Source organism: Chamaea fasciata, unplaced genomic scaffold (genome assembly GCF_029207755.1).
Source record: "Chamaea fasciata isolate MVZ Bird 193981 ecotype frontalis unplaced genomic scaffold, bChaFas1.0.hap1 SCAF_22, whole genome shotgun sequence".
NCBI classification, from domain to species: domain Eukaryota; kingdom Metazoa; phylum Chordata; class Aves; order Passeriformes; family Sylviidae; genus Chamaea; species Chamaea fasciata.
In genome coordinates this window covers 7129974-7273492 of record NW_027094107.1, presented here as the reverse complement: position 1 = coordinate 7273492, position 143519 = coordinate 7129974, and the positions used below count along the sequence as shown (strand labels likewise).

Below are 143519 nucleotides of genomic sequence, written 5' to 3'. Positions count from 1 at the left end.
AGTCCCCTAAAAAACAAGGCCAGCAAGGACTTAATTTGCATTTTAAATGCACACCTCTTCTTAAACCTTTAGCTTCTTAACAGACACCTGGCCATATTCTGCACCAGCATCCATCAGCACAGCTCTGCTGAAGGCAGCAGAGCCACATTTACTTTTATCAGCTGAGAATCTGATCCAGCCTTCTAAGAAAGAGGGGGAGATGTTCACCTCCTCCCTGCCTCTTGTAATGCTGCTTCCCACACCAAACACTTGGCACCTGGCAGGACTGGGGTCTTTGGGGTGAGGTTTAACATATATTCTCTGGTAGTGGCTGGACTGATTGCCAGCAGAGAGGGAACTGTAAGTCAGCAGTGATAACCAGGGCCCTGCTGAGCCCTCACCAGTGGGGAACCTTTGCAGCTCTGAGAGCTTGATAGTCTCATAAATAACAGGTCTTCTGTGAGATACTGCAGTCTGACTGCATTTCATTAAAGAGCAAGGAGATGAGCTGATCCTTGCTTGAAAATATGGAGATTTGTGTGTGTTTATATTAGCTGCATTACCCACCTCGCCCGTCTTGGAACAACACAGTTTTCCTCCAGTTGCAGATATTTTCAAGAGGTGGGCAAGGAACACAAAGAGGAATGTGCAAAGCAGAATGCTGAGGGTGGCTTCTGCAGGCTGCACAGAGCATTTTCGGGGAGCGCTGCTGATGCATAGTGATTAGATGCCATTTTAACTCGGCAGTGAGCATTAACCGATGCTGTTCTTTCCCTGCCCTGCTACATCTGCTCTGGCAGCAGAAAGCTCTCTGTGATTTAAGACAGAGATTTTGTGAGGTGCAATCTCTCTTTGAATCCTGCTTTTTTTAAAAAACTTTAATTTCTTCTAGATGAGTTTTCGGAAGCACTGAAAGCTTGATGAATCACTTGACTGAATGGCCCACATAGTTTCCTCTTAAGTCAGCTTTGGCACAGAGCCACTGAACACATCTTGAGGCTTTGCTTTGAGTAATATTTTCATTGGTGAGATTATTCAAATATTTGAAGCCAGGCCACCCATACCCCACTCCTTGCATTTAACCAGGGGGAGGAGAGCTGCAGTGCCATGCTCTAGAAATCTGGGCACAAAGGCCCTGGGCAAGAGGAAAACTTGCCTCCAACCCAAAGGAATTTCCTTTTGGATACAACATTGCATGTCCAGCTGCAAGGCTGGGGCAGTGCAGCTGTGTGCAGCTGGTGTTAACAACAGCTGGATGTGACCAGGACCAGAAAGGGCTCCAGCCAGCCCAGCAAAAGAAGGAACCACTGCTGCTGCCTTCATGCTCCACTGGTGGAGTGATGGAGCCCATGGCAGCAGCAGGATGAGTGATCTGCTCCAGGCTGCCCTCCCCCAGCACAGGAGGGGCTGTGGGGTCCAGTGCTTGGGGCAGCTAAACACCCACGTGCAGCCTGAGTCAGCTTCACCTCAGCAGTCACAGAAATACAAAATCATGGCAGTGTTTAGGAGGCTGCTCCAGAACTTTAGAGCTGTAAGGTCACCAAGTCCAGCCATTATCCCCCTGCCCCTGTGCGCTGTCTGGGTAGGAGGCTGCAAATTTTCTGTCAGGTTTCCCACCCTCAGCCTGGCACTCCACTCCCTTGCAGGGACTGGCAGCAGCTGCCCTCTGTCCCCATGCCCTGCAGCAGGTCCTGGGCTTTGTGGAGGCATAAAAGGACAGTACACGAGGGTGGGGTGTGAGGGAGGGACTAACCAGGTTTGGACAAAGCAGTGCCAACAGCCAGAGGTATTTCAAACTGATCACAACTGGAATCAAAACTCAGTTATCCCAAGATTCACACTATTGTGAGCTGGATCAAATCTTCCAGATGTCCCAAGGGATCTTCTCTAACACAATCCTGGATCTGGGAGAAAATTCTCCTGGTACTGAATTTGTGAGCCCACATCTCTTCACTCTCCAGTGAGTTTAGAAAGTTTTTCGGCTTCAAGCTAATCATTTAAAAACGACGGTCTTTTTTTTTCCTAGCCACTGGATTCCAATTAGCTTTACTTTTCTTTTCAAAAAGGGGAGCCCCCACGCAGCAAGCATCCCGCAGGACTGATAATCAGATGCAGCTACAGAAGGACGAGTTCAATCAAACCCACCTCGCTGGTCTGAAGCAGTGGCTCCTGTTCATTTTAGACTCATTTCAGCGTGGCAGGTCACAGCAGTATAAACATCACGGGGAAAAAAAAAAAAAAAAAAAGGGCCGAGCTGGCAAACAGTCAGAACTTGCTGTTCCTGACCCAGTAACCTACTTTTTTGAGCACCACGTAACATGAAAGCCACCCCTAGCTCAGACTGCGACGTCACCTCTTACTTAACTTCTCAGAGGCAAACAGTGGGTCTGGTTGGAAAGAGTTAGACAAGACCTGGTCATCATTTACTTCATGCTGACCACAAAGATCTGTTTAGTTTAGACAGGAAGACACAGAGTGAGTGGTTTCTAACCTCAAGCTGTTCATAGCCACCATCTGAACGCACATGTTCCACGCAGAAGAGTCTGGACCTTGCAGTCCATCGTGCTGACACGTGGAGCAACCTTAAATTTTGTCTACAGCACTAGTGCCACCATCAGCTTCATGGGCAAAGAAACTATCCAAGGGAACCCTTCATGAAGGACCCCTCTTTTAGGTGTTTTCAGTCCAGCTCCCTCAGTCTGACTGCTGTGGTGTTCACAGGACACACAACTCAGTTTTTAAAGGCAGAAAAGACTTGAGGACCCCTGTGACCAGCCCAAGGTGCTCTCTATACCTGTTCTCCCTTCAAAAGGGCAACAACAGCAGCCATCCACACCCGCCACCTCTGCGATGGCATCTGCCTTCCCCTTCCACTCTTTGCTGCCCCAGATTTCTCCCTCATCACAGTCTTCCCTCCAGTCAGCAAAGCTGACCCCATGCTCACATACTTTTTTAACTCTGATGAGGTGAGTAAAGGGTTTTGGGAACACTAAATATGGCAGAAAAAGACACTTTCTCAAGGATGCGCAGCATCCCTTTTCTCCGGGATAACTCATGGGCTACTAGGGATTTTCTCCTGCAACTTATACATAGTTTATCTTCTTTTTCTTTTTAGTGACAGGAGTGGCATCACTGGTTGAAAGGCACCTGGACAGTGTTGCTAGCCTGCAGAGAGGAAACCTGTGGCACTTGACATCCTCAGACAGTCCCTGCTTAAGAAAAGGTTAAGCTTAGGAGTTAGACTTAACAGTTGCTTAGGTTCAGGAAAACATCTACATCTTCAAAGCCTTTTGTTTGCCTGAAACCATCAGGAGTTTTCCCATCAAAACACAAATGGAGATGGACTAGGAATAAAGTTTTCAGGCAGTTTTCTACTATAAAGAAAAGCACAGAAACAGAAATCACGCTCATCCAATGTTCTTTGCAACTCTATTTGCCACTGTGAACTTCCTTAGAAACCAGTGTTTAACACTTGCCATTAAGATGTAAAACATAAACCAAAACTAAACGCAGGCTTAACATTTGAGAGGATTAATATTTTACTGCTCATCAGGGAAAAGAAATAAGAGTGGTAAGACAGAGTGAGAGACATTACAAAAGGAGCTCTTTAGGGAAATGATGGGAAATGATTCCTTACCAAAATATGTCAATTTTTGCAGGCAATTACTTCCACTGCATCTCTCAGCTGAAACACACACACACACAAAATAGGAAGAGGTAGAAATGAAATGACTTTTGGTTGAATATTCCAGCTACATGCCAAAAGAAGTGGTTGAAATAATCAGAACAAAGTGTCTTGAAGTTATTCCACCTTCCAGCTGGCTCAAACTGACCATGATTCTATTTCTATTGACAGTTGGACTTCCCATTGTAGAGCAGGAGGGGACAGGGCACTGCAGCATCTTAAAAATTCTAGCTACATTTCCTTGCATCATCACAATCTTTTTTCTTCACTCTCCCTTCTACCAGCAGTTTTAACTTAACCTAAGATTAAAAACATATGGAACTATTTCACTCTGGCTGGCATAAGCACAACACAAACGTAAATGTTCTAATAGACATAAGAAGTAATTTTTCTTTACTACAATGTCTAATTTAGATCTCTGAAATTGTAAAATTAAAACCTATTCTAATCCATACTCACACAAAAAAGGCATTTCTAGGAAATTATAGTATCTAACTGCTCATTACACAAAAATCTCAGAATGACTGTATTGTAAAAAAAATAATTGCCTAATTATGAATTCCTGATGATAAAGACACCATTGTCATGAAAACATCTGGACTGCCAGACCCCCAGAATACATGAAATCTCAACAGCCAGAGCAAAATCAGGAGGCAGATGAAAGAAGAGTTTTAAAGAGGTCCGGAGAAAAAAGTTTCACCCACTGCAATGTCTCTATCAAAGTGCAGGGGATGGCTACAGACAAACCAACCAGAAACAACCCAGTCACAGTGGCAGAGCAATAAAGATGCATGGGGAGATGAGGGACAATTAACAGACACTGTGCCTGTTCTTGCACAACCTTGGAAAAAAATATACTTCCACTCTACTCTTCTACAATGTCAGCCTGGAAAAAATGCCTCAGGGTGTTAGAAACCTGTTTATCAATCTGATGCCTTAAAATAACAGAGTGGACAAATCTGAACAGAAGAGCAATCAATAGTGTTTCTATAGAATTTAACTTAACATCGTTTAAACGATATTTGAAGAAAAAAACAGAAAGAGGGATAGAAATGGAGGAGGGGGAAAGGTCAATTTAACGCTAATAAAAATATTGAGTAAAGTAAGAGAAGTTTGACTGTTGTGCTCAGTTCAGCCAAACAGCACTGACCATGAAGAAGAAATCTGTTCCTTGTTGTCAAGCCTGTCATAAATATTATGTAAATAGGGAAGTTAGTGCCTATGCATATTTTAGCTGCTTAGGAAATGATGAAAGTTGTCTTGGAAAAAAGGGAGTTCAAAGACATCATTATCCCAGATGTGAGATGTTACATCAAAAGGACCAGAAGAAGCATGAGAACATTTCCAGTAGGATGGGGGATGCAGTCTAGTCAGAAAAGATCTTGTCTGTGAGGCCAGGATATGATCATGTTGGAGAAACCTCCCCCAGGACAGGACTTCTCCTGAAGACATGGCCCTGAGCATGCAGACAATTCCAGGGAATCTAATGAATGTTCCTTGGTCAGATAGCTAAAAGTTCACAGGACTGACAGCTCCAGTAAGGCGGGATTTCTTACCTCTAACTACAGCTCCCATTGCAGCCAGTGACTTTTCACCACAGATCAGCCTGCACCTTGGAATCCCCAATGGAAACCCAAAGGCCCCAGAACCAGACAATGGACGAGACATCAGAGAATGATATATCACTTATAGGGTAGAACACATTGGTTATGGGGGCCATCACAGGGCAGACAGCACCAAAAGCACAGTAACCCTCTCACATGGTTGCCATCTGTGGTTCTCTGCCAAAGGTTATATCAGGACTCTATTGTAAAAGGCTGCTGGCTGGGGTTTATAATTCAGTGGACAGCCAAGTTCCCAGCCAAGAAGTCCTTCCAAATGAAAACAGCTCAGTTGTGGTGATTCTCCTCAAGTTGGATATTTTTCATCACTAGCATGATAAAATCCACAAAGTAGCCTCAGCCTGTGCATCTGTTATGTTTTCCATAAACAGCTCCGCACAACAGCCAAACCAATGGGGTTGAACATCTCCTCCAGTCTCAGGTCCCAGTGCTGGTTTGCAGGGTGTTCAGACAGTGGGATAAAAGCCATTCCCTGTGCAAAGGCTGACTGCACAGCACTTCAGTCTCCCCTAAGCCTGATCTACAGGGAATTTAAGAAGTGTGTGCGCTAGGGAATGGCCTGCATAGCACCAGTGAACAGGGCGGCATGCACTAGGAAAAGCTTTCCTATCTTCCTCTGAAGAAGCATTACTCTTCTGCCAAGTAAATAAAGATGCGCCTGTTGTTTACTTTCCAGCACATATTGCAAAGCTCATGTTAATTAAACTTCTAAAACACACAACAGAAGAAATCTTTATTGACGTAACGCCAACAAATTGTATACGAACTCTTCCCCCGCTGTTTACTTTGTAAATATTTGCTTGGAAAGGATAAATTGCCCTGTCCTAGAGAAAGGACAAGCCAGTCAGGGCACTGGAGGCAAGAACATTCTTTCTGCTCTCCTGGACTCCGGAGTTGAAACTCCAGGATCCTCTGAGTCAACTTACACAGAGTTCAAACATCAGGCAAGCACACCAGGAAGGAGGCAGCTGGGATAAAACCCACAAGCCTCATGTCAGGCTCCGTGGCACCAGAGAACTTTGGTACAACATCAAAGACCTCCTGCTTTTCCCTGGGTGATTTATAGCATAGGGGTATGTATGTCAGTGGTTGAAAGGATGGTCCAAATACAAAACCGTCTCCAAAGCTCAGTGTACATCACAGCAAAAAAATCCTCTTTTCTTTGGAAATGCCAGCCCTTTAAAAGACTGCAGCTCTCAAAATTCAGGCACTGGAAACCTAGGAATATTGGGTCTGTAACTCATTTATCTGTAGGTGAATTTCTGAAGTATTCCACATATGGATAGATTTCTAAAATCTAGTTTCCAAACCCTAGTAACTCACAAAATAATGTACAAGGAACCCCAGACAAATGTTGTTTGACATTTACAGAGTGCCTTTAGATAACTCCAGTCTATAAAGGCAATTGCACTGTTGAACTATGCAGTGACCAAACACCCTTGCTAATGGCAAAGCTGCCTCTGACTTCAGCAGACAGCTTCATCCCTAAAATCCCATGAAATGTCAATCTGTTAGTATCCCTCTCATTATTAATATACATATATTTATCTTTAAAGCAGATGGACTGATTGCACAAGGCTGAAAGTTGCCCAAAAGAGAAGTGTCTTCTGTTGGGGAACAGCCTATGAAGCACAAACACTCCCAAAATACATGACTCATGCTGGCAGGCTGTCACAGCACTTTTCTGAGCTTGAACCAACACAATCTGGGATCCTTTACTCACTGGCCAGTTCAGATGCATTTCAAGAAAATTGCAATTATACTAGCAAAGCCTCTTCACCTCCACACCATCTCCTTACTGAAGCGCATGCAGAACGTACCAGTTAAAAAAATAAATAAAAGAAGATCACCTTAAACTGACAGGTTATTCACACTCTCATACATGTCTGTCAAATACAGACTTGGTAACATTACCATCCTGGATTGGAGGGTCTGGGACTTGGCTAAAATTTCCAAGTAATGATCATGGGGATTTGCTTTTAGTCGGTTTCTTTTCTTCCGTGACCCTCAGGGATAATGGATATGTAATGCTACTTATCCACACTCCACACCTACATCTGAAAGACAGAGGCATTACCATTGCTTCCTCTATAAGAATAAGATAAATAGAGTTCATAAGAAGGCATATTTACATAAGTTTTGATTACTCACGCAACAGATAAAGAAGACTTAATGCACATTTCCCCTCTCTTACACACTGCTGTGTGCTCAGTGCTTTGTCTGGAGCTATTTCACAGAAGGTCTTAATAGCCTTTTTTTTTTTTTCTTTCACACGAGCTGTTTCCAACACCAGTGGTAGCTTCTGTTCCAACAGCACTGCCACCCAGTGCACTGTTACTGCAAAGCAGACCCACCAAATTTCTGCTCTGGTGAATGCAAAGTGAATTCTTCCTCTTGGCATTGCAGTGCAATGGGCTTGTGTGTTTGAGAAAGACAGCCTGGAATTTCCTACGTAGCTGAAGGCAGTTCTGGCACCAGCTTTTACTTGATGTCATTAATTTAGACCCTTCTTCAGCAAGTGCTGTAGTGAAACTAAACTCACGCTTAGGTTCACCCCTGTTCAACAATGTGCTGCTGCACAACTGAAAAATTCAGTCCCAGGTTTTGTGTTCCAGCAGTTATCCCTCACTAGAAGCAAGACTGCAAATGGTAACCAGTGTTAGTTCTAACATGGCTCAGTTTCCTTGGTTAGCACCTTTAGGAAGAAGCCTTAATCCCAGTGTCCAGCTCAAAAAGACCAAACCTGCCCCAGATCTCGTCCCCAAAACCACCCCAAATAAAATTAACAGCTTTAGCCTGACATGGAGGATGTCAGGTTGTCAGAACTGCAGAAATACCTTCTGGCAGAGCTCAGTGAGAACTTACAGGGAAATGAGCAAGACAAAGCTGGGCTGCAGAACCATCCCTCATAACGTGCCAGTGGAGCAATGCCTACCTTTCCACCTTCCAGGAAAAAAATCCTGACTTGTGTAAAAACAGCCATGCCTGTGAGAGCCAGAAATAACTCACACGCAGAGTGAGATCCCTTCTAACAGTGATAAAGATCTAGACAGGGGAAATGTTATTTGAAACTAAATTCCTAAAAAAAACCCCCAACACCCACAGCCAGATGAACTTGAGATAAATACTATTAAACTTCTGACAAGTGGCTCAGGACATCCAAACTGAAGTGCCTGAAAAGGGTCCAGTTTCCAAGAAATCACTTGTTTGGGGTGCTCTCCAGCACTTTTAATGGGTTCCCCACCAACGTCTTCAAGGTGGAGCCCCTGTCTGGTAGGTGGGGTAATTTGGGGAATGCTTTTCAGGCACAAATGCCTCATTGGATCTCTCCAGTGGCAGTGCAGCATTCTCATCCTCATAGGCCTCATACGAAAGCATCCTCTCAAGAGTGTTCAAAACCTTAGACTGCCCATCAGCTCTCAAGTAATTGTTAAAACCATCTGAAACCCCTCCCCAAATTCTATGGCTGGTGAAAGCTGCAGAGAACCAACCAAATGTATAACCCTACCAGAAAGCATTTTTCTACGCTCAAAAAAAGTTATGTGTATTCATAGGTACCATTCCAGCTAGAAAACATCTTCATCTTCAGGAACTAAAACTGAATTTCAACAAATACTTCCTCCTGAAGGTAAAATTAAATAAAAATACTGTGATGGTAACAGAGCTGTGCTTTTCACCAGCCTCTATACCACATCTGGTTAAGGCTACAGTGACGTGCTCTCCACTAAGACACAACAAACTTTTTGGCATTCAGTAGAATGATATTGCAGCTCCAGCTCTGCTATATTTAGCAGCCAGTAACCAAAACACATCCCCAGGTAAGCACCAGAGGAGCCAGGCATACCCTTTCCCAGGGCTCTGCTCCGTGACCCCATTTCCCTGATGCTATCACTCTATCCTCATTAGAACACTTCAAGAGGGAACATAAATATCTTGCACATCAAAATGCTCTTGACTTTTACAAGCAACCTGATTCAGCAGCCCTCGGGGTGCAGCTTCATGACCAGCTTGAGTAAATCTCACCCTTGAAAAGGCAATTCTGCCACTCCCAGCCTCCTCTGTGTGAAAAATCAGCCTTGTGTGGTTGAGACCTAATGCTTGGAGAGACATTTTATAAAGATCAGCTTTCAACTACTTTGGTACTACTGTACCAACGCAGCAGAGACTGCAGGGAGCAGAAGACAGAACTGCTTTCCTTAGTCTTAAACCAGCTACTGGTGAATTTGTCTTGGTTTGAGACAAGTTAGGAGAAAGCGTCCTGAAATGAACGTCTCCTCTACAAAGAGGCAAGTTTGAGCACTCCCTCCTCCCACCAAACAAAAGGTATTTCTTGGAGGAAAGTGAAAAAACCTGTTTATTTAACACAGAGAGTGCATGCAGGCACGGGAAAATGAATGAATAATGTTAGATATTAAAACCTTCTCCCTGTGGAGAAAACTGGTGGATTTTAGAGTCCTGCTCGGCTTCTCCTGAGGTCTGGAGCTGGGATGTGGCATCCCTGCAGCCTCCCCCTCTGGGACCCCGGTGAAATTCTGGTGTTTTGGACCAAAGCTAAGCTGAACAGTTCCAGAAGAAGCCACAGAAATTACCAGAGAAGCTGCGTGCAGTCCCGGGAAACTCCTTACCTCAGCTAACAAACAAGAAGCTAGCTAAAAGCAAAGCACATACTCCTTCCCTGCAGAAATGAGGGGAGGTGTGTGAAATCAGGGGAGGTGTGGGAAATCCGACAGGAAGAATTCCTCCAGTTCCCTCCCCTTCCCCCAGTCTAGCTTAAAGTCCAGGACCCATGTCTGAGCATAAAACAGGCTATAGGGGAACACAGTATCATACAGCCACCCCAAGACAATTGCCATCCTTGGTGGCACAACCTGTTGCCTATGAGGCCACCAATGAGTCTCACACGCTCCCTGGTACCTGCAGGAAATGGAGGGACCTCAGCTCTGTATCTTGGAGCCTTGTGATTATTGTTAGCACTGGTGGGCTGGCAGCCCGGAATTCTACACTGAACCTAGAGCCCTGCCACAAAATGATTTTAATAAGACATTTAGTTTATCTCCCATCTCCTTCCTCTGATAGCATTGAAACCTACTTTCCTGTCTTGTTTCGCTAAGTAAGCCATGCAGGCACCTCTCTACCTCGGGCTGTTGTGGATCCCCTTGCGGGGAGCCACAAAGTTGGGGATTTCCTGAAGCTCACTGCAAGTATATTTTGTACATTTTCATCACTGAAAAATATCTACTGTCCCAGCTAAATGCAATATTCCAATTTCACGTGGAACTTCTCATGCAACCACAGGAAAGACAATAATAACCTTCTGCCTGTGGAGCACTGCATAGGCGACAGGACAATTTTAGGGGAACGAAGATATTCTTAAAAACTACTGAAGGCCATGGAGGAACAGTTGTTAAAAGCAGATATAAAAGCCTGTGAAGAGGAAACAATTCCCAGTGTTCAGCACTGAGCTTTATTGCCCCATAAAGTTCAGCCCTGTGCCCCATATGCTGCAGTGTTATCTGAAGAAACTGCATCTACAATTTAATGTTTACACGTATAAATACTTTCATAGCACAAAGGTTGCCAAAGATCAAGGGCCTGATTCAGCAACAGACTTAGTTTAATATTAAGCAGCACCTCCATCAATATGATTATTTATCTACTCAAATTCAAGGAACTGCTACGCACTTTGGCCAAACGAGGCCAAAATGGGGGATTGATTCTGAAAAACATGTTGTGCACGGGTGAAGTCTCACTCATAAAAAGAGAGAGAGAAACCTAGGAGAAACACACTGTTTTGCTACCACAGAAGCATGAAGAGACAGTCATGCCTAAGGCAGCAACAGGGAAGAACAGCCTAGGGCTGAACATCAGTGGGAGGTGGTACAGGAAGGAGTCAGCAGGAGTGGGAGCCTGTCACCTCCTTCCTGCCTCTCCAAACCCATCCCAGAGCCCATGGACTGCACTCACACTGCTGCAGGTGAGGTCCCACTGGGGTGTCTAGGTTAAATTGGCATCTGGCTGCACTGGAAACAGAAAGAGATAACCAAGAGCCCCTTTGTGTGCTATTTCCACAGCTCCCACCCATGAAAGTTTGGCTGAGAGTCCAGTACTGCTGACCAGGTCTCATTCCCCTTTTCTATATGAGAAAATCCTCAGATTTGCTTCCAAATCTGTGCTGCATTTTTAAGCAATGTACAAGGACATGTTTTCTGACAAATTCCATGTCACTTCGGTTCCTCAGAAGTCCTATTTTATCATTGCTCAGGAATGAGGGTCTAGAAGACCTGGATTGGACACACAGATGGAGTTTATTCAGCTAAACTGATGCCTGTTCAGGTTCTTAGCTTTCTCTGTGCTTCTGAGACAACAGTTTCCAAGGGACAACTGTGTTCTTGATAAAAGCAGACTCCAAATTTCACTTTGGGTAGAGCCCTTAGGTGGATTAGCCTGTCTTTCTGCCCACCTTCACTGCATGCTGTAAGCAGATTACTCACAATATGACAGATTTAGCAAAAGTGACAGTTGCTTGCTGTCCAATATCATTAGCCTGCCTGCCACAAGAGCTCAGACACGGTGCTCCATTCTCCAACAAAATTAGTTTATTAATAACCATAGAGCCTGGCACAGTATTTTCCATACAGCTGAAGCAGAACTTTGAGCAGGGGACTTCTCAATTCACACACCTCTGGAGGTTCAAAATCGAATTCTAAATAAGATGAGGTCCAAACAGCAAACAGGTTCAATGGACTGGCAGGTCAGAGGGACTAGGATAGATAAGCATCTGTGCTTGCCTTTATTACTCATCCTTCATTACCTTTATTACTCTGGTCCCTGAGTCTGTGAAGGGAATGGTAATCTAATAAAAAGGTTACCTGAGCCAATGAAAACAATGTAATTCATTGGTCTGTCTTGGGGCTCAGCTCCCCAAGGAATCAGGGGATTCCCTGACAGGGCTCAGCACCTTCCCCAAGGTGCTCTGTGGCAGCAGGTAAGGGCCAGACTGCTCCTCCAGGTAGACAGAGAAGGATGGAAACAGAGGAAGACTTCTTTGTCCAGTTGCCTTGAGTCTGGAGCGAGACACTGCCCTCAGGTTAAGCCCCTGTGTTTACCCATCTCCTCACACAAAGGCCACTCAGGGATCAGCCAGATCTATGGGACCACTGGACACACGCACAGCAAGAGAAAGAGAAGAAAGATGAAGTAGGATATAGGATGTGGGCCCTGGCAGGCTGCTATTCCAGCTGAATATCACAAGGAACAAATGCAAAAGCCAAAGTGACAGGAATTGTGACATCAAGTGCCTTTTAGACAGTAACAAAAAAGGAGTCTAAAAATTGAGTACAAGAGATTCTCAGTCCCAGGGGAATACGAGCCTGTATCTCATACCAACCGATTTTTCTGTTGCACAGTTCATTTTAGGACAATGCTCACCCTCACAGTGCCAGTCCCATGGCCTGAGGCTGCTCCGGATTCAGACATCTGACTGTTCAGAAACAAGCAGTTCTGTTTACGAATAATTCAGATCCCTTGCTTATTTAGGTTCACTCGGGCTCTGTTTCTTGCTCTTGGAATCTTTTGAGCTCACAGCTGCCTGTGCTGTGGATGCACAGCCCCTCTGTCTCTGCAAGGGAACCAGTTCCCCCAGTAGCTCTCAGGTATTTGAAGCTCATACAGTACTTAGAGTGCAAACACAGCTTCCACAATGTAACCCTGAAAAGCTCAGGCATTCCTTCTGTTCATCTTGTTGCAAACCAAGATTAATTTCTGCTCTGAGATGCACATTTGACAGTAGCAGAGAGTGCTACGCATATAAGTAACTCTTCCGTGACAGTGGCAAGTACATCCAGACCTACAGTTCCAGTCTTAAAACAGACATGGACATCCAGCACTCACAGACACAATCATCCAGCATCTCATGCACTCATCTGACGGATGCACTCATCAGTCAACATGAACGTTTGCACATGGACAAGCAAACACAGCAACTGTGCTGCCAACAGCTACAGGTCTGCAAGTGCAAGAAACAACAGCAAGTGTAAAGAGCAACAGCAAAGCCCCAGCAAGTTACATTCTGAATAGTATCAGCATCCTGGATCGTTTGACATAAAGCATTTCGCTGCCTGAGCTCAGCCTTCTCTCACAAAGTATTATCACCACTATTAAAGGAAAGCCATTGTGGCTTAAGCACAGCTTATTTTTAATTGTGCTTGAGACATGTTAGACAAAACTAGACAAACAGCACAGACAAATTACAGACCTGTTTCACAAAGTAGCAACAGCCTAAAATGATCTGTTTCAGGTGCTGAGTGCCCGTGTTTGCTTGAGGCACCATTGCCTGCACCGACATCTCAGCCATTAACGCTGCAGCCCCTGCTCAGCACTGCACACACTGACCCCCAACACACAGCCCCCGCTGAGGAACACATCCCTGACCTACCCTTCAGACAGCCAGCAGCCCCAAACCCTCTGAAAGCTCCTGCCGAAGAGTTGACAGAGTTTCACCTCGTTTCCCAGCGAGGGCGTTATATAAGCAGCACCATTTCTGCAGGCAGCGAGGATGCACCCCGTGCACATCCCTCTCCTTCCCATCCCACACGGACACATCTCCTAAAAACAGCCCTGCCACAGCCAGCTGGGGGGCAAGGTGGGCTACAAGGTACCTGGGGAAAGCAAAACTATTGCAAAGAAAGTCCAAAGGGTGCCTGGCGTTTTTTAAGAGGCATTGCTACTATGAAAGGAAGCGGTGCCATGGTATAATGTTCCTTAGCCCACTGAAAGCAGCTTGGCCTAGATTTTCCTGTACTGTTTGATGTGACCATTCATGCAAACAGGAGTAAAACTTTCTCTTTGCTTTTAATTAAGTAACAACAACAACAACGAGTGAAAAAAGTGACACATACAAAAGACCTTTTTTTTTGCCGTCATCTGGGCTACTGTCAGACAGAGAATATACAGGAATCAGTCCCATTGATTAAACTATTATTAGCAGCAAACAAACAGATGTGCTCAGCCAAAGACAGGACAAACCCCAAGCCCTGTGTTTCGGGACTACATACAGAAAAACCCCCATTACTTTACCAAAGGCTTGAGGGTTTTTTAGCAAAGAACTCTCCAGCACAATATGCAGAAATCTGCAGCACTTTAACACGCAGGAATTAATATAAAGATATACAACATTATTGCCTCTGCTCTCTTTCCACAGGCTAAACCTCATCAGCTTTCACAAGACTGGGACCAGGTAAGAACCCTAAACAAAACGTGGCTCTTACTCATTCAGGACATCCTGATGCCCACGAATCACTGGCAGACACAAGTGCAGTGCACAAACGCACAGGGGCTGTAGCTTTAGGACAGACATAAAACTCTTATGTAAGCCATAATCCTCTCACAGACTCCTTATTCAGTGATTTTAAGAGCGGCGCCGTGGAAGCCTGCTGGAATTCCAGTGGCTTTTAAGCAATTTGAAATTGGGGAGATTCTCCCATCCCAGCACAGACCCCTCCCCAACACTGGTGCTGCTGCTGTGGGTACCCAGACCTACCTTGCAGAGTTTGGGGCCACAGAGCATTGCTGTTCATTAATATTTTGGTCCTCTGCAGAGCTGCTGCTGGTGCTCTCTGTGCCGAGTGAATCACCAGGATTAATCTCCTGCAGAGTTCACTGAGGCTAATGATAATCAAGTTAAATTTACACTATATGATCGGAGTTTAATTAGGTACTGTTATACAAGTCCTATTAATTACAGCGGTAATACCCTTACGAAATGCAGATGAGAGGGTGGGGCTGTGGTCAGAGGGGGCTTGGCTTCAGATGAATTCAGGAAAAAGCCCCATTGAAATGCTCTGTGTGTACCTTCAGTTACCTGCTTGCCTCTGTCAGTGCTCAAGATGAAACAAAAAGCTTTAAAAAATTATAATCCTACACAATATAATAAATCTAGAAGATTAAAGACCTCCTACATGCTACACTATCACTTTGTATTTACACCAAGAAGCAAGAATTCCATTTTAAATCCCAATGAGACTCGGTCACTATTAGCTTGGTCTCTCAAAATCCTACACAGAGAAGTCCCAGGTGATAGAAGTCATCTATTTTGCATGGAGTAAAAGATAGGGAGGTCTTCCTAATATTAAAAAAAGCTAAGTTTCTGGTTTCCTCCTCTGGATGACCTGTTGGATCAGACATCAGCTTGTGCTCATCACCTCTCCCACACCTGAGCGTTTGGCCAAGACTATGAAAGGACCTCTGGAAGGATATTGGAATTCTGGAAACTGAGAATTTGGGGGTTTAGTATATAGTAATATATATGAGTCAAGATGGAGGACTTTGGGCATTGTCTGGGTCCTTCTTCTTCACCTTCTTCCTTCTTCTTCATGGGTTTGGGTAGTTTTCTGTAATTGGGTGAAAAGGTCCGTGCTATTTTTAAGAGTGGCTTCAGGAGGACAGGGCTGGCAGAGCACCTCAGATCCCATGCTGGGATTTTTCCTTGATGTAGGCACAAAGGACTCACAATTCCCCTCATTCCTCGTGCATTCCTGGCTACAAAGTACAGCTAGGATCAGGACAGCCCCCGAAAGGGTTATCTTGAAGACCTCCACATCCTCCTTTCAGCAGAGCAGCACTCTGAGGAGACAGTCACCAGGCTCTGGCCAAAGCCTTCAGCCTTTTTTTCTGCAGTTGTGACAATTTTTGGTCCCTGAGTGCTGAGAACGGCACTCGTGACACACAAATGGGAGCACAGCAGTGCTCCTGCAGCAAGGCTTTGATTTAGGAAGCAGAGCTGCTCAGCCCACTCTGCTCTTGCTGATGTAGTGACCTGGTTTTGTCAAGACTGTTTTTCTCCTTTTGTCTTTGATGTCATTTTGGAAGGCAAGTCATAAGAATTTCATGGAAGCATTGACTCAAAAGTTGAACTAAAACAAAGCCAATCACAATACCATTATAAATGAATGAGGTGCAATTTCCCCTTAGAGGATTATTACACTATTTAGGGTTCTAACACGTTTATTTCCACAGTTTAGTAATCACTTTCATGCTTCTCATCGGAATATAATCCATTTATATTTTAATGGAACAAGTTACAAGGATTATCAGGTCATAATAAATATACTCATCCCCTAAAGCATTTTAACAGCCCCTACACTTTGTAAAGAAGATCTTACTTAATGAGCAGACACATACAAATGAACAAGGAAACTAATACTGTGTTGTATGGAACACCATCAAACTGCAAAATACATGCTGCTTAAATTACTTTTCCGTGAAATTAAATATTTTTCAGCATACAGATTTTTACTTTGAAATTACTTTTATCATGAGAAGACTTTGGAAATCTCTGAGACTGCCTTTTGCACTGGGAATTTGTTTACCTTGCAATCTTAAATTTGGAATATTACATTCAGCTCATGCACAGGACTATGTCAAATCAACACATCACTCATGAGAATAAAATCAAGGAAAGCTGTCAATAACAGCCAAGAGAAATTCACTCAAAAGAAAACCCTGGTTGACTTGTACTTACGTCAGTCCTGGTGCTGAAGTGCCCATGAAACCACGTCCACCGAAGCCAAACGAAATCCACTGTCAGAGAAATGCATTTTTGCAGGTTCACCTATCAAGAACTCCATTCACAGAAGCACACTTGCTTTGCAGAGTTCCAGGAAAACAGAAGTGCTGCAAAATCTACAAAACCTTTTTAACAGGAATCCATAGATAGTCTGGCCTTAGAGTTATACAGAAAAGGGTTTTAGCTCTGGCTGGCAAAGAGAATAGACATGTCTGTGATGCAGCCTCTGCAAATACAGGCCATCCCTCCACCCTAGGGAAAGGTGAAGTGAGGAAATAATTATGTGTGAGGTTTTTATTGTTCCTAGAAAATCAATCTCCTGAGTCTTTTCTTAGTTAAGTACCAGTTATCCCAACATGGGCAAGGCAGTGTTTTGTGAGCTTGTCCAAACAGGAACAAGTTGATGTACAGGATATAAATTTCTTTCTGGAAAGCTTCTTTTGCAATCCTCTCTGGATTTCACCAAAAAGAAGTACTTGGATGCCCAGAAGAATTTGCTCAGTTAAAAAAGCCCAACACAAAATCCACAGCTTTGCAGAGAAATTGGCTATTTTTCACATAGTGAACTGTACTGATAAGGGTCTATTTTCTGCCAGCTAAACCCCGTGGTCCATCCACACCATGGAATTCAAGCCCATACCTCATTTTAGCTTTAAACGAGCTTCTCTGCATTCATGTGGAGTCAGCTCCAGCTAAGGGAGTCTCCTCACCACATGGGGCTTCAGCAGGTACACTGACTACAAATACCTACCCCATCCTTCACTCTCCCTTCTTAGACCAGATTTGCAGGACTGTTTCAGAATGAAAACAGAGGGTGTTTTTATCCTAGATCAGCGTAGAATCTTACACATCCTGATGCTCTCCATCTGCAGGATTAACAGGCCCAAAGACAAAGCATAACAGGTTTCTGCCTTCTGCAGTCTCTTCATGTATCAGAACCACAAACCTGCTGGCATCATGACGAAGTGCACACCAGATCACTGTAAGTGTGAGCAATGAATTAAATCTAATGCTGTTTTCTTCGCTTAAGGAGCAAACTTTGCAAAGCTCCTTAATGCCCAATGAAGCAGTTTTACTGTGGCAAGGAATTTTCCTCTTGTGAACGCCATGTTCAAACAAGCTCCCTGGTGAGGTACGCACAGGCTGTCTTTTAACACAAACACAAAATTCACATTTAACTTATTAGTTGGGGGAGGAATACAGATGAGGGTTGGATAAATCTCATGAGTCATTGTTTCTGTAGGATAAAAGCAAGCTTGTCTCAAAAAAAATCAATTCATTTGTTTCTATCGTGTAATGCAGATAGAAGTGCTTAAATAATAGAAAGATTAATAGAAACACTTCAACCAATTGTTCTAGAAAAATGAAAAATAGCTTTTGCATTATGAAAGAATGTTCTTTAAATACGGAGAAATAAAACATTTCAAATGAAACAATATTTTGGGAGAGGGAGACAAATGCAGATTAGTCATGCTTCAATGTACTTTCCCAAACAATGCACTGCTTATAGCTAAGACATGAACATACCCCAAGGCAGACATGATAGAACAGGGACTGTATATTAGTTTAATTCCTTTATCATTTGCTCACTGCTGTAGTTTTCCTCTCTCATGCCAAGCCTTACCCTGGATAGCACCATATTCATATTCTGCATCCTGACCACGGAACTCATTCCCAGCTGAACCTGGTGGCCACATGAAGGGATGTGCTCTTCAAGTGTGAAACAGGACAAGAGCCCAGCAATAACACCATTGAAAAGATAATGGAATGGCCCTGTTCAAGTGCAGCACCATCCTCCAGTGGTGTGCAAATTTCAATGAGCTTTTTTGATTGAGTTTACAGGTGTGGACTGTTAAAACTGGCTTAACGATCAGTCAGTCATTATAATATAGAAAGAGGCCATGATAATTCCAATATAAAACCCAAGGTGCAGTTTTCACTCAGTAAAACTGGGAGCTGGGTTGAAACCCCTAAACAATCTCTACTAAACACAGGATTTGGTGTCTACCCAAGTCTCAGGGATACTGGGCAAAACCTGCAGATGATGAGCTACAGCCACTCCACATTTAAACAGGGAGCTGCACCTAACACAAACAGCCATCAAAACAGTTCCAAGACCCAGATCATCAGAATCACCTGTGGTTTGAACTTTTTGGTGAGGGCATACTTTGAAGAACAAAACCATTGTATTGGACACATAACACAAGTTTGTAAAGGAAACTCTATGCTCTATCATAATGCTTCACATCAGGAATCACCCAACACTTGCTAATTCTGTAGGAATTGTTCTAGGAAAGGGCTCCGAGTGTGACGTGGTTCGAGAGCAAAGTGGGTTCTTCTGTCTTCTCTGTCAGACACAAAACCACTCACACATCAAAGACTCATCCCCCGAAATGAGCAGCATTCCAGCTGTGAAGCCAAACTTCCAGCTGATCTCTAACATTAGCAGAATGGCATTAATGACTCAAGCATGCTAAGAAAAACTGCATCTTGAGGATGAAGAACTGCAAAGGTACGAAACATCTCCTCCATGGTGCCTGCAGCATGGGCCCACACCCACAGCAGTGTTTGTTCTTAATCTCTCACTGCTATTACTCTCACTCATAAATCATTCTTCAATTATGAACAGTTCTAATTAATAACATATCCCCTGTGCCTATGCCCTGGGTCATTTCCACTAAAACTATTAAAGCACAGTGTCTCACGTGCCAACTAAAAGCAGCAACAGCTTTTTTTGCAGGCCTGTGAGCAGTTTGTACTGTTTTAAGAGCACAGCTACAGGTAGAGCACCTGATCACGCCTCCAAACAGTGGGCACACAGGGGAATCATCTCAGCACGAACATCCCATGGTAGGACAAAAGGCTTGTGAAGCATGAGAGAAAAACAGCACTAAAAAATCTCTGTCCCACACATTTAGCCAGCCAGTCACCAAATTAACTACCCAGCTTCCCCAGCTCTTCACCCTGGGCATCCTTCCCCACAAAGCTTCCCAGCCTGTGTCCCTGCCTTTCGAAACAGGACCTCAATTGCCTCTGTCTCATGGTTTCAGAACTGGGAGACCAGCACCTAAAAAAGCTGCTTCCTGCAGGAATCCACATGCATTTTCTCCATCCCTTTTCTTGCTGCCTTAGGTTCAAACAGAGCTCAAGTCCCAAGAGTTTACCTCCTTTCCTGTCTTACAGCTACAGCTCAGCATTGTTACACAACACTGTGTCTCCTAACAAAAAGACTCGAGCTCTATATGCCAACAGCTCAGAAATTCAGACACTGGAGTATCTTCAGATAAGAGAAAGACTGTGGGGGCCCTGAATCACACAGCAATTTCTTCTTGCCAGCCCCATTCAGGCACCTGAGGGCCTCCTCTTGCAGGGACACAAGCAGCTCTGCTCTCTGTCACCTTCAAACAAGCAGCTTCTGTATTACTCTTAAACTGACAGTTGATTGGAGCTAATGAAGCATTAGAGTGGCAGTTGCTCTTTGGTATTTTTAAAGAAATATTTACACTCCAAGGGCTTAACCATGCCCTATGAGATGACTCAGAGGCAGTAACAATGCTGCTTTGTACAAGATAAAGTGAATAAATGTGTCCCAGATCTCACACAGCAAAGCTGCCAACATATGAACAACTTTAGTTGGAAGTTTAAAACAGAATTAGTCTACTATTTTCTATTATTTACATTCAATGGTTCTGCATAATCCCTTGAAAAACAGTGGAATAAACACTTCCAAACAAAACATACTGTGCCTCTGCCATCATACATCAAGACATGCTAGCACATTCTAGCCCTCACCCCATGTCCCCAAATCACTCCTTTGCTTCACAAGACCCTTCTCTTGCCCCATGGGCTGCCCCCTACCGACAACTGCCATACCCAAAATATGGTATTTTGTAACACATGTTGGTTATTTAAGGGCTCTTTGCTTTCCCATCTCTTATTCATTTGAACTAGAACCAAGCAAGCCCCTGCCTGATGCTCTCAGTACACCCTGCCCAGCTGTGAGGGCTGCCAGAAGTCACAGCAGAGTTTAACTACAGCGGTCACAGCAGGCTAAAACCCACCAAAAACTGCAGTGACATCAAACAATTTACTGTTCACCACTGTACTGGGTGAGAACGTAATTCCTCAGCGAGCACCACACCTTCCCCTGGCCCATCAGAGCTATCGGGCAGCCCAGCCTGCCCTCTAGTTTGTCATGCTGCTCTAGCAGCGTGGCAAATCCACAGTCTCCTGTCTGGAATCAGCCTGAGAGTGAAAATAGCACAGGAGCTTGGGCCTTTTGGAGGGTAGGGTTGTTGTTTTTGAGTTTGGCTGCTTTCTTGGGGTTTTGTTCTGTTTTTTTAATGTTGAGTGTTATTTCACTAGGCCCTTACAATGCAAGAAACAGGTAAGCAATGTTTCATTTTGTTTCAAATGTACTATAAAGACTGTTTCAAGTTCATATACCTTATACTGCTGAGACATTACAGTTGCACATACAGCAGAGGCCAAACTTGTCAGATTTTTTTAACTAAATAGGTATAATAAGGAATTATTTTCCTGTTATTCCTAGGAAATTAACTTTGTGTCTAGGGATTCTGCCACGGGAAACATAAACCAGACATAGCACAGGACCCAGCTAATAGGGCATAGCAGGTGTGTTCCCCTTGGAGTCAGCATCTTAAACTTGTGTAACATTCATTTTTCTGCCACTGTCTTCTAGTACCAAATAAACTTCAACTTCTTTATTTCATAAGTGTAACTCTCCATTTATTCTCCACTGGGAATCGATTAAAAATAAAAGCTAAGCTATTGAGCAGGGCTACACATTTGCTTTAAGCTGTACTCTATATGTGGAATATTAGAGACATTATTCAAAAAGTGCTCAGCACACGTTGTTGACTGGATCTTGTATTGGGGGTAGGTCTTTATTAAAAGGCAGTATTTGCTCCACAAGGTACACTTCACACACTGCAGAACAGGAAGCCAATATGCCCATGTACAAACTGACTTTGCACTTAAAGCACTCTGAGAACATTCTCCAGTTTGCCAGCAGCAACCTGACAACGGGGCTCTGGATGAGAAAAGGTAACAGGGCAGGAACCAAGTGTAAAAAATCATTTGCATTAGTGTGCCAGGGTGCATTTGCTTGTGCACACCTGGGACTGGGGTGGACAAGACAGGAATGAGGTTTGGGGACACAGTTCTCAAGACACTGGGCACAGACAACCAATTTTTGCCTCGTTAATATGTAACTTTTACCACAGACACACGCAGCACCAAACCCATGCCAAGCCCCGTATTAAGCAAAAAACTTTCAAGAAAGGCTAAACTAATGCAATAAACTGGAAAATTCAAATTAACAGAATGACTTCAAGCACAGCAGCTTAACAGCCATCACCAGGGTTAAGAAAGTTTGTTAGGCTGGAACTTTAGGAAAAATGTTTTAGCCAAAGATTGAAAAGCTTGCTAACAACAGCAAAACAGTGGAATGAAATTCATGGTATCTTACAACACAAAAATCTCACTGAGGTTTGACTACGCACAACCAAGGAAAAAAGGGAAACAATCAACATATTGTATCATTTCACAGTGTACAAGTAAGGAGTTATGAAGCCAATATTTCATGTGGTCGTTTTTGTGTCCTCTGCTTCATAAAGGACACAATTTGCAGACAACTACAGCTTCTTTTCTCTTGCTCCTTCCCCTAACAACCATTACAGCAGCTTATGATTGTTACTGCTTTACGACAGGAAATCCAACTTCAGCAAATGTCAAGGAGATACGCACCTGTCTAAAGACAAACAAAAAAACATGCTATGCCCTTTCCTTTGCATTATCAGGATAAACTGCAGAAGAGGAGAAAGATGAGCAATGTGTAATATCACAGTCCTCCCAAAAGGAAATTAATGATTGAATTTTACACTGTAATAAAAAAATATAATTGAAAAAAAAATTGTACTTCACATTAGAAAGACATCACCTGAGTTTCTAAACAATTCTGGTTTTGAAATTACTTCTAAATGCAGAAAGAGATTAATTACATCTATTCCACTGTGGTGGGTTGGGCTGGGATAGAGGTAATTCTCTTCATAATAGCTACCATGGGGCTATAGTTTGAATTTGTACTGGAAACCAACACACTTATGTGTGCAGCTTTGGTTTGAATTTGTACTGAAAACCAACACACTAATGTGTGTAGATTTAGCTTTACCTATTAAACTTTATCTTGTCTTTATCTTGACCCATGAGTTTTCTGATTCCCCCACTCATCCCACTGAGGGGTCACAGTGACTGAGCAGCTGCATGGAGCTCAGTTGCTGGCTGGGGTTAAACCACAACACACACAGTTCAGGAAAACTGCTCACAGCAAAGTGAAATTCCATCTTTTCCACTGCAGCTGAATAGTAAGTAATGTAGCTTTTTAAAGCAGCAATTTAATTCCTTGAAAATGTAATGCTTCCTTCAAGCCAATATTATTTTCAGAGCAAGCCAGAAAAATACTAGACATTGCAAAAGTAGCTACAGGAGTTTTCAAAAGTATGTAATTATTCCACTTTAATTGAAAGTGAAGGCCTCCTCAGCTCAACAGAGTAGAAGCTGGCTAAAGAACAACTTCCATCACCATTTTACAGAAAACACCAGTACACAGTCAAGATGAGCACAAGCCTTATTTTAACCACAGCTGAGGCATCAGCCTGCTCTTTGTGCACGTGCATTACACATTTGGAAGAATGCTTTTCCCTCAGCTCACAAAAAAATAACCTGCTTTACAGTCTGTGGCCATCAGACAGGGATGATGTTTGTGTTTTAGTCCTGTTTGCCTTCGCGCCACTGCCGGGACCCCTCGTTCCAGGCCACATAAACAAAGAGAGCCAGCACCACGTGGACAGTGACCACAGCAACTATGGCAGCATAGAAATAGCTGTCTCTGTCAGACATCCCCAAGGAACCTGAGGAAACAAGGAAAGAAAAGAATGTTAGTTAAAAGCTAGGAACTCTGACACAGCAAGTCACAGTTCTCCCCAAAGACCGAAGTTACATTTAGTCCTGTATGAAAAGTCTGAGCTCAAAACGATTCACAGGAATTAATTCACCACGATAAAAGCCTTGAAACTATTTCTGGAACAAAGCAACACTGCAGTATTCAATATTTAAGATAAAGTACCCTAGATTTGATGTCAACAGCATATGCTTTCTCCCTTCTTCCTCCCCACTTGTGAAGGAGATAACTTCCTAAAACTGCAGGATATAAGTATTAAAGCCTCGTGGAATCAGGACTACAACGTGCCTGCTTTTGGATTGCAGACCACAATGCAGGGAAGGATACATTGACAATTTATATAATTTTCTGTTCTAATTAGACATTACAGGACCTTTTGTCTATACACAGAAACAAATATTCAAAACAGGAAGAACAAAGATGCTATTAGAGGATTGTGCTTTTCCTCTGTTTTTGTGATAACAATGCTAATTGGCAGAAACAAAATTACCTTCAAACACATAAGCCTTTGATGAAAAATATAGCCCAACAGGTAATGTAATCATTAGAGCTGTGAAGAACAGAAGCGTTCTTAAAGTTGATGTTAATGAACCCTCATTTCTGAAATAAATAAGAGAAGTTACACACAAAAGAAAGTCACAATATACATGCCTGAAACAGGACAAGAACTTGTTCCAAATAAAAGCTGAGCACTTTTCAAGAACCGAGCAAATATATTGTTTGGAAGCAATAAAGACTTGGAGTATGCATTTGTTGGCTGCAGTAAAAATGAGAGTATTCAAAACAATGTAATGATTCTGCCAGTCTAAGCTCACAAGCAAAATTAAAAAAAAAAAATCTTTAGACCTTCCCCTGTTACTGTTTTGCAAGAATTATAACATAAGGGGGTTAATATGTTTATCAGTGCATTACTACATAATTATTAAATATTAATTACTTAGGCACATGTCATATGACGGTATTCTGCATTAAAACTTGCCAAGTTCCTTTTTTTTTTTTTTTAATTTTTAAAGCAACTACAAGTCCAGGAAAATGACAAACCCTACAGGCTGGGATAGAAAGGGAAGTACACCAAATAAATTTAACAGCTTCCTACTCCAAGTTCCTTTTTTTTTGGTCTTCTTCCTCTATTTAAAAATAATTCCTCACTTTTTAACTAAGAAAGGTGGAATAAGTGTAATAACAGCCAGAACGTAGAGCCACTACACCAAAATTTTGCCTTCACAGACCTAAATCTAAAAGACTTTTAACAAGAGAGGGCTTGTGAAGGTTTATGCACTTGGGAGGGTCTGAAGGTGACCTGCTGGAAGAGGTGCTGTATTTACAAAACACCAAATACAGCCACGTTCTGTGTGTGCTCCCACCAGTTCTCACTGACTCTGCCCGCCTGACTACAATGTTTAATGCTAAAATAAACATGTGAGCCAGGCAATACCCTTCTGACTTTCAAAGATTGCCCGATTCAAGGATATGAGTCCTTAGGGTGTTGAAACACAAATACGTGTGGTTTTTGTTTGGAAAAAAAAAAAGTGGAAATGTGGGATGAAAATGGTCTCATCCTGAGAATTATGTGCAGCCACGCACGGCTTCCACACTGCCATACATTTAGGCAGATATTAGGTAGCTTAAAAAAAAGAAAAACATCCGAATTCTTTTCCTTTACTGGCGTTTGCCCGAAGGACTGTCAGGGTGGAGGACATAACCGCACTCAAAACTCCCCTGTGGGAATTAGAAACCATTCTACCGCCAGTTACCCACGGAAGAGTAAGATGACCTCCAGCTTATTACCAAAGTTAAAAACTCCACTGCTGACAAATACTTTCCCTTACACTGACATACTCTCACGGCTTCCCTACGCAGCAAAAACAAACATTCGTGTATAATAAGCTCAGCCGAGCTGGGCACGTTTCCCCGGCAGCATCCACACTCGGGATTCGGGGCGGGCCGGGGTTATACCGTGACCAAGGCAAACCGGGGGCCTCCTCCCGCACCCGCTCCAGCTCCTCACGGCCCCAGGGTCTCCTCCTCCATCCGCTCCGGTCCCTCACGGCCCGAGGGCATCCCCGTCTACCCGCTCCGGCCCCTCCCGGCCCGAGCTGCCGCTCCTCTCCCGCTCTCCCCGGGGTGCGCCGTGGCCGCAGCCGCATGGCGGGCTGACGGTGCCAGGCGCGCTCCCCGCCGCCCGGCCTTCCCCGCAGCCCACCGCCGGGCCCTTCTCCTGCTCGCCCTGCCCGGGACTCACGGCCTGAACTCGGCCACCGGCACGGCGCTGACGGGCCCCGGCCCGCACCGATCCATCGCCGCCGCCGTCGCCTCGGGCCCGCCGGAAGCCGCCTCAGTGGCCCCGGATGCGCGGGGAGCGGCGCCGCCGTCGCCATGGCAACTCCCGGCATGGCGCGGCCTAGCGGATGGGCGGTGCCGAGGGAGCGGAATGGAGGCAGGGGGGAATGCAGGGAGAAACCGAGGCACTGAGGGATGGAGAAAGGGAGAGACTGAGGGATGGAGGGAAGGAGAAACGGAGAGACTCAGGGATGGAGGGACAGAGGTATGGAGGGAAGAAGGGACAAGAAGGACGGAGGGATGGAGGGAAGGAGAGATGGGGAAACTGAGGAGTGGAGGGAAGGAGAGATGGAGAGACTGAGGAGTGGAGGGAAGGCAAAAAGAAGAGACTCAGGGATGGAGGGAAGGAGAGATGGAGAGTCTGAGGGATGGAGGGAAGGAGAGATGGAGAGACTGAGGAGTGGAGGGAAGGCAAAAAGAAGAGACTCAGGGATGGAGGGAAGGAGAGATGGAGAGTCTGAGGGATGGAGGGAAGGAGAGATGGAGAGACTGAGGAGTGGAGGGAAGGAGAGATGGAGAGTCTGAGGGGTGGAGGGAAGAAGAAACGGAGAGACTGAGCGACGGAGGGAAGGAGAAATTCAGAGACTGAGGGATGGAGGGAAGGAGAGATGGAGGGATTGAGATGTGGAGGGAAGAAGGGACAAGAAGGATGGAGGGATGGGAGGAAGGCGAGATGGAGAGACTGAGGGATAGAGGGAAGGAGAGATGGAGAGACACAGGGCTTTTGTAGCCCCTACTCACTTGGGTGGGGATGCAAGGAAGGTTTGCTGTGTAACGTGAGCTTAAAACTTCCAAATAGTTCTTCAAAAAACCTAATAAAGTTCCAGCTAGCCAATCCCAACACTCCAACTAAATGTGGGAGCAGGTTTTGTTTACTTATAAACAAGTAAAGCAATTAAGTTAATTTAGAATTAAGATAGAAATTGGATCACTGAAAAATTACAAATGCGGTGCAGAGAACATTTAATCACTCCAGGATGTTCTTTCCACTTTTGGTTTGACTTTCTTGATTGTTTCCCCAGTAGGGAAAGCAATGACATAAGACAGTTTAACAACAGAACAATGAAACAAGGAAATAAAAAAGTGGAATAAGTCTCACATCATATAAACTTACCATAAAGATGCATATCAAGCATTAGAAAGTAGCAAATCGTTTAAGGCTGAACAGTCCAAATCATTAACTTTTAATATAAAGTTACTTCATATCTCATCACACTGATGTTTTTTATCTCCTAGACTAATAACCATTTTGCTGAATGACTTCCTGCATATTAGCTGCTCTTCTTCTGTGAGGACATAAAGGAAATACAAAACTGTTAGAAAAAAAAAATCTGCAAGTGTGAAAGAAAAAGAAGCCTTTTACTTGCATTTTTGAATCAACTCAAAGACCTGGAGTACACAAAGCTTTGTCTGTTTGCTTCAGATCTTATACATCAGGTATTCTGAAAATTCAGGCAGACCACAGACTTGTCTTACCTTCTGGATTATAGAACAAATATAAAACTTGCCCTTAAGCAGAAACTGCGCTGCAAGCACAAGAAGCTGCCAACTGTGGGACTAGATATCTGCGATTCTAAGACTGTGTCCTCAAAATTTGCCTGGAGATGCTTGAAGAATATTAAAAACACAGGCAGCCCCTGCTTTTCTTGGGGGTCTGTGTCTCGAGGGTGCAGAAGAGGCAGGAAGGTACCTGTTAAAGCAATACCATCTAGTGGCAGATGCAGAAAGAGAACCCAATCCCCAACAGGAGCGGAGCTGAAAAGACAGTATTTAAAACCAAAACCACCTGCTTGAGAGTACTTTTTTTTTTCATTACTTGTTTCCATGGTAATGTATCAGAAAGAATGATATGCAAATAAATACTTTGTTGATTTGTTCTGTGAACCTCTACACCTGAGGAAAGGTGTTCCATGAGAGGTGAAATGATGGATTGGCTAACTCTGGAATTCTCCATGATAGTCCAGGCTGAAAGCCCAACAACCACAGAGCATGTTAGGTAGCTGGCCACCCATCTTCTGTGGGAACAGAATCACAGTGACATTAGTGCTTGGGCTGGCAAAGAAAGCATTTATCTGGGCATTACAGGGCTATATTCCCTGTTCTCGCACATCCTAAGATAAGTTAGAGCAAAGAGCTTAGACTCCCCTATTAGCTAATGGAACCTGGAAGTCTCACAGGGTAATTTTCCCCCTTTTCTGGCTTTGCCCCTGGATTTGTGGATTTGTCCTGTGGCAGGCAGTGCTCTGGAGGCTCTAACAGCTGGGCAGCACCAGGTCCCAGCAGGTGACAGAGAAAAAAAACCTATTCTCTTTCTGAGCTCACAGGCACCACTGGAAGCAAGAGACTGGCTTAAGCAACTTAATGCAACTAGGCAGTGACTTGTATCAGCGGACCAGGTTTTGGGGTTGGCACATTAACCTCTAGACCAGGGCTCAGGGCACTGGGAGTAGTCGGGGAAGAGACATCCCTCAGTCACAGTCGCAGGGGATTGTGCAGCAAACATTGAGTGCATTCCTCAAGCCCACCCATTCCAATAAACTGCGAAAGCTGCTGTTCCCTGGACAGATCCAAAGACACATTTTACAGACTACAGAAACACCCATGGATTTTATGGCTTGCATACTGTCTGCTCATAAAAAGGATGTTGTTTTATGTAATAGGAACTGTAATACTTTATGCCTACTAGCTCTCGGCTGGCAGAAAGCTGCCCTCAAAAGATGCCCTCAGTGGCAGAATTGACCTCAGCTGTTCCTTGGCTTGCAGGTGAGAAGAAGCAGGAAAAAACTTGGGTCTCCAGTAAGTTCTTTAGAAGGGCCTGGTGTGAAGCATTCCCCTTTGGCTTTCAGATCAGTAGGGAATAAGATGGAAAGGGTCCTTTGCAGGGGCAAGGTCATTCCATGCCCATATGGCTTTCCTTCTGTTGAAGACATTCCTGGCAGTCAGGTTGACCAAGTGGTTACTTTGCAGCCTTCCTCAGCACTTGGGGTCAGATGAAAACAGGGTGATGCTGTTTGCAGACAGAAAGCAGAAAGTTTTGGTTAAGAAAGAAAATTGATAGATATGAACGCATACATACAACCAGCAATAAGAAAGACAGTGCTTGGGAGTAAATAATACTGTAGTACAATTAGTGATACTACTATGTGACTGCATTGTGTGGGAGGATTTAAAAACCTGTCATTTCATTGTTGAAACAGTCCTAAAAGTGAAGAATTTCTGATGAGCTTCACAACATCAGTTACATGAAAATTGCTTCCCCTTCTCACCTCCCCTGGAAAATCTCTATTTTACTTTCATTGCAGCTGACACAAAAAATAGTCCCTGTTCATCCTGTGTCCTCGAAAGCATAGCAGAGACCCGGCACACTGGGCCATCCACACAACAAAATTTATAAACTTTCAGAAAATTATCAGCTTTCCCACCAGCCTGTTACAGACTAAGCCATCCATCAGTATTATAGTGATGTTATTTGCATTCTCCAATAAAATAAATGGTAATATACTTATAGCCATACAGGATACCAGCAGCTTAGGATGTAAGCCAGACTTAATTAATAAAGTAGCTAAATTTTAACTGACACTGTGGCTTCAGTCCTGTCCTTTGCATTTGGCATCTTAACTAACTAATAAAATTCTCCAAGGTCAGCTACAGTGACAGGAATTATTTGTTTGGATCCAGTACTCACCCAAAAGACATTTGCATCCAGCCAGAGCCTTAGTTTGGCGTTCAGGTGAATGAACACTGCTCAAAAGACTTGACTTTATGTGCTGACTCTCTCTGCTGATGATGTGCTTCTGAATATGCATCAGACAGAGCCAGCAGGTTCCCTGTCAGCTGGCCTGGAGCTGCTTTTCCTCTTATTTGAAGGCAATTAGTCTTTGATCATACATTACCCTCATCAGCTCTCCAGCAAGCCTGGAGCAGAGCGCCTTCACTCACAGTTTGAGTTCCCCAGCCCTTTCCCTATGTTAGGCATTCAGAATCTGCATGCTTTGGGGTTTACCTCTTCTATAAAGGATAATGCACGATGCTACAGGGTCTGCCTTTTTTTACCTCCCTTCATGCCGCATGTGGAGGCTGCAGTGCCCCACTCCTTCCCAGAGCACAACACTGTTCTCGTGTTTTCCTCCCACCTGGGGGGCTTCAGTGGGACACGAGCAATGCAAAGCCTCCTGAGGAGCTGGGAAACAAGGTCCTCCTCAGAGAACCTCACTCAAGTCTGTGTAGGTCAAGAAAACCATACCAGAAACGTGCCCTGCCAGCATGCCAAGCCTTCCTCTGATTCACTGTAGGTCACTACTGCCTGCTGGCCCTGAGGACAGCAAAGCTCCACCTCAGAGAGCTCAGAGAAGCTCGGGCTGCTCAGCTCCCCGAGCCCAGCTGCTGCTGGCTGTTCCTTTCCTCCCTGGAAGCAATACCTCCACTGAGGGGGAACTGCAAGTGCCCTTGAGGCTGCTTCCCAGCCCTGATTTCACAGCTCCTTTCACCACAGGGATGAGGATTGGGAACCGGAGTGAATCGCACCAAATGAGGCTTAAGTCGAGGTAAGCCCGAGTTAATTTAGACTTGCAGGATCATTAAGGTTGAAAAAACCCTCTGAGATCAGCAAGTCCAACCATTAACCCAACACTGCCAGGTCCTTGAGTGCACCATGTCTCCAAGCGCCACAGCTGCACGTTTTTTAAACACTTCCAGGCATGGTGATTCCATCACTTTCCTGGGCAGCCTCTTCCGATGCTTGACCACTCTTTCACTGAAGAAATTGCATCAGGTTAAGCTCGAGAAGAGACCTGATGAAAAGTGGATGCTTCTAAGAGCCTCGTGTCCACTAGATTGCAAAGAGGAGTCACCTCTGCCTGCCGAAAACACCGAATCCTTTCTGTGCTTCCCAGGCTCAATCCCTGCTGCTGCCAGGACTACCGCACATCACTCAGATGACAAAGTCCCTCTCTCGAGCAGGGCTGGGCGCAGCTCCGGAGACAATCTGGGGCACCTGCAGCCGCAACCTTTCCCTGCTCGGAGCAGCCGATTTCCCGGAATCCCACCCGGGAGATTCCGGGCTCCGGCTGCTCCTGGGCAGGCAGCATCCCCTAGATGGAGCTGCGCAGCTGGGAATGAGCGCCCGGCACCATCCCATCCCATCCCATCCCATCCCATCCCATCCCATCCCATCCCATCCCATCCCATCCCATCCCATCCCATCCCACCCGCCCATGTCCGCGACCTCTGCCTTGGGGCTCCCGTGCTCAGCATCGCTGTGCTGAGTCCCCAGAAAGCTCAGCCCATCCCACAGCCCTGCAAGGATGGCTGGGTCTGGAGGTTTATTTAACTCTGTTTCGTTAAATCCCGTGTTTTAAGCCTTTTCCAGAAGCTTTTCTGAAATTGTTTCAGTATAGAAGGTATCATAGCTGAGCCCTCATCAAAGAAGTTTATTTCTAGCTGTTAAGAGGGGCTGTTAGTTTAATTGCATAATATTTTATAACCGAGCATCTATTTCTCATTTCCAGACTGCAGCTTTGCAGTCCTTACTTGCTCTGCTCATCAGTGAGCTGTGAGATACCTGAACAGAGGCTCAAACCACGGCAGCACCTGTGAGGACCCAGCAGCAGCAGAGTCCCCAGCACACAGCTGTCCTCCCACTGGGATTGTTCTTGCACTGGGACCACTGGTGCACATCACAGCCCTTTCTGCAGCGGACCTGGATGCAACAAAAGGCCGGGCATGAGTTCAGAAAGAGCAGGAGCTGGTGATGCTCACACCAATCCAGACTTCACTACGGGTGGTTACCCTGTACCTAAATTATGACTTTTATTATGTGTTTTTCTGGGATACAAATACTTTCCTTTTTTTTTAAAATGAAGTTAATGCTATATAGCAGAAATCACAGACTGAGCTCTGAAGAATCGACATTAGCATTTTTTGTCAGGCCAGAGTCTGGCTATGAAAAGAGAGAAAACTGCTGTTGCCTTGGGTGAACACTGACAGGTTGCTACAACTACACTGCAGGGGAAAAATTGTGCTCTGCATTAGCTGTGTGAGAGCAGCCAGCCTGAAGGTGACAATTTCCCAAGACAGAATATCTCATCTACCCAGACACTAGGTCAGGTGTAAACACCCTTTTCCTTTGATACACAAGAGCATAATTACAGTTCCTGGAACTGCTCTGGGAAGAACACTGATAACTTTCCCCTGCTTAGAAAATGAAACTCACAGGAATGCCTTTTCCTTCTCCCTTTTGTCCACAAAATGATGGCCAGGAACTCCCTCAGAGATGTATTTTTTTCACTCTGCACATGCCACTTCTGATCAGTTGGGCTAGATCCATCCACAAAAGATGCTGAACAGTTGGTGTTTAGCCCACACAAAGTGCCATCCGCATCCACAAAACAAGGTTTTCCTTTACTTTTCTCACCTACAGGATTGGATTCAGCTGATATTTTCAGAGCATACAGAAGCCAGAGAAGCAGCTATTGTCCTCAGCTCATTTACCCTGTTTCAGTGGTTGTGTGCTCATCCCAGACTGAGGAGAAATGGGCTTTAGTCCTGGGATACACCTTTAAAGTTTAATTCACCTCTGCCTCCCAGGGGACTGCCCCCAGCTATCCAGCAACAAACGAGTCTGGGATGGCCACTCTCTTAGTCTGTTGACTTTACATAATAAAAAGTCCTTACTGCTTTCAAACTTCCAGCGTTTCACACAACCCCCAAACGAATCTCCAACACACACAAAGATTTTTCGGAGAAATAAGATTCCTCTTACAAGTGAGAACGTCTAAACATCATCCAGAATGCAGCAACATCTTCTCAGCCCTGCTGGGAGTCACAGGCACCCCAGCCCATTGTAGCTAGCTCCAGGATGAGAGCAGAGCAAGGAGTTGTAGGGGATGATTGCACATCTGGTTGGAACGCAGTGGAAACTGCTCCTGAAAATACAAAAAGCAGCAGGTGGAATCTAAACAGAGCAGTGAGGGAAATGAACCCTTACTTTTTCCCCCCACTGTATGGTGATTGTGAAATTTTTTATAATCACAAGTAAACAAGGTGTTGTCATGCCTCACTCGATACACCATGCCCCAAAATACCTCGACTTGCTCCTCTCACAACAGGCAAAAAACTCCCATCTTGTTCTCCAACAGGGGTTTTAATTTTGCAGCCTCATGTCCCCGTACAAGCCTGGGCTGGTTTTATGAATTCTGATGATGTGTTGCAGCCTAATGTGGCAGCCTGATAGATGTAGACTGAAGGTAAGGAAGGGGGGGATTTAATAACCCTGGCCTGGGCACTGAGCTGGTAATGAAGAAGGGTTGTTATTAGTCATTTGCATAACATAAAAGGAGATCCAGATCTAGGCTTAATAAATTCTTCCTCGTATAGAATAACACAGTTATAGCCATTTCTATAAAAATGTCAAAGCTTTTATGTGAAGTAAGTATTTCTTCAGAGCATAAAATACAGTCTTACAACTCCATAAAAATCACTTGTGTCACCACACTGATTTCTTTGAAGTGTCACTAAAAAAGTCAGGGTTGTGAACAGAAGCATCACTCCTGTTCTCACCTGGGATGTGAGACAGCACAATGAGAAGAAGAGCTAAAGTTAGGGTGCAAGAACGAAACTGGGGACACTGAGGAGCAAACATAGAGAAGCAACGCCCTGGGTGTGCATCTGCTCTAAAGTCACACTGCCTTTTCTGTTTAGGTGAGGTTTTGGCCCTGAAAAACTCCAAGTCATCACCCAAAATCAGGAGATAATTGGCTTAGAGGCGGGTCAAATCCCCAGGCAATGGGAGGTGGATGGATTGGGTGACCAGGCAGCAAACAGCAGCCCAGCACTGTGCAGTTTGTCCTGGTACCAGGCACAACATGCAGAAGGCAGACGCAGGTTCTCAGAGACAACTGGTGATGCTCCATGTGGAAAAAATTACAGCAGCAGCGGGGAAAATGCAGCTGTGAGCAGCCTGACTGTGGAGAGATGGAGGTGGTGTTGCAGGAGCCTCAGCCACTTGCTCCAGGTATTTTCCTGTCAGGCATTGTCCCCTTGGAGAGCCGCACATGCTCCATGCCTGGGTAAGTTCCTGTCTCTCATGCAGTGCTCTGATCCCCCCGAGCACTGCAATGTGGAACATTGTTTATGGGTGTGCAGAGACATGCAGTAAAATATGTATTTACTGCTCTAGGTAGTGCTGAGTGTAGAACAAGCCTTTCGTCCTTATGATGTAGCCACCCCTCACAGCACTGATCCTGCCACACTATTTGCTTGAAAGCCCTAAACTTGGACTGGTCTAAGAGAGACAGACTTATTGAAAAGCAGTGGGCTACTAAAGTCCTTTCACAAACTCTGTGTGTTAAATTCGTGTTCCAGGCATCTTAAAAAGCATCTGTGCACCTTCATTTTAAAAATTAAATTGTGACAACTCACACCAAGCAAAGGAGTTTTCAGGGCTCACGCTGACCATGCTGCACCTCTCCAGCCTGGAAGCACTCTGAACTCAACATGTCTGGAGAGAAATATTTGAGGTATCAATTTCGCACCCTCTGCTCTTCCAGTCAGCATTTTCCCCTGAGGGCATCTTCTAAAACCCATGGAGCAATAAGCATCCATATTCATTAAAACAATCTTTTATTAACTTTGTTAGAAAAAACTTTCACCAAGGGGAAAAATAGACCACCTCTAATTTTAAAAGTGATTTCCTCTAGTCCCAACAGTTATTCTCAGAGGCAATAATACTCCAATAGCAACAAGATTCTCATGCACTACTACAGAGCCTTTCCTGCCTCAGTGCTTTTAAACATATTTCTCCCTACTCTGTCCCCCAGAATTTCAGCAGAATTTCAGGCCACACAAGGGGAACATGGTTATCTCATCCAGCCCACAGCCAAGACCCATGGCTGGGATGTGACCAACTGGAAAGCAAGTCATGGTTTTCTTTGGAAAGGGGCCGACTGAGCCCAGCTGTCTGCCATGCACAGAGGCCTGCTGCTACATTCACAAATATTCAGACATCATGGGGGATTTGGCTGCAGCTCTGCAAGGTGTGAGAAATTTGTTTTTAGGCTCAGAGCACTTGATCAAAAACATCAGTCACACAACACAGCCCAGCAGTCAGGTACCAACCCAACCAGCCACGTCAGATCTGCTCGAGACTTTCCAAGGAGTGACTTTGGGGCAGAAATTTCCGCCCCGGATGAAACACCGCTTGTGTTCCTGCAGCCAGCACAAAGCACACAGGCTAGCATGCTCTAGCATGGCCATGCTTGTGTGCAGGCATTTGACCACGGAAAATGTTCTGGGAGATGGAATCACACGGATCCAATATTTAATCAACTGAAATTGTCCAACATTTTCAGTTCTGCTCCCATGTACCACACAGAGCATCATGCATTGCTGTCCGTTCATTTGGTTGAGTTCAGGCAACCCAAGGAGTAACAGTCCTCAGGTTTTTTGACACAAATAATCCCATTCTACACCATGCTATGAGTCAATGTGAAGATTTTCAGGCTGTCCCAAAACCTGGAAAAGCTTCTTAGGCAAATTGCATGGCTCCACTGAGATACACACTCCTGATTTGACTGAAGGGTAGTGAACCAGTAATCCTCTCTCTTGCTTTTTTAGAAAGAATATGCTTAAAACCGCACACACAATGTACGTACCACACAACTGTGATTAGCACCACAGTGATTAGCAGATATTCTTTGCAAGAAAAGAGCAGAATACAGCCAGTGACACGCACCCCAACTTCCACATGCATATAAGACATTCTCCTTGAAGGGGAAATTATGGTACATGGGGTGAATAAATCATTCCGGGAATATTTGGGGATGTCCCACACTTTCTCACCACTCCCGCAGGAAACAGAATGTGGAGAAGCTAAAATAAATTGGAGAGATGAGCAGTAATTTATTTTCCCGTCTGGAAAAGATAATTTAACTACTCAATTAAACATTGCCTAAAGCCATACTATTAGAGCTGCATATCCCATCTGTAATACAGATGGATTTTGCTCTCTTATTACTGGTCTTCATGCTGTCTGGTACTTAAAAATTCTGGTTTAATTAGATGACACCTTCCACAAATGCTGAGCTATTGGCACATAATTCAAGCAGTGTCTAGGAATTTTTGCCATCCAAGAAACCTTCTGTAGGAATCTTATGTTCTCATATCCCTGGCACAAAAGAGCAGGTTGCAAGCAATACTGAATGAACTGATGAAATATTATTTCTTACTTTGTGTTATTTTGAAGCACAGGGCTTCAGTCTGGCCTCTTTTCTTTCATTTTTCAGTAGTTGTCACCCAAGACCATCCACAAATGAGATGGTTTTACAATCTATTTTTCATTGATTTTTCTTTAAGTGTTGATTCAATATTGAAATAGGCCATTTTAATACTGAATTATGAAGTTACTATGCCCATTATGAGGAGATTTCACTCACTGCTTCCCTCTGGGCTCTGCTACAAGTGGAGCATTTCAGGAGCCTGGAAATGCCTCCAATCTCCTTGTCAGATTTTGTTGTCCATCTTATTTTTGTAGCTGTATTACATCCTTTACCTTAACAATGGCGCCATTGGAAACACAGTATATTCTGATTTCTTTCTGTTCTACTACTTTCTTGAGTCATAGGAGTCAGCCGAGGCAAAAAAGAATGATGGAATGTGCAAAAACATCTGTTTAGGTTGTTTGAATGGTTTTAGTCTGAATCTACTTCACTCCTCTGCTGCTTGCTTGGTAGCAGTGGTTAATGGAAGAGTTTGGGACAACTCACTCAGCCTTCAGACATCCCTGGGGATGGCAGGAGTGTTGGTAACTCTTAAACAACTGTAAATACCGTCTATGTTCACTGGACCCTGCAGGTTCCATGAAATCCCATGAAGACCAAGCCAGGAGGCTGACCTCCTTCAAAAAGCCTTAGAGATCGTTTAAAAAAATGAATAAAAAGAATTTCCGAAAGATAATTCCTTCACTGTTGGATTTTTAACAGAAGCTCATCACATATATCAGATCCCTGGGTACATATGCAGATGTTTCAGCCATATGCAACAGCATATGGCACGTTTCTCTCAATAACTAGTCTTTTCTTCCTCTGCAAGGCTATAAAAACAAACATGAAGTATCTCAGCCAGAGTAGGACAGAGGGGGTGCCTCTGATGGCTTCATCTCCCCCTCTCAGGCCAACTTCCCTCCAGCCAAACACTGGTTCAACTTCCTCTTGCCCTGCAGCCCACTTTCCAGTTATCCTGGTACAAGTCAAGCTCTGCAGGTCAGCCCCAACCTGTCCTGGTGGGTGGGGTTATCCCTCCCCAGGTGCAGGACCTGCATTTCCCTTGGCTGAACTTTGGGCAGCTCTCTGCCCATCTCTCCAGCCTGTTAAGGTCCCTCTGAAGGGCTGCACAGCCCTCTGGGGTATGGGCCACTCCTCACAGCTTGGTGTTGTCAGCCATCAACCCTTCCTCCAATGGTTATCCATCGATGGACAAGTTAAACAACACCAGGCACAGTACTGAACCTTGGGGGACGCCGCTAGTGACAGACCCCCAGTGGGATCCTGTCCCACTGACTGTGACCCCTGGGATCTGCCCTTCAGCCACTTCTCATTCCATCTCACCCCCCACTCACCCTGAAAACCAAGGGATTCTCCTTTGCCTTCTTCCCAACTGCTGTGGGGCGGGTTTCTCCACCACAACGAGCTCAGCCATGTTTTTAGCAAAGGAAATTAGAGGTGGGCACCTTTTACCTTGGTCCAACAGCCTGGTGTTGGATCACAGTGTCTGTTGCCTCTGGTGGGAGATCAATAGCAGCAAATTAAGTGCTGCTCAAGCTCTAGTGATCAAACACCTCCCTGCCCCAGGAGTTCCAGCAGCAGCAGAGGCTGATTGCAAATACCATCTCACCTCCTTCTGATGCCTTAAGCTTTAGCTTTCTTATTTTCAGATTCTGTGCTGCCTAGGGATGTAGTTCTGAGCCTCAGATTAAGTGCTAGTGAGCTCTCTTCACAGAGCGGGGAGACAAAACAAATCCTTTTCCTGCTGGAGACCAAGGACAGCTTTCAGCCCACAGCACAAACAACAGTGGACTGAAGAGAGAAAACAAGAAGGATGGGACCTCACAACCCGAAGATGTAATTGGATAATTGAACCCCAATATGCAAATGGACCAAAACTTATAAAAAAGTGAGACCTTGTGACCGTTTGTCCATTTTGTGGCCATTTTTACTCCACCTTGGGTGTAACCTTGGTCAGGCTTTTGTCCTGCCCAAGGTGTACCCTAAAGGCCTTTCAATAAATCTCTACTTTATTCTCCAGCTCTGCCCAGTCTCTGTTCCAGGTCAGCCTTCCCAAGGCATCACTTCCCTGGTGCCCTTTAACAGAAGTGTTGAGAGCCACCAGCTTAACGAGTCTCACCAAATGCCAGACATTTCTCCAGCCTGATTAGCAATGAGTTTTTGAATTTGTGAAAGTTATTTGTAGGGCAGAGGGGTTTTTTTCCTGGGTGCTGGAGGAAAAATTGCTAACTCAAATGGAATTCAGTACAAGCACTTTAGATTGAAAAGGTCATAGCTGTTAGAGAGAGCAAAATTTATTTCTTCTTGGTTGTAACAGCCACAAACAGGGAAGGAGAAGCTTGGCAGTTCCAGCCTGACTTGCAACGAAATAAAAACACCCATCTGCAGGATATATTAAGTTAATAAGCAAAAAAACAGATCAGTGTGCTTGCTGGTATAGGATTACACAGAGATGCTTCAAATAATTACGAAATCCCCAAAACAGGGAAATTCAGAGCAGCTGCTGGGATAGGGAAGGGCTTCATTCAACATAATGTAAGTGGTGCACACATCCCACGTATCAGAGAGGATGGAGGACCTTACAGCCAAAAGCCTCTGGCAGGAAGGGGGCTACAACAAAACCCCTGTGGTGACTTCAGGAAGCTGCAATTGAAGGGTCTGGGACACAGACCTGATGAGGAGCAGCTAAGGGAGAGGGGAGCTCAGAGGGACCTGATTTCTCTACACAACTACGTGAAAGGAGGTTGTAGTCAGGTGATGGTTGGCTTCTTCTCCCAAGTAACAAGCAATGAGACAAGAGGAAACGGCCTCTGGTTGTGCCATGGGAGGTTTGGATTGGATTTTAGGAAGAATTTCTTCACCAAAAGGGTGGTAGAGCATTGGGACAGGCTGCTCAGGGCAGTGGTGGTGTCTCCATCCCTGGAGGGATTTAAAAGACGTGTAGATGAGGCACTTGGGGATGTGGGTTAGTGGTGGGCTTGGCAGTGCTGGATAAGCGGTTGGACTCAACAGTTTTAAAGGTCTTTTCTGACCTAAGTGATTCCATGATTCTGAGCATGTGGCTTCAGTCAGGTAATAGTGGGTGGCTTTGATGGATGTGCCAATCAAAAAGTGGATTCCGTTGAAATTAGAACCTTTCTGGATATTTTACTTCCCAAACGAGGTAAGAATTTTTAGACTATTCCCACCCCACAACACTTATCAAAACTCTGCCAGTTATCCTGTGGTTTAGAGCTCCATTTCCTACTTTCCCTACACAGCTTTCAACATCAACATTTCTCTCGATACAAATACAGTCTGCCAACCCCTTAAACACAGAATTGTTATTTCCAGTAGAGATATGAATGCAGCATAAGTACAACAATAATAAAAAAAAAAAGATCAAATTTTGAGAGTCCTAATCTCTGAAGTACTGTTTCTTTCACTGTGAGAAGAAGGGGCGCTTTACTCACAGACAATTTCATTTCCTAAATTCCTGTCTGAAGCAGCAATTATTAAAATAATGTGACTTTCTGGAGAGACTTGGCTGTTTCAGACCTCTGCTGGAAGTTTATTGAAGAAAATATTGGTGTTTACATGTAAAAGAGAATGTTTGTTTGTGAGAGAAAAGAAAATATTCAGATCTGAAAGGCTAAAACCAGTGTATTTTCAGGTTCTGCCTCTAAGTTCCTTGTCTAAATAGAGATTCTGCAGCTCTAAAGGAATAAGATTGTGAAGTCCTGAACCTCTGCTTGCTTTCTCTCTCTGAGCCCTGCAGGGGAAGGAGGTGTGGAGGTCGTGGAACTGTGAACAGCACTCTGCTCGTTTGAGACCTAAGGGGGAACACACTTGGAAACTGGATATCTCCGGCTGGTTCCCAACCCACCCTGCCCCATCTCCTCACAGGATTCAGCCTGGAAGGAGCACATCCTGCTTGGCTGAGCCTGCCAGCTCCAGCCCTGTTTTCCATGACTCTTTTTGAGGGCCAATTCCTACTCTGAGTGCTGGTTGGAGTGATGGAGCTCTGGGAGTGCAGGCTCCGGGGCACACGCTGAGCTCTCAGGAGAAGCAGGGCTGCAATGCCAACCCTGTGCCTGGCCTAAAAGGATCATTTTATTATTTAAACTTATTTATTTTGTTTATGATCTAGAAGCTTAGCAATTCACTGTGCTAGATGGATAATGCCTTCTTCTATTAGAAAACAGAAAAAAACCTCAAACCCACATATTTCACTTTTCTCCTGAGTTCCTCTTGGCAGCTCTACAGCTGCTGCCTTAATGAACATATGTACTAGGGAAAAAATCAAGTTTATCTCCTTTTTTTCTCCTCAGGGTAAAAAAACCCCCTCGATTCTGGGCCCAAGGTCTGGCCACCTTGTGGGTAATTTAACTTGAGGCAGGCCACCAAACCACTACCACCCTTCAGGCTGGGAGCCAGCATGCCAGGGGAAAGAGGGTAATGTGAAGGGCAGAAGAGGCTGACAGGCATCCAGGGAAAACATCCAGTTCTCCAAAAGAGGATGACAGCAAATAGAGCAACAGCTGGCAAGAACAGACCAATAAAAATGTGGTGTTGGGGGATGAGACGGGAAAAGATGGATATAACAGTCTGTGTTTTCACAAGTTTGGCAGCTGAACCATGTATTTGGGAAAAGATAAGAATACATCCAGGCTTGAGATGCCTCTCTCTGGGGATCTTACACCTGATGGAATGACAGCAAAGAACTCTGCTCCACGGGCTCTTCTGAGCACGGTGACAGGAAAAAAAATGATATACAGGCAAAAAAGGAAAAGCTTTTTGTTAATTTTTTTACTGTGAGGGTAGTGAAACACGAGAAGGAGGTTTCCCAGAGAAGTTGTGGATTGTCTGTTCTTGGAGATATTCAAAACACAAGCAGGACTGGCACTGGGCAGCTTGCTCTGGCTGGTTCTGCTGCTACCCCTGCTGTCCCATGATGATAAATTAGACAAGAATAGCCAGCCTAAGAGCAACTTCTTGCCTGGTGTGTGTGTGCCTTTTGTCAGAGCATGGAGGGCACCCTTCACCTCAAAGAATAAGACAAAGAATAAATTTAGTGAAGGACATCATTTGCATACTGAAAAAAAACCCAAAAAACCAACCTCTTCCACATCTTCTGGGCATACTTTGTTCTTCTCAGTGAGAAAGGCGTCAGAATAACCAGTGCAATGAGGGACCTGATTTCTTCAAACAAAACAGCTCAAATGAGTCATCCCATATTCCTGGCACAAACTGCTGCTAGCTCTTGGGTGTTAAGTGAGATGGGCAGGATATACCAGGCAGTAGCCTGACTGTACATGAATTGAGAGCTGGATTTGATCATGCCAATTGCGTTCAGAGATTAGCCTTTGCAAACACGCTTTCGACACGAATCAATCCCTAGCCCTGTTCAGGCCCCCTTGTTCTCTCACTTTCCCTGTCACCTGCCACCCTGCAGCAAAGCAACGAGCCCCTTCACATGCTCAGCGATTCTCTCACCTGCATTTTGGTTTCCACCTCTGTCTCTTTGCAAAACTAGTGCACAGCCCATGCAGAGCTCCTATTTGCCTTTTCATGCTGCTTGCTGTATTTCAACAAACTGAACCCAGAGCGCACAAGGGTGAAATCCTCATTCCAGGCAGGACAGACCGATGACACATTTCTGTGCTTACCATCAACCTTGGCACACTGTCGGTGCAATAATCTGTCATTCTTGAACAAGAATAAAACAAGTCAGTGACCCCTGTTTGACTCCGGATTGTTTTCTACATTGTCAAAACACACGGATTTAGAAAGATAATTACCCCAGTACCTCTGGGTGACAATCTCAAATTAAACTACAAGAACACCGTGGTCCATCCATCTCTTTGCAGCTGAATTCACTCCAGATGAACACAAAACCAAAAAGGCAGATAACCAGGAAGCCTTTAAAGGCCTTGTGCCTCTCCCTACAGAGAGAAAGGGCCAAGGAGAGCCCCCATTCTCACAGGCAGGGTGGGTGTGAAAACCCCCAGAGCCTGCAGGGCCTTGGAACAGCTCCTAAGGATGTAGTCACCTTGTTGTTGTTGTTGTTGTTGTTGTCATTCCTGTGCTCTCTTTTTATGGTTCAATGTAACATTGCAGAGTTGGAACGTGGGTTACTGCAGAGATGAACTAGGCAGTTCACTGGTGGACGTGCAGCTAGAGGGAGAACTATTGAAAACCCACATAATTAACCAGTGCTAATCTCTGACATAAGACCCGAGACAAAAAACCAATCCAGGATTTCAGAGGAGGAAGAAATATTTCTCTGACTCACAGGCACAACACTGGTCTGGGCTCTGAAAACATTTGAAAGCCTGGAAGCTTTATATTCCTAAAAAAGTATCTGCTTCCAAGTTGTGGAGCTGAAGAGGCCAAAAGGTGAGCCCATCCCTCTGGTGAGCTCTGCAGGCAGGGGCAGCCCATGGAGCAGAGGGGTGACTCCAGGCACTGCTGGTGGCCAGCAGCTCACTGACCCTTCACACACTGCACCATGTTTTGTAGTCAGAACATCAGTGACATCAGTATTTCCTTACTAACCTTAGACAGATAAATAAAACTGTACCTTGCATTATTTTTCTTTGGGGTTTTTTTGGCATCTCTTAGCTCAGTTTTTTTGTTGTTGTTGCTATACAGCAAATTTTTCTGCTTTCTTTCAGTTGCCTTAAAATGTAATTAGTTAAACTGGGGATATGTTTTTTACTTCTCTGTTAAATAATCGGCTTTCTTTGAACCGTGAGGCAATGCAGGAATGTCCTGTGGGGAACACCAAGAGAGGACAGATCAAGTGAATGCAACAGCGTGTAGTTTTGGGATTTTTTTTTCTGGGATTTGCCCACTGACCTTATCTAAGATATAAGGACTCTGGAGAGACCATAACTCCAGTGCCACGTGGGGTTGAGGGACCTTAATGTAACCATCCCTTGGAAGCGTTCAAAAAACATTTGGATTTAGCACTTTAGGACGTGGTTTAGTGATGAACACCGTGGTGGTGCTGGGTTGATGGTTGGACTTGACGAATTTAAAGATCTTTTCCAACTTTAACTTATAAATCATTCTGTGATTAGAAATGAGATCCACTTGCTCCTCTAGTAGTACCTACTGTAAATGCCTTCGTTTTATTATGGGCTCCAGTTACCTGCTTTGGTTTTACCAGTTGCTTTGGTGTTGAGTGAAACAATCGTGTGATCATCGTGTTCACATAAGCTCTCTAGCCCTGATTAAAAAAAAATGCCTGTGTTGCAAAACCAGGCTATCACTGAACCTGCACCTCCTCTAGCTCTCAGAAACACAACCAGAAAGTGCCCAAACACAACTGCCCACAGAGAGCTCCTTGCCGATCCGGTAAGGATGAGCATCACCCTCTTGCCCTAGAGCCATGCGTTTGAGCAGTTACTGAACGTCAAATAAAATCCATAATGGCTTTTAAAATGTTGCTCCAATTAGCGCTCAATTATCTGCCCTCCTCTGGGAGGTCAGGCCCGGTGTTTATTTAACTCACTCCTTTTGTCTTTGAATGGGCCGGCACTCTGAGGTCAGTGGGAATGGTGATTTGAGGAAGGAGCAGAGCTGGAAGTCCAAGCAGGCACCGGGGCTCCCTGGGAGGAGCTGTCCCTCTGTGGCCACCAGTCCCCTGGAGGGATTTGGTCTCCTCACCTGGGGAAGCCCTGGCCAGGTCTGTGATCCAAGGGCTGGGGAGAGGGAAAAGTTCCTCTTGCATTCTTGAGCTGTCTTTTCTGAGAGCTGTGCAGGGGAGCCTCTCCCTCAGGCCAGGTGCTGACCACGTCCCCTTGTCCCCCTCCTGAGGCTGTGGGAAGAGGTTCCTCGTGGTTTGCACTGATCCATTTGCTATTCTCACACCTCTGTGATCCTCAGCCAGACTCTTTCCCCTCCTGGCACAACAGCAAAAGGCATCAGCTCATCTCTTGGGGTGCCAGCAGAGCAGCCCATGCCTGGGGCATGTTCCCTTTGAAGGATGTTCTTGAGCTCTCAGCAGAAGGGAAGGAGCTGAAATGCTGTGTTAAGCTGCTTGCTCTACCGTCAATTCACATCAGAAGTAGTCAAACTATTGACTTAAAACCTCAATTCCCCTCTCACGAAAGAATGAAGCTGGAATTGGAAGAGGCAAAGAAATCTGCATTTTCATGACTCAGTGCCCGTGAGTTTTCGGCGTGCAGATGGAAATTGAGAGGAACGCAGCGCAATAAACCAGGAGAGGAAACAGCCCAGTCGTGAAGCTGTCATCAGGAAAACCTCAGGCAAAAGTTGTACAGCCTCTACAAATCTGCTGTTGCCTCTCCAGTGAGAGGCAATGAAAAAAGACAGCCCAAGAAAAGACATCAAGGTGATGACACAGAAGTAAAAGTAAGTCTGAAAGACTGAGCTAGCTGAGGAAAGAGCCCTCAGTTGTTCCTGTCGGTGTGTGGCAGGGAGTCTGCCTGTTCTCTGCCTGCTCTGGGTCTGTTGGGACCCTCAGAGCTCTGAGATGATGAAGTTTCCATGGATGCCTGCAACTGAAGCCTTATTCCTCTTTTCTCCAGAATGTGGGTAGCTGAGACAGCATCTGGGGTATTAATCTTTGGGAAATTATCACCCCATGGCATTTGCAAAGTCCACCAGAGCTACCCACTCCCCTCAATAGATAACTCCTTAAAAAAACCCCTTTAACCTCTACATCCTGTTTTATGTTACACCTCTATTGATATATCTAAAATGTCTGCAGAATAACTGCTGTCATTATTCCACATACGGGTTACAGAACTTTATATTTGTTTAATATAAAACTGAAAAAGCTTCCAAGAGGAGCTCAGTGGAGATGTGTCTCCTAGCAAACTGAGGTGTGACTAAGATTTATTCAAATTGTATGAAGAAACAAAGTCAAGAAAGTAATCAAAAGGATATTTAGTGGAGTCTCAGATGATTAACCAACATGTTCACAGAGCCAAACCTCTGTATCTGTCTTTTGCCGGTTCATTAATTTCTCTTGGCATGAGCTAATTTACAAACATTTAGCTGACCTTGACATTTGAGAGAAGTGAATTCTGACAAGTCCTTTATTTCTACCAGGAAAAACTTATTTGTCAGGAAGCAGTTTGAAACAGGGATTCAAAACCTGTTGCTTTTCCCCCCCTCCTTGAACTGGAATCACAGAATAAAAGCGTTGCTGTCCTCTTACAGCACACACTGTACCAAAAAAAAAATTAAATTGCTGTGAATTCAAGGAACATCTAATGCAAGGGATTCAGATGGATTTATTTTGTTTACTTGCAAGGACTTGTTAATTCAGAATTACTTCATTATGACACTTCACAGTCAGACGCAGCACTGAGTAAGGAACTCTGAAAGTGCACAAGTAACTACTGTACACCTACAAGCAGGCTCAGAACCTCCCAGCTGTATTAACAAAAATGTTGATTGGACCCTGTGCTTGTAACTGACTGAAGTGGTATAATACTCATTCTTTTCCTTGGCTGAATGACACTCGCTGCTGTTACAACTAGATCCACTACTTGAGCTTTCTTTCCACCCACAGTGGCGTAAAAAACCCACCAGAAATTATGAACTTGAATTAAAGCAATTTAATCCAGCCTGGCTCACCCCATTCTTGACATACATCATCTGCAAACGCTCAGCAGATGAAGCTTCAGGAGAATGAATCCAAGCAAAAATTGTGCTCGAATCTATCTTGTGCTCAATTTTGCCCTAGATCAAATCCTACTTCACAGAAAACAGAATATTGGGTAGCCTTGAGCAATGCTTGGTAACATTCTTCAAACTTAGGACTTAATGCAGAACAACCTCCTCACCAACAAAAGCGAGTTTTAAAGTGTTCTGCAAAATTAGGACCTAAATCCTGCAGCTGTTCAGTTTCTGCTCACATCAGTTCACAGACCTATCTGATCATCATCCTTTAAATCATCTTGGATTAGTTATATTACTTTGATAATATAAAATTATCTTCTATTAGTTTCTCATAAATATAAATTGAATTAAAAAGCCAACCCCTTCATTTCACTTAAGGTCCCCCTGCTATAGCATTGCGCTTCCCTATCTCATCATTTACAAAAAACCCAGACACTTATGAGCAAGAAAATTAATAATTAAGGACGTAATGAATCATATATGCCAACTTAATAAACACATTAAAAACTAGAAAGCACGTCTCATCTCGGTGTAACAACCCTATTAAAATTTCAAGGGCAGTTTGTGGTTGGAGGTGGCATTATTTCCACTTCAACGCCTGAGTTACCCATGGCTGGGCAGTCTCCAGCCCGGACACTGGGGGGGCTTTTCCCCCCTGGCCTCAAGGGGATGTAGAGAAAACGTAGGTGATGTGCAGGGAGGGAGAGAGGAGAGTGGGGCTTGATGCCTGTCCTGGGGTGACTTTATGATGGTTGTATCCCAAATTGCCTGTTCTGTTTGTGCTGGATATTGAGTTCTCCACCTGCTGGGCAATTTCTGCCTTTCACAGGACTGTTTGGGACAGCTTTGAACAAGAGTCTCCAGTTTAGCGTGATCAAGCATTCAGACCAAATTTAAAGATGAATTGTTTTGATATCACACTTAAGCCTTTTGAAGAAAGCTTGCTATAAAAAAAGATTGAGTGATGTGATCACACCGAGGCAGCACCACCATGGTCCTACATAGCAGTACAGGTACAATCCCAGCAGACACAAGAAGGGAGAGAAAATTAAATTTATGGGATAAACCTTGTTTGCTACCTCAGTTTTCACCCTGACAACCCTCCTGGCCTCCACCCCAAGCCCCCTTTGGAAAGGAAGCTGGACCATACCTGTCCAGGGTCTATTCCCCATTTCAGAAACATTATTTTGGACAAACCAACAAAAAACTCAGAGAAAGCCAGATGGGAACCCTGCCTGATTGCACAGGACAGCCATCCTCCACAGAATCTCCTCTTACCCATTCATCTCTCATAAGCCCTTTCCATAAACAGATGGAAAACGAGAAAGAAAGCCAAGTGCAGCTTTGACAGCACGAGAGCTTATTAGGAACGATGGGGAGGTTACAAAGAAAACCACCTTATTAAAAAGAAGGGACAAGTCCTTTTGGGAGCCTGGCACTGCTCCTAATCCACCAGCACATTTCCTCTTTCTAAAGCAAAGCTACCCCTGCACTCCTCAGTGACACACAGTGAGCAGCAATGGCAAAAGTCTGCTGCATTCTTTGCCTGAAGGTGAGGAATGAGCACCTCATCCTGAGGCTGGCACTGCATTAGGTGAACGAATCTCTGGATAAACTGCAGCTTGACCTAGAAAACACCTGCTCCAGGGACCACAACACAGCAAACAGGGGACAGGAGGGATGGGACAGGAGGGATGGGAAGATCCCCGTGCCCTGTCCTCACTGCGGGTGGTTGGGGAAGTACCAAGTCCAACCCCTCACACAGTGCTGCAGAAATGGGAGCATAAATAGCACCATGGCAGGCTGGGGGAGAAGGGCATAAACCGTTTGATACTTCCCCACAGACCAGCTTGGATTACTAACACCCTCTCCAGAACATTTTTGAAAGGAGTGGAAGTAACCTTACATCTGGGCAGGGTGAGAAAGAGGAATTTTCTTCGGCACCCAAAGCCAAGCCTGTCTATGCCTGGCTGCTGATCCCTGTCTCCTGCTATCCCTCCATGCCTGGGATGCCTACATTGCTGAGGGCAATCCTCAGGCTTTCCAAAATGAGAGCCAGCCAAGCACATTTCCACTCCCTGGCCACCGGTGAGGGCTCACTCTTCAGCCTGCACAGTGCCAAAATCCAACAATCCTGCCAAGCAATTTCTCACTTCCCAGAAATTTCAAAGCACTTTAATTAAATTCTGAAAAAAAAAAAAAATTGCCTTGGAAATCCCTTGTACAGGCTCAGTTTTAAAAGGCTGCTATTTTACCTCCTCATTTGCCTGCGTTTTTGTTAGTCTGAGCTGGACACCCTCATTCCGTATCTGCTCCCAGCCAAGGTCGTGCAGCCCAATGATTTAGCAAGGCTCTTGATTGCTGGTGCTGTAACACCTCAACCATTTCATCAGCTGCTTTTCAATAACTTTTATCTTTTCCTCCCAAGTCCACACTGGGTTTTATTATTTCTTCCTAGTCTCGTAAGCTGCCACGGGCTAAACACCTTGCACTCGGAATCAGGCTGTAGATCACAGAGCAGAGTTCCCAACAGTTATCAGATAATGCACTTGATCACCTGCATGCTGCTCTAACATATGCTTTCCGACAGATTAGCCACCATGAATTTTAATCACTCCGAGTTACAATCGTGTGAAGTTGGCCTTGAGCCATGGCTGTGCTCTGGGATGTCTTAGAGCAGAGTTTCAGGAGGGGCCTTTTGGAAACACAGGAGTTACAGCCTTTATCTAAACTCAAAGATGCAATTTCCCAGGTAGGGAGGGGAGGGGCAGGGAGGGGATTTGCCATATAAAATGGAGATGAAAAGCGTGTGATGCAAGCAAGCTCAGCACAAAGTGCCTTGGTGCCAAGTGCTACACACCAGCAAAGGAATCAAGAGTTTAGTCCCATGCAGCCACAAGATTCAAGCCTGTTCCAAAACTAATTTACAGCTGTTAATCAAATGAAGAAGCTCCATTTCATTCAGCCCTTGCAGTAATTTAACATGTTGGCTTTTTAAAAAAGCACAAATCATACATTCCAATCAAAGGGTGCTTGGGATTGTTCCAGGGGCTCCTGTTGGGTGTTGCTCAGGTGAGGAATCTCTCTCAACACCAGAACATTGATCCTTGAAGCCCCAGGAGCCAACAGCTGGGTCCCTGCCCAGGTACCAGGACCTGACCTTTCCACAGGAGCGCTGCCAACAGGATCCTGAGAAGATCCATAGGTGTAGGCTGTGCAAACACTTCCAGCCCCTGTGCAGCTGCCAGAGGCAGCATTACTCACCCTCTGGTTAAATTACAATATTGTTTTACCTCACAGTGCTGTTTGAGAGCTCACAGGAACCTTTGGCAGATGGCCACTTTGCACTTCTTCAGCGCCCTAACCATGAAATCCGTCTGTTTGCTCTTGCTTCAGGCATTATCTCGGCAGTTTTAATCTCTGTTCCTCTCTCTGGCATTTACATAAACACACTTCCAAAAAACATCGGAGTTTAGTCTCAGGACATTATACTCAGAGCTTTCAACTCAGTAGGAAGAACCATAACTTCAAGAATATAGAGACCAGTAAACCTCCAAGGACCCTGTACCACATTGATATTAACTGCTACATAAACCTTACATTGCTCTCAAGTTACCTGAAAGCATCTTAAAACCCGGTGTCCTTTATGAGGTGTGCTCTTTTACTGACTGTGCCACAGCCAACTGGATTTTTGGACCTTTCCCAACCCTCTGCCAGGGGAAAAAAAAAAAAAAATCTTCTGGCAAGGGAAAGCAAAGCAATGGGATGTTTGGTAGCACAGCAGGAGATGTCCAGGGGCACTCCTGGGACATCTTGAACTCAGCCCCTCAGATCAAGAGGTTGATCTTTCAGACACCCTTTGAGCTGCAGAGAGGCAAGTTTCCAGGCTCGGGAGTAACTGGAGGTGAGTCATTAGTCAAGTCCATAAAAGGTCAGAAATGCCTCAAATCTTCAACAACAAAGTGCAAAAGTAAGCCTGTTCCTGCAGAACAGTTGTGCGTGATTTTCATCAGCAAAGATCCCTTCCTATAAATTATTTAGACTTAGTCTTGCTGGGAAACTGAGCAGTGGAATCAATGGCAAGCACAGAGGAACAAGAATATTTTAGGATCACGGGCCATGCTGCCCTTTTCCTGCCTGTGTTTCACTGCTGAAGCTGTCAGGAGAGCCTGTCAAACAGCTAAGCACACTGCTTAGGACTGCCTCCCTGCAAAAGCAGAGAGGAAATCCTGTAAATGGGATTTTAAGAGCAGTCGGAGTCAGACTGCAGCTGCTGAAACAGTTTTCTGGCAACGTGACAGCTTCAGTGAGTGTCAGGAGATGCACCCAGCCAGCACAGGAGCTCGGGCTGGGAGCTGCAAATGGAGACCTGGCGACTGGGGCAGGACAACAGGTTGCTCCTCTGGTTGCCAAACCACCCAAGAGCTTTTACGACGTGCCAAACAAAACTCTTTTAGAGCTGCTCAGGGAGCAAAATGGAAAAGGAACCTGGAAATCACTTCCAAAAACTTCCTTCCCAATGCAATCCACAGCAGGCCTGGCTACCCTAAAACAAGGGTGCTCACATAAAATCCACACCTGCCTTTGCAGGACTTTGCTGCTACCTGGTTTGCAAGTTAAGGGTTCAGGGCAGATTTTCTTCAGGAAAAGCTGGGAGGGATGCTTTCAGCATCCAGGCTCCCTGGGAAGCAGAACAAGGTCTGTCCTGTGGCCCTGCTCCTCTCTGGAGTTTCTGCTCACTGATTTTTGACTCCCCAGAGCTGGCTAAAAGACAAGCACTCTTTTAATGGAATTTTCCTGGCAACAGTGATTCGCCCTTAGCAGGGTTGTGGGATTAATAACCTTGCCTTGCTTCCTGAAAGGAAGAAAAACCACACACCTGATGTGGACTTGGGTGGCATGAAGAACATCAGGCAGGTTGAGAGTGTCACCTCCAAGCACTCCATAATTTGGGGAAAGTGTGGAACGTTACTGAAAGGAAATTTGGGTCCCAGCACCCAAAGCCAGGAGCCATGGGACCAGCTGTGCCTTCAGATACTTCTATTTTCCCTGCTTTGCTAACAGATGGTACCTCAGGCTCTTAAAATAAATAACATTTTGTTGCCTAAGCTACGAATGCTGGCATGAGCTTTCAGATAAAAAGAAAATACCCTTGTACAGGGCTGTGTTATGAGGATGCTTTTAAAGATGCTGAAATAACCAGGGAAAGGAAGGGCTCCAAGTGTTACCATTCCATTGAGAGCAGCAGGGAATGCTGAATTGGGCTCTCTCTCATCTGACAAATGCTGAGCAGGGTTCCAGGAGCACATGGGGCTGTACTAAGCAGCCTGCTCACTAACGACAGACCCACCAGATCAGTGTGTGGGCACTGCCTCAGTGCTGTTTTAGTCAATAAACCCCACTGGGCGAAATTACCAGCGTGTTTATTACAAATAATTTTTGACAGGATGAAATTAGCACATGGATGCTCTTATGTTGGTTAATGAGGTCTGAAATCTAATCCTATAAATCATCAACAACTGCCAGCTGGTGACAGACAGATGAAAAGCAGAGAGGGTGGTTATAACACAGCCACATCCCTGCAGCGATGAGGGTTTTTGACACCTTTCTGCAGGACAGCAAGGATTAGGAAACAGTTGGGTTTGTACCCTGGTTGCAGGGTTTCCCTTTCAAGCTGGGAGGGCATTTCAGGGCTGCCGAAGCAATCTAGCCTTCCACTACATCCAGGTGCAGCCTGGTGGGTCCTTCAGCCAGCTGTTGGCTGAGGAAGACCTGATCATGTTGTCCCTCCAACAAAGAAGTAGTTTCATCTGCTACGATAAAACAGGCTACATCTGAGTTTACAGGTCAAATGGAAAGAAAAGCGTCTGTGTGCTTTCCAACCCTGGCTGGTGCCAGTGAAAATAAAGAGGCAAATCGTGGCCAGTCTGAAACTGTTGAGCGCTTATAAGCAACGCATTCTCTAATTTGCAGTATTTAGCATGCGATAGAAACCCTCATTCTCACTATTTAGGAAGCAGCCAGGCTTTCTAAATGTACATCTATTCTTACCCAAGGTCTGCAGTAAACACCACAGGAGTGAGTAAATTACTTTATTACTGCAATTTACACTTACTGTCCAGCATTTTTTATTTAGGGAGTAAATCTACTTGAAAGGCCACCACAAGTAGGAGGAGAGCAGGAAGGAAGAGTGTGTGAGAGGCACCAAAACCATTCCCCACCTCCCTGAATCACAGCTGCAAGCACATCTCTGCACACAGTTCTGTTCATAGCTGGGCTTGTTTTTGGGCACACACATCTGCTTCAACGCCCAATCCACAACATATTCAATATTGGGAACAAATTCCACGACTCTACTTATTTATTAACAACCCCCAGTCATCACTGGGGTTGTATCTGACTGGTCTAGACAGCCCCTTCCCACCTGCCCCTCCTGGCAAGCATTGCAGTCTTTGCATAAAGGATAAACGAGCACATCCTAACCTGTGCTATGACTTAGACAAGCCCTTTCCAGAAAAGCAGAATATTCTTCCCTGTAGGCTGGATTCTGGGAGAGAAGTATATTGTAAACATTGAAGATATGACTAAATAATGTGCAAGAATTATAGCCCTAAATATTTACTCGCTGCTGCTTGTCCTGCGCTATAAAATATCCTATGATGGAGTTATAAAACATCCATCCACGTTTAAGCTTTCTCCTGGTTTGTATCCCACTACAATCTGCTGCATCACTGGGGGTTTCACTACGATTTTAACAGTGCTCGTTTGGTTTTCCCACCCATGCAAATGTGCTGCTAACACTTCACCTCACCCCTGTCGTTTCAGTGTTTAATAACATCCTACAACAGCGTAAGATTTGCTGTGGAGAGGGAGCTGGAGGTGTTTATCCTGGAGAAAAAAAGGAGGCTTGGGGGGACCCTTTCTGCTCTCCACAGCTACCCAAAAACATGGTGTAAAAAGGTGGGGGTCAGTCTCTCCTCACAAACAGCAAGAGGAAACAGCCTCAGGTTGTGTCAGGGAAGGCTTGGATTGGATATTAGGAAGAAACTCTTCCCAGAAAAGGTTGCAGAGCACTGGAAGAGGCTGCTGAGGGCAGGGGTAGGGTCACCAACACTGGAGGGGTTTAGAACACGTGTGGATGTTGTGCTTGGGGACAGGGTTTCGTGGTGGCCTTGGCAGTGCTGGGTTAATGTTTGGACTCGATGATCATTTCCAATCTAAGGGAGTCTTATGAGTTTTGACAATAACAACTGCAATATTTACATATTTCTTGTATTTCCCTCAGTTCTTTGGTATTTCAAGTCATGTCAGCCTCCCGTTGGGGATCAGACCCTCTAGGCTGGATGCTGCAAGTGCTTCCCTCAGAATCAAACAGGAAACGTAGCAGAATATGTGTGAATTACTCATATTCACCAAGGAAATAACTGTGCTGTGAAAATTTGGGATGAAGAAATACCTCATCTAATAAACAATATTCATTTCTGCAAGGAAAGAATAGCTCCCTGATGCACTGCATTATTTTAGCATAAGGTTACATATGCTGTCCCCGTTTTGTGAGAAAGAAATATAATTTCAGTTCTCCAAGAACAAGCACATTACAGTGACACCTGTGAATATTCCTCCTACTCAGTGAACTGGGAATTAGCTCGGAAAGAAACCGAACTTCACTCTGTGTGTAAGAGACTTTTTCTGGGTATTTTTTGAAGCATGCTTTCTTGCTCACTGGAAAGATTTGTGGATGACTATTAGGTTGCCCAAGGAAAAAGGAGGTTCATGGAAAGCCAGCGGGAGAACCTGGAGATAGTCAATGGCAACGTGAGAGGAAAGCAGGAAGCTCTCCCTTACTTGGCATTAATAGGTATAAAGAAACTTAATTAGCACCAGCAGTTACAGAATCCTCACAGGCTTTGACCCTGGAGCTGATCTTGACGGCACAAGTGCTTATCACACACCGACAGGCAGGGAAAGCTTCTCACATGAACTGCCACAGAGGAACGAGAAACCCAAGAAAAAGCCAAAAATACGTGACACATGTAAAGCCACAGGAGAGCTCAGCAGGTCAGTCTCAGCTGGTGCAACCCCCTGGGAAAGAATTTCTCTGTCAAACCTTTGGTGTGAGGAAGGTTTGACAGAGAAACTGTGTGTTCTGACAAGATCACACTGAGAAAACGTGGCTCTCAGGGGTTTGGGACATAGGCAGGATCCAACCTTGGGTGCCAGGAAATGCCTGGAGTCCTCGTGGTGAACGAACTGTCAGCAGTAACAGGAAACAGCTTTGAAAAAGCGGGGCACTAATTCCAAGTACGAGGCCCAGAGATCTGGTTACATGTCCTTTGTGTTTGGATATCAAACTGCCTTCCAACCACAAACAACAATAGATTTTGCTCAGTTGCTTGTTCTGCTGATAAAACCTTATCACTCCCAACACATAAAGTGCAGTGCTGGCTTTGCTGCTGCAGTCACCATCCTTTACAGCTGTGCTCACACGCTGTAAGATTAACCTGCAAACATTCATTGTGAGTCTCTTAATGCAAACAACCCACTTTTTGCAGTCATTCCATGAAAAAGATTCCGTTTGGCAACGGATGCAGGGCTTTAAAAGGCTGTCACATCTTGCAGTCCATGAATGCAATGCATTTCTAAGCCTGCCCTGTCATAGGAAGCAGACACACTTCATAGCATTCCAAAAAATTCCAAAAAAAAAAAAAAAAAACAACCCACACCATTCAAAAAACCAGCAGCCTGCCTCTCTTAGTTTTAGAGGTAACAAAAACAGGAGAGCTTTCCTTGATGTAAGACTGGGAAGGAGAAGAATTCTGCTCCAATCATTGTTCCAGTGCACACAGCAAGGCTAACAAATGGCAACTGCACTCCTAATAAAGGTGTACCCTGACTTACTGACTGCAATGACTGCCTCTGCCAGCAGTGAAAAAGCAATTACTCAAACCAACTGATGAAAGAATATTCAAGCTGAATATTTAAGGAGTTTCAGAAGCTTATCAGGGATCTCAATTCTGTGACTTGTTTTCAAATTTCCTCCGTAAGTTGTGTGTCAAAAAGAAAGAATGCAAATAAACAATGAGAAAGATATTGAAAATACGATTCCAGTCAGCAGCAAAATGAGACAATGCAGTGGAAGATTATTTTCCCCTCTGTGCGTGCTGAGTGATGAGACAAATACTCATTTCAAAAGACGCAAAAGGCATTGTGCCCCAAAAGATGGAGCATGATTATGAGCTTAATGGGTTGTTTAACTTGATAAAGTGCCAGTTTCTAAATAAAAACTGTGCTTTAAATATTTAATCAAGTTTTGAACTGTCTTCCATTTTTTTTTTCCTTCCTTGGGTAAAAACAGACACCAAAAAATTGCATTTTCCTTGAAGCATCCAAAAATACAGAATTAAGCAGGAGGAGGAAGATTTAGATAAATTTGAAACTATTTAGGTTAGGTCTAATCAAAGCAGTGAAGCTTCAGTGCGGATCCCGGCCCCTTGTCAAACACCAGCAGAGATTTTCCTGGGCCTTTTGACTTCCCAATGGTTTACACACCTACAAGTGGACACAGGGAGGGGGGATTTTTTCTCCCTTCCCTCCCCACGGCTCCAGTGCCCTCACACCAATCATCACCGTGGTACCACTGCCACAGCCTGGCGTGCTCTCCCTGCACTTTGCCCAGAGAGCTGAGAGCCCTGGGGTGAGGCAGACAACAGAACACCAAACACACCGTGCATTATTAACCTCGCCAGCAGGGACCCTTTGCCTCTCATCAAGCCTTTTGCGTTGCTGCCCTCTCCCACCTCCCCTACATCAACATTTTAGCCACTTCCCACCTGCAGCCCCTGCGCAGTCCAGGACATCCCCTGCTTGTCTTCCCTTCTGCCACACGAACTTGAGAAACCTCTGTATTTCCATCCAAAGATACAGCAAACATTTAAAAGAGCTACAACGGGGATGTCAAACAGCCCTGTCGGAACGCGGGCCAAGGCCACTGCCTGCTATTTCGCCACCTTGAACACGACAAGGCAAAAGAAGGATGGGAATGGGCTCTGAGGGTCCCTCTGAACCAGAGGGGTCCCCAGCCTGCCCCTGAAGGACCAGGGCGCCCAGACACTGTGAGCAGTGAGCTGAGGGCACAGGAATCCTGGCGGCTTTAGCCTTGAGCCCACGAGGGCTGGATCACCCACACTGACCTGGCCACACTCACAGTGTCACTGCTGTCCCCTGGCACGTTCTGGCACATCAAAATAGCCCAGCTCCAAAAACCCAAGAGGCTTTTTTCTCCTTTCCAAACACTCCCATGTGCCCTCTCCAGCTGTCACCACCCGTGAGAGAGAAAAGCCGCTGTCCCTTTTCTAGCCAAGGCCACAGCACTGGACACTTTGAAAGAAGGAAATGCCTTTGTGGCCTGAGGTTTTATGTCCCAATGACAGATTGCTCCCCGAGTGCAGCAACTCAGCGTCCCTGGCATGTGGCTGCAGCCCCAGCCCGGTGGAGCAGGGATGGGAACAGCCCCTTCAGCAGGCACAGGGCTCAGCTTCTTGCAGAAACGGGTCTCGGGCAGCTGGGAACAAATCAACATTCAAGCAAGTCTGTTTGGATCCAACAGAAAAAGCAAAAACTCTGCATGGCAAGTGATCCCTCGGAGCAGCATTACAGGCCTGGCAATTGTCCAAGTGGCACAGCAGCTCTGGAGCCCTGAGCACACACCACTGAGCTGCTGATGTGTACAGGGCACCCCTTAACCATTTCCACCTTGAAAACTGTCTGGGGAAGTTTTAGAACCTGGGTTGTATTCATACATCCCCCAAATCAGCTGTGTGTCCTTCAGCACAGCTATTAGCTCCAGGCTCTAAATAAATCTGGCACCAGTGTCACTCACCAGCAGTAAGAACTTTTCCCCATTTGCCTGTTTTCCCTTAGTTTTGGCACAGATGGCTGGGTGGTAAAGCCTTGGATACTTCCTGAAGTGGCTGGTTTTGCACCCCTCGTTGTTTTAGCTATCACAAGCTCCCTGTGTTTGGAACCACAAAACCCACTGCATCCCCCAGCTACAGCATAAACCTCCCTAAAAGTTCCCTTTTCCAATCCCTTTCTCACTAATGCCCTCACTGGATCAAACTTCAGACTCAGCCTGATCCCACAGCCTGATCCCAAGCTGCACCACCTCCCAGAGCTGGATTTTCTCCTGGGACCATATTTGAGCTTATTTAGCATCAGAAGTTTAAAAAAAAATTTTTAAAAAATTAGACAAAAACATCAAGAAATGCGAGACAAAATTAGCTAGGATAAAACCTGTGTGAGGGGTGGCATTATAAATGCCTAGGAATAATCACAGCCCACCCAAGACTATTTTCAAAGGAAAGTAGCTCAGCTTTGATGCCTTTGGAGTTGAAGGACTTTGGCTTTTTGCTTAAACTCCTTGCATTGTGTTTCATGTTTTCTCAGGGGAAAACACAGGCATCAGAAAAACACCCTTAAAGTAGGCTGCAGCTGAAGGAATGGCTTCGTCTCTTGTGAAGAGATAAGAAGTGCTTTGCTTTTCAAGAGGTTGAAGTAAACAAAAATCAGCAATCAAGGGAAATCAAAGTGCCCAAAGAGTCTCTGCTCGCTGCTCTGTCAGTGCTGAACAAGTTCTATTAAGACCAAAAAAACCCCAAACCAAGCCACAACCCCCAGAATCACAGCAGATGTTCAGGCACTCACGCTTCCCTGCCTGGCTACGAGAGGGAGGAGTGACACGGCGAGAAGAGGTGCTGAAGTGTACTTTTCTCCAGGAAAACAAAAATAAAAGCTCGGCGAGGGAGACATTCAAGACCTGCACCCTCTGAAGCCATTGCTTGTGCTCGCCACCCATCCCCGCTCCGCCAGCTCCTGCCTGTTTTGGGCAGGTGCCACAGGCAGGACTTTGGGAAGAGCAAGGTGGGATGCTCAGGATGGGCAGGGCTGGGCTCAGCTCCAGCCTCCTGCCCAGGTGGGAACAATCCTCGTTCTCGTCGGGAACGTGCAGGAATGGCCGCAGGGTCATATTAATTGTGGATAAATGTGGATAAAGGAGGTAGTGAGTGATGCAAATACCTAAAAACTGCTGTGGGAAACCTTTTCTCTTCCAGTCTGGTCCCCAGCGTGCTGCGGAGCGCCAGGGCTTTGTTTCCTGCCCTGAGGGCTGGTGCTTGCCTCCATCCCCAGCAGCAGCCCTGTGAGTTCTGACTGTTGCTCAACCCTCCTGTCCTCCTTCCCAGGTGCTGCTGGAGTCCTGCTCCCTGCCTTCCAGTGTCACTGAGGAACGTTGCTTTTTCATCTGCTTTTCTGTCAGAGCCGGGATTAAATGCTCCAGAGACGTTGTTTGGTGTTGAGGCTCAGATGTTTGTTAATTCTTATCCATGTTGCAGTCTCACAGGCTCTGAGTTCTAGCCAACAAAGGAGAAAATGGACTCTATCTCTTTCTTTACGAGGCCTTTTAAGCACAAACTGTCCAATTATGAAGTGACACCTAAACTATTTTTACTTTTAACCCAATAACCAACCACCCGTGGCCCAAAATGTGGATTTTTCTGCCCAATTACAAAACACCACCAAACCCATGAAGAAACAGGTGAAAAAGAAACACTCAGCCTATACCCTAAATCCTCCATCTTGCTTTATATATGTTACTATATTCTAAAACTTTAGACTCTTCAGTTTCTCACCCTGTGATATCACACACTTCTATTCAAACTGCACACCCACAATCCCAGTGCTGCCACTCAATTTTGGAATCCTTTTCCACGGCCTCAGGTCAATGCGGTGTTTGTCTGGGGGGTCAGTGCCTGTCAGCACAAAAAGTCTGAAATTCTCAGTGCCCGGGGACCCAACAACTGAATTCTCCCAGCCCCTCTGATCATTCCCACAGCCCAGCCAGGGCCATGGCAGAGCCAACACTGGGTGCCTCAGAAACATTGGAAATGCCCCCCAAATACCCGGGGGAACAAGGACATCCCCTCCCGGCCTCGTGCCACCCTTCTAAGCTGGAAGGGGGTCAGAGAAGGGAAGCTCCTGCTGGCTTGTGGCACCTGTGATGTGACACAAGTGAAAGGTGACCACTCTGCTGCCTCGCAGGGGTGCCACCACGGCCATCAAGGTTGTGCTGCTGCAGCCAGGAGGGCACTGAGACACTTCAGACTTCTGCTCTGCTGTGAAATCTCCAAACCCAGTGACCTGACACTGCTTGACAGACAGAGGAGAAGACACCCAGCATATTGAGGCTGTTAGCAAGAGCCAGGGAACAACAAACAGTGTCGTGCTAGGAAATTAAATTGAAACGCAATAAAAGTCTCGCATGGGAAAATATGCAGATCAACCTGAACTTTGGCACTTTGCTGAATTCCTGCACGTTTGGTGACAGGGATTGCTTTTCAACTGGAAAGTAACAGATTTTTCTCTCTGATGTTGCTGAAATCTGGACATAAAAAGCAGTTTTCTGGGGAAGTGACAGTAGAAATACAATAGAACTTCTAGGGGATGTTGCTTCCTTTCATTCAAAGGGATATCAGTTTTAAGGAGAATTGAAGTTTTAATCAAAGATCTTTCTTATGTTTGTCAAAAGCGGGGAAAAGTGACAACTGCTTGTTGGCTGTTGGCTCGTGCTGAGCCAACCCTTTGAATATTATTCCAGTTGATTAAATTTGCATTGCTAATAGGGGAGAAGCCATATGCCTTGCACACCTGTAGAATACAGCTCCAGGTTTTGAAAGGTTATTAATGCACCATTGTGCTCCGGAGAGGAAGGGTTTTATCAGAGCAGGGTGAGGAGCTGCTGGGGGTGCAGAGTCCCCTGTCCCTGCTCCACAAGTGTAGCAGCAGGAGAAAGGAAAAACCAGCCTCCTCCCAGGCAAAAACCCTCCAGCTTTAGCAGGGAAGTGTCTGTCAGGGCAGCATGAAGTCTCACTTGGAAAAAGAAATTTAAAGAGATTTAAATCGTACAGAATGGATTATCAAGATAATGGGATTGGTGCTCTCTGTCTGCCTTCAGCTGAATTTTAAATGTCTTGGGTAAAACTGAGGGGTTTCTTGTTTCCTGTTGTCCAGTTAAGAACTTTGTCATCACTAGAGATTGCTGAAATTATTGCTTTCTCCTTCAGGTCATATTCAAAAAATTAAACAGACTACTCCTACTCCAGACTTCGTAGAGGGATTTTATCCTGATTAAAGCATTAAAAATTAATGCCACTCAGAACAAGTCCCTTTGGATTCTACAGACTGCAGCTCCTGCCTGTCTCCTCCAGGTATTTCAGCCGACATTATCTGTAATTAACATTACGTGTCTTAGCCCGTGGCTTTTTGTCAGAGGATTTTCAGCAGTGTAAATGGGAGCCAGCTCTGCCTACTGTGAAAACCTGCCCCAAATGCCAGGCAGATCCAGTCCTGTCCTCTTCCTGGCACGCAGCTTTATCAGCACTGAAACAAACACCATATTGAGACAATTTAGTGTGAGTTTCACTTTCCAGGCTCAGGATCCTGCCAGGAATCGCTTCTCAACACTCACTTCCACCCCTGCCACATCCAGGCTCAGGCACCATTTGCTTTTTCCACTTAAAAGCTGTTGTCTGGGGAGGGGACAGTGCATTCCAGGAAACTCAGCTGAGCTCACTGTGTGTTTGATTTAGGTGGGAAAGTGTTTGGACTCAGGAGGAAAAATGACTGCCAGGAGCTCCCATCCACCACCAGAAGAGCCCTGGGCATTATTACTTTCACCGCTCACCAGCCCCATCAACCCAGCCTCAGTATTTGGGAATTGCAACTTTCACTCTCCCCCGAATTTCCAAAACGCTATTGGATTCGCTGAGAACCCTTTAAGGACAGTCAGACAGAAGTTCTTGGTTTTAAAAATAAATCTGCATTAAGACAGCTGCTTCCTATCATGATGCCTGGAATCACAGGTTGTTTTAAATAAAGGATTTTTTTCCCCAAAGCTAGCAAGAACATTACTGTGGTCAGTTTGTCAGAAACTTTTGTTTGGGTTTCATTCGCAATTTGCCTTTTTTTAATTGCAAAGTCATTTAGATTTGCTAAAACTTGCTGTCAGTTTCCCAGAAATGGCCGAGGTGATAATTGCAATTTAAATAATATCCTTCAGAAAAACTTTCATTTAAAAACTCATTTGTCAAACTATGAGGTGTTTTTAAAACCAACAACTTTTTTTTTTTTTTTTTTTTTTTTTTACGTTTCCAAACAAAAAATATCTGGGATAACAGACAGGATGAAGGAGGGAGTGGTGGCATGAAATGGCCTCAAAAATTTCATGCTGTTGACTGACCTTACACAAGGCAGAAATGTCCGACCCTCAAAACTGGGTTTGCCAAGAAATCAAACCACCCCAAAGAACCTGTGCTGATGCCTTAATGCCCACACAGGGTTCTGTAACACCAGCCATGGTCAGGATGCTGCTGTTGGAAACCTGCTCTACCTAAAGTTCCAATGACTCCAGCACAAACAAGACGCCTTCTCCTAGGCCAGCCCATCCCAGCAGGGCTCTTGGGTCTGGCATGGATGCACAGGCCATTCCTGCTGCCTTTCCCAGAGCTGTAAAAGTGTGTTTGGAAAAGGCTGGTTCCAGCAAAGGGCAGCTCTGCTCAGCTTTAAGAAGAGCACAGATTCCTGTGGCAGGATTTCTCTAAGCTCCCAGAGTTTACTTCTTCCCAGAAAAGAGAACAACCAAGGAAAGCAACAGCTGCCACATAATTGCAATATCCTGAAAACAATCCACTTCCTTTGATAAAGGAGCGTCCTCCCAACAAATGCGCAGGGCTGAGATGGAGATTAAGCTGCAAGGTAACGACGAAATGTGCAAGGACTCCAAACAATTCCCAGCAGAACAACAGAAGCCTCTTCCAGGCTCAGCAGTGACATCCCCACATCTGGGGCAGCTCACTGAAAACACCCACGGTGCAGAGCAGAGCAGAGCCGAGCCTGGGCTGGGGACAGGAGCAAAAACTCAGTGAAAGAGGTCAGAGCTCCAAGGTGAGCCAAGGCAACTCGTGTGGTGTGAGCTGGAGGAGCCACGAGCACACTCGGCCTTGAGAGACAGCTAATGATGCACAAACACATCCCTTAGGAACAAAGAGAACCCCTCCCCAGCCACACCGAGCTCAAGGACGTGGTGTGTCAGCACACAGAGCTCCACTCTCTAACTTGGAAAGGGTCTTGAATGCTCTGTTTAAATTTAATTCACAGACAAGGAAGCCAAAGTTTCTTGAAAGAGCACATCAATAAATTAGCATCAAATTTTTGCTGCCTTGCCAAGGATTAGCAGTTTTAATCCATTTCAAGTATGAATTGGGAATTAGGAAATAGTGCTGAGATATTAATAATAAGTAGTTCAGTGTGTGCCCTTAATTTGCCTAAATTGAAAAGGGCTGTAGGAATTTTTATGCAGTGGAGATAGAGCTGAACAGATAGAATAAAAACATGTCTTAATGACACAACATACCTAGAGCTTTGGGGCTAAATCTCTGTTTTTCTATTGCTTTGTACACCAGATATTTGCTGGCTGCCCGAGGTCTGCTAAATCCTTCTGTCACTGACAGTGGCTGTGTCCAGCCATTCACCTCTGCTTTCCATCAGCAATTGGGAAAGAAAGTGAAGATGCGCTTTACTAACCAGAATTTGCCTCTTAGAGCCCCTAGTTTGGAGTGTCAGTCAGCCCATGCTGATAAAGGATTTAAACAATCTATTTAAATAGTTTACACACTCACATCCTCTCTGGACACAGCACCTGCACACTCTGCAGCCTCCAGCCAAAGTGCTGCACTTCCAAAAGCAGAACAGATGGGGCTAAAGGAGGTAAGATACACCAAAGGGCTTTTTTAACTGATTGTCAGCATCTCAGGGATAAAATTTCCATTACCCCAAGGTGTTTGGAGGACGCCCACAAAGGCTGCTCTCCAGCACAGCCCCAAAAATCATCAATTTAATGGGTGTTAATGGGCTGGTGCCTTCAAAGGTTTTCAGTCAGCGCACATGTTTCTTCTTTGACAAACCACTTTGATCATTTATGCTACTAGTTATTTTTAATTCAGAAAATGTCGTATTAATTGTTTGAAATGCACTGTACAGCAGGCCGTGGTGTTGCTGATTGCCTTCCCTAAACTCCTGCAAAACAAGTATCAAAAGTTTGGTCCAGGCACGTAAGAAGGAAATGCAATTAATATAAATTGAGCTGTAAGCTCAGGTTCTGTTTCTCCTCCCAGAAAACAGCAGATGCCATTAGGAGAAGTTTTGCAAAGCAGTTGAGACAAGGCTGTGATATTCTGGTCATAAATCACAGTGTCTTGGCATAAGCTCAGTTACAAAATGCACCTCGTTCACATGGCCCTTGCCATCTCCCAGGAAAACAGAGGTGCTCCTAAACCAAGAAGAGATTGCACAGCTGAAGTGAAGAAAGCAGAGACCATGCCCATCAGTAGCTGCATTCCAGCAGCAGAAAACAGTCCTCAGGCAGAATAACAGTAGAAATCTCATGTCACACAGTCAGTGTTTATCACATCTCTCATCTTGTCTGCCCAAAAATTTTCAACAGCTCGGCGCATTTTCCCTTTCAAAAGAACTGCTGTAGTTTATCTGGAGCATAACAAGAAGGGTGACAAAAAACCCCAAAAAAACCCCCCAAAAATCCATCAAAAAAAAAAAACAACCCCAACCCAACAAAGCTAAACCTGCAGCTGTGGATCAACCCAAACTACTGGCACTGGCTGACACATCAGCTCCATGCAAAGGGGACAGATGATCAGCTCATGTGCTCCTCCAGTAGCACTGAGTGCTGGTCAGGAGATAAGGTCCCACCATGGGATGCGCAGGATTGGTTCCAAATATTTTGCAGATACTAAACTGTTCCTAAGTACAATTTTCCCGATAACATAAGGGGGTTTTTTTCTGATAAAATTTAAGCTATATAGTTGTATGTCCTATCAACCACTCCACACCTTTTGCTAGGATCTCCTTGGCTAAGATGAAGGAAATCACAACAACATTAAGAAACACGGAAAGAAAATGGCTGAGGTGGTATTTGTCCTCAGTTTGACCTTATTTTGGAATAGGCCACAACAAAATGAAAGTAAATCTTTCAAAACAGAGGCACAGGTTTAATTTGCTCCTATTTGAAAAACAGCTGTAAACAATCTATTTAAATGAAGCAGCTTGAATAATTGAGCCGAGGAGGTGCATCCCACCTCCTCTCTTCATTTGAAACAGGCCAAATCAGCTTTCTGCACTTCCAAGTTGTTGGCATTATTCCAGAAGTAATCATGTTGCTGCCTAGCCAGGGCGGATTGCTGCCTGTCTGTGCTGACATACATGCTGATGCCTCTCCTCCTCAGGTTTCCAAGATTGTGGTTTCACGGTCAATTAAAAAGTTCTCTCTTCCCTGACAAACTCTTGGGCTCCGCTGACTTCCTCCTGCCCCTTCCCTGCTGATAAAACACCTTCACATTGTCCCCTGGACCACAGGGGTTTTAGGAGCACTCTCTTCCAGCAGCCTGGTTTGGGGTGACTTTCTTCAAGCTCTTCGGTACCACGGAGGAGCACCACAGCCCCCAGAGCTGGGCACCCCTCACATCTCCTGCCAAGGTGACAGAGGGACACAAATGTCACATGTTGCAACCCCGGGCACTGAGAATTTTAGACTTTCTGTGCCGACAAGCACTGACCCCAAAGAAACACTGCATTTGACCTGAGGCCCTGGAAAAGGCTTCTGAAATTGAATGATAGCACTGGGATTGTGGGTGTGTGGTTTGAATAGAAGCGTGTGGTATCACACAGTGGAGGACTTAAAGGGTTTAGAACATAGTAATATATAAAGCCAGATGGAGGATTTAGGGTGGAGGCCAGTCCTTCTTTCAACTTCTTCTTCACGGGTCTGGATGGGCCACAGGTTGTTGGTTATTGGGTCAAAAGTAAAAATAATTTAGGCATCACTTCATAATTGGACAGTTTGTGCTTAAAAGACCTTGCAAGAGATTGAGGCAGAGCCATTTTCTACTTTGCCACCTAGAACTCACAAATAGTGAGACAATACTATACAGCTAAGAATTAATAAATATCTGAGTCTGAACACGAACTGCGTCTCTCGCGCGTTTAATCCCAGCTCCAACAGAAAAGAAGATAAAGAACCCACAGCCACAGCTGCTCTTATAGGAGTCAGCCATGCACCATAAAATTGCTGGTTCCCTGCTGCCACTACCAGAAGGATGGATGGGGCTCTGTCCCTTTGCCTCTCCCTGCAGGGCAGAGCTGATTGCCACAGTGGCAGCAGCGTCCAGGAGAGCAAACCTGGACAGCACGGGAGATGCCAAAGCTGCACGTTGCCAGCTTCATCCTCCTACCTGTAGATGGCATGGATATACCTTGCTATCTCCAGCAGCTCTCTCCACTCCTGCTCACTTGCTTAGTGGGCAGCGTTCCGGAGGATCAGCACTTTTAAACATGAAGTACTATCTAGTGGGCGAAATTCCCTCCCACCAGAGGATTCAGGACACCTATATAAAGTGTCTGCGTGGAACATCAATGCTTTTCAGGGCATTGAAAACATTACTCAAGTGAGAAACCAGCGTAGGGACTCTTGCACTTGGCTTTGCAGTGACACCTTCATGCAGTGATTTCCCACGGCGTGCGGGGTTGTCTGCAGAGTGAAAAACAAAGCCCAAAACACTTCCAAAGAGACAAACAACCAGGAGAAAGCCATCTGAGCAGGATCCAGGCTACACAGAGTGTAGGACTACGCCTGTGAACTTCACCCACCGAGACATCCCTCGGCAAATACTACTGCTGAGACAAGCTGTGGGAGGCTGCTCTCAGGAGAAGCCGCCTCTCTGGCTCCATTTGCTCCTCTGCCTGTGCAGCTTTGGGCTGTTTATGCAAAAAAGCGTTTCAGCCCCTCAAGGGTTGCAGCAGCGCTTAGTGAGAATGACGGGGAAAAGTAAAAAATCGTAGCAAGTGTGAGAAGGAGATATCCTTGCATTTCTGCAACTTTCACCCTCCCTCCCTAATTTAACCAGTTAAGCACCTTTGTAAATTAAATCCACAGCAGCTTCCCTTAGGCACTCCTGAAAAAAATTCCTTTTAGTTAAAAAACTCTCTGATTTACTTCCCCCCCCCCCCCAAAAAAAAAAATATTTTTTGACATTTTTGGCATTTGATTAAAACAAGGGATTTACTCCGTGCAGAAAGCAAATCTCAAACAGAACTTTAATACCTTCAGATGAGAACGCCCACAAAAGTGATTCTGTGTCTGCAGAGAGCTGGAGGTTATCTGTAAAAACCCGCATGCTGCAATGCCTCCCCTCCACAGAAAAATAACCATGGTATAAATTTGGGGCATTTTGTTTAGCTGCAGTGTGCAGAAGCCATTCCTGCAAAGGCTTCTCACGCGGTGCCATCAGCACCTACTTGCCATGCACCACATTAAGTGTGTGGGCAGGACTGTGGAGAAGTGAAGCCAAAGGGATTTGTATGTGCAGCTACCTAGGACAACACTGCTGAAGAGCCACAACAGGAATCCTGCACATAACTTCATAGTCCTCACAGTCATTTCATTAAGGCTCCAAAATTTTCTCCTACACTAAGAGCACCAAGCAGCTCCAGGTCCCCTCAGCCCCTGACTTGGACGAGTACCCTGACCTCAGAGCAAGAGCTGTGTGCTGAGAGTGTATCCTCATTTTACCTCCCCCCGTACCTGAGCCTAGCTCTGCTAGACACTGCAGGACATATAAATCACACCCCCTTTGGGAAATGAAAAAGCATTTGACATCTGGACTGACTTCACACTCTGGGCATGCCAAAAGTTAGAAGAATTGAGTTGGCATAAAGAACAATAAGCATTAAATCATGCCTGCACTAGGGACTAGGGTTCACCCTGAAAGAACTACTGCTCTGTTATTTTATTTTCTAATTCTTTTTAGAATTGAGGGGGGGGGAATGACAGATTAAAAAAAAAATAGAAGACAATATTTTAATTGCAGCTTTTAAATTTTGAACTTTGAAAACACGCCCGCATTCTTCAATGGGTTTGAGAAATGCTAACCTTCATTCTTAAGTGACTAAGATATCTTGTTCACATTCATAAAAATCCTGATTCACTCTGTAACGTGAGCCACAATGGACTGTGTTTATCCTTTAAAAAGATCAAATGAAGCAACTGGCAATATAATTAACTTCCTTTGAATGCATAAGCAAATACAGAGGCAGTTTCCCTGGGTGTGCAGGGATACCACACATATTTAATGTCCTGCACTGAAATTCAACCTTGTTTAAAATAGAAAGCCACATGGAGAAATGGGGCTGGAGCAGGACAACACCCTGTTACAGACCTGTGAATATTCAGGGCTGTTTTTGCAGCCAACACGTTTCAGTTCAAACCAGAACACTAAAGGACAGTGCCAGAAGCAGAGTTGCATCTTTTGTACCTAGACTTCATATGGATTTAATCAAGATAAATTAGCATTGCTTATAATTTACTACATCTGAGGGTTCCATAAGCAGCTCTAAGCTTGTGTTGTGCTATGCAGATTATTAAATGAATACAGAAATGAAGACAAACCTCTCCAAGACATTCTAAGTACTGAAAAGAATAATTAAATTTGATCTCAGCTCTGTATTTTGGTGTTTGATTTCTCAGTTTTTAATATCAAAATAATTCTCCCCTCCATATTTATAAACCACACTCACTCCCCAATTCTGTCCCTCCTAGAGATAAGTAATTGCACAATCTGTGCTCTGCATTCATTTAGCTGAGAACACACTCACAGGCTCTGAGGGAACTGGCAGAGGGAGTGACTAAGCCACTTTCCATCATATTTCTGAAGTTGTGGCACGCCACTGAAGCTCCCACTCATTATAAAAGGGGAAACATAACCCCCGTTTTTAAAAAGGTAAAAAAAAAAAAGACGCAGGGAACTACAGGAACAGTCAGTGTCACCTTGGTGTGCCCCAAGATCATGGAGCAGATGCTCCTTTCTATGCTGGGGCACATGGAAAATAAGGAGGGGGTTGGTGACAGCCAAAACAGCATCACCAATGGCAAATGCTGCCTGACAAATCTGGTGGTCTTCCAGGATGGGTTTACAGCACCGGTGGGCAAAGGAAGGGCAGCTGACACCCACCTGGGCTCGTCAAAGTGCTTGACTCCCTCCTGCACAACATCCTTGTTTGGAAATTGGAGGAACATGGATTTGGTGGGTGTGGTTGGTCTGGTGGAAGGTGTCCCTGCCCACGGCAAGGAGTGTGGAATTATATGATTTTTAAGGTCCCTTCAAACACAAGCCATTCTGTGATTACTCATGCCAAATGTTCATTTGGATCCACTGCAACCAGAGACAGCCTGCATTCTCTCCTCCAGCACCATCCCAAATCCCACATTTTAAATAAATTTGGTCAAGCTGTCCTATCATTCCTCTAACAGAACTGCAAAAAATACAGTTGTTTTTTTTTTTTTAATAAAAAAAGCTATTTTTAGTAAGGTACAGAGAGTCCTTTGGGTTCAGCCATTCCCCATGGCTGCACATTCTCCACCCTCAATGCAGATATATCAAAATAACACATGTTGGAGTGCTGAGGGCACAGAAGGTCTTGACCACTTGGGGTGAGCCAAGCAGCAGCTCACTCGCCTCGTAGGCACATTCAGTTATTTTGTTGTTTACAGCTGTGTACACAGGGCCAGCCTGGGATTCCTGAAGAGCTTGACCAGCGTGGCCAAGGGAGTTTTTCCTTTACCAGCACAAGGAAGGCAGTTCACTCCTGACCTATTAACACCTGGTTATAGTCAAATGTGTGCCAGCATCTCAGCCTAAATAAATCTGTGGGCAACCAAATGATCTCCTCAACTACCACACTTGAGTCAAAGTCTTCCCTGAAAGTAATGATCTAAAAAATCTCCTACACTCAGCCGCAAGCTGCTGTGAAGAAATAACATCCATCCATGGAAAATAAGTGTCAAACTTGGAAAACAAGCACCCTTATAAAAGTTGATAAGCTAGAGTTGCCAGAAAAATAAAAGCTTTAAAAAAATGCCTTGAGAAAGTTGACATTGGCATTGATCACTGATGCCCCAAATCAAGAGAGAGCTGTGAAGTCCATGAGCCTCCAAAGATCTCTCTTTGCACGAGGGTCTGTAAAATGAGACTTTGCAAGCAGCACTTTTTACTGCACCCAGTCTTTTCTGGATCTCACAGCAGAAAAATGTGGCTGGAGAGAGAAACCACCAGACAAGGGTTCTTATTCCATTTTCCCTGACACCCACTAGCATCACTCAGTGTTGACTTCTGACAAATGGAATGCTCTGGGTGTTCCAGAGCACTGGAAGAAAAGAGATGGCCAGAATAAGCGGATGGACATGAAACCATAATCTTGCATGAACCCAAGCAAAATCCCAGATAGGTCAACAGGCCACGCAAACACAAAAGAATTAAGATTATAACGTAACAATGTCCCATCGAGATAACTCTGCTGTGAAACTCCCAGCTCTGGCTGATAGGGATGACCCTGTTGGTTCAGCGTGCTTCTGTGTGGTTTTTTTTTACTCAAGTGAGTGATTTCATGCCTGCTGGTGCTGCAGGACACTCTGGTCTAAAGTCAGCACTGTGGATACATCAGTGTCGATCTAAGTTAATTGAATGACCATAAACTGATAAACCACAAGAAGCAGTTGTAACATTATAAACCCACTCACACTGCAAGGTGAGTTCAGGCAAGCCACTCTTGATTTCCCAGCAAGAAGGAGATGCACAGAGAGACCCCAAGAGCTGGCAGGTGACTGTGGCCTCATTAGGTCTGTGAGCTCCAGGCCAAAGAATCACCTTAGATCTGAAATGAAGACAACGTGTTTACAAAGCCTGATACTCGATCCAATCCTTCTGCAGAAAAAGGACATTTAAGGACAAAGATGAGCCATGTGGCACCTCCCTTCTGGCAGCATCCCCCTGTCCCCACCTTCCTCAGGAAAATGACCTTTTCCAAAAAGTCCCGATGAGGACTCTGCAGCTGCAGACCTGCACTACACCTTCAAATCTGGAAGACGACATTCCCTTTACGCGTAGTCCTGGTAGCAATGAAACACATTTTATCTACCAACAGCAACCCAAGAGGCAGGATTCAGACCTACTACTGTGGAGGAAAGCAAATTCAGCACATAATTTCAATTACTTGGGTTAGACAACTGATTTCCATTACTGCTAATGGCATTTATGCCTCCATTCAACTGAGCATGGTACTGAAAATCTGCTCCTCATTCTGACCCCAGAAGTTTTCCTTCCCCATACAGCTTTAAAAGAATAGAATTAAATGCAAATAAAGTGAATGCTGTGTTAATCACTGCCTTAGCTTTGGGCCATTAGCAATGCTTCTGCCTCTCTGGAGCGGCTTGTTCTATTTTCAACAGACATCTCTCCCCACTCCAGTGATGAAGCTGATGAAGACTACCTGTCCTGGGTTTATATGCTGCCTGTATTGGCAAGTTCCATTTTCATTCCTCTTCCTAGAGGTATGAAAGCTCAGCTGCTTTGAGATCCTTGGCTTTCTCAGACATCTTCCAGACCCTGATCTTTCATTCCTGTTGAATTAACACTGCATGGGGAATCTCTTCCCTCAGCTGTTTCCTACATGGAAGGCACAGCACTGGAGGAACACTCACCCCCAGGAGGTGCTGGGACAGAAAGTCAGCTCAATAACGCTGTGCTGTCACTGATGCTCAAAAAGCACACAGTCACTTTTTTTTTCCCAGTGGTAAGAAACAGTTAAAACTTGAATTGCAGCAATGAAAATGAGAATGTCAACACCTCTTTGCCTCTTGGATGATTTCCAGACTAGCTCTGTTTATTTAATAAGGAACCATGACATGGCCACCTGTTTCACAAAGTCTCTGCAAGCCTCTTGCTAACCTCTGCATCTCATTTTTCTTAAACTGTTTACAGACATGGGAAGGCTCTGGTTCTTGGGGCTTCCTGGTAACTTTAATGAAAAGGTCAAAGTGAAGAAGGAGTGATTGTGTGCTGAAGAAGGAGATAAAACTTGCAGGAGCTGCATCCTGCATGGGATGAAGCACGGAAGGATGACGTCAAGAAAGTTCTGGAGATTTTATTCTTTGCTGCTCAGTTTGGTTGTGTTTTCACACCCAGGAGCCTGTGGAGCAGGTGTTCCAGTAATGGAGTGTAAGGGGTTGTTAGGATTTATGTGTAGGACAAAATGGTTACAGGTGAAATTCCATGGAATAACAGATCTCTGCAAGAGTGTCCCATGAGGCTCCCACATCCCCGCTGCTGACAGGAAAATGAAAAAACATCACCCTCCCTTTCTACTTTGACTTGTCCTGCTCAGACACAGCCTTCCCTCCCTTTTTAGAAAGTTTGGTCACTCCAAGAGCATTCTGATACCTTCAATCTCTTAAAAGCAGCAAAGTGTTTTCATTCAGATGTCACCCGGATTAAATTTATGTTTGCAAGACACAACGTCGCTCCACACTCTACAGAGTCCACTGTTGATGGAAGCTCACGACAACAGCAGGACAGCTGATGTGAACCTTCCCTTCATCCTTCAGAAACACGCTGTGGCTCTTGGTAGATTTGTGAGCAAGTAATGAATTAAAATAAATAAACAATCATCTGGAGGACATGACTGAAACCAGGCTGGGGAACCTACCTAATGCAGAGTTTGGTTTGGGAATGGCAGAGACAACTGTGAGAGCAAGACATAACAGACAGATCAAAAGAGAATAGACAAGCACAGCAAGTACAGGCATCAGATCATAATTTAAGATTAGTTTCGGGGACATAAAGGACTGATGTTATTAGTTTCATGCAGGTGTTAGAGACACCTTCTGCACTCCAAAACAGATTCTGTGCCAAGGGCTTTAAAAGTCCTTAGTCCTCCTCACACTCACGTCCTTCAGGTCACAGAAATCACTTTAAAGTCAGCAAGGAAAAAACACCCTGCTGTCTTCCAACAACTAAATGGGGCATACCCTCGTGCTGTCAGCAAGATTGAATGTAGCCTCTGTGCTCTGAGAGACCATAAATCCCTTTATTGGCACAGATTACCAGCCTGATTGCTTGCATACAGATTAATGCAGCAGCATGAGTCCTCTGGGTGACTGCTGAGCAGGGAAAGCAGGAGGGGGGATTTATTTGCTCAGAAGCTGGTGATACGTATCTATCAATCACCAAGGAAAAAAGAAAACATTTCGTGAACTTAATTCCAAAAATATCTTTGTGTACAGAGAACAGAGAGCTGAGAAAATTACTCAGATTAAAAGAGGGAAGGAAACAGCTCTGCAGTTGCATGCATGAAAACCCAAAGTTGTGCCAGCTGCCGGGGGTCCCCAGGCTGTGACACCACACCTGAGGTCTCCCCTCCAGCTGTGGGATTCCCTAACCTCCCTCACTCCAGCAGTAAGAAGCAACAAAAGGCAGAGCATGGCCGAAAGAGGAGAGCTAACGCATGAAACAATCATTCATCTTCTTGAGAGCCTCAGCAAATTCTTTCCATTCCCATTTTCAATCTGCCACTAAACACGGTGAATTGAAGAGAGGTTGTGACAACTTTTTCATGGCAGGGAAGCTGAGGGGGCAGCCCCTTCCCAATTTGAATTGAGAATGATGACAACTGATTGTTTATCACCCCTGTTTCATGCTCCTTACCCAGTCCCTGCCTTGCTGATGCCACCGGCCATAGGCGGCACAGTGGAAATCCCTCAGCCCAGGGAGGGCTCCATCCTCCCCTGATGCCTTGGGAAGGCTGAGCTGGAACAGAGTCTGGACAGAGCTGGAGAATTAAGTAGAGATTTAGTGAGAGGCCTTTAGGGTACACCTTGGGCAGGACAAGAGCCTGGCCAGGGCTACACCCAAGGTGGACCCAAAATGGTCCCAAAATGGACCTAAAATGGACCCAAAGTCTTACATTTTTATAAGTTTTGGTCCATTTGCATTTTGGGGTTTAATTGTCCAATTACAGCTTCAGTGAGGTCTCATCCTTCTTGTTCCTCCCTTCAGCCCACCCTTGTTTGTGCTTTTGGGCCTGAAAGTTGTCCTTGTCTCCAGCAGGAAAAGGATTTGTCTATCTACTCTGTGAAGAGCTTACTGGCACTTAATTTGAGGCTCAGAACTACATCCCTAGGCAGCACAGGGTTTAAAAGACAAGAAAGCGAAAACTTAAGGCACCACCCCAACCTCACAAACCCCAGAGGTGCTACCGCCTCTGCTGACAGAGAGCCAAGCCAGGACCTCAGGTTTTTGGGGTTTTTTTCCTTCTCCAAGAGACTTCCAGGAGCTAGGGACCTACTGCTCAACCAACCCACCCAGTTTAAAGACCTGATTAGTGAAATATTGCTCTGGTAGCCAAAGGCAGGAATGTGCTTGGCTGGCACCCAGGTCAGTTTGGGGTCCCAGACCTGACCTGCCCAATGCCAACATGTTTTTGGCAGCTGGATGTCCCAGCTTGGCACTCCTGGGAAAACAGGCCCCACCTTAGAAAACTGCCCTCAGACACTGAAAATGGGACTTAAAAAATACAGACACACAAAGTGTGTTAAACTAAGACAGCTGCGTATTTTATTTTTATTTTTTTTTTCCTGGGCTTGGCTCTCCCTGAAATTTTTTACTAATGAAATTACTTGAGAAATTTTCTCGGGAGACAATAAACATTGTAGACTCATTTAGCAAAAGGGAATTCTTCTAAGCTGAATTGACTCTCACGCATTAAAATTGAGATCTGCTGCTAAATGCTTTGTCTCCCCCCAAAGAGCAGACTATAAAGCCAATAATAAACACGATGATATATTTACCAAAGAACTAGAGGGGAAAAAAATTGAAATTATCTGTTCCTAAATAAATCTCAGTTCCGTTTTTGAAGTAAATACCGCCACTTGCAGCACCTGCATTTTACCCAGTTCAGTGTGGATCACAGAGTAAGAATGGTTTGGGTTGGAATGGAACTTTGGAGCTCCCAGTCCACCCCCACCCTGAAATGAGCAGGGACATCTTCAACTAGAACACCTCAGAGCTGATCCAACCTGACCCTGAATATTTCCAGTGTAACTCATTGTTGCAGCTTTCTAAACTCAACAGGATCAATAACAAAAAAACCAAACCAAAGAAAATCCCAGTCATCAGAAGAAAAATATTCCAGCCATCCCTTGATTGTTTTTTTGTTAATTATGCATTGGACTACAGACAATATTTATTTTCTGACTTGCTACAGTTCCTCTGTGTGGGCCATAAAAAAGTGACTTTACTTGGGAGAAAAGAAAATATTATCTACGGGAAGTGTTGTTGCAAAAAAAAAAAAAAAAAAAGAATCTTCCAAAGTAACTTCAAAATATTTGTGTTCAGGCAATAGGCCACAGTTTTTAAGTAATTTAATTTAAAGAGAAAAAATGACAACATCATAACAGCACTGTCTGGATACAACCCAGTAAAATGGACTTATTTCGGGACTTGGATGCAAAATTGGGTGGAAAAGTTGAAAGGGAAAGTAAGTATTGAGTTGGAGTAGTTGCAATTATTTTACTTTTTAAGTTTTTTAGGGGTTACATGCTGAGGACTGGTTGGCACAACCTGATGGGGATGCACCCACCCCTTAAACTGGTTTGCGACATCCTTTCGAGAGCATCCAGGCCTCCACGCTGGGAGGCAAATCAGGAGGTTGATACAAAAGGAAAATAAAGAGGAAAGAAAGTAGGAGAAGGAACAGAACTATCACTGAGCATTTGGGGAAAACTGATGGACACTTCTGCCCAGGGGACACACCCCAGAGCCACACCTCTGCCGAGGGGACACACCCCAGAGCCACACCCCTGCCAGGGACACACCCCAGAGCCACACCCCTGCCAGGGGACACACCCCAGAGCCACACCCCTGCCGAGGGGGACACACCCCAGAGCCACACCCTGCCAGGGACACACCCCAGAGCCACACCCCTGCCAGGGACACACCCCAGAGCCACACCTCTGCCGAGGGGACACACCCCAGAGCCACACCCTGCCAGGGACACACCCCAGAGCCACACCTCTGCCGAGGGGACACACCCCAGAGCCACACCTCTGCCGAGGGGACACACCCCAGAGCCACACCCCTGCCAGGGGACACACCCCAGAGCCACACCCCTGCCGAGGGGGACACACCCCAGAGCCACACCCTGCCAGGGACACACCCCAGAGCCACACCCCTGCCGAGGGGGACACACCCCAGAGCCACACCCCTGCCAGGGACACACCCCAGAGCCACACCCCTGCCAGGGACACACCCCAGAGCCACACCTCTGCCGAGGGGACACACCCCAGAGCCACACCCTGCCAGGGACACACCCCAGAGCCACACCTCTGCCGAGGGGACACACCCCAGAGCCACACCTCTGCCGAGGGGACACACCCCAGAGCCACACCCCTGCCGAGGGGGACACACCCCAGAGCCACACCCCTGCCAGGGACACACCCCAGAGCCACACCCCTGCCGAGGGACACACCCTAGAGCCACACCCCTGCCGAGGACAGCCAGGGAGGGGACAAGGGAGCAGGATGGTGAAAGCCACAGGTACGCAGCAAACCTCTTCCCGCCCTGCGAGAAAACTTCAGCCAGCCTGAGTCTGAGAGAGAAGGATGAGAAGGCAATTAAATAACAAAGTGTTTTAAAGGAAAAGTAGAGTAGAAAGCTGCTCCTGCCCTGCAGTCCATGCTGGATGCAGTGATGCTGCCAGGAGGGTGCCCGGGGATTTCTGGAGCCACAGCACAGCAAACCAGGGTGGCAAAAGGAAAGGATCTGTTTGTAAGGACACGCTCCTGAGCGCTGACCCCTGCACGCAGTCCTGGGCTTTCATGGAAGCAGAGCAGCTCTTTGATTTCCCAGAAAGTAACAAGTTGTTCCACGCTGAGAGCAAACACAGCGTTTGTGCAGCGCAGCAGAGCCTGCAGCGGCTGGGAGGAGCCCTCTCACGGAAGGATGATAACCACGACCTTTGCTTTTATGAGCCACACTCCGAGCACACTCCCCAAACCACACATGGAAAACCCAAGTAAACAGAAGCCAGGATGTGCTAAAAGCAAAACAGGTTCCCTGGCAGTTTTATCAAATCCAACCTTTTCTTTCTCTTGCTCTAAATTGCTCCTAAAATAAATCCATGGTTCCTAGAAATTTGTGTACCCGTTTTAACAGGCAAGGGGGGCTCGTGAAAAGCTGAGTTTATTTTTGATGTAATTAGAGAGAAGCATTTCCTCTTCTTTCTTTGTGCTTTCAGCACAATATCATAAACACGCTAAACATCCAGTATGAGCACAGCTCTCCCGGGTCCTGCTCTGCAGTTACAGGCCAGCCCTCCGATCCCGCAGCTTGAGGATTTCACCAGGTGCCCATGTCAGCACTTGGAGACTTCACACACGGCAAGCGGATCTATTAATGCTGGATCAAAAGTTCCATTTCCAGCCCCTGCACACACTGGAGTGCATTTCCACACCCAAACAAATGTTTCCACAGAAGGAAAGAAGGGTTTCGGTTTCACCCCTGACTTTTAAGGAGAAGCACCAGAACTTTGTGTGTTTCCCTCACCGTGGTTGGCTCAGTGCCAGGATAGGAGCGCCTATTTGGGCTTTGGAAATGCTTCTCAAAGCCTGTGGTTTGCCAAATTATCCCTCCTTGATCACTGTATACCTAAGAAGGAGCACAGAGGTGCTCGAGGGCTTTTTGGGATGTCTTAGCCAGGTGTAAGGGCTTCCCTGTGCCTGAGCAAACCAGCACAGCTTCTGTTTTGTTTCCGTGTCGTTTGTTATCTTCTCATTTTTTAAAACCTTTGCTTTTCAAAACACTCCCCCATGAGTCGTCTGGCAAATATTATTAAACCGCTCTGGGAGGTTTGAGGTCAACCCTCAGGACCTGATACATCTTCTCAGGGCTCATTACAGGCTGGCCTCATGTGAGACTGTGTCACTGGAGCACTAGCAGCACTCCCTAGTCCTCTCAAAAATGACGTTCCTTGCACATTTCCTTGCTCCCTGTCCTGTGCTGGCTCCCATCACAGCCACATTTGCCTACACTGTATTTTCATGAGTGGCCTGAGCTGACACAAAGCAGCACTTAAAGGAAAGAGCTGGTTCCTCTCCACTCCTGTCCTCCCCTCCCGCACGCTGAGGAAAGCAGTGCCGGAGGGTTGCTTTAGGTCAAGACTGGTTTTTTACTGCAGGCAGGTTTTCATCAGGCTCTTAGCACAGCCCTGCCCTGCACAGCCTCCCCACACCTCTGCCAGGGCCAGGGGAGCCCGGGGGGCACAGGGCAGGAACGAGCAGCATGGGCAATGAAGAATGGGCTTGGCAGCCTTCCCACCCTGAGCTTTGACTTTGGTTTCAGCTGCCCTTGGCTGCCCTCTCTGCTGGAACAGGAACCCCGGTGACCTACCCCACATCCCCTCCTGTGTTCCCATCATTGTGCCAACACCAGACCGCCTGAAAAATAAACTTACAAATAAAATGATTTTCCCTTCCTTTACCTTTTGTCTCACCGAGACACAAGTGTTGCCCTCAGCTAAAGTGGTAACTAAAACACAGCATTAGGCTCAGAATTCCAACACATCATTTCAGCTGCAAGTCTGGAGGCTCAAAGCCCCCCAGGACATAAATCCAGCACCAGGTTCAGCTCCTGGCACTAAACGTGAGTGATTTAGCACAACTGGGGTGGAGCATCCCTCGGCCCCCTGTGTTCACAGCTTGCTAGGTTCTCCCATTTGAGCTGCTTTGCTTCATCTGAAAAGAAATACATTCATGAATCCTTGGTTTCATTTGCTCTGTGAGCAGGGAGTTGGCTCAGACCTTGGGTCTGGAGCAAGCCACATCTCTGGAAAGGGGAGAAAAGTGAAAGCAGAGCACGTGTTGTTCTTATCAGAGCTCAGGACCTTTCAGCATCAAGAAGGTCTTATCTGAGGTCTCAGAGGAAAAAAAAAAGTGCTAGCCTTGGCCAGCAACTTTGCTGAAGAGCACTGATAAAATCTCACAAATATTCTGACTCATCTGTTTTGATGGACACCACAATATTATCAGCAGAGGGACTTGGTAGGGAGAAGGGCTGAGACTGCACACCCTGCACCCCGAACAGCTGGGGACAACCACCACACTCCTGACAGGGAGCCCAGAGAACCTGTAACAGCAAACAAAGAGCAGCCCGGAGATAACCTCCTCAGAAAAGCATTAGGACGGACGTGGGTGAGCGGCCCGAGGTAAGCAAATTGATCAGGAAAACCAAAACAAGTTCCACCAAAGCTGTGGACAGCTCACACATCACAGCCAACACCACCAGGGACAGGAGAATGGGGGAAAAAAGCAGTTTTCGGTTTTGTCCCCCACATCAGGCACTTCACTGAGTAGCTCAAAACACCCTCCCTGCAGTGGCTGCACAGCAAAGATGATGTGGAGGGAGCTGATGTGTGCAAATAGCTGTGTAATTGTCTGTTCTGGCTCACGGGCTCCACGTGAGCACAGCAACACTCCTGCGTGGGAAAAGGGAGCTCAGCTATGCGAGTGGGGGGAGAGGAGCTGCCTGTGCCCAGCCCTGGGTGGAACAGTCACAGGGAAGAGACGAAAATGCAGCAGAATTAATGGAGAATAAAGCACTATTTTACTGTAAAGTTTTGGTTTTTTCCTATTGGCAAAAAGTTTTGAGCATTTTTGGGGGTTGTTCACAAGTAGATAATTTCTGCTTTGAGAAATGTGCCTATAAATTGATTTTTAGGGTCTGCCTAAACTCAGAAATATTTCTAGCTTATTTTACAGCCAGTTCTGCCTAAACGATTTCTAAATTGGTTAAAGTGATCATATGGATTTCAAATAGTATAAAACAAGCAGCCTATTTTTTTTTTTTCCTGCACTAAGTTCAAGGTAACTTTGAAAAGTCCACTAAAGCCGATGCAATAAAAGTGTTCAGGTCACCTGTAGAATTGTTGTGCTGGTTTAGGCTGAGGTAGAGTTCGTTATCTTCATAGTAGCTGGTATGGGGCTGTGGTTTGCATTTGAAAACAGTGAAAACAGCTGAAAACAGTGTCGATAATACAGAGATTTTTTGTTGTTCCTGAGCAGTTCTTACCCAGAGCCTTTCCTGCTCCTCACCCACCCCGCCAGCAAGAGGCTCCACAAGGAGCCGGGAGGGGACACAGCCAGGACAGCTGACCCCAGGTGACCCAGGGGATGTCCCAGACCGTGTGGCACCACGCTCAGCACCCAGAGCTGGGGAGGAAGAGGAAAGGGGCACGTTTGGAGTGATGGTGTTTGTCTTCCCAAGTCACTGCTCCAGGTGATGGAGCCCTGCTGAGCACCTGCCTGCCATGGGAAATGAGCCCCTTGGTTTGCTTTACCTGGTAAACTGCCTTTATCTCAACCCAGGAGTTCTCTCACTTTTACCCTTCCAATTCTCTCCCCCCAGCCCAATGTAGGGGACGTGAGCAAGCAGCTGCAATGGAATCATTGCGAATAAAACACTCGGGAAAATCTTTGGATAGCCAGAACCAAGATCCAAGCAGGGACCGAGTTAACTGGTAAGGAATCACCTTATTCCTTTCTCCCCACTAAGCTGCAGAAGGTAACAGCTACTGCCAAGAAAGGTGGGGCCAGCTGGAATTTAACTATTGCTGCAAGGAGGAGCTGGGAATAGGCCATCAAAAAAAGTCTCCCATTTTCACCCACTCTCATCTGAGCGTGTGATTTATCTCACCACGCTGTGATTTCAGAGTTTTTGGCCCCAGCCTACTCACGCTGACTCTTTTCCTACTCTAACTCACCATTCCCTCCCTTCAAACTCCATCAGTCAGGAGGAGCTGGGAGCAGCACGGAGTTGTATTTACTAGCTCAGCAGCCAGCTCCTGTGGCTGCTCCTCGTGGGCTGACTTGAGGCTATATTTAGAGCATGAAATCCCTCTTACCTCTATAAATTCTTTCAGTGACTCATCACGGGGAAATTAGCAGCCCCTACACAACCGTGAAAACAGAGAAAGGGATACTTTCGGGAGAACTGCCAACACCCTTTATCTCCAACGAGAGTTTTAATTGGCAGCAGCATTTGTGCTCGTTTTGATCCGCACTCTTCTACACTCAGCACGGATATTTAAGCATGAGAAGGCGTAGAAATGGTGCAGATGAGGCATGTGACCATGAGAGCCATATGGGAAAGTGCTGAGCCCTCCTCTCTAGTATCAGCCTGCATTTATTCCAGTGGCTCTGCTGCAACTCGAGGTTTCCACAAACGCAGCGAAGATGGTGTTTGCAGCCAGCCAGGAGCACACGGTCAGATGTGTTTGTAGGGTTCCAACACTTGGGGTTTGTGGGAGGGGGCAGGAGGAAGGGTTTTCTATCATTCCGTTTTTGTACGGTGGGAGCCTAACAGGCAGCTCTGAGGGAAACTCGTCATGTTTAATTATCTTCCTCGTGTTAAAAACAACTTCAACCGCCTCATTAGTTACCATCCATGGCTGATCAATTAAAGCAGGAGCCAGCACTCCAAAAGGGCAAAATTAACTTCAGTAATATTCATCTTTCTGTATAAAGTCATATTATGGAGATGGTCATTTTCTCGGAATGGGTATCTCCTTTTGTTGTCATTTTCCCTGGCTTGCTGTGAGGCTCTCTGAACCTCCTGTGGCGGGTAACACCATCCAGTTTAATGCAGGGAGTATTAGAAACTTAGCACAGGACATGCCCAGAATCACCTCTGTTGCCACCTAGCAGGGCTGAAAGAGAAGAAAAAGCTGCCTGACCACAAATAACTCGTATGCAAAGGGCATGGGCACCAAGGCCAAAATAGACATTGCAATTATTGCTTCCAGTGGCTCCTCATGCCTCACTGCTGAGCCAAGGCAGCTCCTGAACACCAGCATCCCACCAGAGACCATGGCAGCCAAGAGGAGACCAGGAGCTGCTCCAGCAGTGCCAAACTCCAAAACAGGAGCCCCCAGAGGGGCTGATATCAGGGAGATAAGGCAGGAGCTGGCAGTCCCAAACACCACCACGCAGTCCTGGCCAGCTCCTGAGGCAAACTGGGCTGGATGTGATCAGTACATGGCACAAACCCCTCTCTCTGTGGCAGGGCACTCCAGGGCTGTGCCCGGAGCTCTGTGCAGTCTGCAGCTGCCTCAGGCTTCCCTAGCTCAGCCGGCCTCAAGGGCAGCCCCGAGATGGTTGATTCTTCTTAAAATCCTAGCTTTCCCCTTCATGTGCTCAAACCTACCTGCAAGGGACTCACCAGATCCCATACAGCCACAATAAAACTTCAGTGAGAGAAGCTTTGGTATTATTGAGTGTATAAATGCTCCTGAGATATCAGAGCTCACAGCACACTTCTCTCTTCCATCACCTCCAGCTATTTTGCACTGCACTAACAGCTGTAACAACCCATAATAGGGGAGCCACTCCTGTGGGCTATGAGCCATGCCAGAAGCCTGGCTGAGACCGTGGAAAGCAGTACCTCAGGAGACAATTCAGCCCCCCAAATTACCTCACCAGCATCACTGACAACAATAAATGGATGGAGACAATTAGAGAATGGGGAAAAGCTCCGTGGAGCTGATGATTTGAGAACCCTACAGTGAGAAAGTCTCTCAAAACCAGCTGAGTTTGTGTTTGGGTTTCGCTTCCCAGCGTGCAGAAATTAGGAATGAAATACTGCTGTAAATCTGGCTGTTAGAGGAGCTCCCCCAGCCCTTTACTCACATCAATCATCTGATTGCCTCCAGTGAGAGCGTTTCCATGAGTGAGGGCTTTTGGCAGGAGTGAAGTTGGAAAGATGAAGCACTTGCACGCAATGACAGATTCATGGAATCATATGAATATTTATACACGCTGGCATGGGAGCACTGAGCTTCCCCATACAATTATTTATGCCGTGTGTTCAGACATGCCATTCACCCGGGCTGCTCTCGGCCCAGCAGGTTTGTGGCTCGCAGGGGCAGCCAACACACACTCCGCCACGCTTTGCTCTGGTCTGCACCAGCTCTGATGCCATCCCCAGCTCCTGCTGAGCAATGCCAAGGCAGGGAAGGCAGATTTCAGCCCAGCATTGTCACAGGGATCTCTACAAGCTTTGCTGGCTGGGCTCTCCTCCCCACAGCTCTGCTCTCTCTTGGCTTTTGCAGGAAGCCAGAGGGGTTCTCCTCCGCACCTCTAAATGACTCATTGAGGCTGAGGCCCAGAGACAGAGCTTGACAGCTCTGGACTGTCTCTACAGGTTTGTCCATGTGGCAAACACACCATTTGTTTTGGTGCCAAAGCAGTATTTTCAAGAGCGTGGCATCAGCTGCAAAGGGGTGAGCAGGCATTGCAGATACGGGGTGCCAGCTTGCTGCAGGAAAAGAAAATGTTTTGCTACTGTTACTGCTCATAATGAACACTGGCAGTCAGAATGAAGCCACCGAGGGTATCATGAAACATCAGGATACAATTATTGCAGGGAAAAGCTACCAGACATCTCACGGGGTAAGGGATATCAGCAGGCACGTGCTGCCCAAGAAAACCAACCTGGGAGAGTCCTTCACCATGGTGAGGTAAGAAACCTTACACACTGACTGAATTGACTAAGATATTTTCCTGCCTGCAGTATTTTCCTTTGTAGAACAGAAATCAGCAGAGCAATACTCCTGAGCCCGTGGCGTGGGTGGCAGCCTGGAGACTCACATCCTGCCAGAGCTGAACTGTGAACTCCTAAGCCCAGAGTGCTAGGAAAACGTGTTCCCAGGGAAGATTGCTTTCTAGCAGCATTTTCCTCCTTTTTATTTAATAGACAAATGCAAATAGCACTGCACTGCCAGGCTGCCAGCAGCAATGGTGTGAGGGAGCCACAGCCTGCCCCTCTCGTGTAACACCTTCCCAATTACTCCTGACATCCTAAACAATCAAAACTAATTACAGCCACGCTGTCACTTCTCCAGCAAGGAGCAAAATGATGATGAAAATGATGATGGGGTAATAGAAACATTCATCCTATGCACATCAGCAATCCCAGCTCACTCTTGTGTCTTGAAGGCTTTAGGGTGGATGTGCTCTGAATCCAGAGAGGTTCAGAGCAGACTGGGGAATAGCTGTGTGAAGTATTCTGGCCATAACCCCTCAAAGTTAATTAGAACATCAAGTGCCTCCAAACCAGTGGCCTGTAAATAAACATCTTTCATAGGTACTCTAATTCATGAGAACATAGAAGACAGATTGCACCAGCAGAAAGGAGATGTCTGCCATTCTTCCAGGTGAAAAAAAGCCCAAGCTCATCCCCCTCCAGTGCCAAATGCTGAAGAGTGGTTTGGGAGCACAAGATTCAGCAGCAGCAGCTCTGTTGTGGGACTCACCACCAGAAACTCCTTGTGTGGAGCCCACACTCAGCATCATCCAAGGAGTCAACTGTAATGAGCAGAGCAGGTTTTCCTGCAGAGCATGATCTGAACGTGGCCACCATGGGCAGGCTGTGTCCAGGGGGTGAGCGATGTCCCAAAACCACAGTTTACCCCTCAATCTCACAGGACCTCATGGCCATAACAGACAGGAGAACACCCTGAGCCCCACAAATCTCATTCACACACAAAGCTGTCTCTAAACCATGCAGGTCTGAAACCCAAACACAAGATTCCACGAGCATTTGAGTGCCAGACCCCTCTGTGGGAAGTTCATTGAAGTGACACAGTTCAGACACACAGGGATTACCCTTTCTCCCCAATGCTACACATACCAGGCTCAGATGCTGAAGCAGGAGCAATTAGCAGCGTGCTCAGCAGTATCCTCTGCTGACAGACAAAAAAACAATGCCCCAGCGCAAATGTAATTGTGGGCACTGCACCTTTTGGTGAAACACAGGAGGAAAGTCGGTCTGTGTGCCCAGACAGGTCTGGCTCTCAAAAGAGAACATTTAACCAAGGAAGGTAAATAGACAAAGACTGAAAGCAGGCTAATGTCTATCAAGAGAAGTTGTGCAGCATGCTAGAGTTTGGAATAGAGTGTCTCCCAAATCCATTGCCTTCTGATCCATACCAAAACTCAATTTATTGCCTTCCCCTCCCACTGGGGAGAAGATTTATGCAAGACTCGAGCAGTCAAATCCAAAGATATTAAACATACAGAATGCTGCTTTACCTATCACAATGCAAATTATATCAGCCATAAGCCATAAAAGAGCTCATTTCAAACAACAGTAATTTAACAGAGTTATTCCAAGGAGAACTAGTGGCTGTATTTGTTTTCTTTCTGATATTGCAATAGCAAGCCATGCATGAAGTTTATTAAGCCATGCTAATGTCTTTCTGTTCCAGCACATTTTAGCCATATGGAGAATCTGGCTGGTGCTCGAAATACAAAATTGTTATTTGGGGAGAGATATCCTGAAAAGCTTCAACTGCTCCAATTGTTAATTTCTTCGACGATGTGAATAACACATAATCAAAATGTCAGAATGGATGCGGTACAGCATGTTGGAATCCATCAAAGGAAGGCAATTTGCAGACCCCAAGGAGAGACAGGCAGGAAAACATCTGAGTTCACATGAAGCATTTGCCACAACCCGAAGGGCTGGTGCTCCCCAGGGAGAGCAGGTGACTGCACTGGATCCAGAGAGCATCCAGACACAGGAGCTGTGTCATGGAGAAATCCCTCCCAGGGCAGCCAGGTCTCCAAATTGAAGGCTGGAGACACGAAATCTGTGGGGAGGAATCGGGGTCAGGTTCAAATCCCAAAGTCTAGCTTTCCCTGGGACTTTGGGAGCAGCCCGGCTTATCCAGGCGCACAAGACCTGCCCGGGGGGGTGGGCACTGAGTGGGAGAGATTCGAAGGGTGATGCTGGAGTTACTGATGCCATTTCCATAAATCAAGAAGTTCAAAGAGTTTACATGCAGAAACAAAAGCCTGGAAGAAGCCTTCTCAGCATAGAGAAGCCCCTAAAAGTTATATATAAAAGTGATTTTTCAGGTGAAAAAAATCTCTTTCAGGTGGTAAATTCTGAATCACATACAACTCTCAAGGGAAATCTCAGCAAAGGTTAAGACTTTAAAGTTCATCACTATCAATTATCTTCGTTAAACTTTCCAAACCCTTTCAACCATGTAACAAATCAGTATTAATACACAAGATTTGGGTTTCATAATCGTTTGCATGCCTTGCCTAATTATTTTTATATTAGATATATATTTTCATTTTATTGAAAGATGACACAATGTCAGTAAATTAATTCCAAGAAACATTTTACGTGCCATCTTTTTTTTTTTTTTTTGCTGTCCTCAGGACATACTTTTTTTTCTTTTTTTTTTTTTTTGTTCTGCTATAACTCATGCCACCATTTGAAACAGTGACTTTCAGTAAGGTTAGCCATAAAACAAATCTAAAGGGGTTACAAGAGAGCTGGAGAAGGACTTTGGACAAGAGCAAGGAGCGACAGTACAGGGGGAAATGACTTCAAACTGACAGAGGGCAGACTCAGATTAAATATCTGGAAGAAAATCTTCCCTGTGAGGGTGTTGAGGCACTGGCACAGGTTGTCCAGAGAAGTTGTGGGTGCCCCATTCCTGACAGTGCTCCAGGTCCAGCCGGAGGAGGCTTTGAGCAATGTGGTCTAGGGCAAAGGTGTCCCTGCCCAGGGCAGCAGAGAGGTTGGAACAAGATGATCTTTAAGGTCCTTTCCAGCCCAAGCCCTTCTGTGGCTCTATGACTTCATGCAAGCTGAGCTGTGGTAACTGTGTGTGCTCCTCTTATTAAAAAAAAAAAAAAAAAAAAAAGTAAAAGAAAAGAAAAGAAAAGAAAAGAAAAAAGCTCTTCAGTCACTGTCTTGGGGAGAATTCCTCACAGAGTCATGCCAGGATGATACAGAAAAGCGGTAGAAAAGCTACAAACTAATGCCAGATCGCCTCCCTCCCACTCTGATACTTTTAGCTGTAAGGCCATCTGGTAAGAGAGATAAAAAAGCAAATTTTAACTTGCACTCACAACACAAGCATAGTTGAAAACTAGATTAACTATAGTCCATTTGAGTTCACTGGAAATGTGCCAACCAGTAAATTAGATTGATCACCACTAATCTCCATCCCCATCACTGCTGGGCCCTGGTTGAGCCCAGGGATAGAACCAGTAGAGCCAAATGGGAGGAAATTGAATCAAGGGTTTGATTTTGTCCTCAATAATTTTTAAGGAACAGACTGGCAGACCAGGCCACTCTCAGCTTCCAACCACCTTGTGGTGGAGAAGCCGCAGAGAATTAATTTGCAGAAAGTTTGTCCAGAATTTTGAACCGTGACTAAAAGATGATTTTAGCCTCATTAACCCAGTCAAGCAATTCCTTCCAAGTCTGACCCTTAACTGCAAACGTGCAGTGGAAGGGTACTACAAGGCATTCACATCATAAATTCTGCTCCTTTTATTGTTTCAGAAGAGTTTAGTCCAAACAAACCCTCTCTGAGGCACAGGTCATGTGAACGCTCAGAGAGAGATCCTGCAAATTCCAGGTAGTGAAGGAAGGTTCTGGATGTTTGTGATATTCAAATGCAGAGCTGGCTGAAATGCCAATTATGTCCCCTGCAAGAGAAATGTCTGTCCGTGCTGTGAATTTCTACAAGAAAAACCAAGCCACTTCCTGATGTTGAAATCCCTCATGGAAGAGCCAAGGGAAAAAAAAAACCCCAAAACAATAGAACAACAAAATACGTGACTGTTGATTTACATTGACCTCATGTTTGAATCACTGGGGCATGATCCTTCTCTGCTGAGCCCAACTTGAGCTTGAGGCAGCCTTTAACCACCCCTCCTAAGCCATGCATCCCTGACCTCCCTGTGCAGCACGTCAGCAAACACAGTGTCCTGATTTACTGAGTGACCCAGGGGTCAATGTAGTCTTCATTTAGACACAGCTTTCCAGCATTAATAGTGATCTCAAAAATATTATGTTGATTATTTCTACCTCTCGCTGACCCTGAGCCGTATCCTGACTTTTCATCTGCCTTCCCCCTTGCTACTGCTCTGTTTCCTTCCTAAGTTTTCAGCTAAATCCAAGCCATTGACGTAATTCAGGCATTTTGAGGGCAAAACAACACCCACCCTTGAGCCTGATCCAGAAGCCTTTAAAAACCATACTGAGGTCAAGTCATCAGGATTTCTCAGCTGGCCAGAGAACCTCATGGAAGGAGCTCCCAGGTGCTGAACAGCTCCAAGGTTCAGAGCAGGACGAATGTTTGTTTCAGCACTGTTTCTTAGACTGCAGCAGCTTCTGCTGTAGTTCACTGAGGGCCTCAGCAGCTGCCAACACTGATTGCTAAAGGGGATTTCTCAGTTCAGCAGGCAAAAGTTAGATTTCACCTGTGCAGCACTTCTACGCATGAGCAAAAACATGATATCAAATGCCTCTCACTTCAAAAAACAAAGTATGGACCAGTATTAAAGGTTTAAGCTCTCTGTTTCCAGACAAATCTGTCCTTTACTTCATCTTGAGCAAAAGTAACACTAACTTAAGGACTTCCCATCTGACAATGCTGAGAGATTATCAGCAATAAATCCATAATCTAAACTGATGCCAGAGTTTAGATTCAAGTATTGCTGGTTTCTACTTGTGTCTTCTAGTTCTGAATTTTCAGTAAGCTGCCTTCAGAAAGGTACAGGTGTCATTATTAACAATATTGTACTTTGCACATAACTTGAGCTGTTAAGGCAAGAGAGCCGGAGGTTTCTGCCAAGTGAACCACCAGAGAGCAAGAAAAGCAGAGTCAAGAGAGAATCAGAAAATCTGTAATTGAACAGCAGTGAGAAAATAACAGCATCCAACCCACAGTGTAACTACACACCCCCCACCTCTAAGAAGACATCACTACACAAGATTTTTAGTATCTTGGCTATTAGCAGGGCTACACGTGCAAAGCTGGTTATGAAACACCCATTTTAAAAAAGCAACATTTCAGTAGTCTCATATCTCCAGAATTACTTGCAAGTTTTCAAAACCCGCAACATTTCCTTTCAATAATCTTTGACAATCTTTGCTCCGCTACCTCTAGTAATCGAATGCAACAGCAGCAGAAATATTAACCTTGAAAAATTGCAGGAAGTGCAGAGCTGGGTGTATATTCTGGCAGTTTAACTGTGCTTTACCCAGTGCAGTTAAATAAGCTGTGTGATTTCCCTCTGCTTTGTGTGAGTGGCAGGCTGGGCAGATGTTGGAACAGATCTTTTCTGCATCTGGTAAATGGATCCCCTGGTTCACCCAGCCGCAAACCAAGATCTCCACCAAGGTGCTGGTACCACTTTGGCAAAAATTGGAGGCCTGAGCTACTCAAAAAAGATCTTGAGATCAGAAATGACGTTTCAGATTTTCATATTATAGGAAACTGAGCCAAAGAACAATGCTCTTATCTGCAGTTCCATGGGAAAAGGACAGTTTCTCCTGGGTATGCCTTAGGAACATCTCCCAGTTGCTTTTGCTGAGGCTTAAACTAGCCAGCTCACACACACTGAGCATGCTGTGAGCTGGCCAAGTTACAGCACATGGGCAGCTTGCCAGGCTCATTCAGAATAAAGCACTCAGTAAGTGCAGATTCAGACATATCTATCTGCATCCCAGGGTGACTTGTGAACTGGATCGCACCACCTCAATGGGCTAAGAGACTGGGACAAAAAAGTCTTGGGATAAAAGAGGCACGAGGTCCAGCACTTGGGGAGTTAAAGGCACCTGGGACACAGCAGCCTATGCTCTTTGCACTCTCCCTGCCAGGTGATTTACCCAGTTTTTCTCCAGAAAATACCACAGGGGAGAGCTGTGGGCTCACAGCAATCTGCAGCAGCCAAGCCACTGCTGTGATGACATCCAGGCTTCCCATTACATGCTTGGGATGAAAAAGCATCCAGCACCACATAAACCATGGTTGGGCTGGAGGCAGTGAGGAGGGACTTGGGAGAGCAGGCAGAGCCCAGCCAGCCCTGCCTCTGCCACAGCAGCATCTCCCTCCATCAATCCTACAACTCTCCCTTCCAATAGCTCCACTCACCCCTCCCTTGCTCAGGTCAGAGAGTGCAGCCCTGACTCATGTGTGGGCACCCAGCCCCTACCCAGATGGTTCTGAAAGGATAAAATTGTTCTCACCTGAATTTTCACTCACTTCAAACAAGTTTCTCGCCTGTTGGTTTTAATGTGATATTAATTGTTCGAGTAATACAGGCTCACATCACACTGAGAGCTGCTGCCAAACAATGAGAAGCTTTTACTTCCCATTGCTGAAACTGGGAAAACTCAGGTTACTGATCCCCACTTTGTCTTCTGAAACATCTGATTTGCCACACGCCTCACTGCAGCTCATTTCATGTTCCAGACCTAAACTCTAGAAACTGCAACTGGCACCAGCCCAGCCCTGCATCTGGCCTTCCTTCCTCATCTGAAAAACACAGATACTCCATTCACCCCACAGCAGCCCAGACATCAAAAAAAATGGGAGCCATTATTTGCCTTCAGCTGATTGCCTCCTTATTACCCTCTGAGTGTCATCCCTGGAAATGGATTACACCAGTCTGCTTCCCTGGAGAGTCGTGGAGCCTCTCTCAAGTGTTTTGTTGGCCAAAGCCCATCTGCCAGCAGATAGCACCAAGCCAGCTCTCAGCAAGAGCAGCTCTGGAAAGCTTGTTTACAGGAGTTTTAGCCTGAAAGTTTGACAAGAAGTACAAGTTCCAGTTAAAAAGACACTCGGATATTTGTCTGAAATTGATTCTCAAGCTACATACAGCCAACCCGTTTCAACCAGCACAATAAGCTACGAGGGTTCAGGAGGAAAGAAAGGGTGGTGGGTTTTTTAAACCATAAAAAATTCCAAACATGAACAATGGATATTTCTCGGGTAATACTCCACCATTCCAATGAAAAAACAGAATTCGATTGAAATAAAAGGCAATGGCTTTCCTAGCAGCCTTTACCTCCCCAAACAAACAAGGATTGGAGTAGAATAAGGAAAAAGCCCCACTGACCTAAGGACAGTTCCAGCACTCAGCAACTTGCTGAGCTGCACTCGCAGACTGATGGGTCTCAGGGGTGGTTAAAAGAGTAAGGCCACCAGAAAGAACACAGACTTTTGGACAGCAGTAGAAGAATCTTCACAAGACATTGGAAAAGAAAAAAAAAAAGCATATAAATAGTAGTTATCATTAGCAGATGTATGCAGACTGAAAGGGAGTGCAAGGTACTGGTCATCATACCACAAATGCTATTTTAGACAATTTTAAGACACAACGAGAATGCATCTTCTTGCAGCAGCCCTCTTGTTAGAGGGTAGAAATGAGCTAAGACACAGACTCTTTATCACAGCATGAAAAGGATCCTGGTTTACTCCTGTTTGCAACTCAGCCATCCTGACTCCAGCCATTCACTGACTCTGCCTGCAGCGAGCTCCTGCTGGAGGTTTCCCTTGCAGCCTCTGACTGCTGGTTATTTCCTGCCGAACTCTGACTGCAGGCTTTTACCTGGCTAGACCACGGCTGCAAGTTCCAACAACAGGCTCTAAGTGCACACCCAGACTGACCTCACAGCAGTGACTCTTTCTCCTCAGGATTCTTCTTCTTCATGATCCTCTCAGTCCCTCTTCCTCAAGGTTCCTCCTCCTTCATGAGCCTCCCTCAGGAAAAGGATACCAGCTAACCCACCCCTATTTATCACACGTACCTTTGTTGGCTGTAGCTGTGGCTCATCAGGGGTCAGGCTGTATTGGGTAACTAACAGAGCTGTTACCTATCAGGGGCCAGGTCACCTGTATTCCCTTCTCCTACCATATCTATCTCCATTTTCCTAAAAGTTTGTGCATTCTGCGGTTGCACTGAACCCTAGTGGATGCCTATCCACAAAAGAAATACTTTTGTTGTTAGCATCTATGCCTCTCACCATCAAGAAAATGCACCTCACCAAGCAAGTGTGGGTATTTACCTCTTAATGGGTAATATTCAGCAGCAGAACACCATTAGAACACCACCAGGTTGCACTGGAAATGATGCAGAGCTCTGTGTTGGAAGAAAACCAGATCTAAACCAAAGAACTCTTTAAGTTTTCATGGTAATTAGGTGCCTGTAACATCTTCTGCCTCCCAGGGAGGGAGGGAAAGAAGCAATTATCAGCCATCCAAACTCCCTGCTACACAAAAGAGGGCTCCCACGCTGCTGTCATCTGTGACAACAGCCAGCTCTCTGTGGGCAGCACCTGCCCTATCCCCCTGCCAAGAGCAGCTGAACGAGGCTGCTTCCACCACTCTGCCTTGTGGGCCACCCTCCTGAAAACCAAAAAATGCCAGGCTTAAACCCAGGAGCTCATCCCCAGCAAACTCTGGAGCACTTTGGAGAGACGGGGCTGATGGCTCCACGCTCACATCTGCAATCTGCAGGGGTCACATCTGGCCAAAGCCCACCTGCCAGCAGAGAGCCCCAAGCCAGCTGTCAGCGAGTGCAGCGCAGCAGCTTTGGGAGCAAGCTGGGAGCTGGGATTGCTGTCCTGCCCCACGGGCAACATCTCTGCTCTCTCAGCCCATGGATGGCTGATCCTGCCTCGAGAAACAGCAAAAGCAGAGCATGGAGCTTCATTCTGTGCTCGCAGATTTCAGTAATCATGTTTCAGTCAGCTTCAACGAGGGCAGAAGAGATTTTTCTTAGTCAGTTTTTTCTTCCGCTTAAAAATAGGTGACATCCATTTGACTTGTCAGTTTTAATTAGTATTTGCATTATGTTCTGCTCTAAAGAAGTTGTTCTGTTTTGACAAACAAGGGAGAAAAAAATCTGATACATAACTCAAGCCTAGAATTTAGGATGTCAACATGAAAGGCAAAACTAATTAAGATGCTTCACAGGAGATCCCAGCGCTTCCCACAAACACCAGTAACATGATGTTTTAGACAGGCATTCTTTGTATTTGTATATTAAAAACACATCCAAATAGTCAGGGATTCACAAAATTAAAACTGACATCAATTAGTGCTAGCAATGGAACACGGACCAAGACTTGTAGCTAAGTTCAAGCCTAATGATACTGGATATCGCTGCAAGAACACATCAAGAATCAATCCCTCTTTCAAATAACAGAGTGTAGTGACTCAAGACAAAGATGTGAAGAGAGTGTTGTTACCAGCAGCAGCTAATGAGTAGAAAATTGACAGAAAAAGTGCAGATTCTCCAGAGTGCACTGCTGTATTCAGTACTGCATACAAATATAACCCCAGGGAAACCAGCAGAAATAAGCATAATTTTTTAAAAAAGTTATTTGACTTATTAGACATTTCAATCGACTCTGAAGCAAACTGACAGAACAAATATTTTCCTTTTTTTTTGGAGCAGCTAAGCTAACCAAACTCACAGGTGAAGTGTGCAGCCAGGGCAAACTCAAATGGACATTCCAATGATTCTGTTTAATGCTTGGTACCACTTCTGACACTGCAGAGTCAAATGAAGAAGTGGCCGCATTTCCCTTTACTAAAAGAAATACCAGCACAGTAATTACTCTTTACTCACATAATAATATGCTGATATCTCACCTAGAGCCAAAGGCAGTGCAGTGGGAGCCAGGCAGGTGCTCAAAGATCCCCATGCCCAGCCTAGTCCAGTGCTGACTTAATTCAGGCTTGTATTTCTCAGGACTCCTGCCTAACTCCATCTATCATTTCAGGGCTGTATTTGAGCACTGAAGTCACCCATGCCCCAGTGACAGGGCAGGAAACAGGTAAGCAAGGTAAGCAAGGCACTGGCAGAGAGTCAAGATCTCACTGCACAAGATGCTCACCTGAAGCTGGCCCAGGGATGAGCACTGAGGTGGAATTTCACACAGCCAACAACAGTCCTAAAATCAGTTCGATTATTTAGAAAAGGATGGTTACAAAAGCTCTGGATATTTTTCGGAATAATGAAACCCAGCAGATAACATAATTGAATATCTAATTTCACAGCAGCTGTGAAATTGTCTGCAAAACATTTACCCCTCACACGTCTCATCCCATCTACATTACATCAAGTGACTTGGGAGCAGCAGAAACTCAGTCTAGCTGACAAACCAAAGCAGTGGATGCAATTTCACAGCTAATTGAGACAAATTCTGCTTGGGCCAGCCCTGTTTATTACCTTTATCAATTATCTGGACGAGGGGATCAAGAGCACACTTGGTCAGGTTGCACATGACGCCAAGGTGGCCCAGAGGGGAATTGTTGGAACCCTGGGCACTGAGAATTTTAGACTTTCTGTTCTGACAGGCACTAACCCCCAAGAAAACGTTCCATTTTACCTGAAGCCATGGAAAAGGCTTCCAAAATTGAGTGATAGCACTGAGATTACAGGTGTGTAGTTTGAATAGAAGTGTGCGATATCACAGGGTGGAAAACTTAGAGTTTAAGGTTTTAGAATATAGTAATATATATACAAAGCAAGATGGAGGTTGTTAATTTTGCCTACACGTGAACTGCTGGAGCAATCTCCAATTTTTTAAAAAGATCTATTTATACTTCCATCATTAAGTCACTTCTCACTTTCATTTTTTATTGCCACTTAAACCTCCAACAGTCCTAATTTCTAACTGATAAAACCAGATCATCCTGGATTGGGCCCAGCTCTCCTCCTACACTAACGTTACATTAGCATAACTACAGCTCTCAGTGAAATTAGTCTTGTTCACTTTGCTGGAAAACAAAGAAAAAGAATCAGTCCTACTGTTTCCTCCCTAATACGCTTACAGGAGGAGTTTAGTCCACACATACATATACAAGGAGGGAAAATCACTCAGTATGGCCAAAGAGCATTGCAGCAAATCTGTTGTTTCATTGCCACTTATCATTTTCACCAAGAAAACTGGCTCATTGCCGTTATCACAACACCTGCAGACGCTGGGATTAGGCAGCAGACATTAGGATGAACACCAAATAAACCAAAATAAAATCAGTCCTATTTCTGCGTTGAAACAACTCCGCAAATACCACGAGGGAAATTATAAATGAGCTTGACTGGACTCTAATGTGTTACAGAGAATTGCACATCTAAACAAATCAAACATGGCCTGCAGATCTGATCTTTTCCCCACTGCTTCTGGCTGTTCGCACAATGGTTGCTCTGTTAAAGAAAAAAATTAAATGAAAATCAGGGGACTGCAGCAGTGTGATGGATTTTACACAGGACCCAGGCCCTGGGTTTTCCCCCAGGCAATACAAAACCACGGGCTCTGCAAAGCTTTGGCACAGCTGACTTATTCAGTCCTCTACACTTCTAAAACCAATATTCACCTTTGATTTTCATTTCAAAGGTCCTGCTTCAGCTGGGTTAATGAGAAACAAAGAAATCACAAAGCAAATTAAGGCTTAATCATTGTGCAATTCCCTTGGATAACTTAATTATCTCATCCTGGGTGTTTTGCAGCGTAATTAACTGCATCTCAGAACCAAAGGTAAAACCTGCTTCAGTTCAAGGTCACAAAACAAGCAGAAGGAGGCAAGAGCAGAGCAAGATGTCCTGACTTGTCACCTCCACTCAGTCCCCTGCTTCAACCACTAGGTCGCATCCACTCTTCAAGATGACACAAAACCCAGGAAACCAAAGTCAAGGCTGGCTGCTGACTAAAAATATGAGACCAGAGGCTGGGAAAAGGAGCCTTTCCACATTGGTCATATAAAGGAACTGCAGCTTAAGTCCGAGTTTGATGTGCAGTATGTCTGACAAATAGACTTGTTCACAAAGTTATCTGGCTCTTTTTACACATCCTTGTAAAAACCTACAGCAACTGTGGACTAAAAGATTCAAGCACCACTTCCAACTCAGCTGTAATTTACTCTTCCTTGCCGAGCTCTTTATCATCCTAATGGCCCTGCCAAGGCTAGAATAAATTCCACCAGACATATCATTAAGGTATTTATATAATCACTACAAGACAGTGACATAATTCACTAAACCCAAAATACCCCAAAACGCTGTTTCTGTCCCTTTACAGTTACTGAAGTGCCTTAATGAAATTCTCTTTGGCTGCAAAGTGAAGATATGGACGGATTTACATATAGCATAGAAACAGTCCATTTAATTAGCAGCTGAGATGTTTAACGGCCAGTATTAATTTCTGCTAAACACTGAGACATAGCTCTCGGCTGAAAGCTCTGAGTTCAGGCAGCTGTTCAGGATTCATTTCACTTCAGAGGCTCAAAGGTAAATTTCAGATGCAACTGCCCAGCTAAGGAGTCTGAGTTACGAGCTAATCAAGAGACCAACATTCAGAATTGAGAAGACCTGCAGGAATTGCACCAAAGTGGCCATCCCACATCCATCTCAGGCTGCAATAAGTCCTCTCCGCTGCAGCCCCAGGGGACAGTGAAGTTAGAGAGGCGTAGTTTGTTCCTTCCCCAAAAGCCCTGGTAGCATACTCCACAAAGCATGAAGATGGAGACACAGTGCAGCTGCCATCCCAGATACTATCTGTGCTGTTCCAGCCCAGCTCCGTGCCCCTTCAAAGAGGTCATTTATATGGAACAGCAGTTCCTCAAACAACAATGCCCACAAACACACTCTGAGGCAAGCAAACAGCTCCAAGCGTTTGTAGGATGCTGCCTCTTGGGGTGGGAGCAGTCGAGACTATTCACTGTTTTCCAAAATTTCAGCATCAGAAAGCTGAGCGAGGGAAAGGTCTGGCGTCTGAAATGACACGTTCTGTCAGGACCCAGGGTTAAAAACAAAGCCTTTATTTCCTGCTTGGAACAAAGCCTGGCCAAATCTCTGCAGCCCTCAGAAGGGATCAGGAGGGGAGCAGCATCCCCACTTTGGAGCTCTCACAAAGGCACCGAGCGGCGCCGATCCCCGCTGCAGAGCAGGACTCACACAGACCGGCCAGCAGGACTGCCCTTGCTTTTCATCTACAAACTCCACTTCTTAATCATGCTGAGCACAGAAACCCCTCAGTGTCTGTATTACCAACCTCCTAAGTCTTTTTGAGTGCAGTCCTGAGGACACGGCAAAAATAAACCGATGCCTCCATCGCCTGTTGAGACAGCAAAGGAAAAGCTTGTGTACGGCAACTAAAGCAAAGCTCATTTTACACTTTTCAGTCACTGACACTCCAAGTGCAAACCCCTGCACTCCCTGATGGAAATACAGGGTCTCCAGGGAGACTTTATAGCACTTTCCAGTACCTAAAGGAGCCAGAAGAGAGCTGGAGAGGGATTTTTTACAAGGACATAAAACGACAGGACAAGGAATAAGGGCTTCACACTGATAGAGGACAGGCTTAGATTAGATATAAGGAAGAAATTCTCCCCTCTGAGGGTGGTGAGGCCCTGGCACAGGTTATCCAGAGAGGCTGTGGTTGCCCCATCCCTGGAAGTGTCCAAGGACAGGTTGGATGGGGCTTTGAGTAACCTGGTCCAGTGGAAGGTGTCCCTGCCCATGGCAAGGGAGTTTGGAGTAAATGAGCTTCACAGTCCCAACCCAAATAATTCCATGGCATTTCCCCAGTAAAAATAAAAACAAAAATAAAAATAAAAATACCAGCCTTCTTCCACAAACCCCCCACCTTTTTCTTTGTTGCTTGTAGGTTACAGATTTTCAATTGTTCAAGTAGATGTGAATCTGTAAGGCTTCACCTCTAACCGCCCTGCATGTGCTTTTATGTTACAGAGCAGTTTCAGGCAGCAAAATGTCAAAATAAACAAGATAAACAGGTAACTCTGACAAGTTTTCCCAAGGGTAGAAAAACATTAGCAGCACCTGCTGCGTTTTCCATCTGCTCTGAAGTACCCAGGAGGAGAACACACAACTTTTGTGTAGCAAATAATTTGAAATGTGCCATTGGTCTTGATTCCTCTAGGAAAACCCAGGCTGTGTCAATAAATAAATAATCATACATACACACTTTTCTATGCCATGAGGAAAGCAGTATAAGGTCTGCTCTAGAATCCAAAGGGCTTCAGATCAAAGTGCAGCTCTTTTTCCTTCACCTTTCAATTCCTGTTTTTCAGTGGTGGCCTGCAGGGAGGGGATGAGCCTGGGAAGGAGGGAAATTTCTGGTCTAGAAGACATCAGATGTGGAATCAGGACATGTGGAATCAGTTGCCCTCAGGGTTTGCAGACAAAGGCTTTGCTACTACTTTCATGCATGGCTCGGTTATCACCAACCCAAGCAGGGTTTAACCTGTGTCATTGCCTAAATAATTAACAGGCAGGGCTAGGTGCTCTGGGGCTTGGTGTCATCAGCTCAGGCAGGAGCACAGCAGCTCTGTGGGGACAGGTGGGCTGGGAGGGGCACAGCCAGCGCAGGGCAGCAAGAAGGACAGGTCCTGTGTGTGAAAAACACTTCAATTCCTCTTCAATTCCTCCATCACCACCAGCAGGGCAGGCAAAGCCCACAGGCTACCAGGACAGAGCAGCTGATTCCCACAGGAGACGTTTGCTTTCTGGAACACCTTCTGACTTTCCCATGAAGAGATTTGTGCCAAGGAAGAGCACCCCTGCTCCTGGGGCAGAACTGCCTCCTCCTGCCTCAGTGAGGTGTCTCTCCTGGTTTAGTCTCACCAGTCCCCACTGGAACTGGATGTGGTCCCAGTTTCACAACACCTCTGGGTGCGGTAGTGGCCCCGGGGCCGGCACAGCAGCCACAGCACATCCTCCTCCTCCAGCCACACACTGCCTGGGAAAGCAGAGCTTCTCCCCAGGGGGATTCAAGCCCTTGGGGGCTCCAGCTCATCAGCCCCCTCCTTTCCCCGCCTGGCCAAGCTGTGCCCAGGTTGCCATTCCTACAGCTTGGGGCTCTCTAGAGCCAGACTCAAACCAAAAGAAAATTGTCTTTTGAGAGCACTTGACAGTAACCACTTCATTTTATTTACAACTAAATCACAGTTGGGGAGGGAAAGAGAGAAAAAACCCAAAAAGCAAAATCTTACTAAACTACCAATGCATGTGTTCATTTAATAGTTTCTGAAGTGTGCTCTGGTTTTCTCTAGGTTCCTTTAGTTTTCCTTACCATATTGCCTGTTTCTCTGCAGCCACACACCCATTCCCTGCCACCTGCGTGTCCCTGTGCCATAAAAACCCCTGGGTCATTTTTTAGATTAAGGGGTTTCTTAACTTCATTGTCCTGGCCAGGTCCCAGTTCAAGTACAACCCCTTCAAATATTCCTCTCTTATTTCAACCAGAAACGTCTATTACAATTACTTCCTGAAAATTGTTTTGGAGCTTTTTCCATGCCCCCCCCCCTTTTTTTTTTTAATTGCAAAGCAGCTGTCACTTTTCACCCAGGAGATGGTTGTATTTTGATGCCACATTAAACCTCTATCCTACACACTTATCAAAACCAGTGGAAACCCACCTCGAGGCAAAGAAACCTGCTTACAGTTGAGAAAACAATTTTGCATCCTATTTCCAGCAGAATTCAGAAATTTTACTGGCAGGAGAAGCACAACGCTGACGGAAGGACATAACACTTTATTAAATGTGCTCTGTATAAAATATTCCACATACTAAATAAATTATGGGCTTCAACTGGACAGACATAAAATGGTTTGATGGCTCAAGTCTATTAAAAAGGTAATCTAAGCAAGCTGTGACTGTACAGACATTGCACCTAATCTAAAAGACATTAAAGTTTCCCTGACCTCTTAGAAGCAATCATTTGAGTTAAAAACCTTATCAGGAGACCATGCTTGGAAGAAAACATATTTCAGTTAATGGTTCAGACCCACCTTGTTTGCTCTGGAAACCGACCCTGGACTGTAAATTCTATCTCTGCTGTACAGTACTTATAGTCCATGAATAATGGATATTATAAACAAGCACTAGAAAATGAAAATTCAGTTAACAATATTGCGGCGCTCCCACTCACAAGTGTAGTTCATGAGTGATATGAATTTTATGGCTCTTATCACCAATGAAACAAATTTGCATATCCCATCACAGAGCTCTCACGAGAACCTATTCTGCATTTCTTATCTCAGGGTTTTTGTGCTAAGAAATATCGCATTAGGTCCAGTGATTTACATTTTTTCAATAAAACTCTAAATACATATGCAGTAGCTCTTTACTGACTGGTTTCAAGTTATAAATTGTAAGCTTGGAGGTAAATACATTAGGACAAATATTGATTTCTAAGTAGTCACTATGAGTGAGATTTTATCCTGGCATTAAATTATCACACCTCTTGTGTTTTATATCTCTGTCTTATCTCCCAGTTACTACACTTTGTGACAAGTAAATAAATAACACTGCCTCACTTCTGACAGTTCAATTCATTCTGTTCCACATGGAAGAAACAGCAGGTACGAGTCCATGAAAGGGTTTTCTGGCAGCTCTGCTCAGAGAGACGTTTTGAGATTTGCCACTATCATAAACACTGTTTTCAGCTTGTCACATCCCCAAGCATTGCAGGTTTGACTGTAGAAGCAGCAGGTGAAGGCCACTGGCTGTTGGAAAAGATTTAAAAAGTAACAATACTGCTTGGGGATGTCATTGAAAGAATGGTCCTTGTTCATTCAACACCTCTGCTCCACGGCTTTTCAGCAATTCTTTGGTTTAATGGATGTTCTTTGTTTTACTGGATAATCTCAGCCTCTGGTACCTTCGCACCAGGGCTGCGTGTGACATCTGGTTAGGAAACGGGAGCTCAAGTTGCAGGTACAATTCACCACACTCCCATATCCCCTGCCTCACAGCCAGCACAGAGCCTCCTCCCAGAACAGCTCCAGTCAAGTCAGCACAGGAATATAATCAGTGCAACCTGTGGACAGAACTAATTGGCTGAATGAGTACAGCAAAACCTACCCCAAATCAGAGGCGAGAGAAAGAACACAAACAGAACGTCTTGTATGGAGCATCCTCACAAATCTCTGTGATGGAGACAAGGGAGGGTCAGCCCTCGCTGTGCCCCCAGCCCAGGCTGACCCTCTCTGTCCCATCCCTCCCCTACAACCCAACACCACTTTGTGCCCTGACCTGCGACCACCCTGGCTCCCACAGCCTCCTGTTCACAGCTCAGCTGTGCTGTCCTTCCCAGGAAAGAGCAAGGAGATGGAGATGACAAACTCTGCTGCCGTGGCACCCCACGCAAAGGGACAAGACAAAGGGCCTTGAAGGGACACACAGTGAGAAGACCAATGGCTGTGTGCAGAAAGTTTCTTCCCTGACGAGGAAGGCAGCTGGCTCACAGAAGACAACCTGTGGATCCAAGGAGATGTCTCAGATGGCCTGGGTCATTCACCTCCAGGTCCAAGCTGGGCTGCTGAGGTGTGTGTGAACTCAAGCATGTCTGTCAATTCAATCTGCTTTCTGGGAGTCAACAAAACTCAAGCTGATGTTCCAAATATTTATTAAAAAGTAGCTGTTACTGGAGAAAAAAAAAAATCAGTAAGTAGTGCAATGGCAGATTTATTACATTTTTAACAGGTAAAGGGAATTAATCTATTTTATGAACAAAAATAGAAATAGGAAAGTATACTGAAGGATCCTCAGTTAAACATTAAAATGGAAACAGCATATGCAATACACATTTATATATAAATATATTGGTTACATTCTTCTTAAATTGACGAAACAACATTCATTAGCAACACCCAAATTATTTCTTTGTGGCAAGAGATTCATCATCCTTCACAGCAGCACTGCCTATCCATAAGTTTCCACGACAACAATTTTAGAGCTCGGGACTAGAATAGGTATTCAACACACCATATCAAACCCAGAGCAAGTGATTTGAAACTAGTTTTTATGAGATCTCAATGAGTCTTAAGGCCAGATATGCAACAAGTGGAATTGGCAGAATGTGATTTAAACTGTGGGATCTCACTGAAATCTCGAATTTGGATTAAAGCTAGATTCCCATAGGGAAACTGTGACACCGCTCGGAATTCTCAGCTAAAACACACTTCCCCTTTTTCTGTAAACAACTGCTAACAAAAATAAACTCTCTTGTACCCTGTTAACCATTTCCTAACATAAAAAATAAGGAGCTGCTCGGGTAGGTTTAAAATAAGTCAATATAAAACTCCATCCTATCCTAAGCGCTGCCTCTCTCAAAGTGCTAAGGAACAGTGCTCCCTGTCTGAGGCCACATTCCCTGCCTTCCATGGTTCATATTGCAAACCTCAGCTCCATCCACGGTGGCTGAATCAGCCCAGCCCTGGCCACCTCCCTGGGACACTCAGAGCCCTTCTGAACAGGTCGTGCCAGTGCTGTGCTCCCTGTGCTGCCAGATGCACCCCTAGCCTGCAGGGTCTGCACTGCAGGGAGCTGCTCAGACCCACCCCAGCGCAGCAGGAACTTTGCCTGGGCTCAGACCCCGTGGCAGAAGACAAGCAGATCAGGTTTTGCATAGTTTGGTTGAGCAGTGACTCTGTGAGTCCCGGGGAGATGCCCTATCGTGCTCCTGCTGCTCCCATTCCTGCCAGGCGCAGAAGGGACTCTCACAGCTTGCCTGTTCGCGACCTCTTTGGACTTGGTTTGGTTCAAATACTTGCTGGCTGCTAACTTTGGAGCCTGAATAAGAAATAGTGCAAATACAAGCTTAAAGAACAAAATAAAAAACCCCAAAACATTCCACATTACCTTCACTGAACATTCAGTTAAAAAGACAAGGATCCATACAACGAAACCCCAGTTTTGGGGTATTTGAGATATTTGGCAAACTTGCACAACATCCTTCACAATTGTCTTAAAGCAGTATATTTCACTTGGCACTAGATGCTTCGAATTATTTGCTAATGTGATTCTAACTAACGCTGTTGTGGCTAATTGCAAATGACTTTGAAGACTAGTCATGGAACACAGGACATCTCCCTGGCGTGATGGGACAAACACTCCCTGCAGTTATGTGCCCTCAGTGCTCCTCTTATCCAAGTTTAACTCAAAATGATTTTGCACGCATGGAATGGTGTGAATTCGTCCAGGGTGGTTTTTCTGGAAGGCGAACAGACAACAGTTATTTCTGAGGGTCAAAATACCTTTATTTGGCCATGCTGAGGCAGATTAAGAGGCCAAAACAGAACTCGGTTTGATTCCTATTATGGGAGGCTGGCTGCAGTGCATTTTAAAACAACATTCATCTGAAGTGGCTGAGATGTTCAAGTTTGAAACTTCCTAAGTGCCAGGGCACCCTACAAATGCAGGGGCCCCCCCTCCACTGCAGTGACCTTCACCACATGGCAGCAGCAGAGACACTCAGTCCTCATGGAGGCAACACAGCATGCAAAGTTCCTTGGCCCGCTTCAGAAACAGACTTAATTTCTCTCAATTCCTCTTCCACCCCCCCCCCCCAAAAAAAAAAAAATCAGCAGAAGGGACGATCAGCAGCAAGTTTGTTTCAGAAAGCAGAGCACAAATGGCTTATTATCTTCCCAAAGGATTAGGCACACAGCCTGCTCAGGCTTTGGGGAAATCCTACACACCTCCATCTCCAGGCAGAGACAAAGTCTGGTGTCGTTCTTTCAGGGCTCAGTGCTGGGAACTCAGTGCTTTGACTGGAAGCAAAGAGGGAAGGCTGCAGTCCTGGAGCAGGGGCAGGGCTGCCTGCTGTCCTGTTAGATCCCCAGGGCTCAGACCCACCCCTCTCCCTGCTGCGCCACTCAGCACACCAACATCGAGGCAGGTGTGCTAACCTGAAGGTGGAATTGCACCAGGGGAGCCTTACCTGTTGATTTAATGGGATTGTTTGAAAGCAGGATGCACGTATTTAAAGCCTTAAAGAGATGAATTCACAATGAAGCTAAGGAAACAAGGAAGTTATCTCTACAGACAGCTGCCGTCACACACACACACACCCCTTTCATACTCCATTAAAGAAACAGCCTTATCTTTGCCCATGTGCTTGTGTCTAATGTGATACTGGCCGCCTCAGCACTTCGTGGCATTGTTTCCAATGATGCAGACAGCACAGTCCAGGCTTTAACAGAACTGATGCATAATTATGCTTAAGTAGCTTTCGTCTCCCCACGAGTTAATTACAGTTCCGTAAGTGAATAAAATGGGAAAAAAAAAATCTCCACTTTTTCTCCCGTCAGCAAATTCATGTTTCGTGATGGGCAAAAGGAGGGATTTTTGGAACATAAACTGCCTTCCCCTTCTGCTTTTGTCTGCAAGTGTAAATGTTAGTGGAACTTAAAAGTCGCAATCTGCGTTACACAGATGGAACTCTGCTATGTTCATCTCTTTTATTGTGATGTTCATGTAGCAGTGGCTTTTGAAAGATGTTCGGAATGACTGCTGGCCATGACAAGATACTGCCTAAATTAGAATCAGGCTCCAAGTATCTTACTGCAATTAGATTATGTCATATGTCGTGTACTTACTCATGGCCTGGGAAGGAGAGTGCAAGGGTACTTAACGTCTGTAGACACTCAATTAAAATGAGTGCATCAGACACACACTGGTCTGGCTTCTGCCTGCCTCACATCAAGCCCAGGCTAGCTCCTAAACCTTAAGAGGAAAGAAAAAGGAAAACACACACCGTGTCCATATGTACCACACCTGCTGGCTAATACCTATCTGTTATCTGTACCTGGTTTCCTATCTAAAATGTAAAAAGCCATGCAGTTTACACTTTGTTTTGATACAGTTCGGGTTAAGTTAATGCTAGAAAAATAGAATTCGGAGGGAGGGGAGAAAGGTTTGAGTGTAATAAATGGCAATTTTGCTGTCTCTTGAAGGTCACATTTCAAGCATAACTGCATTTCTCCATGCACTCTGAACACTTCCCTTTTCGAGTATTGGCATGCTTGTGGCAAAAGCAACCAAACCAATTAATTAGGCACACAGTGAAAGATGACATATATTTAAAAAAAAAAAAAATCAGTCATTTCCACTCTGAAAATCCTTACTCAAAGCCTTGATGTCACAGCGATAAGCTAAGCATGAAAGGCTGCAGACTCCTTCCTTGCACGGGGGCAACACCAGCTGTGCAATGCACACAGCTAGAAAGGCTCTTATATATTATATATACAACTGTAATCCAGAATAAATAGTACTGTCCTGACTCATAGGTGTATTTCAGCGTGGTTGTTGTTGGTTGTTATGGCTGGAGAGTGCTTGCTTTTCATCCCCTCTGTCCCGCCCTTGGACACATCAATGAACAGCAGCCTGGGAGTCCACAGTGTCAGCAATATCCTTTTGTATTCCTTTCGAAAATTCTGGTTAAGGAGCCCATAGATCACAGCATTGAGGCAGCTGTTAAAATAGGCCATAAAATAGCTCAGGACGAAAAGCCATTCTGGAATGTGTGGCTGCACTTTTGAAGGATTAATTGAAACAGCGAGGCCAATAAAGTTTAATGGTCCCCAGCACACGGCGAAAAGGACAAAAACCACAAACATAGTCAAGAAGTTTCGGATGTCAGCTGCCCTGAGTTTCTGCTTGCAGTCTTGCCTCACCCTGTGCTTGACCTGGATGACCAAAATCCAGATCCTCAGGTAGCAGAACGTCACGACGGAGAGGGGGACGATGAAGTGAACCACCACCACCGTGATGGTGTACGACGTGCTCACCGTCTGCGCAAAGGTGCACGAGTAAATCCGGGGGTCGTACTGCAAGGAGCCCACAAAGAAGTTGGGCACAATTGCCACCACGGTGAGCACCCAGGTCAGGCAGAGATAGCAGCAGGTGTTCTTCAGGTTGAAGAGCTTGTCGTACCGCAGGCTGTGGCAGATGTAGCAGTAGCGGTTGATGGCGATGGCCGTGATGTTGAAAATGGACCCGATGACACTCAAGCCCATCAGGAACCCACTTATCTGGCAGTGGACGTTTCCCATGGTCCACCCATTGTGGAAGATGGCACTCAAGATCAGAGGGTAGGGATAAACTGCAACCACGAGGTCTGCAACGGACAGGCTGACGACAAAGATGTTGCCTGCAAAAAAAAAAGGAGAGACCGTGAGAGGTTAGCGTTGGTCCAGATGGACAACTCAACTCAAAACTCCTCCTCTTTAGGCCTAAGTCTTCTGATGGGCTTCGCTCTACTCTCCACTTGGAATTTGAAACCCTAGAAAGAAAGATTTTGCTCTGCTGGTGACAGCAATGGAGAGTAACAAGGCATGATTGACCTGCATGTTCCTTCTTTGGAACAGATTACACTAGAAGTGTCACCCTTGACTTGGCTACAGCTGGGAGTCAGGTACCTGCTGTCCTCTAAGTTGTGTAGGAGAGAAGGATTCTGCTCTCCTTGTTAATCAGCCAGCCTGACTCTGTCTGACCATCATGGGCCAAAGGAGTATGGTAGGCAGGTTCCGTTTTCAGTGGTTTATTCATTCCACCGACAGCACTTGCACAGGAAAGGTCTCTTGTGTTCTTTTGCACGTAAGCAGGTACGCATTCACCAGAATTTCTGCACTGCTCATGCAAAGGATTGTGTGTTCTTCAGGGAACTATGGTGCAGCCAGCCTTGACATGCTTATCTTATTTGGTGTATTTTAAAGTGTCCAGGTCAATGTGGAAGGTCAGCCACCTCTTCACTGTCTGGTCCCAGGCAGAGAATGTGATGAAGAAGCTGCAGTCAGCCACCTCTGCAGAGAACTTTGCAATTTTCAGGTGTATGTGCAGTAGTGGGAAGGAAAATATTACTAGAGAGCAGATACATATACACACGGAGAGAGTATATATAGAGTTATATGTAACACGTTTAAGGTGTGAACACCTGTGCTCCTATGTGATACAGGCAACATCCCATCCAGCTGATCACACCAGCACCTTCTCTTCAAACCCTCATATCCTGCTGTCTAGTGGAGTAGATATGTATTTTTTAAAAATTACTAAAAAGAGATATTTTTGTGCAGTATCCCTGAAAGGACTCTCTTACATCTCGATTCAACCAGGTCACAGGCTTTAGCACTTGGAAAAGACACCCAAGGGCTGTTGGAAAGCTGCATTGCCACTGCAGTTGGGTCAGGGCTATGTTTGTGCCAACAAAAACTATCAGGACTGGTCAACAGGTCATATCAGGCCACTTCATGCTGACTGGAAAGCAGTCCAGACTGGAGAATAGCCCCTGGCAGTGTGGAGCTCAGGCAGCTGACACAGATTGTCACTTAAAAGTAAGTATTAGCAGAGGTCATGTGAAGTGCTAAAACCCTTTTAGAGAGAAATTTTACATACACAGGTTTACCACAGCACACAGCTTCGGCGTCTGCTGGGCCTCCGTGCTGCTTTCTTGCTGATTTAATAACTTACTGAGAGCCTTTTAAAATGCAGTTACTGAACCTGGCCCCCCAGATAATTAATTCCATTTCTGCCCATTGTCAAGGGCAGAACCAACTATGGCCAGGTTTGGTGATGCTGCAGGCACCCCAGAGGGGGAATGTTCTTCTGCAGCAAAACTTTTACTCGCTCGATCAAAAATATGCACTCCAACAAAAAGAAAATGTGCCCCCAGCACCAGAATTTCTTTTTGGAAACCTTTTCTAAACCAATTTTCAAGGGAGAGGAACAGAGACAGAGAGGTATCAGCAATCCAACTTAGGAGACTTCCAGAGGATGCTGGAGACAGACTCCACTAACTGGACCACAGCTCTGCCTCTGCACCAGACCTGTCCTACTTGGATACACATTTATACACAGGCAGCCAGAAAGCAAATCTCTGCCTTTGCTGGGCATGAAAGAGACACATTCAACATCCAGTTCCAAACCAGGCAGAGCAGAACAAAGCTGAATATTCCCTACTTAAAACACCACATCCGTGGATTTAATCCAAAGCTTAGAAAAATCATAGGGAAAATTACTACTCTCGCTTCACTGCCAGCTGCTGGAATAAATAAGCTGTTTCTGCTGGTCTTTCTTAACCAACTTGAATATTTGAAAGGAAATAAAAAGATGAGGAAAAAAAAAATCTATAAAAATAATATTCACAGGATGAACTTGGTTGTTTGGATTCAATCCAAGAGCACGGTATTGTGTGTATTATTTTGACACAACTGCATTGCAGGGAGAAAATGAGATGGTTTTATCAAGAAAGGAATAATCTCCTCCTCCACTCAGGGAGAAAAACTGGTGCAGTCTCACCTCTCGTACCCACCAGCAGACCCATGGCCCAGGCTGGGTGCTGGGGTGCCCGGAAAAACAGCCAGAAAGTATTTTATCACTCAGTATTATTTCGCAGAAACAAACCCATCTCCCAGTTTATGTGGGAACGTGCTCAGCTTCACCCTGTTCTTCTGGTGAGATGAAGGAGCAAAGTCAGACCCACAAAACAGCCACTTGCAGGTCTGTCCTGGAAATCAGTGCATTTTTAATGGCTGAGTTCTGAAAAGAGGGGGCACACGGCCACGCCACCAAGGCAGAACATGCCCTTCAAAGTGTGGGAAACTGGCTATTGGCTAATTATTAAAACAGGAGAGATCTGAGTTAAACACTGCTGTAGCCTTGCAGTCCCTGGTTTGCGGTGAGACCACTGTGTGCCGGGCCCTGCACCAACAGCTTGTGTCCTTCCCTCTGCAGGATGAGGTTGGACCCTCCTCCCCAAAGACTCTGCAGAACTGAAACCCGTCTAATATGTGGCTTTCAGGTAAGGTAAAGAACAGTCTCCTGCCAATGATCTTCATTACTTCTTTATTTTTACATTTTTTCCCACTATAAAACAAAGGAGTCTGGCCCATAAATAATACCAGCAGGGCATTATCTCCAATTTAAATTTATCTGCTTCTGTAACACTATTTTCAGATGTATCTTTTCCTCTTTGTTGTCATGTGACTGTGTTTCCTTATTAGCTTTCACATTTTCCGTCCCTTTTTTTAATTTCTACTCAGTATAAACTGGCTCATGTGCCACTGTGCTCCACCCTCTACTTGCAGAGTCATACGTGAAGAGGCAGGAACGGTGGAGAAAGGCAAGTGTAACACTGGTAATACAGACTTGTCCACATTTTCAGAGAAATTATAAATTCTTTTACATTACAGAAGTTCAAAGGTACAGATTGTAGAGGTACAATACCCTGTTCACAGTGTAATCCACAATTGTTTAGGGAAAAAAAAACCAACCAAACCAAACTTGATTCCAAACAACCTGAAGCTCAGCTGCAGAGCAGATTTTAGGCACGTGCAAGTGATGCAAAAGCGAATTTATCCCAGAACATCTCGTGCCCTAGCACTTCTTTCAAGTTTCCCCTCTGCTCCCATAAATCTATTTCTGCCCACTCCAGCAGTCTGCTCCTGTACTCCAGCATTTCCCTGGCCCTACCTCTCATTCTGCCTGGATCATCCAACAACACAGGTTATCTGAGGACTTATTGTCAAGCCCTGGTTCTAGGAAACGTGGAAATACCTCAATGAATGCTGCGAATCAATAAACCACATACGTAAGAGTCTTGGCCGGCAGGCTGCCCCAGCAGCACCTGACTTTCATCCAAACAGGTATTGTTCTACAGAGATTAACTGAGCATCACTGTGCAAACACCAGGGTCACTGCCACTGCCTGCCTCAAGAGGCTGTTGGAAATCCCCTGGAGTCCAAGCTCCAGCTGCACAGATCCAGCCTCTCCCTGCTTTTCCCACACAGCGGCTCTGGGCTGTCCTTTACAGGCTGTGGTTTACATATCCTGAACCCACAACCAGGGTTAAAAGGTGAGGGGAGGAGAAGGAGATGAAATATTTTTCTGAAATTGTCGCTTTCTGTACATTTCGAAATGCCCAAACACCCAAACCTCTTGTTTCTTTGTTATTCATGAGAAGTTCTTTTACACTCCCTGCTGAAGTATTACAGAACGACAGAACTGTTTCCTTCGGGTGAACAAGACAGAGGTGCTCAATGCACCGTGAAGTTAGCACTGTTACCTGTACACCCAGTGCTGAAACCGAATTGTCCCGAGAGACAGGATCTGCACCAAAGCAGAAACACAGTGGCGTGCATCAACTTCTGCTCACCTGCAACAGCCTAGCTCCAAGTGAGCCTGCTGTCCAGGCTGCTGCTTCCCTCCCAGCCTCTGTGCAGGGATTTGAGTTGCTCCCAAGCGCCCAGCACAGCATTCTGAGGCACACAAAACCACACACAGCAGTTTCAAAGGCAGCAAGTGAAAGGCTGACCCATGAGCACAATGGATGAGTGCCACGGGGCTCACTGCATGAGCAGTCACCTTGCTGTTCCAACCTCTTCCCAGCAGTGAGATCACACCCTGGTGCCTGTCCAGCTTCTGCCAGATTAACTGACAGCTGCAGAAAAGCAGGTCTAAAAACCTCTGTGGATAAAAATGTGCTAAGATACAGAACAACAGAATTACAGAATCACAGAATCAAAGAATTAACTAGGTTGGAAAAGACCTTTAAGATATTTTAGTTCAACCTCTGACCTAACACCTCCTCATCAACTAAATCATGGCACTGAGTGCCACATCCAATCTTTTTTTTAAAAACCTCCAGGGACAGTGACTCCACCACCTCCCCGGGCAGATGATTCCAGCACCCAATCACTCTTTCAATGAAGGATTTCCTTCCAACATCAAACCTAAACTTCCCTTGGTGCAGCTCCAGGCTGTGTCCTCTTGTTCTGTCAGTTGCTGCCCAGCTTGGTGCCATCTGCAAATTTACTGATGGTGGACCCAATCCCCTCATCCAGATCATCAATGAAGATATGAAACAAAATGCTGAAAGCTTATTGATGCAACTGGTATGTTCGCAGTGACTTCTTGCTACTATAATTATACTATAAAACCACAGCTTGCAATAAAGAGAATCTTAAACTTTATGTTTGTTCATTCGGGTTTTATGAAAAAATCAACAGACTCTACTATCAGGTCTTCCAGATAAATGGGATTTAAGACACACATCAGCCTCAGAGACACATATATAATGAGGTTCAGTAAACAATTTAACAGGCCATGACTGTAAAGCAAGCCTCTGATGACCACTTACCATAATCTAATACTCTCTGTTTAACCTTCCAAAGCTTATGCTCACTGCAAAACAGAAACAAAATGTACTATTTGCTCCAAGCAAAAAAAAAATAGTCATAAAAAGCTTCGTTCAGCATGCAACAAGACTCTTTATTAGCTGCGATAGCCTCTTTCTCCTGTTTGTTTTGACCTGCCACTTGCTGTGTGATTGCTTGTATGTCACTAACCTCCAGCCCGCAGATGTGAAGTGTGTGCTCACTCCTGCAAACTAAGTGGCAGCTCACAGAAAACGCTTTCAGATCAATTTTCTTCCTTTTTATGCCTTAAAGAGACCACTGAGCGTGTGCAGTGGTATTGATCGTGAGCTGCTGTGATTAAATGGATGACCATGCTGCGGGGTTGGGGGATGCTGAGCCTGCAGCCCTCACTCTGACAAGCATTTATGTCACAAATTCTAAAGGGTCAGTGCTGGGGAGGACAGTATTTACCCCATCGAAGTGCATTAAGAGCCATCCCTCTGTAGGGGAGTGTGACCCATTGCACTGATCCTCACAAGCTCCTGGATTCCAGGGCAGTGTGAACACCACAGGCAATGACACAGGAGGGATCTCAAGACTGTTGTCATCTCTTTCCACCATTCTGATAAGCACTGATTTATCTGATTATGACAGCCCAGTGTATACTTACTCATTCTGACAACTGAAAATGTTTGACAGGGGAGCACAAGTGAAAATCAGCAAAATTCTCACTGAGATCCAGGCAAAAAGAAAGAAAAAAAAAAAAAGGAAAGAAAAAGATTTGTTGTTCAATTCATTAATCCATAAATTTTAATTGAGGATGTTATTTGTGTATTTAGGGAGTATGTTCAGAGAGAGGAATAAACAAAAGAAAGGAAAAGGCCTTCAATTAATTATCTGTTATCATTACTCCATTAGCATTCAGAGGGGGATAAAGTGTGGTTTCCTGCAGTTAAACAGACAGCGCAGTTGGGCTGTCAGCTGCTCTCAAATCCTGACTGTGCTGTAAAAAATGATACAGAGGGTAATAACTAGAAGGGCAGGAGGTATTGCCAACCCACAGCATTCTCAGGATATACGATTAGACAATGTGGAAATATCCAATTCAAGGGCATTATGAAAGTCCTAAAAAATGCATGAAACTCCAGAATAATTTAACTCCTGAAAACAACCCTCTGAGACCTCTCAGCACAACCACGAAGCCAGAAAACAGCAGTATAGGCTACCAAACTATTATCTGGTTTGCTGGAATCATTCCCTATGGGAAAGCTGTGGGCACTTAAAGCTGCTCCCTGCCTTGTGCCAGCCCTGCAGATGCACTGAGCAAGGCCAAGTCCACAAAGCAAACTCCTCCTCCTCCTCCTCCTCCTCCTCTGCCTTCCCGGGACCAGGCACTTTGGCACAGATTTGGCACCACTGGCTCCACGAGCCTGCTCACCAGTACATCACTGGAGCTGTGAAAGCTGCTCTTCCCTCTGGACCTCTGGGAAAGGAGGAGAAAACCAGTATTTACCGTTTTAAATACACAGCATTTACTGGAGAAGAAAGGGCCAGCCCCGTAGAGCTTCAATTACATTTGTTATGCACCACGTATCATCTTGGGTGATGGCTAAAGAATTGCTCGCATGGCCAGGTGAAAGGACTGGATTACTGGATTTTAGACTTTTAAATCATGACTTTCTAATTGTCTTGCTGCCAGAACCATACTTGAGCCATGTCTTCAGCCACTCTAACTGAATGCAGAAAAGGGCAATGGTTGGCAGTGTTCACACCCCAGAGACTTATAATTTTCATTTGGCTAAGACCAGCCAGATTCACAGCCTTAGCTGAGCTCAGAAGTCTGTGGAAATGAGCTAGAAATTAGAGAACAGCCCTGTTAGCATGATTTCATGTCTTTCCTTATATCACTTGCCATTACACTGCAAGCAATGTAAAGGGGAGCATTTTTCTCTTGCTGTTGCATAAATGGCAGCTGGACATTCTCTCTCAAACGAATTAAAATTATTTAATTACGTCTTCTCCTGAGCCCTTAAAAATTGGTCAGCCCTCTTTTGGTACCAATGCAGAGCAACTTCCCCATCTCCAGAATTTCAAACACTTTATGAAGAAAAAGAAGTTTTTACACCATCCCAGGGAAAACTGTTTGGCAAGTTTCCAAATGTTATTACCCATTAATCCCAACACATCCTGCTCACCTTGGGCACGCCTTCCTGAAAAGGTGGTCTGAATAGAGTATAAAGAAAGGAAAACATTATATATAAAAGTTGACATTTCACCTACCTTCAACATTTTTCAAGTTTCTAAAATACCATTTAATGCTCATTTAAGTGCCTTTTAATGACTTCTTCCTGTGTTTCCCTGAAAGTTCTGACCCTTTGCATGAGGGAACACCACAGTGCTGCAATTCTTATGGATTTCTAAACTTAGCTCTTGCTAGTGGGATGTTTTTCCTGGATGCAATTATGGCAGTTGAATCTGCTAATACCAGCGTCCCCCCCCCTGAACTCCAGTTGTTTACCCTCCTTTTCTGCCTGAGGTCCCTGCTGAGTGGCACTGTGTCATGTAAAGCAGCTGCCTCACCCACATCCAGGCTGAGTAGGAAGCACATGTCAATGCCCTTATATTTACCCTCCCACACTGGCCACATGGGCATGGGGATGAGCTCTACCAGCCCACATTAACTCCAGGCCCATTATTTATCACCTGCTTTGTAAAGTGCTCTCAAAGAGGAAAGACCCTGTATAAACATAAATATGAATTATTGCCAGCATCCACTGAAATGACAAACCCAACATCCATCCTCTCCCAGTCCCAGCAGCTGTACTGCCACCATTTGCCATCTGTTACTATTCTAGAAAAAAAAAAAAAATCTGTCAACTCAGGCTGAATAGACTTAATAATGCTCTTTTGCTATTGATGTTGGCCAAAGTGTGTTCCTGGAAAGGAGCTGTGTGCAAGCAACCAATTCCTAGGCAGCTGTCAGGAAGAGAATACAGTCAGATATGAACGCACAGCTCATTTTAGTGTTAAAAATCCTGTCTGACTGCCCTGGAGAGCCCTGCTGAACCACCACAGCTGAGCCTGGGAGCTGGTCCTGCTCCTCCTTGACTAAACCTTAGTGCCAGCACCAGTCACTACAACCACTGCAAAGGAGCAGATGTTACCCTGCCACAATAAATAACTTGTCTTGACCTCCCAGCCTTGACATACCAGGGCTGAGTCTCTCTCCAGCCCCAGCTCTTCCTGCTTGGTTGGTGGGAATGGGAGGTGGTTTTTTTTTGGTTTTTTTTTTTTGTCCTTACAGTTCTTTTGAATTGCATATGGAAATGATGAAGCTACTAAAGGAATAGTCACCACGCAAAAATGTTCCCATTGATGAAGGCCATTTGGCGTTTAACTCATTCTGAACCAGTTCCAGGTTACCTAAATGAAGGCTTGGGTGTTAGGGCAGTAGCAGGGTGATAATCACCTGTGCTTCTGCACAGCATTTGCCACCAGACTTAGGAAAAAGAAACATAATTCGGATCCAAATTATCTCCAAGGTGATAGCCTAGTTGTAGGCTACAGCACAGTCCTGGTGTGCCTTACAGGGAGTGCTGGGCTGCCACTGACTGGCTTTTCTTTGGAAGACCTTAACATATTTTTTAAACAAAAAAAACCCCCATGGGCTAGATTTCGTTCACAGAATTCCTTAGAGCCCACATTTGTTTTTTTTCTCCAGTGGCCTCACACTGAACCTGGCATGAAGCAGGTGCAGGCACAATACACACACACACACAGAGGAGATGAGGCTGGAAGAGAAATGGTGCCATGAGGGACAGGAAAGCAGCATGACTAAGGACAATGAAAAAGGTTGAGATACCTGAATTATTGCTCATCCTGCTAGGAAGAGGAGTAATATTCCTTACAAAACAGACAGGCAAAGAAAGAGCCCCAAGATGTCATGGCTTCATCAAGACTACGTGAACTGTGAGAGACATTGTGCATGCAAGTAGGAGAAAAGAAAGCAAAAGCAAATCTGTTCTGGATCTCCTGGTTCATTCGTAACTATTTACTAATCCCACTGGAAATGGAGAGTTACTTTCACCTGGAAGCACTTCAGGGACTCTGACACTATTACACAGGCAAAAGTCCAATGCAAACAATTAAAGCTAGTTCAGTAAGAATATGATGATACTGGAAAATAAAAAAACCCCACAATTCTCATGTCATTTTCCCAGAAAGGAGTCCAAAAAACAGTGTTTCCCAGAACATCAGCAAAAGTTTCACTCCAGATATTCCACAGGGTTTACAGGAGTCATGTCAAGCCTGGGTACAGGATGAACAAGAAGAAACGATCGATGATATGAGAACCTTGCACTGAGGAGTCCCAAATGTACTGCTAGAGGGCATCTGCTTCTGTTCTTTTCCTAACGACTTACAAAACACTGAGGTGAAATGTGTGGCTCTGTAAAAGGAGGAAAGATGTTCCTGCAGCAAAGTCCAGAGGAAATGTGTTGCAACAGGAGCCTGTGTGAACAAACGGATCGAGTGGGTGTGCTCTGACACTGATCTCAGTGGGAGTCTAGTTTTTATTTTTTAATTGGGATAATATCCAAGTGGCTTCAAGGCAAATTAGACTTCATGGGACAGTGACACCTAAATTCCTGAAGGAAGTAAGTAGTCAGACTCACAGGCAGCAATACACACATTCAAGGGCAGATCTCAGACTCGTGGATAATACTTGATGAGGCTGGCAGACACTTTGTTATCAACAGCTTCTAATAGACGAGCCTTCCTGGATTCTGCACTTACACAAAGTTTGTTTTGCCCCCAGCAAAAAAAGAAAGAAAGAAAAAAAGCTCCAGAAAGAATAAAAGATGCTGAAAAAAAAGGGGCATCAACATAAGCCAAAGAAACTCTGACGTATTTTGCTAAATTGCCCAATCCTGGAATACCCCGGAGTCCTCATTTCTGATCTGTAGTGATAAGGGCAGGCCTACTTTTAGAGTTGTATAACCACCATCAATTGATGGTGCCTTCAGTGACCCCTTAAAACATTTCCCCTCCTTTCCCTTTTTCTCCCTAATGAACTTTTCTCAGCAAGAAATAAATCACAGACTTTTCCTCTCTCTGAAACGACTTAACACCCACACCTCCACACTTCAAAGTGGTAATGTGCTAACTTGAGCCTCGGGACTCCCATGAGGAACCCATCAAGAGGTGAGGGCTTTAATCCTAACCCTGAGTGGACCTTTCAAGCCAGTTGGTAAAGGAGACTCTGCTCCCCACCTTCATGTTTGTACAGCCAAGAGTGTGACTATAAATCCCATCAGCGACAACAGAGCTGAAGGGACCCCAAGAGGTTGGTTGATCATCCCTCTGAGCCACAGCTCTTAAAAACTGCTGACAAGGAGGAGCCTTTCTTCACTTGGAACAGGCTCACCATCCCTTCAAATGTTCAAAAAACGTGAGCATGTGGCACTGGGGGGATATAGCTTAGTGGTGAACACGGCAGTGATGAGCTAATGGTTGGACTTAATGATCTTGGTGCTCTTTTCCAACCTTGATGAATCTCTGATTCTATCATTTCTACATCTACATTGCCCTTACTCAAATCCAAGCTACCTTCCACCACACTTGCTACCACAAGAGAAAAGCTTTAGGCATGTGCTGGTTGAGTAAACTCAAAAGCAAAGGAATAATTCAGCACCTTCAGTCAGTGTGAGATCTCTCCTCTGGCAGGGGCAAAATAGAGGAAAAAGCTACAGCTTTTCACAGTGCCTTTTGCTCCTGAAGTGCTGGAATTTCTGTCAGTTTTAGAGGTCGTCCTTTCCATTTGCCACCCTCTCCAAAGACAAGAGAAATGGTCAAGTTTGCTAAATTTCTGAAAGAAAAACCTCCCTCACTCTATGCAATTTCTGAAATGCCCTCTTCTCCACTCCTATACTGCTTTATCTAACAGCCTTTTTTGAAGAGCTGTCATTCATTAAGCATAAGACATTAATTCCTGCCTTCAAGCCTCTTCAGAGCCATTTATGACCCTCCATTTCCTCTCCTTAGGATTCCCTGCTACTTTTCATTTAATTGCTGGAACCCCATGTTGTTATCTGTCCCCAATAAAGTAATTTTGTTTATGAACTAACTCCAAAGTAAGACAAGTTTTGAGGATGAAATGAAGCACGGGGCTAATACAGTCTTCTAGGGAGAAGTGTTTGTAATTAATACCAATGCCATACACTCACCGTGAAATCTTCAGGGTGGTGGGAAAATCACAGAGCATTAAAGATACTTTTCTAAGAGGGGGCTGATTTGGCAGGGTTAGAAAGGATGAGGGTTTCTAGTCCTCAGCAGCAGTGCAACACAGACACATCCAGGTAGGGAACGAAAACTCACAGCATGTTGCCCGCCTCCTCCTTCAAAGGGAACCCCAAAAGCACAGAAACACAGAGCAGACAGGGTTAACGTGCACTACAAAGAGCTTTGCAGAAATCCTGTCCAAAAACTTGCCTGGCACGTTGCTGGCAATGGATGAGAGCTTTGCACATGAATGAGTGGAGTCCAGCAAACAGTCCCAGCATGAGGTGATGGACTGTGTATTTCCCTGTCAGGCATGGGAGCACACCAGTGTTGGCTGCACACTCATTTAGGCAGCTCAAGAAACTCCTTGAGAGCGTGGGAGTCACCTTCAACCTGGCAGGACCAGCCTTGTACAACAACCACATGAGATGTCTTAACACTCAAAGAGCTCAGCTGAGTTCTGTGTGTACTCTAAGGAATCAGGGGGTTATTTGAAACATCCGAGTTAGCAGGAAACAATATCTGCAGCTTCAATAACAGATTTACACCAAATAACAGAGCCCAGCTCTTGCAGCAAACTCTCCAGCCTGAACCACCCAAAAACCTCCCCAGAGGCGCCGTGGCCAGGCTGCGTCGCCACCCAGCTCTGCCTGCCACATCTCCCCAGCTCTGGGGAGGAGGAAGGTGAAGCCCAAGGAGCTTGGGCCATGTCTGCTGACTCAGCAGGTCCCACAGCCCTCATCTGGGAGCACAGAGGAGAAACACACAGTGTTTTCTGCACTGCAACAAGAAACAAACCTCCAGTGACTGCCAGAAGGCAGTGTCTTGGCCCTGGGAGCACAGGGCGTGGAGTTTAACTGCTAATTAGGACAGGGCAGCAGCAAAGGGCAGAACAGAGGAAGAGGCTGCCTTTGGCTCCCTCAGGAGCTGGAAGGCTTTCCCAAATTCAGCCACCTAACACATCCTTCAAAAGGAGAGCGACGGCTTCTTCTGTGTTAGCAGCAAAGCAGAAACTCTCATGCCAGCACTGCCTTCTGATACTAGCTGTCCTTTTATCATTTATTCAGGAACAAAACTCTCACAAGGCAGAGTTTTATCAAATGACAAATAACAGCTGTAGGGAGAAGAAAAAAGTGTTGCACTTCATTAGAACTCTGTATGACTCTGACAACCAGAAACACACTGCCAAAGTGGCAAACACAGCCAAAAAAACAAGAGAGATCTCACAGCAGCTGTTAAACCAAATGGGAACTTGTTAAAATTAAGGGCCATTTCCCCTCTTTCATATTTAGTCTCAAAACACCATGTAAAGAAATTCAACCTCTTACAGAGACAGACTGAGTCATTAGCGCAGAGGAGACGCGACACCCTTGCAAAGTTTTCAGATTAAAAGGTAGCAGTTAATACCCAAGCAGTTCCTAAAACCCTATGAATATGTTAATCTGGTATCAGCTTAAACCCTCCAATATTAAAGTAATGAATCTTGCCAGACTGAATTTTTGCTGCTGTTCACTTGGTGTTACAATATTCCATCATAATCTGCAAGTATCCCACACGGAGGATGCTGACGGGGCTGTGAGAGCAGAGCCATCCTGGAACTAACCACACATTTCCTTCCTCCCAGGCCGTATCTGTCACCAACTATCAGCACTCACAAATTCTCCGTGCCAGTGACAGGTCACTGGTGACCACAAAAAGCAGCTGGGGCTGCTGGGGGAACAGTAGAGCACAAATCACACCTGGAGCTGATTTTGTAGAGGCACCACAGGGGCTAAAAAGTATCCTGCAAGCCAAACTGTGCGTTTTGCTAGAAGGATGCTGATTTCCAGAGGGGACGGGATGATTTTGCTTCAGTCAGGCCCCTAATAAACACTGACAAACCAAACAAATTAGGCACATAACCAGCAGCCAGTTCCAGATTATCCCACAGCAGGAGAGTGCAGCGCTGACAGGTTTTGTTCTCTGTTTCTTCAGAGGGCAGAAGGTGATTGCACTGCGTAATTCTGCATTTAATTAGTGAGAACTAGTCTTAGAGAGGAGAACTGAATGTAAGGACAAACAGGAGACACATTCTTGTCTCGAGCAAGACTTCTCTAGTTAATTGCCATGCAGCATGAGCAAACCTCTGCATGTTTCAGCTCCCTGCTCTGCCAGCAGAGGATCTGCCTCCCTTGGGTCCACGGGTATCTGCAAGTATGAGGATATCACTGACTGGAAGATGAAAACTCATTGTGGGCAAGAATTTATTAGCAGAGGTCTCCTCTAAACCAGTACTTATTCCTGAAATCCCTAACTGCTCCAGCAAGACCAGCAAAGGCAGGGACAACAGCCGGCACGCACGTTTCTTGGAAGAATTTGAAAAATAGAACACCAGGGAATTAGCAAAGAATCCTCAAAAGACAGACATGTTAGAAATATTCCAAAGGTGAAAAAAGTCTCCACCAGTGGTTAGACTTCAGCTGACACCAGAACCTCTGTCTATGAGGAATCTCCAATCCTCTGTCATAGGAAACTGAAATGAGGAAAACAAAGACTGCCAAGACAACCCCAAGCAAGCACACCGTGGAGCCTGGAACAGGAGTCCTGAAAGGAACTCAGAGCTGGCACTGAATAATGATGGACACACAAACATGTGCAATTAATAGAGGCACATGTTTTAATTAACTTCAACTACAGGCATGTTCTGCAGTAGCCTACGACAATGATTAGGATTGCATAGTCCCAGAAATGAGTTTTCAAAGAGATGCTACATTCACAGAAGAAGAAAAAAGTTGCCATGAAAAAAATAAAACTAAATGAAATCTGCTTTAAAAAATGGAAGAGGGCAGTAAACCTAGTTTTATGCAGAGCAACCACCACGTAATGCTGCAATACAGCAGTGAAACTGTGAGTTACCTAAACTGTCACCCAAGGGGGGGAAAAAAAAAGAGAAAGAGGCTGAAATGGTGTTAGCCAACATAGATAAATTGATTGACTAATGGATCTGATGCTGACTTAATCTTCTTTTTGGCAGTGCCCTGAAAAGCCTGCTTTTTTGCCTTCCCTTACCTAAATGAAATTAACCTATTCCAGAGAATTAAGAACAATTTATCAGGCCACTGAAGACAGACTGCTTGTTGGATCTGGATCTGTATTATTCTGTCCAAAACACAAGATAAACTTTGCAATTCAAAAAAACCACCAAACCTGAAAATGGAAGGATTGGCAAAGTGTGGCATCTGGAGTGTCACTGCTCTTTCCTCACACACTTCCTGGCACGCTCCAGCACACAGGTCGTACAACCAACCTTTTGTTTGGAACAAGAGTGCTTTGGCTCCTGCTACAACACAATTTGTTCTTGATTACCTCAGAAAACGTAATTTCCAGTGCATCAAACAAGAAGCAATTTGGGAGCAGAATATTTCACTGTGGCTTCAAGCTCTTTTAATTTCATTATAAAACTAAAATCTTGGGTTGGGTTGTTTTTTTTTTTTTCCCAAGAAAGTTTTACATGAAAACTTTAATTTCTGAACATGTCAAACCCATTATTTTGTTCCTCCTCACAACACCCAAAAAAATAGTTTTCTGCAAAAAAGAATCTAGGAAATTGGTTACTTAATTTTTCACCAGCAAAGGTTTCTTCTTGCAAAACATTATCATCTTGCACTCATTTGAGGACCTGCAGGGCTGCCATTGCTCACTCCCTGGAAGAAAACCTAAGAATTAAAGAATTAAAGGCCATATTTTCTTCTAGTATTAACTGGTCACATCCTGAAACGTAGGCTGACAAAGAAAATTTGGCTAAAGGCTTGGCTGGAGCCAGAATGCTCCACCACAAAGGAAATCGTCTCAGGGAAACCCCAGGTTGGCACATCTTTCCTCTCAACCTTTGAGCTCTGCCTGCAGGATGCAATAAAAATAAACAGTTATCTGTAAAACCTTTAATGGTGATGGGACACGGAGCTAGGGCAGGAGGAAACATAAGAAGAAGAACAAAAAGGGTTCACTCAGGAGGGTTTAAAATGAGCAAAAGGCTGAGGAAAGCACACGGGTTGCACTATAGACCTACATCAGTACAACTGAGTGGGATTCCCACCCTTCTGTAAAACTCACAGATGGGGCTGCAAGGCCTGGCATCACAAATGGAAGTAAACGATGAGTAAAATGATGAGTAAATGATGAGTAAAGTGTCCCCTCCTTCTGTACTGCCTGCTTGCTGCAGTCAGCAGGACAGTTCCCTCTCTAATGTGAGGGAATGAGGTGAGAAAAATCAGGAGTAAGAGCAGAACATACTGGGCAATGCTTAAAACTGAGGCTAGCTCACATTAAACTCAGAAATCACCCTCAGATTTATCCTGGGATGGATGTGACAGCAGAAGGACAATGACAGCCCCTCCCAATTCCCTCTGTTGCTTTCACGCAGGATTGGGCTGAAGGAAGACAAAACCCAGGAGGCAGGTTGTGAGGGAGGAAGGGGACCAGGATGGATGGAATGCTGGGGAAGTCAGGGGACGGGGGCACTGCACACTCTCTCGAGAGACCCAAAAGGTGCGGTTGCCTTCAACATTTGACGTTTTGGGAACCATGCAAGACCCCTGTCAGCAGAAGCACAAGGCAGACAGCAGGGCAAGGCATAATGACACTTCTGCATCTGACATTATCCATTTCAGCCAGGATTCACATATATTTTTCCCCTCAGACTGCTGTGTCATGGGAAGCCAAACCCGGTTCTCACTGAACTGGTGTGACCTCTGCAAGGAGAAGCAGTAGGTCTTCAAACCCATGCTCCTTCATTTCCCTGCAGGCAGAGCTGGAAGTTGAAATGCTCAGTCCACTACACGGGGTGAGCGTGCTGGAGACTGCGTGGGAACAAACCCTCTGAAAACAAACCCAACTTCGCTGTTTCGTGGATGTGTTGGCTCCAGCCTCTTTGGGCACATGATGAGAGGCATGCTTTGTGCCTTAGCTCACCACGGTGCACCCCACAGCACGTTTCGGGGTGACGCGTCCACAGCACACACCCCATAGCTACAGGCTGTGACAGCACCTTCTTCTCTAAATGTTTGCCCTCCCTCGCTCACACATTCTCCTGCAATGTTCAAATGGTACAAAAAGATGGTATCAGAATCAGTTTGGATTGTTATCCATGTACAGGGCTTTGCAAAGGAAGGCAAAGCTGGCTCTTCTCTGTATTGGGAAGAAAAGGGAAAACACGTTGGGAAGGTAACGATGCTGCCGACACCATTTAAAGTCCAGGAAAAGAAAGCCCTGATTTCACTAATCTTCTGATCATTTACAGACTTCTTTCCATGGATGTGGTCATGTGTTTACAACAATATTTGCAGCTGCTGCAACAGTCATATAAACATTGAAAGGACACAAATTCAAAAGTTCAAATAATGACATGCCTTTAATTATGATTAATGTCCATTACTAATCATCCAAGAACCAATACTCTGGAGATGTGTTTTGCAAACTTGGATAACATAATGGGGATTACCCATATAATATCAAACATAAAACTAGATATGTCATAAAGCCCAGATTAGAAGCCACAAATTTCTTCAGCTCTGTAGCACCCAGGGTATGTCATTTAGATAATTACACAGATTTTGACTCTGGCGCGGAGTACCATGTGAATTATTACCTGTCTACACACATTTCCCAGAGACACAATCACAGAGGCCTTAATGGAGAACACCACACAACTACATATGGAAAAAAAAAAAAATAAGAATCAAACACACTTTATCATAGAATCATAGAAAACCAGGCTGGAAAGGGACTCCAAGGATCATCTGGTCCAACCTTTCCTGGGAAAAAGAAACCTCCACAAGACATTGGCACTGAAAAGATGTGGAAGAGTGGAAAGAGCCACACATTCTGAGAGCATAAATCATCACTCTCTTAAAGATAACAGAACTGGATGATTATTTCTCACTAGGAAAAGCAGAAAAGCATTTTATGAGGCTCATAAATCGACATCCCACAGACAACAGAATCCTTGCCATTCCTCTCTTTCTCATTTCTATCCCGCTCCCTTGGTGCTTTCTCCTGTTTTTCAGTGAAAAATAGGAAAAGTGAGTGCAGTGGGAAAACTGATGTTGTAGGAAAACCAACCCACTTGGTACTTCCCTTCCCAGTACTGACAAAACTCAAGGGCAAATTCCCTCATTTCCCTTCTTTTGCTACATTCCCAACAGGGCTGATTTTGGCGTCCTGCAGCAAGTGTGAACACTCACATTGCTTCTGTGACCGTTCCTTTAAAGATGTTTTGTCAAGGATGGATTTAGCAGGGGATGATAGGTAACCTCATAAGAAGCTGTTTCTGGTGCTTTTCTATTCTTCAAACTCCATCTCATCCCATCCCATCCCACCACATTATCTGTCCTGTTTGCAAGTTTTAGGAGGATAAAGAGCATCAGGCACTGTAAAAAATAAACTACTACAGAAAGTACCCACTCATAAAGTAACTTTAAATTCTTTTCTTGATTGGGAACATACTTGCATACCTCTAAAGTGTATGACTTCACATAGTTATGTCTGATATAATAAATAAAAGGCTTCCCCAGAAGTCATATAGAGCACTAATTCAAGGAGTTGCAATACACAGAGCTCTAGAAAGTTCACATTTTGATTGTTTTCCTTTTGGTTCAGCACCCTGCACTTTCAGGCCTCTCTATAAAAAAAGGCTTTGACTTTCTGAGTGCCACTTAGAAGCAGAAAGTTTTCAGGAAGCCAGGTGAATAAGGTCAGTATTTGCCACACTGAAGCACCCCACAGAGGTCTGTTCAGGCAGTGTTTTCTCCTGCCTCATGGGGACCAAAGGGTTGATGAATGCTCTGAGCCTGAGAACAGCCACATCAAAGCAGACCTGAGGGTCATCTGGTCCCGTGCCTTGTACCACCACTGCCAGAAGGAGCTGCCTCATGGAAAAGTTCCATTTTACCTTATATGCACATTTACATTTTTTTTTTTTCAGCAGCGATAGAGCGTTTTAACAAGCTGCAATCGACCTCCAGTCTGCAGTGAATTTTGACTTTTCGTTCCAATTTTAAACACCAAAACCCAAATGTGGACACGGCAATTCCCCACAGTACAGGAATTAAGAGTCAAAGACATTCACTTCCTGAAACAATATACAAGGCCAAATTTGTAATCTTTCTCTGCCTGTCCCCATCTGGCAGAGGGGAATAATCCCACAAAACAGCACATGTCTGATCTGACTGTCATGGGGAAATTAGAGCCTTTTATCTAGAGAAGGAGAAGTCCTCCATTAGTAAGGTTTCCTCTGCCACCAAGGGAAAGAAACATTGCCTCCTGGTGATTATAACCATAATTATTATTATAAATTCTGAAACACTTTGAATTACGTGTACAATTTCTTTAAATGGGCACCATTGTTAGCGCAAGTTGGTTTGAACCCGTGATTTATTCATGGCTTAATAACCCTGTTTGCTTCACGTGCTCAGCACATTTTGCTCAGTATATTGTATTACTGGCTGGTTGCTATAAACAGTCCATTTAAATTTAGACAGAAGCTTTTGGAAAAGTTCTATTTCTAACAGATATGCGAATTAGAACACTAATTCCTGCATTGATCAGGAACTACTGGTTTCTTCTAAACTCTTTAATATTTATCTGCGTGCCTCAGGTTCTCAAAAACGTTCACAGGTTGAAGTTCCCATTCAAACAAAGCTTTCTATTCAGGCCAATCCTAATGTTCAGTCAACTAAAGATCAAGAGGAAGTCTGCCAGACAGCACTGCCAAATTGTGAAATTTCTGCAAATAAATAAGAGTCAGACGTCCCCGTGGTGGTGTTAATAAAATACATCCAGCCTCGCCAATAAATCTGCAGGACCTTTCTCCATGTTCTGAAGTATAAAAGCTTTGGCTTTACTGACATTGCTGCAAAGCAGGTCTTAATCAAAACTAGCCATGGAAGAAGAGAAAAAAGTCTTTAAAATGTGGTCACATCCACATTTTGTCAAGAAATGATACCTTTTTAACCACTGTGAAATTAAAATGCACCTTTTTTTTACTTAAATTCTTCCAAACTTCTGGCTTGAAGGTGTTGGAGAAAAACCAGACTACACCACTGATGATGTACAGAGCTCTACAGCGAGGTCCTCCTGGGCTACTTCATATTTGAATTTTTAAAGGTATTGCCAGGAGCCAAACATGGTTGTTTGTTCTCCACAGTGATGGCAGCACTTTGTAAGGGTCATATGCTGTTCCCTCCCCTGAAATTTCCATGCTGCAGTTTCTTAATTGGTCATCGTTTGCAGGATGACAGTTTTCACTTGGCTCTTTGGAGAAGGAAACATTTCTAAAAGAAGCATCATCCTCAAGTACGTATAAAGCTGGGAGGAGCAACACCTGCTCCCTATTTTACTCCCTTTCTCTATTCAGAGCAGGAGATCAAGTCACATGTATGTTAACAGGCATTGCCTGTTTTACAACCTTTTTTTTCTGAATGGTGTGAAAAGCTAGAACCTAAATCAAACAGGAATTAGACAAAGCCATAGGGTTGGTTTTGTGTGTGTTTTAAAGCACTTGGCTTTGAACAATTGAAAATAAAGCTTTGGGTTTCAACGTAGATGAAAGACAGTGAAAGCCATATGGATAAATAAATATTAGGTGAGTAATTAATAGGTATCACACTCTCAGGTGCCAATGCGGCTGTAATTACAGACGAGATTGTGCATGGAGATATTCAGAGATTAAGGAAGAAGACTGGCAGAAGAGAGCAAATATGTGAAACTCAGCTCACTGGCTTTACAATTCTTCCCAGAGTGAAACTGTCTTGGCCTCCTCCCATGGGAGTGTCTCAGGAGAGGGGGACTGAGATGAAGACTAAGGGCAGGCAAACCTAAACACCAGACTCGATCTCACCCTTTCCTTCTAAACCCTACATAAATCCATTCACATGGACAAAGGCTTATGTTTCCGAGCAATCATTCAGAACACAGCTCTTAAGTCAGAAGGCAGCGAGCTGCTTCACAAATTAATTTCGGGCTCCTCTTGGCTCTATTCCTGTCTTTTTGCTGCCTAAAACTAGCTGTGTTTTGTTGTTTAAAACTGTGTTTTGTTGTTCTGCTAAACTGTTTGAATGCAGGTCATTTACTACCCAGACAGAAGGGAAAGGGCAAAAGCAGAGGTGCTTGATCTCTTCAAAGCACAATCTTGCAGCACTTTCAAAATCTGTATGACGACTGCCTTGTCCTGCTTTGAATTTTATCTGCCTTCTTACTTCTTTAAGATACTCCCAACACAATTACAGGCAGACACTGTTAGTCCCTGAAAGAATTAATTCAGCAGGACTGTGAGGAAGGCAGGGAAGTGCAAGAGGCATAAGGAACAGATGTGATGCATTAGCAGATCTCTTTCTTTTGAATTCACAGACTTAATGTATTTAAACAACCCATAAGCATTTGGAAACTTAGGTGTTACCGGGCTGATGAGTTGTAATACACTTTTTGATAGAAAATGCAGGAGAATTGTGCTCTTGGTGGTAGAGGTTGAGAGTTTCTGAATGTCAGTAGCTTTCCACAGCATGGAAATGCACTTAAAAGCGAAAATAATTTTAGATGAGGGGAGAAGGACTGAGACGAAGAAACTAATACAATGTGAGGGGAAACTATGGCTCCGCAGGCAGGTGATCTACAGGTCCCGCATCCTACCAGCAGCACTTCTCACAAGGAAGAAGCATTATCCCTGGTGCAGCTCTTAAAATGCACACTGGACACTTGTGACAGAAATAAAGTAAACCAGATGATGGGACGGTGTCATGGTTTACCTCAGCAAGTAACTAAACACCACACAGCTGCTCACTAATCTCCTTCAGTGGAACGGGAGAGTGAATGGAGGGGGCAGAGGTAAAGTTCGTGTGTTGAGAAAAAAAGACAGTTTAATAGCACAGAAATGGAAGGGAAGTAATAATAATAATAGAATCAGAATGTGCAAAACAAGTGATGCACAATGCAATTGCTCACCGCCTGACAAAACTGATGCCCAGCTGGTCCCTGGGCAGCAGCCCCAGCTTCCCCCATAACTTACAGGCTGAGCATGACACCATACAGGCTGGAATACCCCTTTGGTCAGTTGGGGTCACCTGTCCTGGCTGTGTCCCCTTCCAGCTCCTTGTGCCCCCCTTGCTGGCAGGGCAGCTGAAAAGTCCTTGAGTTAGTGTAAACACTAACTCAAACTTAGCAACAACTAAAACATCAGTGTGGTATCAACACTATTCTCACCCTAAATCCAAAACCAGCACTGTACCAGGTACTAAGAAGAAAACTGACTCCATCCCAGCTGAAACCAGGACAGATGGACAAAAACACAGCTTCTATCAGGTACCACAGCTCTAAAAATCTCCTTGACTAGGACAGAGGAAGCAGCACACAGTCTGTCTGAAGGGTACTGGTCAGCAGTCCCCTGGAAAGGAGGCTCTGCTCACCATCCTAAAGAAATCACATCTTCTGTCTTCCTTTCTCAAGGGTGAAAGATAAGAATAAACATCACCAGGCTCAGTTTTGTGGGAGGGATATCAGTAGCATTGGGGTTTGTCCACAGCTGCCCAGAAAGCCAGCACAAGGGCTTTCTAACCACTCACACCCTCCACAACGGGAAACTGAAAACCATTTTGGACAAGCACACAGCCACAGAGATCACAGGCTGAGGCATAAGAAAGGGGCTGTGTCCAAGCCAAAGCTCCTTTCATCTCTTTTGCCACTGAAGGACACTTCAACTTCAGACTGTCCTTTTACCAACACCACAGGGAACTTCCACAAAACAGCTTCTCCTGTTCTATTCCCGTGCCACTTCAAGGCCACTTCAGTAGAGACCTCACCTTCAAAGCTGGCACCAGTCAGGACAAAAGGTCCAAAATCAGAAGACTTTTATACAGCCTTGTTTTAGCATGATTGCAAAATATCTATCTTCCTATTAGAGCAGAGCTGTCCAAGCACTTGTTCAAGTAATGCTCAAGTGATTTGTGTCCAAAGAAGGGCAGCGAGGCTGGTGGAAACGTTCAAAAAATGTGTAGATGTGACACTTAGGGGCAGGATTAATGATGGACCTGGCAGTGTTAGGTTAATGGCAGGACTCAGTGATCTTGGAGATTTTCCAATTCTGCTTTGAGCTCTAGGATGAGTGGAGTCATTCTCTCTCCTGAATCCACTCTGTTTGCCCCCTCCCTCTCCTGCCCCCAGGAGCACTCAGCGCAGTGGGGGAACAGGACAGGCACTCAATACTCCACACAGAGACACAAAACCGTGTCCTTTGTTCCCAACAGGGAGCTGCCAAGCCCTGCTGCAGTCCCTGCTGGTGTGGCAGCTCAGAGCTGTGGCACTGCTGCCAGGATGCCACTGCAAATACAGCTGGACCACCAGCTACTCACAGCACTTAGGGAGCTGCCAATCCAAATCCAACCCAGCCACTTTAAAGAGGATTCAGCACACACTGACAACCCTGCTTTCAAGAAAGTCCAGGAGTTAAAACAGATCCCTCAGAGCAGAAAGGGCCACTGGTTTCCGAAGAAGTGCAAAGCCAGGTGCTTTTCTGTGCTGCCATCCTCGCCCATCCTGCAGTCAGCAACCAAGTGCATTTAGATGCCCCACACAGAGCATCTTTCCCCAGCCCTCCTCGTTTCCTGGTGAAAGATCAGTCTCAGCAGAATTAGAGAAGAAAGAGTGTGTGAAAGGACAAACACAAAATGAATGCTTAGCAGGAATTGGCTTCCCTGCCTGTTCTTCTTTAAAAAAAGAAAAGCTTTTCTAGAACAACACAGTGCAGAAAAACCATTCAGCTTTCTGTTTTCAAATGAATTTGTTTTACATGTCCACAGCAGAAAGTTAAACTCAACAAAGGGCTGCTCAGCACTTCCCCTTCATTGACATGCTCTGTCCTCCCGTTCCAGGGACAAAATCTGGGGACAATTTTAGCCCAGCTAAGGAAAGCTTGTGGCCAAGGGCTTGACACAACAACTCCCCAGGCAGGGACATCTTCCTCTAGACCAGGTTGCTCCAAGCCAAGTCCAAACTGGCCTTGAACAGTTCCAGGGATGGGGCATCCACAGCTTCTCTGGGTAACCTGTGCCAGTGTCTCAGCACCCTCAGAGTGAAGAATTTTGTCTCAATATCTCATCTAAACCAGCCTTCTGCCACCATGAAGCCCTTCTGCCTTTACAGCCCCTGTAAAAAATCCCTCTCAAGTTCTCCGGCAGGCCAGGCCATAGAGAGTTTTGTTGACTACCAGGAACTGAAACTCATTTAAAATACCAGGGCAGAGAAAAAAATAGAAGAGTTGATTACCAACCAGGATAACATTCCAGGAGAAAGGTGTCAGAGGGGGATCGTTTATCTTCATTCCACGTGGAAGGAAAAATTTGTACCTTTACACATTTGTTACTAATGATTAAAAGGATCACTTTTAAAGGTAAGGGGAAACTGTAAAAGGCTGGTCTGTGAAAGCAATGGGAACAGCCCAGCAACTGGTTTTGTAATGCCAGCGATCAATCAGGAGAAATCCAGCCTCTCCTGGGAGGAATTTGTCTCAAAAAGGAAATAATAAATGAGAGAACTGGAGTCAAAATACCAGTAAGGAAGAACAGATGCTGCCACAGCAAGATTGAAACAGTCTAGCTCCTTGTAAGCCCTGTTTGTTGCTTCCCCACTGCTCTGTTTCCATATCTGTATAATTTATTCCAAAGCAAATTTATTATTTTAAAGACTCCATGGAGAAGGCTGTGTGTGCGCGAAGGGACACGGGGCTGACTATTTCTTCCTCTTGCACTCCATTATCAAAGGCTTCGTCTAGTCTGGGATTTAGCAAGACTTTTAATTAACGGCTTCCAATGGTACATCCACACTGGAAAGATTTCTCGCATTGGCTAATTAGTCTGTTGTCTTAATTAGGCAAGTCAGTTTTAGGTCCTCATCACCTTGCATGGGAAACCCTGGTTTTCCCACCTAGGTTTTCCTTCGAGTCAGTTCCCAGCTTTTCTGTCCTGACTTGCTTTTTGGAAGGACTCAGAGCAAGGTGCTGGCAGACAGCATTGCCTCACCTTTCCCTGCGAGTCTAGACCAGGCAGGGAATTTGTTTTGCTTTGTTCACTGCAGCTGCTCTGAAAACAGGGCCCCCCTCGAGCCCCAGCAAGGTCCTGGGTCATTAGGAACTGGCTCATCAGCGTCAGTCAGGAACAAGAGTGCACTGCCTTACAAATTCTCTGTTTTCCTATGAGGATAACGCCAGTGCCAGTGGGGTTGGAATGAGATCATCTTTAAAATCCCTTCCAGAACAAAGCATTCTCTAATTCCGCCCCTGAAGGACCAGAAGACCAGGACATGTGCCAGAGATGTTCAATCCTCCTAACCTAGGTGAGAAGTGACCTGAAGTCGGGCACCTTCCAGCAGGCTGGGTTTGCTGGACTGCTCTGGCTCCAAAGGAATGCAGGGGGAACATCGGCAGGAGCTGCAAACTCGTGCCTTGCCAGGGACAGCAGAGCTGTGACTCCTGCTGCTCCTCCTTGCTCTGACTGCTGGCCGTGGTAGCAACTCTCAGCACACAGGACTGCCTCTTCCAAGGCAGGGATTCACTCAGCAGCCTCTCACCACAAGCCTCCATCCTGTTCCCATCACACGTGCCCCTCCTTCTCCCACCACACCTGTGTCTTTCTGCAAGTCCTCACACCACACTCCTGCCTTCCCTACAGAAACTCCCACGGATGAGCACGGCAGAGGCAGAGTTTGCAATCCATACTGTCACGTCTGACCATTTTGGTGCCCATCAGCTACACCTACTCCTGAAGTGTTTTGTCAGCAAGCTTTCCACTTAGTCCAATTAACTTCGACTAATCACTTTTGATTAGCAGAAAGACTGTTTAAGACACAAGCCATGACGGCAGAGCTCACCACTGACTTAATGCTCACATCTTAGGCACAGTAGAAAATTTTTTTTTTTCATTTCTACTCTTCCCTTGAAACAGCCAAGATATCTCTCTGCCTTGACAACATGACCTTCTCCATAAAGGCACCAGTATGCTCCATTCTAGCTTAATTTCTCCCCGCAAAGCAGAGCACAGAAAACTGCGAATGTTTTTGGAAAGGCCAGAAAGAAAACAGGCAGAACTAGTGATGGGAAGCAGAGGAGAGCTAACTCTTCAACTCATCTTCATTTTGGAACACCTTTCCTATGAAGGAAAGGCTGAGAGAGTTGGGGGTGCTCAGTCTGGAGAAGGTTCCAGGGAGACCTTACAGCATCCTCTAGTAATTAAAGAGATGAAAGATCTCTTTCATCTTTCTTTCCTGTAAGAAAGATGGGGAACAGACATTTTAGCAAGGGCTGTTGCACTGGGACCAAGGGGTAATGGGTTTAAATTAAAATGGGGTAGATTTAGATTAAATATTAGGAAAAAGTTTTTTACAATGAGGATGGTGAGCCACTGGTACGGTTTGCTCAGAGAGGTGGTAGGTGCCCCATCCTGCAACATCCAAGGCTTGAGAGAAAAGCAGGAATACTAACTTAGGCAACTCCAGGCTACTCCAAATGCTACTGGAAACCTCTTCAAGGAATATTCTATGTTGTCATGACTTGCTTTCAATCTCTGTACCAGGAATTGGAAAGGGTGTTTACTACACCTGAGGTATAGGTAATGCACTTTATGCCCCCATCTTCACGGTACCACTGGCCAAACTCTTCCTGAATTTCAGCTCTGACCTCCTCCCTGAACACACAGAGAAGCCACAGGACTGTCCTGGGGGTGCTGTAAGGCTGGGCAATCAGTCACAGGGCCTGGGGTTTGCTGTTATTTGGGCTGGCCCATCTCAGCCCTGCAGAGAAGAGCTGAGAGATCTCCACCACCTCCCCAGCACTCCACAACTGAGACACTGTTCAGAAAGCTCCAGAGCACCTCAAAGATGAGGAGGGAGGACACGCAGAGGCTGAAGAACTGTCTCTAGAGGTCCTGAGGCTGAAGAACAAACCCAGCTGGCAAAGGTGTAGTAGTAGGGGGAGGCTGCCCAGCCATTCAGCCCTGCTCTGCTCCCTGAGGCACCTCTGGTTGTGCCAACACAGAGATATGACCCAGACAATTCCAGGGAAAAGCTGCAGGTAGGGAATGACACTAAGCACAGCCCTTGTCCTCAGACAGCACGGGGCCAGGCTAATGACACAGGCCATTGTTCTCCCATTCTGTTTAAAAAAGCAATGATTTGCGTGGGTGTTGGCTTTGGAGTACGTGCTTGGCAATGCCAGCGGATAAACAGAGAGGGTTTCCACGGAATACCATTTCTGAAAGAAATACATTTAAGTTATTTTTGAAATATTATTAAATCCAGTAGTGAATATTTCGCATGTGGTATAATCCATTTTCCTAGAAACCGGCCAAGAAAAACTGACAGCAAGGACAGGGGAAGTGCCACCACGCTGCCATCCCTGTCCCACTGCTCCCTCAGGGACACGAGCAGGAGCCTCACACGCCTCCCTCCTCCAGCAGTGTGCCTTAAAAACCCAGTTCCCATCAGCTCTTCCCTCACCAGCCAAGCCTGGATCCTTCCTGCTCTCCTATGATCCAGGGATCCTCCATCAGCCTGTGGAAGCCCCAAAGCTGAGTGCTGACGAATGCATTGGGAGGGCCAATGCAAGGCACTAAAAAAGGCTGGGCAGGGGTGTTTCAGCAGCCTGCAGGTGGGCCTGAGGGCCAAAAGAAACGGCACAGTGAGATCCGGATTGCTTTTGCCGTTGAAACTGGGCTGCAGATGCAGGCAGGAGACAAGCAGGTGGATTGGGTGGGTGCAGGAGAATCAGCCCCGAGCACAAACCAGCATCTCTCGGTTTTCAGTAGTTCTACCCTAAATGCAGAGCCCAAATCCACACCCAGGCACCAGGACTCCAAACTTCTACTTCCTCTTGTGTTCTCTACCTGCTGCTCGCTGCACAAACCCTCCTATGCCGTGTTTGGATGCAGGTCCAGGGATAGCTTAAGCCGCAGTGATCACCTAAAGGAACAGGGTCTCACCCTGCGGCACGCAGGAAAGGAAGTTAGTTACTCTGCACAAGTCATTGGAAAATCCTGCACCACCTGGAAAACATCTCCTTTTCCTAAACTGCTCCTTCTGAATCTCCTGACAAGTAGGACAGAGCTAAAGCCACCAGAGGAGCCCTGTGCCCCCATCCTGGCTCATGCAGGGAGGCCGCTCCCTCCCACCTGGCTGTCAGGCAGCGTCCCCTGGGGCAGCACAGGCCAGGGCTCCATTTCCTAATGCATCCAAATGCAACTCTGCTGTGGATTTCACCCATCCCATTAAGATAAAATTTGATCTGTTTTCTGCTGCACTATCTGCAGAAATAAAGCTCACAGCTGAGATCTGAAGGCCAGACAACGGGCCAAGAGTAAGGCAAAATATGTTAAACTCCATTTTCAGTTACAGCTCCCAGAGCCCAGGGGAACTGCAGGACGTGTGCCTGCTCAGCACCACAGGGCTGGGGTTTGCTCCTAGAAAACACCAGGAGCCACCCACCCTTACTGCAAAACACGAATGTCTGCAACAGGAGCTGCCAGCTCTCCCCACCTTTTCTCAGGATGGGGAAGAGGTGCAGCTCGGTCTGAGTATCCCACTGGCCACCCTGGGTCGCTTTTGCTGTGCTTGGTCCATCCCATCACAATCGTGGCCAGATTCTCACCAATCCATTAGCATTCCCATTTATCCCCCTCCTCCCTCACCCTCCGTGCACGCTCCCGCCCCAGGCCCAGAGGCATTGCATCCATGTCAAAGGATAAGCAGGGCAGGTTCAGGGCAGGTGGGACTCTGGGCTGCTGGACCTCAGTCCCCTACAGACTGTCCCCTACAGCATTTGTCAACATCACACCTGAAGGTGATGCTGGGGATTGTTCAACAAAGCAACATCTGAGGTCTCTCAACATAAGGCATCGAGGGGATGGTGAGACAGGGACTCACTGATCTTCATTCCAGTTCTCAGGAATGAGGAGGGTCAAACGTGGGAAAGCTACACCACAGGTTTCCTTTTACATCCTCCAGAAAAAGCAGTCCCATCAGACTGGGGCTGTAGCAGACATGACTGTCACAGGACCATGGCACAGCCTTCTCCTAAGGATTGTCCTGTCCTGTCCTCCTGCAGCCCTTCTCTCTGCTGTGGGACAGACTTGAAAGGAATTAAACATCCTGCACAGAGAGACAAAAGCAAACAAAATGCAAACAACAAAATGCAAACTAAATGGAAAAAAAAAAAAAAGAGAGAGAAAAGCATACAAAGCCCATCTCTGAATTAATTTCCATCTTATTTACAGGCCATGACATGACAGTTGTCTTTCTAAGCCTTTTAATTAATCACAGGGAACAGTTACTTGGAGCACGTATGCCCACCTTCCCTCTTCCTGAAACACGTTCCAGCTCACATTGAAGGACTGTCTGTGAGGCAATTAATTATTTACCATTATCTCTGCCAGTACTTGGCTCTCCAGATCATTTAGGAACATCAAGTCCTTGGGCAGCAAGTCTCTTTGGGGCTGAAAAGGAAAGAAGAGCCTTTGCTAGAGAGCCAGGGAAGGGCACTGGGGCTTGCAGGGATTGAGAAAGGGAGAACAGAAACTCAGACCTGTGCTGAACTCTCTTGTCCATAGAGTGGCCATCTGGGTGACATTTTAAACAATAGAATACACAAATCTTCCTAATAATAGGATTTTTTGTTTCCACTAATTTGTAGGTAACTGTATAGAGACCTACATGTGTAACAGAACTTTTGTCAAACGCTGCAAAGACAATTACTCCTCGGTTCAGAAATGCCAGAATTACTGTTTCTAGTGGAAACCTGATTCATTGCTGTATTGGTTTTGCACAGCCTGGTTTTTGGCCGCAGGGGATCCATGGCAGACAGGGATCCACCAACAGAGGAGTTGCCCAGGCCGGAGCAGGTGATGCCTGGAGGATCCAGTAGGAGACCCAGTGGAGAGAGAGGGCCCTGCTCCCAGGCTGGAGCAGCCTTTTCCTTCCAGGACTGCACCCCATGGAAGGAGAGACCCACACTGCAGCAGTTTTGGGAGGACTCTGTGCCCATGGGGGGGTTGCAGCAGGTGTGCTGGGGCTGCTGCTCATGGGAGGGGACCCAGGCTGGGGCAGTTCACAGAGAACTGTCGCCCACGGGAGGGACCCCACAGCCTCACAGGGCAGGGGCTCCTCTCCCAGAGCGGCAGAAGAAAACCTCAGTGATGTACTGACCCAAACCCCCCTGCCCTGTCAGTGGGAAGGAGGGAGAGGCTGGGGGGGAAAAGGTGTTTTAAAGACTTGTTTTACTTCTCATTATCCTCCTGTGACTCCGTTAGTAATAACACTTTGCAAACATAAGTTGAGCCTGGTTTGTCCTTGAAGTGTTTCTCCCACTGCTTATCTCACTCATTAACTGTTCGTTAATTTATTTTTTTTCTCTCTCTCTCCGCTGCCCAGCTGTAGCAGGGGAGGGTGAGCAAAAGACTCTCGTGGGTGCCTGGCATCGGGCCAGCATCAAACCACAACAATTCCTCTCAAATCACGTATTTATCACTTGACCACATACCATCTGCCTCCCAAACCACTGGTACACCTGAAGTGCACGCTGAGCGCTGCTGACTTACTGAGTGACTAACAGTGCTTCGAATCCACTCCCCAGCCACACACCCATGACTTCCAGCGCTGTGTTCAAGTCCTGCTCCAAACTGAGGTTTGGGAGTGGGAGGAGCAAAAAAAAGTTCTGCTGGGAGTTACACTGAGTTTCACAAAGGGGCTCCTGAGGTCCGGCGTTCCTAAAAATACTCGCATCTACATAAAGGCTTTTTTCCCTGAAAAAAAAAAAATAGAAAAGAAAAAAAAAAATGCAAACCCAAATATTGGAAGCTTTGACCTCACAGAGTTGATGGGGTGGAATCCCCTTGGGAACCCCAATGGAGATGCTTGAAGGACCGATTTAGAAATATTTCTGAAGCTAGTGTGCTACAAAGCAACTTAGGAGCTGCTCAAAGCCTGAGTGAGCTGCTGCTTCCTCCAGAGCTCTGGGAGCACAGCATGGGAGCAGCACAGCATGAGGCCACAAATGCCACCACTTGGAGCAAGACAGTGGCTGACACAGCCCAGGAGGAGCCCAGAGCAGCACTGCTGGAAGGAGGGATGTGCCAGGGCCTGGCTGGGAATCCAGCCTGAGCCCTCACCAGCCCTCACCTGGGAAGGTGATGCCATCAGAGACCTCTCCAAATCAGTTTGGCCGTGGAGCTGTGCCTGTGGCTCCAGCACAGCCTGAGCAAATGCCGTGTCTCTGTGTCTCACTGTGCGAGGCATCTTCTAGCAAAAGACAGGTCAAGACTGTTCTCCACTTTATGCTCCTATTAAAGTTTGCACCTCACCTTAATCCAAACTGATTTTCTCCCAGGTTTCATCCCACTGTCTCTCCTGCTTCTCCCACCTCCTGCAGCCCCCACCTGGCAGAGCCACAGGAGCAGAGGGACAGACGCATCCCCACCTGCCCTCCCGCTCCCAGAGCCCACCACACCCCACAGCAGACCACTTCCAACGACTCTGCCCCGGCCCAGGAGCCCACGGCCTCCCTGTGCTGAGCCCCAGCCCCAGGCCAGCTCCTCCAGAGCAGCACTAACTCTGCAGGCACCATCCCCATCCTTGGTGGCACAGGAGGGGAGCGCCGGCAGTCAGCTGGGCATGGCAAACCCATCAGTGACGAAGCTAAAAGCAACCACTGGCATGGACTGCCCCCCTCAAGAGCTGAGATATTTGTCGGCAGCTCACCCCTCTGCTGTCACAGGTGCCCATCCCTGCTCAAGGGGGTGCTGGGTGCCACCCTTCCCACATCAGAGCACCCAGCAGGTGGGGAAGGGGAGTGCCAGCAACCTTCTCACTCACTGTTTAACCAACACACAGCCTGTTCCCATCAGCAGAGCCCCCCCAGAAAGCCCAGCCACCTGCAGCAGGGCCCCCCCCCCCTCATTTCAGAGAGCCACGGGCTGGGTGCATCAGCAGCACTGGTGGGAGTTTGCTGTAGACAAGTGAATCAGTGGAACAGATGAGCAGCTCCTGAAGCATCTACCCACAATGTGCAGCAAGAAGAGATGTAATTTCAGGCTTATGGCAGATGCTGGAGGGTTTGTGGTGCTAAAAAAAAAAATAAATAAAAAAAAAACTGAAAAAAAAAATAAAATCTCAACACCTACATATAATGGATAGCTTTCTAGGACAAGGAAATCCTGCGGTAGCTGGAAGAAAACCAATCACAGTTCCCAGCTACATCTGAGGTAAGGAAACAGAACGTGGTCCAAAACAACATCTCCTAAAGGTCAGTTTCACAAAACTAGAAAGAATCAGACACAAAAATAACGGAGAGAAAACATCTAAATATAAGTAAGTGTGACAATGCTTATTGGAGGATGCTTAAAGATGCCTGAGTAGAGCCCTCTTTCCCACCAAGAAAAGCAACAGTATATCTAAAAAAAATAATTTGGTTTTAAATAGGAATTTTTAAAGGCAAGAGCCAAATTTAAAAAAAAAAAGAAAAAAAACACCCCACACCAGAAACCCACTACAAAATTAGAGCCAATCTCATAGAATTTGACACATTTTATAAAGAAAGCTAAAAGATATTAAAAAAAACGCCTAGAGTCAATAGGTCTATCACGAAAAAAAAGCAACAATCTATCAATACATTAGGCTTGATGCTAAAAAAACACAGTGAAAGTATCCTGATACAGAGGATGCAGAAAGTATAAGCATTACTTTTTATCTCTGCAAGTAAGGACGACTTAAATCTCAGCTACAGCCAGATTCTCTCTCTGAGAAGCGACTTGGGAAGATCCCCAGCACCATCTGCTAACCATCCTTCACATCTGTACCGAGAAAACCTGGACTCAGAGCCCAAGAAGGAGCTCACCCAAATTCCTAACATTGACTTTAAAGAAAAAAAACAAACCAGAAGCATGTCCCAGGCCAGCCAGGAAGTTCCAGAGGTCTTGAAATAATAAATAAAAAAGCCCTGCTCAAGCAAACAAAAACTTAGCACGGTGCCAGCATTTCCAGAGGGCGAACGGCTGACCCGGGAAGTGCAGGCTGCTCACCCTGCCTGTGCTCCCGACAGGGCAGGGAGATGGAAACACAACTCCTGTTAATCCACACGGTTTTCTGTCTGCAGGGCTTGTCAAACGGATCTAGTATTTCTCCTCAGAGTTTGCATTTGGCTGACAAAGGTGAGCGTGTTGACATGATCCATACAGACTTGTGTGTGACGCCCGGCTTCGGCCGGGGTGACAGTGCAAGAACAAAAATCCTTTCTGCTATGCAAACAGCCGTGTGTAGTGTACACCCAGGGGATTAAAAAGTTGAGCCCAGTGACCTTGTTAGAGCTGTACCTGCGCTGCCTGCCCCTAGAGAGGTTTTGGGTTGTATAGCAGAGTGTATATCCAGAGGATTAAGAAGTTGAGCCCAATGACCTTGTTGGAGTTGTACCTGTGCTGCCTGCACCTAGAAAGGTTTTGGATGCCCAGAGATGATGTTCCCAAGAGCAAGAAGGGCCTGTGAGGCAGCAGAAATTGCTCTCTGCACACAAAGCTCCAGGCAGCAATGCTGGGAGACGTGGGTTTCCAGAGAACGCATGTTTGGGCTGTGTGCCTGAGTCTGCAGCGAGTTCAGAAGAACTGGAGAAGGGAATTGCCAGAGGCTCTGCCTAGGGAGCAGGCTAACTCATTGAAAAATATTGGCTGGTTTTAGAGCTGATTTTCACACTTGTAGAGCTGGCCAGAGCCAGAATGGAAAGCTGTAAACTCAGCCATGCCAGCAGCCTTTGGCTGGTCCTGATCCTGCACGTGCCACATTATACACGGCTCACGACCATTGTTCCTCACTTGGGTCCTAACGTGTGCTCAGCACTCTGAGCGCCTTCCAGTAACAACACCGGGCACGTCAACTGACGTTCCACCTTCCCAGGTGGAAAGGGAAGTCGTGTGATTTCTCTTGAAAGAGCAAGTTCTCCCCAACTCCCCCAGCGCCCAGCGCAAAAGCAGGATGGTCAGGCTTGTCAAAGTTTCCAGCTGCCAAAAAGTTCCGCCCCTCCCATGAAGACATAAAAACATCTTTCCTGTGAGAGGAGCAGGGTTATTCCTCACACCCTTCACCCTCAATCATGTCACTGCCCTGCACTGTGGACATACAGACCAAAGCCTGGAGCTTTTTTTGAACCTCTCTGACCACACAAATATCTCCAAGTGTCCAGGCAGCTGGCTGTAGGAAAGTTTAACACCAGAAGTTCTCCAGCATGACTGGCTGAACAGTCAGCTGTGGATGTCAACTGTCTAGCACAAAGCACACCCTGGGGCTTTCAGTGAATCCCAGCTTCCTCTGCCCACGGGCACCACTCACCTCCTTGCCTTTGTTCAGTTCCAGGCAAATGCTGATGTGAGATGCTGCCCAACATCCACACTCTTGTATCTACGTGCAGTTGTAGCTGTGGGCATGCTGAAGTGACAAGTTCTTCAGAAATGTCCAGGGGAATGGCCCAAAAACCCTCACAAGAGTGATCACCCATCACAGCTACTGAAGCAGTGCCAGTGAAACATCCCAGCCTGAACCCAGCTTATCCTGACAATACAGTTTTAGCTCCAGCTGGATGACCTCGCGTGAGCTTGCTCCAGAAGCGCAGGACTTGGTCCTTCCAGGGTTTGGCAAGAGCTGACACAGCCATCACAGGCGCCCTTTTCATTTATTGAACTGGCTTAGGGTATATTTGTCCAAAGGACTTCAATCTGGCTGCTGGGCTCCAGATGAGCCCCTTTCCTTCACGTGGCTCCTCACATGTCAGGAAGAGCATGAACTGAGCTGAGATCCCTGACTTTTTGTCCTGTGTCCAGGCAGGCTGACAGACTGCTTACTTCCCAACGCAGAGAGAAGCAGTACTGCCTGAACACCCCAAGCACGTGTGATCTTTTCAGCAACACAAGGTGACCACACTTAGATGCAGGTTAGACATTTTACTGCATCAGACCACCGCCACTGGCCTGACCACCTCACCCTCCTGCTGCTGAACCCCTCCATGGTTTAGCACAGGAATTCCCAGTTTAGGCTGTTGGTGAAGGATGAACAGTGCTCAGGTGAACAAAACAGGATGGGTTTGGGACTTACCACTGCTTCAAGGTCTGTCGCGCTGAGTTCCCCACTAGTCACCCTCAAGTTCTGTGTGCAACAAGGGCCACGTCCCCTCAAATCAGGAAGGTTAGCACTGTTTGCACTTGTCTTGACTTTATTTGTACACGCTGACAGCTTGTACAGAGAGCAGACAACAGGCTACTGACAAGGACTAAGATCTGGAAAACATCTCCGTGATCGCTTCAACACAAAGCTGCTCTTTTTCACTTTCACGGGAGCTTTAACTCAACTCACAGTGGGGGCAGTCTTAAGACATGAAATGCATTCAAGTGATCAACGATTTGAAAGGTTATAAAAGCAGTTAATAGCTTCAAATCTGCTTGCAGCCAGATAACATAAACAGCTAGTTAACCTGGGGAGAAGGGTAGGGAGCTTCTTTTTCTTCCCCAGAACCACTGATTACAAGCTTGCAGCACCCACATATTAAAGCAAAGCTGAAGAGAAGAGCAAATACCCTTTCCAAGTATACTGCAGTTTCTCATAAACCCAGAACAGCCTGTCTGTGTACTGTGGGTGCTATGGGCAGCATTTTATGTACCAGTTAAAAAGCAACTCACTATTCGAGGTCACTGCATCCAGAGCCTGCCTAAGCCAATGGCCATTTCTGTGCTTTCTATCATTAATAAAGCCATCAAATGTTAGAGGCACTGGAGGGAAATTGTCCCGTCAGCCTTATCCATCAGGTACTTTTATCGAACCCTCCTGAGTTACTGCTTATTTACAGAAGACTGAGAGGGACAGTGAGACATCAGCATCTCAAAATACTTGCAACTTGCACATCATAAACACCACAGATATTTCATTAAAGCCATTTTACAAGCTATAAAACTGAAGGTCATTTTGTCTCTCTCTATAAAAGCAGACGGTGATATAGTCCTCAGCAAAACATACTCTACAGTACAATTTGAGCAGCACTACACAGACTACTTGAAACTCATTACAGAGCAACTTATATCCAGAACAAGTTCTCTATTAATACTGATATCCAGTTCTATTTCTTTGCTGAAATAACAAGACCCTGAAGGAAAGAAATTAACACCCTCAAATAACACAGCCTTCTTAAAAATATTGAATTATATCAGTTTAACTATTTTCCTAGATGAATTCATCAGGGAGGTCCATACAAGAGGCTACAAAGCAGACTTCCAAAACAAAAACACATAAATTCTTCACTGCGCTTTCAGCATAGCAGATTAATGATAAAAATACTGAAAGGCTGGAACACAAAAGCAAGTGTACAGCGTTGTGATGGACTCGTCTAAAAAACCCGAGCGGCTCTCGTTCAGCACCTGACGCGGCACTCGGAGTCGTCCTCACCTGCGCCTCTGCCCCGCTCCTCCCAGCGCGCCTCGGCTGAAGGGACGTGGGCTTTACCTGAGCTGGCTCCTCCGTTTGCAGCTGCCTCTGGGGGACAAAAGTTTCGAAAAGTCGGAGGACAGCAGCAGCAGCGGGACGGGACAGGACGGGCAGAGAGGGAGCCGGCAGCCCGCTCACCGGAGAGGGCGGGCACTGCTCCGGCTCACCGGCATCCCGGAGCCCCCGGCCGGGGCACATCGCACCCGGGGCTCCCCAGCCAGCGGAGATACCCTCCCCAACCCGGGCCTGCGGCTCTGCTCCGGTCGCCCCCCGCGGGTTCCTGCCCGGCCAGCAGCGGGGCCGTGCGGGGCCGGGGCGCCGAGCCCGGGGCGCGGCGCGGTGCGGGGCCGCTCCGCTCCGCTCCGCCCGCCCCCCGCGCCCGCCCCGCGCTCACCGGCGTTGCGGAGCTTCTTGTTCCGCAGCACGGACAGGATGACCAGCGCGTTGCCCAGCACGTCCACCACGATGGTGAAGATAAGCACGGCCGCCAGCCCGGTGGCTGCTCCCGCCGCCGGGCCCCCCTCCAGCCGGCAGCCTGGGCAGCTCCCGTTGCTCCCCGGCCGCTCCATGCGCGCCTCTGCCCGCCACCGCCGGGGCCCCTCCTCCTCCTCCCGCCCCGACGGCGGCTCTCACCCCCGGGCCCCGGCCCGTCCCGGGGCGAGCCCGCCGCCCCCTGCCCTCCCCTGCCGTCCCCTCCCCGGCGGCGCCGCCGCCCTGCCCGGGGCGGAGCGGGGGGGCCCGCGGGGGTGCCCGGTGCTCGCCGGGGGCACCGAGCGCTCTCCGGGCCGATGGCGACACCGCGCGGCGGCGCCGGGCACCGCGGGAAGGGGGACGCGGCTCGGAGCCGTCGGGCCCGCAGCCCCCGGGGGCACCGGCACTGGATCCGACACCGGGACCGGCACCCGCACCGACACTCGCACCCGTACTGTGCCCGACACCGGGACCGACAGCGGTACCCGCACCGATACCCGCGCTCACACCGCCGTCCGCACCGGCACCCGGCCCCTCTCGCCTCCGCTGCCCGGCTCCCGCCCTCGGGCTCGGCAGGGTTACGAGGCGAACTTTCGCACCTCGAGTCGCTGAAGCCTTTCCCGCTGCCTTTGGCTCCCTCTACCCCGAGGCTCGGCTCCCAGCCAGCCGCCCCTCAAGGCAAACTCATCCCCACAAGGGGGTTTTTCAAGTAATTACTCCAGGATAAGACCATTCGCTTTCGGTTTAATTTTTCACGTGGTGTAATGTGTGCACTGCAGAAGCGCCAGCAGTAATGTAAGCTCAGCGGCTTCTCAGCTGCAGGAAAGCAGCTGTCAGCCGGGATTCCCAGCTCCCCCAGTCGAGATTCCCAGCTCCCCCCGTCGGGACACCCAGCTCCCACAGCCCAGTCCCATGGCTGGGGTTTCCAGGCACCTTTTGTGCTTTATTCCCCACCAGCATGTGCAAGAAGACACCAAACCACTGTGGTCAGACTGTGGCTGCAACACCACAACCACACGAGCTCTCCGCTTCTTTTAGAAAACGGTATCAGAAAAGAGAAAATAGGGGTATTGCAGAACCATTTTGAGTTGGAAAGGACTTGAAAGATCATCCAGTTCCAATTCCCTGTGCAGTGGGCAGGGACACCTTCTGGAACACCAGGTTGCTCAGAGCCCCATCCAACCTGGCCTGGAGCATTTCAAGTGATGGAGCATCCACAGCTGCTCTGCGCAACCTTTGGCAGGGACCTCATCATCCTCAACAGTCAAAAATTTCTTCCTTATATCTAACCTAAACCCACCCTCTGTCCGTTTAAAGCCATTCCCTTCTTGTTCCATCAATCCATGGCCTTGTCTAAAGTCCTTCTCCAGCTCTCTTGTAGCCCCTTTAGGGACTGGAAGGTGCTGTAAGGTGTCCCTGAAACTTTCTCCTCTCCAGGCTGAACAACCCCACCTCTGACACAGCAGAGATGCTCAGCATCAGCCACGGGCAGGACAGAGGGCAGGGGCATGTTTAGGCTGCCCAGCGCCACCTCCTCTGGTTTCTGCCCAAAGCCAGCCCTCTGTGTGCAGGTCAAAGTGTCCAAGCAAACATTAAGGTTGTGTCACAACCCGCCGTGGGGGTTTTACAACTTGCCTGGTGGAGTGAGTCAGTAACGAAGCAGAAAAGCAAAGCCTTTGATGGCTCGTTCCCTGCCAGCAGAGCACAGGCAGCAGCAAACAGGGTCTGCCCTGGCCTGCTGGCCTAGGGTCAGAGCCAGCCCTGCATCTGTGTTCAGAACCTTGCTGAGACAACCTGCTTTAAATGTCTTTTTACATTTTCCCAGTGACTGGAGAGCACTCAATTTTGGGGAAAAAAAAAAAAAAAAAAGAAAGAAAAAAGAAACCAAAACAAAAACCAAAACAAACAAACAAAAACCCCCAAAACAAAACAAACAAAAAACAAAGAAAACAAACCCTAAAAAACCACAAAGAAACAAAAAAAAACCCCTCAAAAAACCCCAAACCAACCAACAAAAAACAAACAAACAAAAAAACCCCCAAAACACCCAAGAGGGTTTTAAAGAAAAATTATCAAAATCCTGCGTTCCCTAATTGTTAAAGACAGCATTTTAGCATGATATGCAGCTTCTTTTGGCTTCCTTTTGACACTCTGCACTGAATTCTGCATAGTTTTGAAAATATTTTCAGGTATTTTCAGATATAAACCAAATAATTTTGTTCATGGACTTTCAGCTGCTCTGTTCAGGACATACCTGCTGACAGGAGTAAGGTCAACTCTCCTGGACATATCCTCTCAGCACCTTTCACCTTCACTCTGCTCTTCTCTGCCAGTTTTGCACCATTTATAAGATGCTCTCAGGTGTGTTTCAGCTGTGGAGAGCTGGGACGTGACTTTGAA

At 45.8% G+C, this 143519-nt stretch overlaps 2 protein-coding genes and 1 long non-coding RNA gene across 6 annotated transcripts; all 3 read right to left on the bottom strand.

Annotated features, from left to right (window-relative positions):
* Window positions 1-21569: 21569 nt before the first annotated feature.
* VMA21 (vacuolar ATPase assembly factor VMA21) lies at window positions 21570-26165 on the bottom strand. The gene is made up of 3 exons (XM_066202590.1): window positions 26074-26165; window positions 24322-24431; window positions 21570-23781 (listed from the first exon to the last, which is right to left on the bottom strand). The coding sequence occupies exons 1-3, from the start codon at window positions 26127-26129 to the stop codon at window positions 23639-23641; spliced, it is 309 nt and encodes a 102-aa protein (XP_066058687.1). The 5' UTR covers window positions 26130-26165; the 3' UTR covers window positions 21570-23638.
* Window positions 26166-31667: 5502 nt separating this feature from the next.
* Window positions 31668-90660, bottom strand: LOC136300152 (uncharacterized). Its single transcript, XR_010723635.1, has 3 exons — window positions 90575-90660; window positions 32932-33094; window positions 31668-31869 (listed from the first exon to the last, which is right to left on the bottom strand). It is a non-coding gene; the product is annotated as an uncharacterized lncRNA (long non-coding RNA).
* Window positions 90661-100356: 9696 nt separating this feature from the next.
* Window positions 100357-141300, bottom strand: GPR50 (G protein-coupled receptor 50). 4 transcript variants are annotated; one of them, XM_066202613.1, is made up of 3 exons: window positions 141043-141275; window positions 140610-140696; window positions 100357-104869 (listed from the first exon to the last, which is right to left on the bottom strand). In XM_066202613.1, the coding sequence occupies exons 1-3, from the start codon at window positions 141215-141217 to the stop codon at window positions 104001-104003; spliced, it is 1131 nt and encodes a 376-aa protein (XP_066058710.1). In that variant the 5' UTR covers window positions 141218-141275; the 3' UTR covers window positions 100357-104000. The 4 variants fall into 4 exon arrangements, with proteins under 4 accessions (XP_066058710.1, XP_066058711.1, XP_066058713.1 ...); XM_066202614.1 differs by having other exon boundaries at window positions 140667-140696; XM_066202616.1 differs by lacking the exon at window positions 140610-140696 and having other exon boundaries at window positions 141043-141300.
* Window positions 141301-143519: the final 2219 nt, after the last annotated feature.

Bases quoted from the DNA above. Each gene is read 5' to 3' on its own strand.
- VMA21 (XM_066202590.1), bottom strand. From the start codon at position 26,129: ATGGATCGGTGCGGGCCGGGGCCCGTCAGCGCCGTGCCGGTGGCCGAG. The intron at 24,432-26,073 runs GTGAGTCCCGGG...TATTTATTTCAG, and splicing joins CCGGTGGCCGAGTTCAGGCC to AAATGAGGGTTCATTAACAT. The intron at 23,782-24,321 runs GTAATTTTGTTT...TTGTTTCCTCAG, and splicing joins AAAGGCTTATGTGTTTGAAG to GTTCCTTGGGGATGTCTGAC.
- GPR50 (XM_066202613.1), bottom strand. From the start codon at position 141,217: ATGGAGCGGCCGGGGAGCAACGGGAGCTGCCCAGGCTGCCGGCTGGAG. The intron at 140,697-141,042 runs GTGAGCGCGGGG...TTTGTCCCCCAG, and splicing joins CAAGAAGCTCCGCAACGCCG to AGGCAGCTGCAAACGGAGGA. The intron at 104,870-140,609 runs GTGAGGACGACT...TTTTTTTTGCAG, and splicing joins GGAGCGGGGCAGAGGCGCAG to GCAACATCTTTGTCGTCAGC.